The 134398-nt window shown below is 37.5% G+C and overlaps 1 protein-coding gene and 1 long non-coding RNA gene across 6 annotated transcripts; both read right to left on the reverse strand.

Moving 5' to 3' along the window:
• Positions 1 to 244: 244 nt before the first annotated feature.
• APLP2 (amyloid beta precursor like protein 2) lies at positions 245 to 91454 on the reverse strand. 5 transcript variants are annotated; one of them, XM_020963791.2, is made up of 18 exons: positions 91241 to 91453; positions 39013 to 39186; positions 34716 to 34845; positions 22365 to 22477; positions 21292 to 21482; positions 20777 to 20994; positions 19351 to 19518; positions 15390 to 15520; positions 14634 to 14708; positions 13414 to 13572; positions 12563 to 12691; positions 9322 to 9421; positions 8654 to 8806; positions 7689 to 7724; positions 4733 to 4815; positions 3848 to 3922; positions 3273 to 3428; positions 245 to 1748 (listed from the first exon to the last, which is right to left on the reverse strand). In XM_020963791.2, the coding sequence occupies exons 1-18, from the start codon at positions 91340 to 91342 to the stop codon at positions 1647 to 1649; spliced, it is 2295 nt and encodes a 764-aa protein (XP_020819450.1). In that variant the 5' UTR covers positions 91343 to 91453; the 3' UTR covers positions 245 to 1646. The 5 variants fall into 5 exon arrangements, with proteins under 5 accessions (XP_020819450.1, XP_078003226.1, XP_078003227.1 ...); XM_078147100.1 differs by lacking the exon at positions 91241 to 91453 and adding an exon at positions 71035 to 71124; XM_078147101.1 differs by lacking the exon at positions 3848 to 3922 and having other exon boundaries at positions 91241 to 91454.
• Positions 91455 to 113452: 21998 nt separating this feature from the next.
• Positions 113453 to 116136, reverse strand: LOC110192552 (uncharacterized). The gene is made up of 2 exons (XR_002320188.2): positions 116040 to 116136; positions 113453 to 113898 (listed from the first exon to the last, which is right to left on the reverse strand). It is a non-coding gene; the product is annotated as an uncharacterized LOC110192552 (long non-coding RNA).
• Between the last annotated feature and the right edge of the window lie 18262 nt (positions 116137 to 134398).

Here is a 134398-nt window from a genome sequence, read left to right on the forward strand (position 1 = left end):
TTGTGCCTCGGACACTTACCTAATAATAATTCAAAGGCTGGGTGTGAATCTGCATTAGCAAGGAAGTTCCCAATATTATCCAGACCCTGAGTATTCGGCATAAAAAAGTCCCCCACAGTAAGAGTTCTGGGCTCAAAACCTAAGGGGTTCTTTGTATGATTAGCCTAATCTGAAACAAATCATTTTTCAAGTAAAGATACAATTATTGAGAGATAGAAATAAATGCCAGTGAATAACACCAGAATTCTCTGTGGAAGTTAAAGTGTTTATTGATGTGTTTAAATTTTGTACATTCCCCACAGACCACATTAAGGAGTTTGCAGGTCAAGTTTAATCTGTGCATAGTGGGAGAGACACGAATGGGAAAGGGGAAAGGGGGAAGAACCCAAAGTCACAGGAAAATAGAAAAAATACACCACAGGTTACCAGAACCTCCAAATTTAAAAAAAGCTGTGAGCATCAACATCAACTGTACAAGCATTACAGAGACATGGTGGTGAATGCAACAAAAAAACTGTCACTGCTCTCCATGGTGTCTATAGATCCAGTTTTCTATAAAAGTTGCAGTATCCTTTTTCGAAATGAAAGCAAACATTCAAGTTTATTCTCCCCCTCCAATGACAGGGGAGTTCTAGGGAGAGTGTCATAAGCAGCCCCACGCCCGGCCGTGACTATAAATATTCTTCAGGTGGACACCAAAAAACCTGACACGGGTAAGGGAGAGGTAGTGAGATGAAAACATGTTTAAAAGGACAAATGCCAATGAAGGCAAAAATTCAAAGCTTTGTTCAAGGAAGGAGAAAAGTCAAATGAACTTGATTTGTTTGGGGGGAAGGGAAAGAAGGTTACAAATTAGAGCAGGGAGGGATGGCAGAGCACTGAGCACAACTGCACAGACTTAAAGGAAAACAGACTTAGGAAGAAAAGTAGTTACAGTTACCACCCTATCTGTGTACATCATGCTGGCGAAAGAGCTCAAAACAACCCAACCTTAGGTTCTTCAAATGCCTTGGTGCATGCAAACACCCATCAACCCAGCAGTGGAAGCACCAGATCTAAGAAACTAATTCTTTAAAAAGTAATGTTTGAGAGATGCCACACAACGTGCTGCAGTGGTCCAGCACCTCATCTCTACCTTTCATTTGATCAGTTTGCAACTTTCCACAAGTTCATTTAAAGGAATACTGCTTTTAATATATAAAAGCCAGAATGATAAATGAGCTACAAGTTCATTTATACAATGCAGTTGGTACAAACGACCTTCATATACAGTCTATCAGAAATAAAAATCAACATCTTCCATTTATATAGAGAGCTTGTGTGAGACAATACAATAGAACTGAATTTTCAGATTAATTTAAAAAAAGAAAAAACTACAGTCATATATCTGCAATAGATCAATTTTCATTTCATTTAAGATTTATATATCATATAGTTATATTATCATTTTTCACCCATTTAAAAGAATGGAAATTGCAACTCTACAGTAGTACTTATAGTCTTAATGATCCAGGAGTTCTGAATATAAGATGAAATCCTCTTGAAGCAACAGTTGGTCAGCAGTTGATCCAAAACACTGGACCCCTTTTGGCCCACCTCTTGCCACCTCCTTTCCCACCAGGAGTGCTGCTGCATTTTTGAGACATTTAAATCTGCATCTGCTCCAGGTATTTGTAAGTTGGGTTCTCATAGCCGTGGTTCTGCATCTTGTTCAGGTGGCGCTCCTCAGGAGTGAGCATTGGGTCAACCTGGAAAAGTGTTGCACAAAAATATCGGTCAAGGCTATAGAGGGTAAAATAACTGGATCTTCAAGAGCCTACCAGTGACACCCGCCAAACAGGCATGAGTCTGAATTTCCTTTGCTCAAGGAGAAGTGTCTCAAACAATTGATTTCAAGATCCCAATCTGAGTCAATCAATTGTAGAGTTATCTCTTTATAATTCCTCATTGTCCCACTACTCCTCAGTGAAAAATAGTAACTTAGTGTTTTAGTCTACAGTATTACCAATCTTCAAGGCCGATTTTATCAATCTATTCTGCTGAAACTGCTTCCCCACACCTCAAACAAAAAAAAAGTATACTGCCTAACCTTAGAAAACTAATCTCTTAGCCAAATAAATACCTTTTACCCTAATGGAATAATTTCTTGTTCCTATTCCAACAGGCAAAATCAAAGCCCCAACTAATATTAGAAGCCCTGATCCTTGTGAGATAATTCAGCATTTCAAGCAATGCACAGGGAACAGTAGCTCATCTGCAGAGTAGAGGATGTGAATTAGATGCTGAGGGGGAACAAAAACGAGATGGTATGGGTCCCTGTCCTTATGGAACCTAGAGTTTATAAAAAATGCATCAGAGGTGCACAGGAGGGAAAAGACGTCTCAGAAGAGCTAGAATTCCATTTGGGATTTAAAGGATGAGAATAAATTCCTTATAAGAGGAGAATATTCTAAAAGCATAGAGAGCAACATGAGACAGGATCAAGATCTTAGTGTAATGAAGAGGGCTGGATGTGTAGTCTGGAATACCTGGGATCAAATCCTGACTCAGAATTGTTTAAAGGGTCACACTCATTAGCTGTGTAACCCTGGGGGCAACTCACAACCTCTCTGGACTTATTTCCCCATCTATAAAATTAGCGAGTCACCAGTAAGGTGCCTTCTAGCTCCGTATAGGACACATGTGGGTTAATCCTGCTTGGCTACCCATGGACCATAAAGAAGGAACAAGAAAGATAAAGCTGGAGAAGTGAAAATGCACCCTATCACAGGGAACTGAGTTTGAATTTCAACTAGATTTTCAGAATATAAAGGGCATAATTAGATATATTCAAAACAAGGTAATCTGGGTATTAGAATCATACAGGAGGAAGAGTAGGTTTTTGGGGAAAATAAATAACTTTGTTTTGGACATTTAACAACTCATCTGTGGGAGCCTTTTACATGAGAACTAGTAATTCAATGAGTAGTCCAACTGAAAACTAAATGTGTCTAATACCCGAGAGTGTAAGATGATAAACTTACAGGAAATACCTGTTATAAGGGTCTGGAAGCCTAAATTCAAACCTAAGTAATACAAAGTGTGGCTCGGAGCAGCTAAGTGGCACAATGGACAGAGCACTAGCTCTGGAGTCAGGAGGACCTGAATTCAAATCCAGCCTCTGACACTTGATCACTTGATACTTACTAGCTGTGTGACTCCGGGCAAGTCACTTAACCCCAACTGCCTTGCAAAAAAAAATTAAAAAAAAAAAAAGAAGTGTGGCTCCTTACCTCCACAATCCCATGGCTAATGGTGCCATATTGCCTTTTCCTCAGCATCACCAGGCTGATGACGATGACAGTAGCAATAGCTACTGCAATGACCAGCAGGCCAATGAGAGCACTGCTACTTAGGCTGAAGTCATCTCGTAGTGATCCTTCAGAGTCCTGAAATTACAACCCACCAAGTAGGGAAAAAACCAGCAAGAATCTTCAGGTTACCTTCTAAACACAATGAAAACTTCCCTAGGAGCTGCTGCCTCACTGAGGGCACACAAGTAATGTTTGCCCATAACAAACTATTACATCTATCCCTCAAATACAATGCAACACCAACACACACACGTCATGACTCTCAATCAGATAAACATATTTAGACACTCTGGTACAAAACTCCAAATATGTGCCCAAGTACAAAGGTTTTAAACTTGTCTTCCAAAGGTCTGAAAAATCAAGATCTAACAAAGTGCTGAAGGTATGTTAGAAGTAGGTTCAATGTAAGTCTCTTTTTACAGCTCAAATGAAGGAAGGGGGAATAGAGAAGCCTCAGAAAGAAATGGCACTATGCCCTGGGACTACATACATACCGGCTCTTCCACAAGTCCTCCAACTCTCTCAGCATTGAAAATCATTTCTTTAACATCCAGGGTTTCGTCAATGACCTAAAACAGTCATGAAGGGATCAGTGACTGTGCAGAAGGGGAGATTTAGGATGGAACACTTGGGAGATGTTGTATATCCTCTGTGACAACAGGAATGTGGCAGAGGAAGTCAAATACATCCCCCTCTGGACACCAGCCACTTGCATTGCCCGTGTTCCATCCCCCAAATTAAGGGACAAGTATGTAGGCCAGACTATGCTGCAGCTGTCCAAGTGGTTTTGGAGTGCTGGCCCTTCCGTCTGTCATGAATTTTTTCCTTCATCATGACGTTGTATTAAAGTTACTTAAAAAACTAACCACACATTGGTGTAATACAATACTCTGGGGTCCACAATGCCAGGAGATTTGGCTTAAGTATCAAACTTCAACAAACATAGCCCAGAAAGTAAAGCTTTAGGGAATAGGGCCACGAAAACAAGACAAATCTCCGGGCAGTCTAGAGAGCCAAACCTAACTTTTGCCTCTCAGTCAAGTTACCAACCCTCCATCCGCTTGAATGTGGCCTCTGTCTAGCATCTCTTTCAGTTTTCCAGCTATGAAATCATTTCCCTCCCCATAGTTTAACAAGTAATAGGCAATGGCAAGTTCTGCTACTGCCGTAAAAGAGGTTCTCTACTCCCTCTTCAAACCCAGATGTGAATCAGCATAGTAAGTCTGTAAGTAGCTTCAGCCCAGACCTACTAAATCTTTTGGCACCATAAGAATAATGCACACATGATTATTCATCTGTAAAGCAACTAAAACAATGCTACTCACTTTAATTATACTCTCAAAATGAAAATGAGAGGGGAGGAAAGAAAGAAAGCTCACCACATTCTCATCCACTTTATTCTTGCTGTTAATCACTTTCTCTTCAGCACCAATCAGTCCATCTAGCTCTGCCACACCAGACCCTATGCACAAAAAGATTGCTAATGAGGTGCCAAGAATTTGCTGGCCTTATATAAACCTTATAGTGTCAAAAACCACTGAAGGAATAGGTGAGCCTATGACACACAACTGCTAAGACACTGCTTTTTTCCCTAACATTTTAGGAGATGCACTATGAATTACAATGAGGAGTGACACTGGTGCTTTTTGGAAGACTGATATGGTTATGATGGAAGAGAAAACAGCACTGACCTAGAAACATGGAAGCTGAAATCCTGAGAGATTTCCAAGGTATAATGAATAACCTACACAACATAATTTTCCATAATGTAGATCACCTATCGTCCCCTACCTGCTCCTTCAGTGGCATGCTGGTGCCCTTTAGAATGACCAGTAATGCAATTCCATCAGTGATGAATCAAGGCATTTGACCCAGAGATGGGAATATTCCTAACATAAAGGTGATGGGGAGGACAGGATTTCAAGCACAGAATATCACTATCCAACATCACACATTTATGGTGATATGACACACTAAATATTATAGTATGAACAAACACGGCAATAAAACCCAGAAAAAGAGCAAATTCTGTATTATTTTTGGATTTAAAGTACGGAGTCTGAGGGAAGGAAAAGGAGGAGAAAAGAAGGGGAAAGAGAGAAGATGATGGGAGGCAGAATGGAAAGGGAGAAGGGGGAAGAAAAGGAGATGAAGATACAAAGGGAGGAGGGGAAAATAAGAGTTCTAAACCAATGGTCCTGCCAGTATATTGTATATACTAAGTAGTTCAAACCAAAACAGCAGCTTGTGTAAAGGTACTGTCCTTCCTAAAGAAAAAGACAACAATGCCTAAAGTCAGGGAAGCAAAGCTTTTCAACTCACAAACTAAAACAGTACTTAACATTCAGTGATTAATAACAGAGCTAGCAGAGTTGCTGAGTTTGCAGCTTTGCTAATGCATGACACATTAACTCATTACACTGAAGCCAAAAGCAAGCACAATTTTTCTCAAGCCTCCCTTTTATGGAAGAACTGCAGACTTGGCTGTTGGTTAAGTTAAACAAGGACAGGTTTTATTGTTTAAAAAATACCAAGGAGATAGCAATGCTATGCTCCAACTATTTGAGAAAGAAGAACCTGGAAATTTATTGCCTCAATCAGGATGCTCATTCTTAGTGAATTCTAATTTTAAAAGCTCACATTTTATGAAGCTAGAACCTTAGAAAAATAAATGGCATCATTAAATTAAATGAGATAAAAAATTGCAACCAGTAATTTAGACTGGCTTAATTCTTTTTATGCTGCGACTTAAGTGTTTCTTTAAAATGGTAACAATTCATTTTGATTTTATGGTCTCGAGTCAAAACAAGCAATTTCTAGGGAGCAAGAGGTAGATTATACCTTGGAAGAAGGGAAATTTACCTAAAGAGATAATTCAGGAAATGGCAAATTAATTTTTTAGTACTGAGAAAGTACAAAACTATAGGGTCATATCCATTAGAACATCTCAAAAAATTCTGGAGAGACAACTCAACTTCACTAACAAAGTGTCACATAGATGCAGACAAAGTCCCAAGAAAACAGACACTAGAAATCTTAGTGTGCTACTTAGACCACTTAATTAAATTAGGACATTGATCTCTACTAGGAAATTCACATTAAGGTACATGAGGATGCACTCATATGAATGTACTACTCAGACTCACCTAGATGTGTTCTATCATAGATCACTTTAACTGTCCTCTAATCACCACAGAATGCTTATGTGGTGCTCTTGGCCATAATCTGTTTACATAAGGATGTTAATCAAAAAAAAAAATCAGTGAACTCTCCGGAGACAGTCTGATGCCACCAAAGGAGCATCCACAGAAGGAACATGGTGCTACCAACGGCTGTTAATGGTAATACCAACTTTAAAACAAGGTACTGTTCCAAGCACTGACAAGAAGCATAGTACAGCGGGAATAGCCCCTGATATAGGAGTCCAGAGAACTCAAGTTCTGAGTACCAGCTCTGCCACTTAATAGCTGCATGACTAAACAAGTTCTCATTTCTCATTCTTAGTTCCTTCAACAGTAAAATAGGTATCAAATTTGTACTACCTAAAAGTACTCTGTAAACAGAAATGACACATAAATGTGGAATGTTTTCAGAGGAACAATGACACATGACTGCCCTGGTGTGGGCAACTCTTGCAATGCAAACTCTTTCTCACAGTTGCAAATTAGTAACCAATCCATAATTTATAATCTTTGAGTTACCTGGGACAGAGTTTAAGAAATCTGCTCCTATGGTTACATAGATATTTATTTGCTAAAGGCAGGACTTGGACCCAAGTCTTCCTGACTCAAAGGCAAGTCACAAGAAAGCCTCCACCTACCCAGTACACCATGATGGCTCTCAAAGGTGCTAACTCTAGAAGTCATTAAATTTCAGTTTATTTCCCAAATAAGCCATTTCTTCCTCCACAATTTCTAATAATTTAGGGAATACTACAAGTCAAAAAGAAAAGCCTTATGAAGATGAAGGACTTCTTAAAAGGAGAATAAAAGATGAAGAAGAAATGCTGAACAACAGATCAATGGCTAAGACTAATATTGTTTGCTGACAAAAACATCCCTCAGTAATTTAACATTCAAAACACCCCTCAGTAATTTAACATTAAGTCCAAAGACATGTATGTCTAGCTACTGTTATCAAATATGCTCTAAGAAGGCTAGACCAATTCCTGAGCACGATGAGGTGGGCCCCCCTTTGGCTGCCCTCAATTGAAAAATGAGGTGGGGAAGAAAAAAAAAATCAGGTGATGGCATGAAACATAAAATGAAACTACCAACACACTGAGGAAGTGAAAAGTGATGGGAGGCTTATAGGGAGCAGCTTTTACAAACCAACCTTTTTTCATTGGGTGGTACAAATCCGGCTGGGTGTCTAGCAGAAGGGAAAACGACAAACACAAAATAGCAAAAAAGAGGAGATTAAAAAAAAGAAAATGGCTTCTCTTCAAGATTCTTGTTTTCAGTTTTTGCTACTTCTCTTAAGAACAAGGGGCTCTGTCTTAAAAAAAACAAGACAGAAACTCCATTCTTCCCTAAAATAATTCCCAAAACTTCCTAATAGTAAGAACCAAAGATTTATTAGAGAACATTCTAGTGGAAAAGAAGGGAGAGTTTGGTATTTCTCGGGCCCTGGACAGTAACTGCAGGATAACATGCCCCTAAAAGATGAAGCTCAGTCTGGAAGGTAGAGTTCCTTGGGGGAAAAAAAGGAGAAATCTAAATTAGAATTATCTGTGACATACTGACAAAGTAATATTGTCACTTCTAGGTACCCAATTTGATGTATAACCAAAATGATATGCCCTTAGAATATGAAAGAACTGGGGACAACTAGAAGGGCTTACATTTCTGAGTGGTTGTGGGGGTATTTGTAGGGGGAGACAGGCTTTAGGAATGAGACAATGAAACAAAGCACCCTTAAACGCTGCATAGTCAAATCTCAGTACCCCAAGAAAATCAGGACAATGGGAATTCTTATTGCTCTTCTGACCTGGAGGCAAAGCCCAATTCCAGCAGCTCTTCTACATAAATGCCATCATCTCCCTTCTGCTAACAGAACTAAGGCTTTAATACAATAACCATAGCACATGACCACATGCCCATAAGCAGCCTGTCAACAATACTTCTCAGGGGCATTGGGCCCAGGAGCTTGTTTATTTTCAGCGCACAATCAAAGCATCTCAAGTCCTTTGTGAAGACACACAGCTCTCTCTGTTTCCCATCAAACCTATCCCACTGTCCAAATAAGTGAGCTCAGCGTCCTGGCTCCCCAAGACAGGTCACACATTCAGCCACACACACCTTCATTCTCAGGTAAGGATGGGAAAGGATGGAAGGAGTGGAAAGGTGGAACCTCATCACTTTCTTCAGAACTGACTCGGACATCTACTGGAGACTCTGAGATGGATGAGGTGAACTGATCCATATCAGCACGCTGTTCCTGAAGTAGTTCATCTAAAAACAGGCAAAGAGCAAAATAAAATAAAAAATACTTTTCATAAGCATCTAGTTTTCAAAAGTCTTCAAGAAGGCAACTGTTTGCAAGGTACAAATGAAAATGATTTTAGAAGGACAGATGTTGTTGGCTTAGTTGAGTAGAAGGGAATGGGAAAAAAATAGGACTAAGAAACAGCAGTTGTGAAGGAAAAAAAAAACATTAACAGGCTACTTTCCTGCACCCTTGCTATTTCACACCCTAGATTTTCTTCATGTATTCAAATTATTACAAGGTCAGTGAAACAGAAGGCATTACTGGATCAAAGTCATTACAGCAACTCCTATGCCCTTTTCCTAAGCTTGCGAATGTAGATCCTAGAAAGAAAACATTTTCAATCTTCAAACAAAAAAGTGCTGGTATAATAATTCTCAGTCTCGTTGACCTCAGTTGTTCCCATCCTCTCTAGCTTCTTCCCACCACAATTAGTAACAACTAATTCTGGACAGAAAAAAAAACATTAGTTGCTACCTACCAATTTCTTCCTGGATTTCCTGGGCAACATAAGGTACTTTGTATAAGAGGGACAGGCTCTGATTTCTTCTCTCTTCAATCACATGGAGATGTGTCATTACCTAACCGGGCACAAACATAGTTAAGCAAGTAACTTTTATTTTTCAATAACAACCTCAAAAGTTTATCTCCCTGGAAAACCATTTCCAGACCATTCAAAGTCTCAAGCTGAATCTCAGGACTTACTAAATAAGAATTCCCTCAACACTCATGACTAAACTAACACTTTAATAATAAAATATAAAATCCACGCCCAGAAGATATTAGGAACTTAACCAAAATATAACTAGGTATAAACTTCATTCACAATTCTGCTTATTGCTTAATTTTAAACCTAACATATGTACTAATTGGCATGGTTGGGCAAAAGAGGTACTCTTCACCTAAAATACAGCGAACCCTACCTATAATGAATTGGGATTTTAATTATATGGGGCCAAAATATCCAAATCATGGATTATCTCAACTCTTTTATTCCCTTACTTCTCTCCCTACAACTGCATGTTAATTTTTCATTATCTCCAGAGTCTAACGGAAGAAAGGTAAAACTCAAAACAATTTTAATATGATACAAAATACTAGATCTGACAACAAGTCACAAGGGAAAAGGATGAAACTATTGATAAAAGCAGGTTTTCTGATGTCACCCTAAAGCACAACTCTTTCTTTTCTAGATAAAAACACAACAATATTCAAGTATTAAAATCTATAATAATGCCACATATTATAAAAAAACCATTGCCAACTAGTTACTTACACTAATAGGGTAATAATACATCCACCTTGATAGTGTGAGAGAATTGTGGCATTTTAACAGTCAGTAAGGAAAATTATGATCCATATTTCAGAAGCCACAACACCTACCTAGTCTGTGAGATCACTGAACATGTATTAACAAATTTTTCCCTACAGAGGGTGCTCCAAGTCAAGAATTCCAAATGTCTGAACTGGAAAATTAAGTTAAATGGAACTGTTTTTATTATAGGTTAAAGCCTTTCTGACCTTTAAAAGGAAGGATGAAAGCAATTTAATTTTATTTTTGCAAGTCTGTCAATCAAATAAACTGATGGAAAAGCAGAGTGCCTGGGAGAAATAATGCAAACTGAAATGTAACTTAAACACGCCATCTTGCCAGAACTGTGTTCATGCTGTAACTTTTCCAAAGGAATTAAAGGACTACAGAGAACACATCAACAAGAACACAGCAAGAGACAAAAGCTAACAAATGAGTTTCTTTTACATATAAACCTGGGGGTAGGTTACAAGGGTGTGAAACCCAAGTCTATCACTTCCAGAATTCTATGGAGATCAAACTGAATGACCACTGAATGACAAAACAGAGGTTAGAAAGCAGGAATAACAGAATGTTTTATGTACTTAGTGGGGCCAATAAAGAAACTGTGGGGTCATGAGAAATTAAAGGCTAGCTTGAGTACATGACTGCTGCTCTGACAAGGTTTTCACACACTAGGGGAAAGACTCCCTCCTCCCCTACTGTGCTTAGTGATGATTCTATACTGCAGTCTGGTGACTCACATTAGAAAAATTAATTTAAATTTAACACAAAGGGAGGCAGCATAGCATCGCTGATAGAAAGTAGGGCTCAAACTCCAGAAGACCCTGGGTTCCAGTCCTGCTGTGACCTTGGGCAGGACACTACAATTCTCACTAGCCCTAGGCAACTCAGCAGTACCGGTATAGCACAGTCCTCACTGGGAACTTAATCTAGCAATAAAAACTCAGGTCCAGAAAACAAAAAAATATTAATGGGAAACAATAATGCCCAACAACAAACAATCTAGCCTTACCAAAGATGGGCAAGAATCCAGTACAATTCTCCTTGTTTATTTATTTCAGCCTGTAACACCACAATTCTAATTAGCAGCATAGTCAAGGAGTCAGCTTTGAAGGAAAAATGTTGTTCTGTTCATTTAAAATCTTTGTAGTGGCAAAAGATCTACAAAAAAGACGCCTGTCCATTTACTATGCTTGCCATTACCTCCAAAATGCTAAGAGTAAAGAAAGGCAGAGTTCTGCCCATGTTGCACAGACCTACTATGAAAGAAAACTATGAACAAGAAGGGCAGACACAGAATAAGTTGGGGCAATTGTGATCTATGTTAACTAGTGAAAATAGTACCAGGGAGGTCATAGATCATCTAAATATTTAAATAATATTCCCTTCAAACAGTAAATTTAAGAAAATGGACATATAGGTCTGACAAAATTAGAGTTGGCCTATGAAATGTATATGTTTCTTGTATAGTGTACAACATGACCCCTCTTCTCCAGGAACTTGATTATTATTCAGTCACTGACTGAACAGCTTTTAAAATGGTCAATGTCAGCTAAAGAATAATAATTTCAGAGTTTTGTACTCCATAAAATTAATTCCAGCTTGTCCTCAGTTGAGTGTTCAGTCCTGTGGACTGACCACCTGCTCTCCTTTTAAAAGAAGGTATGAGGTTTTTAAAAATGGAAAAGTATTCATTTTCATAAAATTTTATGTATAGAAGCATTGAGTATCCACTATCTCAAAGACAACTGTATTAATAACTACACAAGAAATTAACAAAGGAAAAGTGATTTAGCTGCAAGGCCTGTCCTCCATTTAAAAAACTTCAGTGAACATTGACTAGGATAGATTACTAAACTGTACAGATGTCAATGAACTTCCAAGTTTAGAAGTTTACTGACGATGTAGTTTATATCACAAGATGTAAGTGAACAAACTGTAAGTCAACGCACTAAATTACACTACCATTACAGTATTCCAGGCAATATCAAAAATCAGCAGAAGCTAACCGTGCTGAAAAACTGTTGAGTCCATTTGGAAATTTTTTCTTTCAGATATAATCACACATATCTAAACTTTTGGTCATCATGGATGTTTAGTATGCAAAAACTAAAAACAGTTCTTTCTCAACAATCAACACATATCAAATTTTATTATTCACGGATTAATGTGGCAAACTATTGTGAATATTCAGCCAATTAACCAAAGAAGTACTAAACAAGGATTCTCAAATGACTTTCACCGAGAATCACAATCAGTTCATTAATTTTTCTTAATATTTCTCTTTCATCTTTTATTTTATATTTATGGAATTAGGCATTTCCATAACAGTATAATAAAAATATGATTGCATATGAAACTTCAAGTCAATACATAAAGTTATCATGTAATATTATTTCTATTATACCTGGGATTTCATCTGGGCAGCCTTTTCTGGGTCAACTGCCAATACATGCTGATAATGGCGGATGGTATGTAGGCGATCCTTGTTCTCAGCACGAACATAACGCCTTAAGGCCTGGAGGATTCGGTGAGGCTGGAAGAGGGAAGAATGCAAAAATACAGTCACTAAAGAACTAGAAACAGACAGAAAACAATAACTAATCCAGCTTTTTCCTGGGCCCTTAACTAATTCTTCTCCATTATTAGCCCAATTTTAGTTCTCAATCCATCACTTGTAGTTTATTTTTCCTGCGCTTTCACTATTACCTCTCACTAATAGCAGTCAGTTCTTTAATCAACTCTTGATCCATTAATTCAAAAGAATAAACATTAAGAAATATGGGCACAATTCTCATGCTTTAAGAGCATGGACATATCCAGAATGAGGGTGGAATAATGGAATGGAAGAATCTGAGACCATAGAAACAAATTAAAAATAAAACCAATTAATTAATTAATTGGGAAGAAGAAGAAACAAATCCCTCTACTTTAGGACACTAGCCTTTCACAGTTAACTTGAAGACCAAGTACTTAATATTTTATGTCCTACTTATCTTCTGTGAAATAGCAGAGGAAGATGTTGGGCCATCAAATGTTTGATTAAATTTAGAAGGGCTGTTTTATCATTCTTCTCTTTTCTACCTCAATCTGAGCAAAAGCTTCCACGGGGATACTTTTAATGATACAATGTATCACAACTTAAGTTTGACCCTGCTTCTCCATAATGACCAAAGTCACGGCACAAATTAGTCTCCAAAACAGTTAACTTCCTTAAAAAAATTAGTTCATCAAGAATGAACACTGAACACAGCTCACCCGTGGTGGGTCAGACTGCAAGGCAGCCAGGTAATTCTCTAGAGCCATGCGGCGACGATCATTCAGCATGGCTTCCACTCGAGCCAGGTGAGTCTCCACCAGCTGCTGCTTCTCACTGGCTGCTTCCTTCTCTAGAGATTTAACCATTGCTTGGAAGTGCTGAATCAAAAGAAGTAGGAAAAACTATGTATTTCACCAGAAACCAAAAGGTTGCATTAATGTCAGGGGAAGACATATGCAAGTACACAATATATACTAGAGTTCTCCAACTAAAAGGTATAGGATTCTTCTACTTGAGTGCCTATTTGTGAAGGCTGATGTTAATCCTAGAATGTTTAGAGAAAGGAAAAGTCTTAATTTTTTCATAGTTTGCTCTCTTAAGACAAACACTATGAATCATCTACCAATATGGGTAATATGTTATGTTGAATCATTCCTATTCACTTGTAGGATTGCTGGCAAGAATCTATTATAGCTGGCCAGATTTGGTAGAAGGTGCTGAATAGTATATCTGTGAAAAAACACACTGGTGCACACAGCAATTTCAATTTTTGACCTTGGAATCATGAGTATCATGGACTAAATCACTGACCCAGATACAAACACTAGAGGTAAAGACATAGCTCAACTGCTAAACATCTAAAGAAAAGACCTTAAAGTAATAAAATCATTCTGCTTTTAAGATGATAGTATTCAATCAACCCTTATGAAATCCTAAATAAATGATGTAGAATAATAACCTCTCCTTTAGTCTTCATATTCTTTTGGTCTCAAAGACGGGGCACATTTTGCTACTGGCACTGTAAGGCTACATTTTTAGAAAGCTGGAAATCAAGTTTGTCAGAAATCATTATTTTCTGTCTTCTCAATAGATATGCAAAAGATTTCAGTTCTGTTAGGAAAAGCTATAATCTAAACCTGGAAGGTTCAAAACACATACATCTTCCAGAAAAACAAAACAATGAAGAAAGTCCACAGACACATCTTGTTATCAGATAGTCTGATGGAGAGTTTGGCTTCTTCCTACCAGAGTTGAGCAGGCCACAGTCACCTTAGAGATGAAGACACAAACTATGCAAGCACATGTAATTACTTTGTAATATGAGCTCTCCAACTAAGAGGTATCAGAATTGCTCACTTCCCAAGGTTTTGGCTATGAACATATATTCTCAAGCAGAAGAAAATCAAGGTTTTTTTCAAACACAGATGGTGTCTCCTACCTGAATCAGGGTCTGTCTTTCTGCCTTAGGAAGGTTCTTAGCTTGATGCTCTGCTTCTTCCCATTCCTTCTTTACCTACAAGATACAAAATCAAGGAACATACCTTCTGCCTTCTCTCCTCCTCCTCTGTTGAGTATTTTTTCCCTCAACACATGGAGAACTCCATGAGGGAATGCCTACGGGCAAAGGCTCTCACCATTAATTTGTATTGGTAATTTTCCAACAGTAAAATGAGGCTGTTAGACTAGATTATCTCTGAAGTTCTTTCCAATGTTAACATTATATGGGTATAATTTTGGGAGGAATATTCCAGAAAAGTTTTCATTTTTAGAGTATTTCTGTACATCTACAATCTAAACCCACACTCCTGTTTCCCTCATCCACAAGTGAATCTTAACAGCTTTGTATGCTTAGTTGACCATTTTAGATTGAGCTATTTGCTAAATTCGAAAAATGCTGAAGTAAAATGGCTTTATGCTTAACCAAGGAAACAAAAAGGGGTTAACTATAGAAAAGTGTAATCATAGTTGTCTGATTTTTTTTAATGGTCATAAACCAATATACTTGGAATATGAGAAAGATAATGGAAACAAAAAATTCTGTTTATGATCTGATTCAGTTTCCTCTTTTGAAAAATGCAGGAGGTTGGTTTAAAAGGCTTCTAAGAAGAGGGTACCAGGTTTTGGTTTTTATTATAAAAACTCTATTAGCAGATTATCAAATTGATGCGATGATAATGTCAGGGCCTATACTTACTCTGTCCATGCGATTGCGATGCCGAATTTCGAGCTGCTCCTTAGCCTTCTGGAATCTAGCATGCTCATTGTCATCTGCAGAGGTCTCGAAATACACATCAACATCATTGGTTGGCAGAGGAGTTGGAGGAACTGAAACAAAATTAGAAGGAAGGTTCTGGAATCAAGGCATATTGTTGAAAATGTCTGCTCCTCTGCTACTGGGAGAAATGGAAGCTTAGGACCTGTAAAATTGACTTAGGTTGTCTTAAGTTATGCTAAGGAGTAGAGAGTTTCTGTTGTCTGCCAAGACTTTATTACACTGCAACCAGAAATGTTCTACACAAAAATGTTAGTCAACTACCTTAGATCAAGTTAGTACAGAAATTTAGTGGTGTGTCAACCATCTAGATTATCTTCAGCAACAGCAAGTTGCTCAAGTGAATGAGTGTGGGAGAAAGGATTTACTCTATCTTTTTCCAGAGTTTCTTGTAATCTAAACTATTTAACCACTATTTTAAAATCCTCTCTTCACCACTACTACAATCTGAGCCAAGATGGATGTACAGGGTAAAGTGGTGACTTTGTGAAAACCAACTTTGCCAAATATGAACATACATTTAATTTTAAATTATTCAAGACTGAAGGTTCTGGCTTTATTTTGCTTTCTGTCATCCATCTTCATGTATCATTTTCTCAATTCATTACCTCCTTTATAAGACAGGAAAGGTAAAAAAGAAGAGTTAAATTGTACATACAGAGACCAAATTGCATTTTTGTTTTTCAGGTTCTGTGACGAGAGAAGCCGAAGCAACTAACTGAAAATTAAGTGTTGAGTATTGCTTAGAGGCACCCACCCCATGTTATACCTAGTATTTACCAAGAGCATGAAAAACTAAGTTGCTATATGGTACAATGACAGGAAATACTGACTTTAAATTACATTTGAACTTATAAACTATTAAATCTAATTAGCACTCACTGCCCATTAAGTAGGAAACAAAACATATTTTAAAATGAAAACATTCTTTATTACATAAACTGTTATCAGCCCCAGGAAAGTGGATGTCTTGCACAACTGATTCTGCCAACATTCTAAGAAAAAGATCAATGAAACAAATTCAGTTGTCCAACCTCTCAAGACAATATTTATGGAAGTTCTTGTCAGATCATCTCCTTAGAGATTTCACAGGTTAGGCAGAATAGCTCTTGACTTGCCAGCACAGTTTAAACAACTGTGTAATGCATATAAACCTAAACTGAAGCCAAATGCTAAAAAACCGTATAATGATGTATTCAATAAAATCTCTGTGACTATTTACCTTCCACAGAAGTTATAAGATTAAAGCAACTGGGTGACAAGCACTTATTCCAAACTCACACAAACTTAACTGGCTACTACAAAAGGTTTATGTACCTTGTCAGGCCAAATTGTTTTAAATAATCTTTTTTTTTCCTCTTTCACTATAAATCTGTGTGGAAGATTATCTGATACAAATGCTAAAAACACTCATCATAAACTTTCAAATGAGAGTAAGCAATAATCTGGATCATTATTCTTCTAAAGACAAGTCTTATAAAACAGAATATGGCATCACACAATATATAACAATTTAACTGGAAATATGATGTACATTCTTATGTTTCTATCATTGTTATTCAATTCTAAATCAGGAATCTAAGAATAAAGCTGAAAAGTTTATGTATTGATAGGTAAAAGGACTAAAAGGCATCTCACAGAGGCATTCTAGTCCAAACCTTCATTTTACAGATGAGGAAAGTGAGGCAACTCAGGGCATATAAGTGACTTCCACGAAGTCCCACTTACTTAAGTGACAATAACGAAACATGCAAGCTGCTGCTGCCACCAACCATTCAATAGCTTGGTTCCAACAGCTTGCACAGCTGGTATAAGTGGAGAAATGATTAATAACTCTGTCTTGGATTAGTTATGTGACACTTGCCAAGTAATGTTTCTGACACATATTTTCCTAAGCTGCAAAGTAGAAATAACACTAGCACTAAGATTCGTCTCATAAGGTTGTTGGGGAAATAAAAGGGAGAGGGATGTTTTTAAAAGGGGTGGAGGGGGGGGGCGAGAATAGTGACACGATGCTGTTTACAAAGCATTTTCCTCACAATTGTGGAAAGCAAGTTGCACAATTATAATTGACCGTTTATGGATAAGGAAAGATTCAAAGGTGACTTGACCATGTTTACACTGAGCACTGTTCTCTTGGTCCCAAGTGCACAAAGTATGGATAAGGGAAGATTCAAAGGTGACTTGGCCATGTTTACACCAATGGCTAATACGGTTTAAACCCAGGAGGACTCTTCTCTTGATTCCAAGTACAGTGTTCATCTACTAGAATGCATCTCCTTCTCTCTATAAAAGCACTGCTAGGTTACAGTTAATTCTATCTCTGTCCCATCCAGAGATGATCTGCTAAAAACAGCTCTTTTCCATCTAGAAGTACACACAGACACAGTCACATCCACACAACCACAGATACACACAATAGGCAGAATTCACCACTACCAAGGATAATAATTTTATGAACTGAATAACTGTCACAGTCTTGAATAAATGAACCCAACTTTATCTTATCACCCCACATAAGTGCCCTAGACAGTTATCACTACCTTCATTTTAAGCAAGATATACTTTAGTAGTTGTTACTATTTACTCCCAGATTCTTTAAATTGCCTGGCAGTCTAAACAGAAACTAAAGACAGGTTTTTAAGAATTTGGGTAATCATTTTTTTTACAAAATTACTGATCATTTTTAAAAGAGAAGAAAAAAAGGCATTAGCGATATAAATGGATTGTATTACTTCTCCTAAATCTTACATCTCTATATCTAAGACTGGGCCTACTTCTTGACTGCTTTACATACACTTTACAGTAGTCTCAAATTCAAATCCAAGTTCCAGCTAGAATTAACTTCTCAACATCAAATTCCCCAAAGCTGTCAGGTTTACTCCATACTTGCCAACTATTAGCCCATTAAAAAAAAAATCACATGTATGAAGCTTGAAGAAAGAAAATCAGTTTAAGCACAAGCTGAAATTCTAAGTCTCCCCCAAATACAAAAGGCTTATAAGAGATGCTTAATGACAGTTAAAGTCAAAGTGTTAAATTAAGGAGTTTTTAAAAATTACTAGGGTGAGAGAGAAGGTTCCATTTGATTAAAATCTATCAGAAGCTAGAATTAAACTCTTGAGAGCAAATTCCAACATCAAGTAGTAGCTAGTCATTCTAATGAATTCCAGAGTGTATATCAGAATGCCCTTGAATTTCATGTTCTAAGAGTATTAATTAGAACTGCAAAGATGGGGAAATCTAACAAAAGGACATGTCTTTAGACACTCATGGGAAAGAAAGACAACCTTCATACTCCTATCCAGAAAAGGCCCAGCTAATCATCCTGAAAATCTTGAAGTTGCCATTACATTAATTTCTTAGTTATACAGGTGATTCTTTTTATTGTATATGCCAAGAACCACAGGAGCCTAGTTAAATCACCAGCTAAAATACAAGCACAAGCAGTGATACCTCAAACAATGGCATGTCCTGATTTCATGGTTTTCCAAGCTAGTATCTTAGTTTCCAGGCACATTCCAACTAATGAGGGAACCAATACAACCAAGTCCTGGGTCAGCAAACCAAAATACTAAAAACAAATCTCCAGAAGGCTAGAGCCAAACCAGGGAGTATGCCATATATCATCACCACCACAACCAGCAGACAAAATAAGAATGGGCACATGAATAAACTGGTTCTTGGAACTGTCAAAAAGGAAAGTAAAGCCTAAAATCTAGGAAGCACAGAGATGAAACAAAAACAAAAAACGACTGCAAACATCAGAGTCAGCAGGGCACACTACACAGATGTGGTCACAGGGACTGGCCAGAGAAGAAGAGACAGAACGCTGGACAGGACAGTGGCTTGCTGCACAGAGCCAGCCTGAGGCAGGACTTACTCATCGTTTTACACACAGCCATACAATAGTCCTCAGACTCAAAATTGTTCCTGTTGCCTCCGCAGCCGCCATATATAAAGCGCACGCATTTTCCCTTGGAGAGGTCGAAGTACCAACGGGGCATCACGGCCCGGCAGGGCCCTGTCATCGCTTCCTGGGAGCAGACAGCTGTGTGGAGATGGGTTAGAATGTCAGCAGGGAAGAGGTAGGAGCTTCAAATGCTTTTAACATGCTACAGACCAGCAGCCTTTAGGTAAGGTTAACGTTGTATGATATTCAGCATCCACGAAGTATCAAAATTGGACAACCACCAGCAGATACAATACCAGCTACCTGACTGTTCACAACCTCAAAGGGTTCTTAATTAAATAAGGTAAGCAACTATGAAGGAATTGCAAGTTAAAAGTCATGTGCACAGTATGATGCCTATGACAACATCATGAATAGATGGCAATATTTGCAACATGCAGCTAGAGGCCTAGAGTCTTCCTTATGTCTACTTCCCAAGAACAGACACTTGATCCTATCCTAGTTATTCTCCAAGTGGGCCTGTGTTTATTTTTCAGCTCTACAATGGACCCTAACATGCAACCTTCTCCAGTTTTAGGAAATTACTTTATCTTCAGTATGCTGCTATTAAATCTGTCAGCATTTTTACCTGAGAGATTAAAAATTTTGACCTGATTCAGTGACATGTAGGTCAACTAATTTTGCAATCAATATTCCCAACTATGAAAATGTTGCAATGGACACTGACAGCAATCTATACATTGGAGAAAAGAGAGAGGAAAGAGACTTTACTACATACATACATATAATGTAGAAAGATATAAACATATCTATCTGAATATATGTATTTGTGCTATATAAACAAAATGCAAATTTATTAAATATTATTAATGTGTTTATGTATGTACATACATACACACACACATACACAACGGAGGATGGCTAAAGGGACTTTCCACTTAGGTCAAATGTGGGAGGTGGCATTACCATGTTTAACATATGCTTAACATATTCATTAAAGCAGACTAACTTGCCTCTCATTTTCTAGTAAAAGGGAGCAAGAAGTCTCAAAAAAACTAATTATTTCAACTGCTGGTAAGGTCTTAAACATGCCTATATCCTGTTCTATAAGTATAGCCACAAGTAACAAAATTGCTTGTGATTCAATCTAGCACCTCTCTCACTAGATGTGTCAGCTGCTAAGGGCACCTTGCCAAGAAAACTACCTACCAACTTTCAAAATGGGACTGACCAATGCTCCTGACAGTTCATTTCATTTCCGATGCCTACAAGCACCATTCTTTAATTTCTGATTTACACATAGTGATTAAAGTTGTTGAAGTACTAACAGTAATAGGATCCAATTATATATGAATTTTAAAGCCATGGCCCTGTCCACAGAGAAACTAGAAATTACCTTTAACATCATGAGTTATTTCCTTCTCAGAGAGAGTTCCATCACTGCTAGGTTCAGTTGGAGTCTCTTCAATGTAGCCATCTACTTTGTAGTTGTTATCATAATAATAATCACGATCTTCTACAACTTCTTCTTCTTCTTCTTCATCTCCTTCTTCCTCATCATCTTCCACAGCTGCTTCTGTGAAGTCTTCTATATCTGCTTCAGTAGGAAATTCACTAGAAAGACCAAAATTAGAAATTTCAATGCACCTACCCAATGACTCTTAGCACTCTTAAGCTTTCATATAAAGGTTTCAAACTGTTAAAACATGGTGATGTGGCTTGGAAGAGTATAAATATTAATAGTTACTAAGGTTCTTCATGACTTACTCAGATTATGACAATTAGATGCTTCAAGATGGGACCAAAGCTGCTTCTCCATTCTCCTAGAAATTTCCTCTTCTAAAAGTAACATGGAGCCACTTATGTGTGAACTAAAAAAAAAATTTTTTTCTAAATCCAGAAAGCCATTACCTCTTATAAATGTCATAATCTTCATCTTCTTCTTCATCGTCTTTCTCATCCTCATCTTCCTCTTTTGAGGAAATGGATTCAATTACTTTGGTTTGGGGGCAGCACACATACTCAGTGCCATGAAATTGGTCCAGCCCACAGGGTAGCAGCATACCATAACTGTACAAGGTCATTCCCTGAGACATACATGCCTAGAAGAGACAGAGGGGCCAACATAGTTGAAGGCTTTACAGTGAATCTGTTTCAAACATTTCCCTTTTCCAAGCACATTTCACTACAGAAAAATGCCTTATGAAAAAAATCAAACTATATCAATATCTAAAATTAAAGAGAGCTAGAGGAACCCTGGAGATCGACTATCTAGGTCCAAACTGCTCTTTGATGCTGTTTTTAAAGCAAAAAAGAAAAACTGAAGCCTGGAGAGGCAAAATGGACTTGGCTAAGATCACAAAACAATTTGCAGGCAGAGCCATAATTTCAACTCAAATCCTCTAAGTCCAAGATTCTTTCCACTGTAGCTGCCTCTATGAATTTCCTGAAACACACAATAATTTATGTTATTCTGAACAGGTTAACATTGAAATATGTATGCAACACCCACACTCAAAGCTCTCTTCCTGCCATACAAAGATAAAGCTCTGTGCCTATCATTTAGCGAGATTCTCAAACTCTGCAATAGTTAGTACAGGATAACTGTCTACAATCAGGTTTTTTTTTCCCACGTTAGCAAAACAGGAACATGAAAACAAGATTCCCATTGTTACCTACACAAATACTTTAACATACTTCCTGTTAGTGGCTATCACTTGTCAGTCAGCTAAGGTGCATTTATTAAGGACCTAATATTTGCCAGGCACTGGACAGTCATCACTGAACTTCAACAACCTATCAATCACAGGTCTGGTATATGATCAGCACGCACATGCCCACCAACCAAATGGCTGACAAAGTTTATTAATTTTTCACTCTAGATTTTGTATTAGAATATTCATATCATGACAAAATAATAATAACTCAAGTACAAAATAAGAACTTAAGTACTCATATTTCCCATTTCCATTGTCTTTTTTTACCTCTTTTGTTACAGCATGCCAGTGCTGGTGATACTCGCACACATCTGTTTTTTCTTTATGGAAAAACTGACACCTCTCTGGGACCAGCAGAACATCACTCACAAACTCACCAACTGAAAAAAGAAAAAGGATTATCAGAGGCAAATTTGCTCTTCAAATTTGTTGATGAAAACAATCTATCAAGCAAGCACAAATACTCAAGGCTATTATAGGATTAATGACACTTCTATTACTAATTCACTTAAAAATTACTTTACACTCCACAGCCACTCCAAAATAAACTGATTTCAAGTGACTTTGCTAGTCTAGCAAAATTTAGGTCTTAACGAACCTCTCACACCAAATGCCATGATAAGCTCAAAGTGGATATAGGAACCAAATATAAAAGGCCACATCATAAACTAATTAGAGGAGCAAGAAAGAAGATACTTTTGGTTACTAGGAATAGAGAAATTTCTTGGATGAAGAAGGGAGAAAAAGGATCCAAGTAGACAAAATGGACAATTTTGATTACAGGAAAACTAACAGCCTTTCACAAACAAGATTATTACAGCTAGAATCAAAAAGAAAATGGTGAGATAGAGGGACAAAAACTTTGCAACAATTAACTCTGATAAAAGACTAGCTCAAGATTTATTTAGGGAACTGGCCTATTCCATAATAAATGGTACAAAAGATATAAACAGGTACTTCTCAAAAGGCATCAAAAAACATATGAAAAGTACCCCAAATTATTAAGTAAGAAAAATGCAAATTACAACTACTATGAGGTTCTACCTCACATCCATCGGACTGCCAAAGATGACCAAAAAAAAGAAAATGACAAATGCTGGAGGGGATGTAGGAGGAAAGGCACACATTTGGTACTCCTAGTAGAGTTGTGAACTAATTAGGTCATTCCGAAGTAAAGTCCAGAACTACACTCAAAAAATCCAGTGAATTGTGAATACCCTTTGATCTAGCAATACCACCAACCAGTAGGCGTGTACTGCAGGAAATACCAAGGAAAAAGGAAAAGGACAGACATATACAAAAAATATTCATGATAGTACTTTTTTTCCTAGTTGACAAGTGCCTAAAGCTGTGCCTGTCAACTGGGGAATAACTGAACAAATCTTTTCACATGAATGTATTAGTATTTTGTTGTATCATAAAAATGCCAAGGAATGGATTAGAGAAACCTGGGAAAACCAGGGTAAGTAATACAGGGTAGGACAGATCAGAACAACATACATAATTAGCACCAACACTGTAAATAAAAACAAACTGAAAATAATTAAGAACTTGAGGAAGAGGACAGTAATAGTGACACCAAAAGAAGAAATACTGTATAGTCCATGAAGTATTTCTTTTTAATGCACAGAAGAGAAGTAGGTTCAAAGGGAAACAAACAGCAGGAACTAATATGCCAAATTTAGTATTACTCTAAAAACCCCAAGTTGTAAGTAATGAGATAATGAGACAATTTCATCAACATACTCTTTCTGTTCTTTCTATGTAGAAAAACATTCATGTTTGTCAAGTTCAGAACAAGAAGAAACAAAAACCTTGCAACATTAATGAAGTACTTTTATTATGTGCTAACAAATAGCTCCTGTATAAACAACAAGAAGGGATGGAGGAGTGGAAAAGTGCCTTACAAAAAAAGGACAAAAGTAACTCCAGTCCAACTGGTTGTTAGATCTAAGATCACAGCCCAGTTTGTCAATCATTTTCAAAGTCTGTGCCCACCAACTTTAATTTTATAGTTTTGGTTTTGAACATGGATAGGGATTCAAGATAGGATATGTGAATTTAATGACAGAGAACTACTGGGAGGAGGAAATTCCTTTACTAATGCGTAAGACTATATTCTCTGCAAAACAGAATCTTTTTGAGTATGGCAAAAACTAGGCATAGATCAAATTCTCACACCATATACCAAAAAAAAGTCACAATGGGTTCATGATTTAGATATAAAGGCTGATACCATAAGTAAACTGAGAGAGCAAGGAATAGTTTACCTATCATATTTATGGAGAACAGAAGAATTCATGACCAAACAGGAGATAGAGAACATTACAAAAAAGCAAAATGGATAACTCTGATTACATTAAATTAAAAAGTTTTTGCACAAACAAAACCAATGCAACTAAAACTAGAAGGAAGGTAGAAAACTAGGAAAGAATTTTTACAACCAGTCTCTCTGATAAAGGCCTCATTTCTAAAGTATATAGAGAAATAAGTCAAATTTGTAAGAATACAAGTTATTCCCCAATTGATAAATGGTCAAAGGATATGAACAGACAGTTCTCAGATCAAGAAATTAAAGCCATCTATAGTCATATGAAAAAATGCTCTAAATAGTTATTGATTAGAGAAATGCAAATCAAAACAACTCTGAGGTATCACATCACACCTATCAGATTGGCTAACATGACAAAACAGGAAAATGATAAATGTTGGAGAAGATGTGGGAAAATTGGAACACTAATGCATTGTTGGTGGAGCTGTGAAATGATTCAACCATTTTGGAGAGCAATTTGGAACCATGCCCAAAGGGCTATAAAAATGTGCAGACCCTTTGACCCAACAATACCACTTCTAGGGCTATATTCCAGAGAGATCATACAAATGGGAAAAGGACCCACATGTACAAAAATATTTATAGCAGCTCTTTTTGTGGTGGCAAAGAATTGGAAATTGAGAGGATGCCCATCAATTGGGGAATGGCTGAACAAGTTGCGGTATATGAATGTAATGGAATACTATTGTGCTATAAGAAATGATGAACAGGCTGACTTCAGAAAATCCTGGAAAGACTTGCATGGATTGATGCTGAGTGAAATGAGCAGAACCAGGAGAATGTTGTACGCAATAATAGCCACGTTGCGCGATGACTAATACTGATAGACTTAACCCTTCTCAACAATACAAGGATCTAAGATATCTCCAAAGGACTCATGATGGAAAATGCTATCCGCATCCAAAGAAAGAACTATAGGGTTTGAATGCAGATCAAATCATAGTATTTGCTACTTTTTTTCTTCTGTTGATTTCTGTTTCCTCTTTCTGGTGGTTCCTCCTACTGGTTCTAATTCTTTCTTACAACATCACTAATGTGAAAATATGTTTAATAGGAATGTATATGTATAGCCTATATCAGATTGTGTGCTGTCTCGGGGAGAGTAGTGGAGAGAAAGGGGGAGAAAAATTGTAAACTCAAAAGCACATGGAAGTGATTGTTGATAAATCAAAATAAATTAATTAAAAAAAAAAGAAAGAAAAAACAGAATCTTTTTGTTTTTATTTTTACTGATTACTCCCCACACCTCCATTCAACAAGAATATATTCCCTTAACCTCCCACCTACACCTTGGGGAAAAAAAAACCACCACAACATAGTGCTTGTAACAAATATGCATCTCATGATGAACAGGTCATGTTATCATGCTTCCTCATAAGTCCTCTGGAATTGTGGATCATCACTGCAACAACCAGAGTTCTTATACATTTCAAAATTGTTTATCTATATAATATTGTGGATCAAAGTGGAAAAGTTGGGAAAAAAATGACAAATGCTGGAGGGGCTATGGGAAAACAGGTTTTTTAATGCACTCTTGGATGGAGATGTGAATTGGTCCAGTCATTCTAGAATGCAATTTAGAACTATACCCTTAAAACTATTAAACTGTATATACCCTTTGACTCTGTAATAACTGCTACTAGGTCTATACTGCAAAGAGATCAAAGAGAGAAAGAATTCAAATTTACAAATGTATTTACAGTAGCTCTTTTTAGCAAAAAACAAAAACAAAAAAAGTGTAAAATGAGGGGATGCTCATTAAGTGAGAACAGCTGAACAAGTTATGGTATATGAAAGTGATGTAATACTACTGTACTATAAGAAATGATAAGATATGGGGCAGCTAAGTGACACAGTAGATAGAGCTCTAGCCTTGGAGACAGGAAGACCTGAGTTCAAATCCGGCCTCAGACACTTCAGAAACTTACTAGCTGTGTGACCCTGGGCAAGTCACTTAACTCCTACTGCCTCACCGAAAAAAAAAAGAAAAAGACAAAGAAATAAGGGGGAGGTAGCTTCAGAAGAATCTTTACCACTGCAACTAATGCAAAGTGAACTAAGCAGAAGCAAAACAATTCACACAGCAACAAGAAAATTATAGAGATGGGCAGCTTTGAAAGGCATAGCATCTCTGAGCAACACAATAACCAACCACAATTACAAAGGATTCATATGACAAAACATGTTATCCATCTGCAGATAAAGAGCTCGTGGAGTCAAAGTGCTGACTGAAACAAAATTTGGGAGGGGGCATAGTTAATGTGGTTAATTTTTTTCCCCCCGCACATAGCACATATATACAGGTATATAAATTGTTGTTATGGTTCTGTTCACCTGACTCTAAATTCATACAACCCCTCCAACGTTTCCTCAAAACTATCTATGAAAGTTTCATCATTTCTTTTCTTTTCTTTTTTTTTTAATTTTGTTTTTTTGTTTTTGGGCAATTGGGGTTAAGTGACTTGCCCAGGGTCACACAGCTAGTAAGTGTCAAGTGTTTGGTCTGAGGCTATATTTGAACTCAGGCCCTCCTGACTTCAGAGCCTGTGCTCTATCCACTGCGCCACCTCGCTGCCCCAAGTTTCATCATTTCTTATGGCACAATAATATTCCATTATAAATATATACCAGTTTGTTTAGCCACTCCCCTGTTGATGGGCAGTCCCTTCATTTGTTATTTTTAGCAAACCAAAACACTTCTGAACATATGGATCCTCTTACTTTTTTTGGTCCCTTTGAGTTATATGCCTACCAATGGGAATGCTTCGTCACAGAATATGAACATTTTAACAGCTTCTTCCAAATGGCTTTGCAGAAATGCCTGACCAATTCACAGCTCCAGCACAGCGTTAGTATGCCTAACTTACCATAGCCCTTTTAAACGTTTGTATTATCTGATGGGTGTGGAGCAGAACTTAGAGTTGCTTTAATTTGCATTCCTCTGAGTGATTTGGAACATTTTTTCATATAATCATAGACAGTTTGGATTTCTTCCCTTGAAAACTGCCTGTTCACATACATTGGCCCTTTTTTGATTGGGGACTGGCTCTTATTCTTATACATTTGAATCAGTTCTCATTTATCTCAAGGATACATAATCTTGGATATTAGATTTTTAAGAGGCCAGTGGGTGGTACGGTGGGCTGGATTTGTGTGGATCAAAGGAGATAATTTTTGTAAAATTCTTACCACAAATGGTAACTGGAAAAAGTAGGCATTACATATGTAAATTGCTTATCACTCTCCTCCCTTATCAAGAAAATTTGCTACAATGATTTTTCCCAGATAAATTTTTTCTTTCTAATCTTAAATGTACTGCTTTTGTTCATACAAAAATTTCATGATTTTATGTAATCAAAACTGTCCATTTTATGAACACTTCCCCTATCCACAGATCTGAAAGGTAAATTATTACTCAAATTAAATTTCTTTATGATTTTTCATTTTCACAGAATAGTACAAGATATAGGTCCAGCCAGGATTCCATTCTATTATCTCTCTCCATAAGCTTTTCTATTTCCTTGGAAGGCACTACAATCCTTCCATTCTCCTTTCTTCTTAATTTCCTCCCCTCCTAATCTCGTAACTCCACAGTAAAACTGAAGCTGCCTCCTTCAAAGTTACCAATAATCTTTTTGTTCACCAAATCTGATGGTCTTTTTTTCTCTATTTTTTTTTAAATTTTTATTTTTTGGCTAGGCAATGGGGTTAAGTGACTTGCCCAGGATCACACAACTAGTAAGTGTTATGTGTCTGAGTCCAGATTTGAACTCAGGTCCTCCTGAATCCAGGGCTGGTGCTCTATCCACTGTGCCACCTAGCTGCCCCCCCTTTTTTTTTCTCAATATTAAAAATTCTTTCTGCTACATTTTATGTCATTGATCATGTTTTCCTCCTGGATGCTCTTTTTCTTTTCCTGACTTTCTTCAACCCTGTCTGACAATTTTGTCCCATCTCCCTAGCTGATAATTATCTACACAACATGGCCCCTAAGAAAGAGCCCCAAAGTTCTCTATTCTTTGTCCCCATCTCTCTGTGCACTCTCACTTAGCAACTATATCAGCTCCCATGGATTTAATTTTCTTCTCTATGCAAAGGATTCTCAGATCTATATATCCAGTCTTAATCCCTTTAGTAGCTCGCCTGAAGTCCAGTTCGAGACCCTCAACAGCCTGTTGTACATTTCATTTTATTTTATTTCCTTCATTCATTCAGGTCTAGGCAATGGGGTTAAGTGAGTAGCCCAGGGTCACACAGCTAGTGATTTTTTTGTATGTCTGAGGCCGCATTTGAACTCAGGTCCTCCTGACTGCAGGGCCAGTGCTCTATCCACTGCACCACCTCGCTGCCCTGTACTGTACATTTTAAACTGGATGTTCTCTATACAACCCAACCTTTTTCTCTTTCTGTTAAGGGTGCCACCATCCACTCTATCACCCAAGTTTTCAACATTGGCATTTATCAAACCCTGTAATTCCTACAACTCCACATCTGTCTCTTTCTCCCTCTAATGATACAAAGAAGTTCAGGCTCTCATTCCGAAACTATTGCCCCAAATTGGTCTCCTTGCCACAAGTCACTAGCCTACCCCCAGTGATCCTCCAAAGAGCTACCAATGTGATTTTCCTAAAATGAGGGTCCAAAGATGTCACTTCCTTACTCAAGAAACTCCAGTTAAGATTCCCCTAAGCCCATGTACTCTAGGATCAATTTTTTTTATCCTTACCTAATTTTTAAATTTTTCTGATTTTTGCATGGGTTTTACACCATACACAATTATTAGTATAGCTATACAAGTGTATAATTAATAAATAAATGCATTTGTTTATAAATAGATGCATGGGTGAATATGCAATTTTTTTAAACTGATAGGTGTATGTAATCAAAAAAGACTGGCAACCACTAAAAAACTAAGCAGTCTTCTCGAGGATCTCATGTGACCAGTCTGTGTCAGAGACAGGATTTAAACCTGGGTCTTCCTGACTGTGAGGCCAGCTCTGAAATCATTAAGCTGTGACATTTCTCATGCATAATACTGTAAAAATTAAATATTCACTCTACACCAACTGTAAGCTTAAATACAATCAACTTATAATGACTTACTGGATCAATTACAGCTGATTTGTGCAAGCTAAGAGAAGTTTAGATGACGTATTTAGAAAAACTTTGAAAATTTACTCAAAAAAATCCATTTCCACAATCAATCTTAATTCTGTACAGGACTCAAGTTTTCAAATTTCTGATTATCTTTGTTGAATGCTTACTCAGACCATTCTATGAAAAAAAGGTTAAGATTCATCAGACAGAAGAGTTCTGTTTTAAGGTTTGTGAAAGGTTTTATGTGATGGGATGAATTTAGAACTTAGTAAGCCACAAAGTTTATATAAAAGCTGGCAACATAATCCTGGTTCTACCTGGCAAAAAGACAACAGTTATGATATAAACAGTGAAAAATTACAGGATAAAAGCTGTAAAAGACTCAATAACTCAAAGTACAATATAAAGCTAACACTATTTCTTTGCATTTCATCAGCCTAAAAAAGTGAACCACATGAAAATACGGCATGAATGTCATTAGTATTTTAATTTATACTAGAAACATAATTACAGCTTATATCCAGTTCTCACTTCTCTGTTGTTTGTATTGTCCACCTCTTTGATGCACAGTAGTGGTTAGCAAGAATCTGGAGCTCTTCTCTTTATCCGGGTGCGAAAAGTTTTTTCAATGACAAAAGACTGTCTCCCACTTCCAATACTTCCGACTTCTATTCTGCTACTAAAGCCCAAGAAGGTGAAAATGGAGAAGTCTTGTTCTCGGCTGTCCCATTTTAAAAGTATTCAGTTTCCTAAAGATTAGTCCAACTCCCAAAAGGAATGAAAGAGTTTCTCTTTCCTGGGAATATGCACTGGGGGCAGTTTTGAAACAGCCTGCATTTGAGAACAAATTCTCACCAAAAAATACTTATTTTCTACAAAATCAACTGGGCCTTAAGCTTCCAGTTTTCTATAGTATCACATTTTTAAATGGCTCAATAAAATCCAGTTAAGAATGAAATCTTTAATTTATAGATCAGCTGTCCTAAAGACACGAAATTATACTTGTTAAAAATTGGTATTTCATTGCTTCTAGGATCAGTTTTAATGGGCTTTAAAATTAATCATCCCAAAGAACAGATGCAGCTGGGCTTTTATAAAAAAAACCCTACAAACCAATTCAAAATCATTTATTAGAAAATCACAAAGGTTTACATTACACATACATGCAAGCCTACTTTCCTAGCCAATAAATCAATGCTTTAGAAAGCATTTACCTTTTCAATAAACAAACCTTCACCTTTTCATATTTCTGACCCACTATCACCACTTCTATCACTCTATTATTTTTTACTAATATAATTCAACAGGAGATGACTACTGCAATTTGGGAAATGATAAAGGCTATTATCATGTGCTGAATTAAAACTTCTACCTGAAATATAGGAACTTAAAATGTGATTCCAAACCGTTTTACTGAAGAGTATTTAGCGTTCTTTCAGGTATACTGGAGAAAAAACTTCATGATTAGAGAAGAGAAAAAAAGATCTATCATATAACGCTTAGAGAGTTGAGCCATACCAGTTATCAATGTCCTTAAACAACTTTCAAGCTTGGTGATCAAGGCAATATTTCAAGAAATCTAAACCTAGCAAAATCAATACTTTAAAGCTGATGTAAACAATTTTTGGCACCCAAATTGACTGCTAGAGGCACTCTGCCTATCAAGCATAGCTTTTCTCCATCCTCATCTTCCTCGACCTTTTCCCCTCTATTCTTCTACCTATCTCTTTCCACTATCAATATCTTTAGGTTTTTCAGGAACAATCACAATCACTGCCAGTCCACTGAAAGGCTAGTCCAAAGAGTAGTTTGAACACCAAGGGTAAATTCATTTTGATCCAAAAACACTTTTATTGAAGACCAATTACACATAAAGCATTATACTAGGTACCAAGGAGAGGATATAAAAATGAATAAAGACTTTTTCATTGCCTTCAATGAGCTTATAATTCACAAATGAGATAGACAAGTGCAGAAATAAATAACAGAAGTTCAGAAATAATATAATAGTACAGTGTGAAATACTATTATACAAAGGTTCAAGTGAAAAAAGGATAGCGCAAAGATACAAAGGAATAGGAAAAACTGATCCCAATAGGCTTTGATGGCTCGTAACAGAGATAAACATTATCTCATTAGAAAAAGCAGTAGATCCCCAAAGAGATCAAACAAATGGGAAAAGGACCCATATGTACAAAAATATTTATAGCAGCTTTTTTTGTGGTGGCAAAGAATTGGAAATTGAGAGGATGCCCATCTATTGGGGAATGGCTGAGCAAATTGTGGTATATGAATGTAATGAAATACTATTGAGCTGTAAGAAATGATGAACAGGCTGACTTCAGAAAAACCTGGGAAGACTTATATGGTCTGATGCTGAGTGAAGTGAGCAGAACCAACAGGACTTTGTACACAATAACAGCCACGTTATGCAATGACTAAGACTGTTAAACTGAACCTTTCTCAGCATTATGAGGATCTAAGGCATTACCAGAGGCCTTGGGATGGAAAATGCTGTTCACATTCAAAGAAAGAACTATGGAAGTCAAATCGCTATCACTTTATTTTTACCTTCTGTTGAGTTTTGTTTCATCTTTCTGATGGTTCCTCGTATTGGTTTTAATTTTTACTTACAACTTCACTAATGTGAAAATATATTTAATGGGTATGTAAATGTAAAGTCTACATCAGATTGTGCGCCGTCTTGGGGAGGGTGGGGGGGAGGAAGGGGGAGAAAAATTTTCAACTCAAAAGCATATGGAAAAAATTAAAAAATTTAAATTAAAAAAAATTTTTTTTTAAAAAAAGGAAAAAGCAGTAGATCAATTCTATTAAATAATACTTTCTTATCTTTCTAAGTAATACAAATAAGGCTGGTAGTTAGAAGGCACTAATGTAAAGAACACAAGATTCTGAACTGTCATCAGTGCCTAGGCTGTACTGGTTGCTGTACTGAGCCTAGATGAGGAAACCTTTACCAACCAGTGTCAGCAGCAATCCTCCTTCATTCATGGGAACAAATAAATGATACCTCGTAGCACCCTAGGATTCCATGGAGAAATTTCAAAAACTTCACCAGGAAGATCTACTAAAGAAATCCCTCATAATTATTGGTTATTTGAAATCTCACAGTAATCATTATTCCCCTAGGTAAAATCACTCCACTAACATTTCTAATGCAGGATTCGGGAACAAATGTTGCTCTGAAGAAGAAACTCAAGGAAAGAAACAGTGGATAGATCATAGCATTTAGAGTTAGAAGTGACCCTAGAAATCATTAGTCCTCCTATCCCCCTCGTTTTCAGACGAGCAAAGAGAGGCCCAGAGAGGTAAATGAGAAATCTGAAAGGAATAAGCAGAGTAGACATAATGGGTAGGGGGGAAAATGGTATTCTTGCCATCATATTCTGGTTTGCTGACTCCATCCTCCATGCCTTGGATTAGAAGGGGATGGGCCAGCTAGAAAAGCACTTAGTATTCCCTCTTTTCTTTCTTAGTGTTATTCCTAGAGTTGCTGAAGATTTGTTGATTAGGAGCCTGAAACAACCAACCAGTCAGCAATACCACTCACTCTACCCTTTTCTCCAACCCAAGTTTTGGGGTCTTCAGTGATTGTGCCAATTATCGCATTACCTCTGAGCCAGTTCTAACTACTGACAGTATACAGGCCTAAAGAAATTAACCTGTCTAGTACTTTGTTTAGTGATCATAAAGCAAAATGATTAGAAGCATCTAATTCTAAAACACAAAGATGCCTTTTATACACTTTCTTGGACGTCACTATTTGACTCTATGACTGTTGCTTGAAAAATCTGTCATTTCTGAGACAGACCATAAACTATCTCTGACTTGGTAGGTGGTCTTGAATAAATGTTATTACCCCATATTTCATCAGGCAACCTGGCAATGAGCCCCTCTACCTTAACTAAAGCTGTTCTTTAGTTGATACTGCCTGGGTCCTTACTCCATGCCTTACCATCTTAACACGATCCACCAGAGCTTGCAGTCTGCTGGCATTAAGAACCATTAAGAACTCAGGGTCATCTCCAATGGATAAACTAATCAAACTCATGTTACAGCATTTGGCAAATGGACTGAGAAGGCAAAATGTTTTGCTGTATGCAAGTCTGCATTCAAATCTTTTCTCTTTTTAATTGGTAGTATATAGTTAGCAGTATTTCAAGGTAATCATCATGAACAAAAAATCATCTTGTTATGTTGTTTAAAGTAGGTACAAACGTCAAGACAAATATAATTCGTGGCGGTGTTAAAAATTATCTTTCTGCAGAATCATCAGAGACAACTACTCCTCCCCACCACCCAGCCAAAAAAGGACTTGTTGAAGCAAGATAGAAGTTTGTGCAAAACTGGAAAATGTTACTGGAGTAATAGCTATGGCCCATATATGTTTACACAAGATCGGCTTGTTAGTTGTAGCTCTCCTAAAACTCTGAAGGTGATGCTATTTAAAATGTTTGTAGGCAGAAATATGTGCTACGAACTAATGAAAACTCAGGTCTGTATCTTCTTCAAACTTCCCCTCTCCCTTTGCCATTCAATAAGCATTAAATAAAACAAACTGCTACTTATATTTGTTGAATCTCTCATCCCCTGATTATATAAAAAATAATTTTCAATACTCTAGTTTTCAAGATTAGGTTAATTCTCAAATCAGACTATAAACATGGTAAATGCAATGAAGTTATTTCAGAAGATGAGTGATTAGATGGTATACATCAACTGAACACTTAAAACTACAATCTTTTTTCTCTATAAACAAAATGTTATGGTCTTGTTAAAAAAAAAGTAGCTAATCAGTTTCACAAAGTCACAAATACCTTAACCTACAGCATTTCACATGGGGCAACACCCTCTATGGCAGATATATCTCCCTTTCCATTTAAAGAACATGTTAGGATGCTGACACATTAATCTATGTGTCATCTAAGACATCAGGCTCAAACAAATCTGGGGACATAACCAGACTGATTTAAGGGTAATATGGCTACTTATTCCACGAAAAGGAAGCAATCTGTTTGTTTCAACTGCAAAGAGAGATTCAGAATTAAATACTTTGGAAAGGGAAGCCAGATATAAAGATCTGCCACAAAACCAAGATTGTACTCAGCTTTCCCCTGCAAGAGAAGGGAAGCTTACAGAACAGTACATAAGCAGCAAAAAATGCTCACCAATGCACTTGTAGGGAATAACAATGTGAGAGCGAGGCTTGCACTGCTTCTTGCCTTTCTTGCACCAGTTGTCAATCACCACCCGTTTGTTTGCTTCCATCACATTGGTGATCTCAAGTTCTGGATACATCTATCAAGGGGAAGGAGAAAGAAGATATCAAACAATATCAAACACCTTGGAAAATGGACATTCAAAGCATACAAATCCAGAGCAAGGTGCTACAGAAGCAGAGCCTTTCCACCTCTTTTCAATATGCCCTAAAGTTTCTTATGTCAGGCCCCTACTTTCAGACAACATCCATCTACAAAGGTAATGTAGATACAAAAACTAAGAAGAAATAATCCCTACTCTCAAGCAATTTACAACCTATTGGGGAAAGAATAGTTAGATAAATTAAGCATATGTAGAACAAGTATGAAGATAACAAATACAAGGCAATTGAGGAGATGGTAATCCAATTTTCAGGGATTACTAAGAAAGGATTTGTATAGAAAGTGGTACTTTAGATATGTCTTGAAAAAAAGAACAGGATACAAATTTGGGAGAAGAGTTACATTAGTAACTGATGATTATTTTTTGGCAAAGCAACATTAGACAACATTCACATTAATATGGGGAAGGCACAAAGGCAAATAACCTCCATAAAGATTTGCAAGAAAACTAGCATTAGGCAAAAAACAAAAAGGAAGGAAGGGAGGGAGGGAGGGAAGAAGGAAGGAGTTAGAGGGGTGCAGCCAAGATGGAGGAGTAAAGGCAGGAACATGCCTGAGCTCTCCCCACTGCCAAATCTTTTAAAAATGACTCTACACAAATCCTAGAGCAGCAGAATACACAAAAGAGAGTGAAACAAATTCCCAGCCCAAGACAACCTGGAAGGTCGATAGGAAAGGTCTGTTGCATCAGGCTAAGAGAGGAGTCCAGTACAGCAAGGGCAACACCAGCACATATTGGCAGGAGTCGGGGGAATGAATCCCTGGCAGCAGTGCCAGTTTCCAGAATTCTCAGCCCACAAGGTCTGTCGGACCTGGGTCCGACCTGAGAGAGCAGCACAATCCAGCACAGATCACACTAGCATCAATGGAATTGGAGGCGGCAGCTTCAAGAGCTCTCCAGCCCACAGCAACTGGTCAGAAGGAGATTACAGGGCGTCTGTTTACTAGCACTGAGGGAGGACTCTGTTGCTTTGCCCATACCTGGATCCAGGTCTCAGTCCTGAGAGGAACACTAGCATTGAAGAGCTTTGTGGCAGCAGTGGAGAGGAGACCCTCCTCAGTTCCACTCACAGACCAGAGGCCAGGAGAGAAGTAACCATCTCACCTTGGAAGAAATGAAAACTTATAGGTCCCCTACAAAAACCCCCTGAAGCTTGGGACAGTATACCCCTTCCACATTGGAAACAGACCCTACCTTCACAAAGAGTTTAAAAGTCAAGTAACTGGCTGGGAAAGTGAGGAAACAGCAGGAAAAAAAAAACAACTCAGACTACAGAATCTTTCTTTGGTGACAAAGCTGATCAAAACATACAGTCAGAAGAAGACAACAAAGCCAAAGCTCCTACATCCAAAGCCTCCAAGAAAAATATGAATCAGTCCCAGGCCTTGGAAGAGCTCAAAAGGGATTTTGAGAAGCAGGTAAAAAAAGTAGAAGAAAAATTGGGAAGAGAAATGAGAGTGATGCAAGAAAACCATGAAAAACAAGTCAACAGCTTGCTAAAGGAGACCCAAAAAAATACTGAAGAAAATAACACCTTAAAAAATAGACTAACCCAAACAGTAAAAGAGGTCCAAAAAGCTAATAAGGATTAGAATTCCTTAAAAAGCAGAACTGGCCAAGTAGAAAAGGAAGTACAAAAGCTCACTGAAGAAAATAATTCCTTAAAAATTAGAATGGAGCAAATGGAAGCTACTGATTCTATAAGAAATAAAGAAATTACAAAATAAAACCAAAAGAATGGAAAAATAGAAACAATGTGAACGATCTCATTGGAAAAACAGTAACTGACCTGGAAAACAGATCCAGGAGAGATCATTTAAAAATTATTGGACTACCTGAAAGCAATAATCAAAAAGCCTAGACATCATCTTTCAAGAAATTATAGGGGCAGCTAGGTAGCGCAGTGGATAAAGCACCGGCCCTGAAGTCAGGACAACCTGAGTTCAAATCCGGTCTCAGACCAAACACTTGACACTTAGTAGCTGTGTGACCCTAGGCAAGTCACTTGACCCCAACTGCCTAAAAAAAAAGAAAAGAAAAGAAAAAAAAAAGAAAGAAATTATCAAGGAAAACTGCCCTGATATTCTGGAACCAAAGAGTAAAAGAGCAATGGAATGAATCCACTGATCACATCCTGAAAGAGATCCTCAAAGGAAAACTGCAAGGAATATTATAGCCCAATTCCAGAATTCTCAGGTCAAGGATAAAATATTGCAAGCAGCCAGAAAGAAACAATTCAAGTATTGTGAAAATATAATCAGGATAACACAAGATTTAGCAGCTTCTACGTTAAGGAATCAGAGGGCTTAGAATATGATATTCCAAAAGTCAAAAAACCTAGGATTAAAACCAAGAATAACCTACCAAGCAAAACTGAATGTAATCAGTGAGAGGGGAAAATTGATATTCAATAACATAGAGGAATTTAATGCATTCTTGACAAAAAAATCAGAGCTAAACAGAAAAAGGTGACTTTCAAATACAAGACTCAGGAGAAGCATGAAAAGATAAACAGGAAAGAGAAATCATAAGGGACTTTAAATTAAAGCTAAAGTGTCTACACTCCTACATGGAAAGATGATATTTATAACTCAAAGGCATTTCTCATTATTAAGGTAGCTAGAAGCAGTACACATAGAGGGCACAGGTGTGCATTAAATATGAAGGAATGATACCTAAAAAATAAAATTAAAGGGTGAGAGAGAATGTACTGGGAGAAAGAGAAAGGGAGAAGAATGGAGTAAATTATCTCACATAAAAGAAGGAAGGAAAAGGTTTTACAATGGAGGGAAAGATGGGGGAATGGATAGGGAATGAGTGAACCTTATTCTCATCAGAATCGGCTTAACAAGGGAATAATATACACACTCAATTGGGTATAGAAATCTATCTTACTCTACAGGAAAGTAGGGGGGAAAGCGATAAAAAAAAAGGGGGGGGAAGGGATATAAGGCAGGGCAAATTGGGGGAGGGGGTAATCAGAAGCAAATACTCTTGAGGAACAGGGTAAAAAGAGAGAATAGAATAAACAGGGGGGCAGGACAGGATGAAGGGAAATACAGTTAAGTCATAACATGACTCTTATGGAAGTGTTTTGCATGGCTACACATATATAACTTATATTGAATAGCTTGTCTTCTCAATGGGGGTGAGGAGGGAGGGAGGGAGAGAATTGAGAACTCAAAAGTTTTAAAAATGAATATTAAAAATTGCTTTTTAATCATTCTCTAATGCTCTAACACTGTATACCTAAGGAGATCTTTTAAAATAAACATTTGGGGCACTTAAAAAAAAGTTATTTTTTGCATGAAACTGGGGAAAAAATAGAATACCCAAATTAAAAATTTATTTTAAAAAAACCTTAGATTTTTGTTCCATTGCATTTTTTTTACATGAAGAACTGTAATATTCTAAATTAAAGGGCTTTAACTTAAAGCCATACTAGTATAACTATTTCATGTTTCCTCACGTTAGTCCTATTAAGATATTATATACACAGGCTTGCGCACACACACATACAAAATTGCATCTCAAATTTTTCACATTTACAACAGAATTTAATGACTGTTTCACTAGATAAAATCACTCCACTAACGTTTCTAAGGGAGGATTCAATGAACAAACGAACGAACACACACACACACACACAGAATCACTTAAGGCCAACAAATGAGATTTTCTAGGTTAAATGCTATTTTTTACTTCAACTTAAGGAGTTGCGACAAAGAGTTGGAAGCCTTTAACCAATACTACCTGTTACAATATACAACAATGGGGGCTTTCTGGAAACCAGGCCATCTTTAGACTATAAAACCCTTTTCAATAATCCTGGAGTGAAAATAATGTAGCGAAATGAGCTTCTATCCACCCTCACTCTGGGATACACTGCAAAAGTCCTGCTCCTAAAATAGAATTTTTAAAGTACACAGTTAAAGCTCCTATGAGGGCTCAATAATAGACCCAGTAATAAATGGCTGAAGTCAGATATGAATGACCAATAGTGAGGTACATAAAACCTATGCCTATTTATATACAACCCCAAATTGCAGTAAGGTAAATGAGCAGACAATTCCAACATCTCACCTCCTGACAATACTGAAGAACTTCCTCTCTTGTTCCAAAACAGGTCTTGGTTCCTGTTGGGTCTGGTTCCCATTTCCCAGTCTGAATGTTGACATGCATGTTCAACTTTCCACAAAACATTGCAATTTGAGGCTCAGCTACAGCAAACCCCGTTCCTGCATTTGCTGCAAGTGCCTGCAAAGAAAGAAAAGTTGAATTTATTTTTATTTTTGACTTTTTAAATAAATCTACCACCAAGTCTGACTAATACGTCTTTGTGGCACAGAGGTGACCCTTGATTCTTGAAGACTACCACATCAGAGTATAAGCTCTAGTGGGTTCTACCACATTGGAAAGGCTTCAAATATTGCTCTGGCAAAGACTGAAGCTGCTGCCAGAGAGTCAACTTAGCTAGGAGTTTTTATCACTAGTATGGTTGGCAACAAAGGTGATAAATTATTTGGCCATGGCAACCCATGAAAAGAAAAAAATAGTAATGAATCACTATGTGACCTCCTCAGCTTTCACAATGATGGTGATTTAATGGCAGAAAAGAGAGCAGAGGGTAGTAAGAATTACACCATTTAAAAAACTGTCTACTGGTTCTCTAAATGAGGTCTTTGCCCAGTGATCAATGAATCAAACTATGATTGGAACTGAACAAGCTAAAGAAGGCCTAATTTAGTATCTTGGGTACAACCTACCAGAAAAGAAATGTACATGATTTGTGTTCTGTATCAAAGGAGGGCATATCTAGAAAGGGATTATAAATCTGCTTTATCATCTAAAAATATTAAGAAATTATATCATAAAGCAAATCAACTCTAGTTACATTAATTCAAAGTAGAATCCCACTAAAGCTGTATCTTCATACTGAGCTGGAATTAGACTAGTCTTTGCAGTTCAAAGCTCAAGATGAATTTTACAGGAAAAATTAACCCAAAATCCTTGACTTGGAGGAAAACAAGGGATAACATAGCAAGGAATAATATAACAGCAACTTCTGCAAAAGTAATTCCCTCTGAGGGGACAGAGTCAAGATGTCGGAGTAAGGGCAGTCACTTGCCTGAGCTCTCCTCTAAATCCCTCCAAATACCTGTAAAAAAATTACTCTAAACAAAAAAAGTAATTCTCTCCATAATCTGGAGTCTATAAATGACCTCAGACTACTTAGAACTCTTAAAACCCAAGCTGTTATGGATTCATTTTACCAACTACCAAGAAGTTTCATGTAAAAGTAAACATAATATTCCGAAAAGCCTTTCTTGGATAGCAGTACCTTAACTGGTAGACAGAACAAAAACAACTGTCCTGTCCGTTGCCAGCTAACAAATTTTAGGCTTAGAAAAGAGTGTAGGCATTTAAATGACAGGATTCCTGTAAACTTGTGCAGCTAGCAAACCCTGACTGCTTTAGGTGTCAGTAATAGCAAAATACTGACGGCTACACCTCTACAACAACACTAATCCAAGTCAATTCCAAGTCAATTCCCTTTTTAAAGCAAGAAAAAAATAATCAGGATAATTTGGACAGGATTTTATCTAATTTCTCATTCTGTAACTTCTTAATAAAAACACACATCCAGAATCTTTTCTTGGTTAGGAAAAACAAATGTGGTCTTTGAAATCTGAGAAGCAAAAGAGGCTAGGGTAACTTACCCTGTGCTAAGGAAAGGGACCACTGCATAGATGAAAGGGATCATCTCCATAAGCAGATAAGGCATTTCATATCTAGTTTTTTAAGTTCATGTTAGTTATTTTTCTTTTACCATTGTCATCCATTTACCTTCCTATTTTTGTACAGGATGAAAGTAAAATTAGTTTGTATTCCACCAGTAACAGAACAACTGTCAGGTCATAAGGGGGACATATTAAAAATTTCCCAAGATTCAAACTGGGAAAATTTGTCACAATATCCACAACAGAGAAGAATTAAAAGTTTTATAAAGCAGAGCATTACTCTTGCAGTCTTCATATAAAAAATATCATACCAAACAACTTATGCCTTCACTGTGAAAGTTTATTAAACTACTTATAGGACTGGGCTCCTGCTAGATACAAAGACATGAAAAGTAAAGATACTTCAGAAACATAAACACCTAATTCATCTAAACACTAGACTCTGGTGATTTAGTTCAAATAAGATGAGGATTACCAATGAAATAAACTAGATCCCAATTATTGGAGTGCTAAAAACAATTTTCATAGATAAATCTAAAATATATATAGCTAAATTAAAATTAAGATATATTATTGCCACAAAGTTGGCTGCTAGATGATAGGATATTTTTTGTTTATTTATAATTAGGTCTACAGATTCTTCTTGAAGAAAGAGTTTTACAGATTTCAATAAACCAAAACATTTCACAGGACACTTTATTCACAACTGAGCTTAATTAAAACCATTACACTGAAGACCACCATACAAATCTGTAGCAAAGGAAGAAGAATCAGAAAAATTCTATGAAAGATTTGACAGTATCCTGCAAACTAAGCCAACATATGCCTTAAATTTTTGATGATTTTAATGTGAAGATGGATGTAGAAGAGGAAAATTTAGCTTGGGTACAAGAAATAAAAAAGCCCAAAAGCTTGCCTATTACTAAGAAACCTCAAGTCTTTACAATTTTAGAGTATGTAAGAAAGTACTGGAAATTGCAAGCACCAACAACACAAAATAATTTAACTAACTATATCTTGACAAGAAATAACTAGTTCTCAAAGCAGTAATCACTTCAAAATGAACTGTCTATGTATAGCTAGATGCCACTGTTTAGAGGCAAAAGGTCACACTGAGTACCAAATCAGAAAAAAGGAAAAAGATGAAGACACTATGGCATTAAAGAAATCTCAGCTTGAGTTAAATATACTGCTGAATTTGAAAGCTGATAACAAAGCAACTATTTTAAGCAATGCAGGACCTGCAAGAGACCAAAAGAGATTAAACTAATCAATACTTTATATCCCTGGAAAGTGGAGAAACATGGCAGCCTAAGCTAACTTTTTTTGCAAAGTGTTATCAGAGGTTAACAAAAAACTTTAAATAATATCACCTCGTTAAGCAGTAAAAAGCAGCTGAAGTGAAAATGATCTTGCAAGGAGCTTAGTGTTAGATCCAGCTAAAACCTACTTTTCCCAAGAGTGCTTATATTTCAAATTGGAAGGACAATAAATAAAACATAAATGTCAACTATCGACTTACATTTCAACTTATTCTCGATGAGAGTAAAATTATTACATCTGAATTCTAGCACCTCAGTACGCAATTTAAGAGGTAAAAATGGCACTAAAAATTATGCAATCAAGAGGAAGAACTGTACTTACACTGAAAAATATGAGCAAGAGTTGACAACATGTAAGAAACTCTGAAATTCATTTAACTTATTTAAAAGAGGGGAAGACTGGGGGGACAGAGCCAAGATGGCGGAGTGAAAGCAGTGACTTGCTTGAGCTCTCCCCCAAACTCCTCCAAATACTCATAAAAAATGGCTCTAAACAAATTCTGAAGCAGCAGAACCCACAAAAAGACAGAGTGAAACAAATTTCCAGCCCAAGACAACCTGGATGATTGATCAGAAAGGTGTATCGTGCCGGGCTGGGAGCGCAGCGTGGGCATGCAGGCCGCAGCAAACCTGGAGCAGGCCTCATAGGACTGAATCTCGGGCAGCTGTGGAGGTTTCCAGACTTCTCAATCCACCAAGGCCAAAGACAACTTAGAAGGTCAGTGGGAAAAGTCTTGTTTCTGTCGGTGCTCAGAGAGGAAGGCGGGGTTTCACTTCCATTCCCAAGAGCATGGCGCTGGGGGGGCAGCTGCTTCCCAAGCATCTGGCCCACAGACTGAGGGGGAATCCAGTGGCTGATCAGAGAGGGACTGCAGGGATCTCTTTGCCAGTGCTGAGGCAGGAATCTCTTGCTTTACCCGTGTTTGGATCTGAGTCACAGTTCTGGGCGGCAGTGCTGGGGTGAGAGGAGGACTGGCGTGGAGAGCTTGTAGTGGCTGTGGAGAGGAACCCCTCCTCACAGTTACAGGACAGAAAGGAATACTTGTGGTCACAGGCCAGGAAAGGAGTAAACACCTCGCCCCTTATCATACCACCTTGGAAGAACTGAAAATTTACAGGTCCCTACAAGTATCTCTGAAAACAGCTAAACAAACCCCTGAAGCTTGGGACAGTACACTCTCCACATTGGAAGCAGACTCTTACCTTAACAAAGAGTTTAAAACTCAAGTAATTGGCTGGGATCATGAGCAAGCAGCACAAAAAGAGTCAGACTATATTATCTTACTTTGGTGAAAAAGAAGATCAAAATATACAACCAGAAGAAGAAAACAAAATCAAAGCTCCTACATCCAAAGCCTCCAAGAAAAATATGAATCAGTCCCAGGCCTTGGAAGAGCTCAAAAGGGATTTTGAGAAGCAAGTAAGGAAGTAGAGGAAAAACTGGGAAGAGAAATGAGAGTGATGCAAGAAAATCATGAAAAACAAGTCAACAGCTTGCTAAAGGAGACCCAAAAAATACTGAAGAAAATAACACCTTAAAAAACAGCCTAACCCAAATGGCAAAAGAGGTCCAAAAAGCCAATGAGGAGAAGAATGCCTAAAAAGAAAAATTGGCCAAATGGAAAAGGAAGTCCAAAAGCTTACTGAAGAAAATACTTCCTTAAAAATTAGAAAGAGCAATTGGAAGCTAGTGACTTTATGAGAAATCAAGACACTGTAAAACAAATCCAAAAGAATGAAAAATTAGAAAACAATGTGAAATATCTCATTGGAAAAACAACTGACCTGGAAAATAGATCCAGGAGAGAGAATTTAAAAATTATTGGACTATCTGAAAGCCATGATCAAAAAAAGAGCCTAGACATCATCTTTCAAGAAATTATCAAGGAAAACTGCCCTGATTATTAGAACCAGAGGCAAAATAGAAATTGAAAGAATCCACAGATCTCCTCCTGAAAGAGATCCCCAAAGGAAAACTCCTAGGAATATTGTAGCCAAATTCCAGAGTTCCCAGGTCAAGGAGAAAATATTACAAGCTGCCAGAAGGAAACAATTCAAGTACTGTGGAAACACAATCAGGATAACACAAGATTTAGCAGCTTCTACATTAAAGAACCACAGGGCATGGAATATAATATTCCGGAGGGCAAAAGAGATAGGATTACAACCAAGAATCACCTACCCAGCAAAACTGAGTATAATCCTTCAGGGGAAAAAATGGTCATTCAGTGAAATAGAGGACTTTCAAGCATTCCTGATGAAAAGACCAGAGCTGAATAGAAAATTTGAATTTCAAATACAGGACTCCAGTGGAACATGAAGAGGTAAACAGGAAAGAGAAATCATAAGAGGCTTAGATTGAACTGTTTACATTTCTGCATGGAAAGATGATATTTGTAACTCATGAGAACTTTGTCAGTATTAGGGTAGTTGAAGGAAAAAAATTATATGTATGGATAGATAGGTAGATAGACAGACAGACAGACAGACAGAGGGCACAGGATCAGTTGAAGATTAAGGGGTCATATCTCGAGAATACAATTAAGGGATGAGAGAGGATTATACTCAGAGAAGAAGAAAGGGAGAGATAGAATGGGCTAAATTATCTCACAAAAAAAAAACAGAAAAGAAAAGTCTCTCACAGTGGAGGGGAAACAGGGGAAGGTGAGAGGGAATGAGGGAATCTTATTCTCATAGGATTTGGCTTAAGCAGAGAATAACATGCACATTCAATTGGGTATGGAATTCTGTCTTACCCTACAGGAAAATAGGGGGGGGAAGGGGACAAGAGAGCAGGGGGATCATAGAGAGGAGGGCAGATTGGGAAAGAGGGTAATCAGAAGTAAATACTTCTGAGGAGGGACAGGGTCAAAAGAAAGAACAGAATAAATGGGAGGGCACGATAGGATTAAGGGAAATAGAGTTAGTTTTTCACAACATGTCTACTATGGAAGTGTTTTGCATAACTGCACATGTACAATCTATATTGAGTTGCTTGCCTTTTCAATGAGGGTGGATGGGGAGGGAGGAAGGGAGAAAATCTGGAACTCAAAGTTTTAAAAACACATGTTTTTAAAAAAAAGTTTTAAATATTAAAAAAAAAAAGAGGGGAAGATTTCAAAAGAATGTACAAGATCAAATGGTACTTCTACATTCCTGCCCTTACCAAATAGGTCAACTGAAAATACATCTGTTTTATTTTTTTAAAAAATTCTGAAAATGACCTATTCATCTAGTAACAGTATCCTTAACAATATATGACACAGAGATGATTTTGTGTGAGGTCTCTTCAATAACATGGGCTGGTCATGTAGCAAGAGTTAAATAAAACAGTTGGATAGTGCAAGTATTCCACTGGTCCCCCATGCAGCATTAAGGGAAGCAGGTGGTCTCTAGTTACTTGGATGGATCATCTATAGAGGATTTGAAGAAAAACACAGTGTTAATCACAAAGGATAAAAAGACAAGAAGGCTTGTAGCTTGTACCAGTAGAAAAGCATGCACATCGATAAAAACATGGGTTTATCTAAGTATGGTGAGAAAAACAGATGCAGCAGAAACTAAGACAATGAGAACAGAGATGGAGAGAAGAAAATATTTCTGCATGGCAGTAAAGAGCCTGTACTTTTCCCTATTTTTTAGCTTCTTAACTGCAAAGTGCTTTTCAACTCCTTGTTTCCTATTCCTATAACCTACATAGGAAAGGATGAAAAAAAATCTCAAAAGTTTTAATTAACATGTGATTAAGGAAACAATGATCAGGAAAGAAATAAGAAGGAAAAATAGTTGGGTTTTTTTTAAACCATTCTGAGTATAAGCTACAAGCTAAACCTTAAAAAAAAATCTAAAAGATATCCTTAATTTTCACCTGGGTCCTTCCATATTTTACACAAAAAAAGTATAATAAAGAAAGCTACCATTAATTGCTTTCTTCTAGGATAGTATTAAATCGTTTAAAGATACAAGACAGAAGTGAACATAATGCTTAATTCTGAAAGAGGAATAAAAGATCTCAGGTAACTTTTATACCAGTCATGACCCTTAAAAGTGGCCAAATTTAGTGGAGGCAGCTATAAATCAGACCAAAAGATTATGTTTCACATATTACTTACTCATTATGGTTGTTGACCAAAAGACCACAAGAATTCAATGTATAAATGTTCAGTTTATGGGTCAACCACCAAGGTCAATACACCAGTGGTAAGTGCATTTGATATTTGTGCCGACATGGTCAGTTATTATCTCCTCTAAAGAGATTCTAAAATACCAGAGGTTAGAAGGCAGGAAGAGGAAGGCAAGCAACAACATATCTTCACATCAGTTATTACCAAGGAAAAAAAAAAAAGAACTGTATCTGGAATCATTCCAGACAGCTAATATGCTACAGTGATTCACTTTTGAGTTCAGAGAGATTAATCCTTGCGGTCATGAGAGACTCTCAAGGAGTTATCATTTGAAACATAAAAAGCCTCAGTGGGCCACACACATCTAGGAATCAACTCATCAAACTCCACTACCTTACCCTCTTCTTTACTTTCTCCTCACTAAGGCTACACAGGAAGATAAAGTTAATTTTTCTATTATGTTTCCATTTTCTCCAACTTTTCCCCCTTCTAAATACTAAATCTGTTCTCTCCATTTTCTTAGGCATGGATTGATGTAGTCCATTTTATGCATACACAAATGAATCTGTTCTCTAATCTAAAATATTACAAATGCTAATTCTGTGTTATGTCAGCATTTTTTATGTCCTATGAACCTGGAAACCTCAAGGAAAGAAAATTAATGCTAGCAATTTTGGCACTTGAGCTGGTGTTCTTGTGATCTATGCAGATTGCAGCATTTTTAAGGGTCTCAAAACAAACTGCACTCAATTGCTTTCCTGGTCCAGTACTTCCATTTTAGTTAATAATTTGGCCACAAATTTGAAATCCTGTTTTATTACTAGGCTTGGGAAGCCAAGCTTAGGACCCAAGGACACTAATCCAACCTTACAATATGTATTTTTGAAAACAATTAGCAGAAAAAAATTTCAGGTTTGAATCTCACTCAAACTTTAATCCAATCCAACACAAAAACAAATCCCAGAACTGTGTTAGGCCCTGGGCATACAATGTAACAAACACACACAGATCCAACCCACCCTCAAAAGGAGGTTACATTCTAGGTTCCATTTCAAGATGAACACAAACAGAATACAAAGACATTTCAAACTTAAGAGAACAATTGCTGCAGTAACTGAGAAAGGTTCTCCCTTAGGTAAAAGAGAGCATATGCTTTGAAGGAAGACTTCTTGGAGGAGGTAAGCCACTGAAGTAAACCTTGAAGTAAATGACCAGGGCCTAACACTGTATGGGGGGGGGGGGAGAGAACCACCCCTCTCTTTTCAGTGGGAAGTAGGGATTGAGGAAATAGGGCTAAGGGAATGGAACATTGCATATATTGCCAAGCTCAAGTAAAGCTGGTTTTGCTGAATTTTGTTTTTCATTTTTTTTCCCCCAAAATTTTTGTTACATGGAATAGGACTCCTTATGACGTGGTAGGGAGAGGGAGGGCATCCTGGAAATGATGGTACCCAGCTCCCATATATCACTTCAGTCAAAAAATCTGAAATTAAAGCGAGACCAAATAAATAATGATTCAGAATCCCAGTGACTTCTTCCATCCAAGAACTGTACAGTGTCAGGAACGAGCCTATGGGCAACAAGAAAGAGCGGCACTAGCAAAACCAGCACCAACACTGGCAAACAAGATTGCATTCTCCAGTGAGAGAGATTAGCCAGAGACATTTTTAACCTACAAATCTCTGAGTTTTGAGGTAGCGAGGACAAAGCAACTGTGGTAAATTCCCAGGAAGGTCAGAAGGCATGAAACAGAAAAATTTGGAAGCCACCAAGAGCATGAGCCTAGGCCCAAAATGTCAAAGGTATCAAATTATCATAGAAGACCCTGAAAATCCTGAAGAGTCATTGGAGCCTAGTGAACCCAGGTGATCTACAGAGAAACCAAGCAAATATCCCACCCAAAGTGAAGCACAGGACAATGCCTGGCCTTGGCACAAAACCCTAATTCAGAAACTAAAACTGGAAAGCTGAGTAAATAAAAAAAAAAACACTGGTCTGTATCAAGAATTGTACAAATCTAAATATTTGCCCAAATCAGGAGGAAGTAACTCCACAATGACTAACTACAAGCACAGACTTAAAAGGGGGAAAAATGGATTTTCTACAAGAGGTCTTAAAATGAAAAATAAAGTAAGTCTAAAGAAAAGAACTAGAAGAAATGACTTAAAACAGAAACTGGTAAACCTTATCCAAGAAAACACAATCCCTGAAAACTAAACAGAAATCAATGACTCAATAAGACAGCAAGAAAACATTATAGAACAAAGTGAAATTATTGAATTAGAACATAAGACACCCAATTTAAAAGCAACTAATGGAAAATGGTTAAGGAGACATAATTTAAGAATCATTGGACTCCTTGAAAATCAGGGGAGGGGGGGTAGAGGGAGAGGAGGTAAGAGATGCTTGGACATTGCATTTAAAAAATCCTAAATGAAAAACAGCCCCACTCTCTTAGAACCAGAGTAAAGTAAAAACAGAAAGAATCCATCAATCAACGACCCTCTGAAAGGAATCCCAAAAAGAAGTCTCAGGAATGTCAAAGCCAAATCCAGCGTTCCAATGTCAAAAAATAAAATAAAATAAAAATAATGCAATAATCAGAATCAGTTCAATTACCAACGAACACAGTCAGGACCATACAAAACTTGGCAGTTTTATTAAAACAAGAGACCTTAGAATACAATATTCCACAAGCAAAAGATACAGACTTAGAATCAAGAACAGCTTACCCTGCAAAAATAACCCTAAAAGGGAAAATGAATTTTTAATGGAAAAGAACTTCAAGAATTTCTAAGGAAAAGATTAAAGCAAGCTTTAAAGTTTTTATTGATGTTATTTTTGCATGAGTTTCCCCCTATCCCTCCTCTGACCTTTTCCCAGAGTCATCCCACAAAAAAAAAATTATGATAATAATAATTAAGAGGAGGGGACAGGAGGGAGGGGAAGAGGAAAGGGAGACAGGAAAACGAGCACAACTGATCAATGGATTAAAAAAAATGCCAAAACACGTGTAACGTGAATCATCTCTGGACCTGCCACCTCCATAGAATGAATTAGGGAATTCCTGCCATATTTCCTCATTCTAGACATACTGATTTTTTTTTAAATTTTGCCACGTTCTTCCTGTTTGATTTCTGTGTGTGACTGGTATTTCCAATCATTCTGTGTATTGTTTCCCTGGGTCTGCTTACTTCAATCAAAATCAGTTCGTGTAGATCTTTCTATCTTCTCTGTATTCATCACATTTATCATTTCTAAAGTATAGTGATACTCCATTATTCACATACCACAATTTGTTTAGTCGTTCTCCAATTTATGGGCACCTTTAGTAAGAATTTTGAAATACAAACACAAGACTCCAAAGGGAAGGTAAATTATTTGCGCAAGCTATCATTGGACCCGTATGATACAATGTTAACATCCTATAAAAGGGAGAGAAAATACAAAGGTCTCTTCCAAATCTAATTATTTTCAGAAGTATATAGATGCAGGGTTAGATTGGCTGTTCTGAGAGTTTTAAGAAGGGAAGGAAAGATAAAAAGGGAGAGTGTAAAGGAATACACTTTCATGCATAGAAAACAAGGAAGATGGGGGTGGAACTTGCTCATAATCGGGGTATGTGAGAAGAAGAGAATGAAAACACTGAAGAAGGTATGGAGTGGGAGTGACAAAATTAACATCAAAGTCTTCTCTGAGAAAGACAAAAGAGGGTTGAAAATGTGCTCATGTAACATGATTAAATCTGTTTTGTGGGACGGGTTTCAAAGCTTTATGGGGGACAGATTGAAGAAGGGAGAGACTAGAAGCACGAAAACCAATTGAGACTATTTTAGTAGTCCAGTCAGATACCCAAATCTAGCAATCATGGAATGAAATCTGCACTCGTGTAAAATGCACTAATACCAACTAGTCAGTCAAGTTAGGCTATTCACTTTTTGAGGGTGCTACTTAATTTTGTTAAATATGAAATGAAAATATTACTACTCTCTCTCTTAGAAAATATGAGGAAAGCTACTGGCAGCACTATTAATACACCAAAAGGAGCAGACATACTCACTGCTTCACTCCTGTCAGTCACAATAATCAGCAGAGCCTTGCGGAACATACTATTAAAACAACTACATCTATTACCTGTGACTTTTCTTCACTAGAGAAACAGCCATAAGAGAATTCACAAAGTCCTTCCTATTCAATACCTGTATTTAAGACAGGACTGACTTGCAAAGCATCCATCCAAAGAATTTAGCTCAGTATTTCTCAGTTGTGCTGCACGAACACCCCTGCTGTCTTTATGAAAAGATTCCTATGCTAATGATATTTTGCCCTCTGAAATATTAGATATGAAATGATGTATTAAAATGTTACACACCAACTTTATAACATGAAAATAGGCTTAATTTTCTCTTATGCTCTTCCTTTGCCCTGTGACAAAGAATTCCATATACCAAGATCCCCCAACCCCCCAAATAATCATTTATCACCACCCTCAATATAATCCAAATCTCAAAGTGTTTTCATGGTCAAATCCTAAGAAATGCTATGGCTAAAAAAAAAAAGCAAATGTCTAATTTAGGGGTAGTTAATTTATTAACTAGTATAATCTTAAAGGTAGAGTTAACACCTGAAAAATCACATTTATCTTCTAATATTCATCTAATTAAACTAAAATTCTATATGCAGCCCTATTAAATTGTACTTCCCATTATGCAATACGAAGACTATTACCTCTAACAAAAGATGTAGTAAGACATATCATCCTGCGTAGTTTCAAAATGTTGACTACCCTTAGCAAGGCCTGAAGTTAAATTCAAATGCAGTTAAAACACAGTTAAGCCCCAACAGTGGAAAAGTGAAGATTAAAATTCAGTACCTATATGACAAGCTTGAAACATTCCCATGTAGAAAAATGTCAGGATTCTTAAAAGTTTCCTGCATTAAGAAGCCAGGAGAACCTATTCCTGTGACTGATAGTTTTGCATCACATCAACCTGAAAATACTCAAATCTTTGTTACATTTTAATCTAATTCTAATTACAAATGTCTCCAAATTTGATCTAGAAATAACCTCAAATTGTAAAAGGCTGACTGAATGACTGGCCCACTGAAATTCTAACAGCTGCTACCTACTTTCATGGGCCTAAAATTTACACAATTAACCTCTGCTTTTAATAGTGCATTAAATATTTAAGTATAAATGAAGTATCATTTCCAAGAATGAAAATGGTAAGGGCTGTCGCCAACGCTTTTTATAGCAACATGGTAATTTGTCCATCTGGATCACACTGGGAAGGATCCAAGAACCAAGATTTAAAAAGAGTATTGCCTTTTGGCATCCGGTCTAAAAAGATTCTTTCAAGAGCAAGTTATTAGGAGAAAGTCTAAAAAAATTTCTACCCTCTATGACATTCTATTTCCTAATGCTTTAGATTAGACAAATGTTAGCTCAAGTATAAAAATATTATACAAGCTTAAAAGCCAAATAATTTTCATCCTTTCTCCTAGGATTGCACTTTAATACAGCATTTTTGTAATATGAAAATAGGCTTAATATCTTCAATCATCCTTTTCCTGGGAGTGTTCTATATTGCTGGATCCTCCAACTAGCTTTTGTGAGACCATCAATATAATAATTCAAGCTCCAAAATGCTCCACGGTTGAAGTCCTTTTATACTTTAAGGATATGTAATTTCATCAGTGTGCAGACTTTCACCAAAGACAAAGACATTGTAACTTATCTGAAGGTCTTCAAGAGCTACTACAGCTATGGCCAATCTGGTGATGACCTAAGACAATTTTATTTAAATAGTCACAAATCTTGGGGGGCTCAGCTTCCCTGGAAGACTTTCATGCTGTCTCCTGCCTCAAATTACCTTGCATTTCCTTATTTTTCTATGTAATGCACCTTCCCCTTTCTTATCTTCCCCAACAATATTAATTAATTGCATGAGGACACAAAAACTGTTCTTTCTTGTTTTTTGTATGCCCAGTGCCTTGTACAGTTGCTAGGAGAGAAGATTTTTTTTATTAAATACCTTTTTTTAAATTCTTAAGTTAAACTCACACACAAAAGGACCCTATTTCCATACATGTCGCAGAACAGAAAAAGAAAATTATGAATATCCATTTTGAATAATATGCTTTTTAAGCATACAATAAATTCCATGTGTTATTTTTTAAACTATCTTGTTTGTCTAGACTTCTTTCTCAATTTACTTCTGTTCTGTAATGTGCATTTTAAAAAATGTCTCAAATGGCCCTCTTTTTTACATCATTATTGCTAATCCTCTTTTTTCTACCCTCACCAAATTAACCAAGAAGAAAAAAATACAAATAAGCAAAGTTAAGCGAAACAAATCCATGTAGTGCTGTAAAAATAAAAACTTATTTCTTTGTATCTTATATGACCATCACCTTAATCAGGAGGTGAAGAACATGTTTCATTACAGAGTTTTACATAGTTGGTCACTGACAAGTCTTTGTTCTTTTTCATTAAATTTTATTTTCAGGTCAACATTCTTTCTCCCACCACTTCATACCTCATTGAGAAAGCAAGGAAAAAAAACTCATAACAAACATGTAAAGAAAAACAAATTCCCATATTGGCTATGTCTTTTAAAAAAAACACAACTCAATCTGCAGAAAGTGCTTAAGTCTTTCAAAGTTGTTTTTAAACTGTCCTCTTGGTTCTGATCATTTCACTTTGTTTAAATATATGATTTTCAGGATTATCTGAAATCACATCTTTTGTAATTTCTTTTTTAGCTTTTTTAGCTATCCACATCACAGTGGATAGAGTGCTGGGCCCGGAGTCAAAACGACCTAAATTTAAATCTGGCCTCAGACCTTTAATAGCTGTGAGACCATAGATGACTCTCATTCAATTTCTGTCTCAGTTTCCTCAGATGTAAAATGGGGACAATAATAGTACCTGCTATCTAGGGTTTTTGGAAGGATTAAATGAGAATATTTGTAAACTGCTTAGTGGAATGTCTGGAACATAATAAGTGCTTAATAAATGCTTCTTCCCTCTCTCTCCAACCCCTTTCAAAGCTCCTTCTCAAGTATTTCACTGGAAATCCTTGTAACACAAAAGGTAAAGGAGACATCACCAGAGATTTTGGGCTCCAGCCTCTAACAGGTGTTCTCTCTTGATCTGGGCAGGCAGAAGGACAGGAAGACAGCTTTAGAGGGATTAAATAATTATTTATTCTTATTCTTCTCAAGTGGGTTGCTGATAATGGGAGCACCAAGTCCTACAACTTTCTCTAATTACTCTTCTTACAGGGGCAGGTGAGAATGAGGCAACAACCCCTACTTAGGAGCACAATTCCTATCTCATTCCCCTAAGCACATGCAGTCACATTTCCCCCCCCTAAGCTTCAATGGGAGCCGGTGGAGGAAAGCACCTTCACAAATATCTCCCAAGCCTTGATGGGGACTGATAAAGGCACACAACAGCATTCCAGCTAGTGCATTCCCCCTAAGCCTCAATGGGGGCTGGCTGAGGCAGACACACATGCACTTCCTTATGCATTCCCCTAATGCCCCCTCACTGATCAGCACTCATCTGATTTATAGGGGAGCACAAAAAGAAGGCAATTTGCCAGCAATAGCCTCACAAGTTTATGACTCTAGCAATATTATGCTGACTTAGCACTGCACAAGCCCAGTAGGCTGTTCACAAAACAACTCAAACCTTTACATTACCTCATCCCTATAGCTCATTGCGCAGTCACAGTAGAAACTGTTTATAATGTGAAAACCTGGGAATTAAGAGATTGTTTTGGACATGGATCTTGGGAACTATTATCTAAAAAAGAATAACAAAATCCACTTTACTTAACAGTCCTCTATTCCATTCAACATCTATGTTTCCTGTAGTATATTATACTCAACTTTACAGGGCTAAGTTACCATTGTTTATAAGCCTAGATCTTGGAGTTTCAAGACAATGTTAGGAACCTCAGAGTTTGTATGTCTAGGTTGTTCAGTTCTGAGCACCCTGACGCACACTGGTTGACACCATTCTTATAGCTTTACTGCTGCTCCTCGAGACATCCAAAGTTAACATTCTGGGGTTTCTCAGAGCCCTCTACTCTTGCTTCCCTGAAGATAGTTTCATAGACCACATAAGTGTTGTCTGGCCACAGTGGCACTCACTTTTGCTGGAAGGGTCCGTTTCCTATTGTTCCTAGGCTTCTGGCTGACTGCACTTTGGGGATGTTAGATATCACATATTGTAATTTTTCACTGGATTTCCTGATAATTATTTGTACTGAGAACTTCAGGGTTTGCTAGAGTGTTTGGGAGCTGGACAGCCTGCCTCATGTTTAGGCAACAATCTCGGTAGGAAGTCCACTATGAAGACATGTAAAAAGGTTTAATTAAACTGAGGATACCTTGACTTAGTCTGTCAAGAATTCTAGATTTTGGGAAAACAGTCAGAGTTCAGAGGAAAGAAAGGCTGGAGCAACTGACTAATATGCTTCAGAGAAGGTTAGTCCAGGAGACAAGAAAAATTCACAATAAAAAATTCTTAACACAAAGGAAAAGATCCAATGAGGAGAAAAAAACAGTTGTTTGTCTGAAGAGACTGACAAAGATTCTAAGAGCTCTCATAAACCAACTTAGAAGCTTTTTAAAGGAAATATGCAGAAGACAAAAGCAAGGCCAGGTTAACAAGAGTTAAATTGTAACAGAGAGGCACAGTTCTATTAAGTAGCTAAGGAATGCAAAAGCTCAGAGATGATGCTAGAAAAACATGCAAAGGTAAACCAGATTTTGTTTTTGTTTTAAGTAATACTGGAACTAAAAGATCAAAAAGAGATAATACATAATACCATTGTTTGTAGTGGATGGAATGAAGACAGCTGACAACAAAAAGTAGAGTTTTTCCAATCTTATTTCTGTTTTCTCTACAAAGAAGAATCTCCTTTACTCCAGAAGTGGTGAAACAAAAAGAACTAACAAGGATTTGATGCTCAAAATAAATAGGCTTGTAAAAGAACACCTGGATGGAATTCAAGTCACCTGGCCCAAGTGAACTATGCCCTTAGCTGTCAGTGAAAGAACTGACAAGCCTAATTCCTGAGCCTCTGTTAATGATTTTTTAAGATCATGCAAAAATAAAGGACACACCACAAACTTGGAGAAGAGCATGTCCCAATTTTCCAAAAAAAATAAAAACTCGAAAACTATAAGCTAGTGAATTGGACTTCAATTCCTGGTAAAATTATAGAACAAATTACTAAAGAAATGGCTAGCAAACCTCTAGAAAGTGAAGTGAGGACTGCAAATAGCCAGCATGGGGTTCATTGAGAATGCCAGATTAAGCACATTTCCTTTTTTTTTGGGGGGGGGAATGGCAGGATTACTAAACGAGTAGATATGAGCATGCGGTCGATATAGTTTATACAGTTACTGTGTTTTTTGTCTACTGTATAATTAACTAGATTTTGCTGACCTCTTGATAAAAGTAGTGCTAAGGAAGTAGAGATAAGGATTAGGTGATAATAGAATCAGATGGATTCAGAGAAGACTCAGATAAAATCAACTTCTCAACTACAAAATGAGGAAGGGGCACTGCTAGACAGAAGTTCAAAAAAAGATCTGGATGTTTTAGGAAACAAGCATTCATTAAGTCCTTACTATGTGTGAGGCCCTATTGTTAAGGGCTAAGGATACAAATATGAGAAAAAAGACAGCTCCTGGCCTCAAGGAGACTACATTATAATGAGGGAAAATAAACATACAAAAGGGAGCTGAAGAGAGGGTGAAGGGAGCATGATTTTGAAGCCAGAAAGGCTGGAAGGGGAAATGCTAACTATTACTTTAGCAGACTATAAACTCCGTGAGTCAGGAGTGTCAGATAGAAAGCCAAACAAGCTAAATTAATCTTGAACTTTATTGGGGGGGAGAGGGCGGGTTTACATCACTTTCAGGAGGTAAAAATCACATTACGTACTCTGCCCTCATCAGACACTGAATGGAGTATCCTGAAGTTCAAGAAAGACGTGACAAGCTAGGATTTGTCCAGAGGAATGCAACCAGCATGGAGAAGGCTCCTTGGGTCCAAGTCAAATGAAGATTGGTTGAACACAAGGAACAAGCTTACATTTAGCAGAAAGATACAAGAATGCTATGGGGGGGGGTAATGGACAGATACATGACAGCTAGCTTCCAGTATCTGAAGCAATTTCATGTGAAAGGGGATTAGACTTGTCTGTTTGGCTAGAACCAGGAGCAATGAGTAGAAGTTTCAAAGAAGCAATTTTGTGCTTGCTGTAAGAAAAAACTGCCAAATAATAAGAGCTGTCAAAAAGTGAAATAAGATGCTCTGAAAAGTGATAGATTTCCCCTGCTTGGAGGTCTTCAGGAAGATGCTGGATAACCAAAACTGTGAGGTGTATGTTTTAATTGGGATTTCTTTTACCTCTGGACTGAATTAAATTGGCTTTGAAGTCTCTTCCTAATCTCAAATTCTGTGATTCTGTGAACTTAATTAAGCTGTAGGATGGGTTAATCTCTCCCCATGCATACACCCTAATTCAGAATATAATAGGATAACATTTTGTCAAGTATTATGGCAATATTCTATATATGCTGTTTGTCTGAAGTTGAATTCTCCAAACTTAATTTCACTTAAATCTGGTAATTTAATAGGGATTTTAAAAATATACACAAATTGACTCAACTCTTATTGGTTTGTTTGTTTGTTTTAAAGCCCCGTGAGGTCCCAATAAGGAGGCCAAACGCTAGAGAACTAATGAACCACTAATTCTGATCTCCTCAGTTTTGGCTCAGTTTCTACTTGGCCAGGAAACAAGGTGGAGTCTCCACTGACAAAGATAGGGGCTGGTGCAGTAAAAACCCACTGCTTCCAATTTTCATTTCAGAAGACCATTATTAAGAGCTAGAGACCACCTATCAAGTAGAATCGATAGGGATTTTGAGATGGGAGAGGAAAAGAAAGAAATTGCCGGGGAAATGATAAACCATAGAAATGTTCAGCCCTCTACGGTGATAGTTTGCTCAAATTCTCTTTCTTATACAAATACATTTTCAAATAAAGATTCTCTAGCTGATAGGTATATTATAATGGAAAATAAATACAAATATGTATATACATAATGCATACACTGAAAAACAGAACAATAGAACTGCAAAGAGATTTTATTCAAACCAGATTTGGCTAAGTAGTACCTGACCTTGATATACATGCAACTTCCAGGACAAATTTTTAGAAGAATTCAGCTATCAGAAAATCCCCTTCCTCCCAAAAGAATCCAAAAGTGCCATGGTCAATGTAGGGCATTTCCAGAACACTTTCCCTGACATGACAAAAAGCAAAAATTTGTGGATGTAACTAAGTCATCTGGACTTCCCATTTACCAAGTCAATGAAAATAACATTAGGTTTATACCTACCATTCATTGAGAAACGCAAAATAGTTAAAAGAACCTCCAAAGTATAGCTGAATATAGCTTGAATGGGACTTTCAGGTTTGCCTGTATTTGAACAGTCCCTGAATACAGAACAGTATAATGAACATGGTGGTTACACGATGGTTACCTCATATCATTTTGCTCAATTTATGGAAACAGTCCTGCACTCACACCCAGACTATCTCATTTGCCAGCCGTATGAAAGAGAATAAATGGGTTTCTATTCACAACCTGTGAGGCATGGAGTTAAAATACTACTATCATATTTTGTAGATGGGGAAACTGAGCCTGAGCAGTTAAGTAACTTGCTCATGATAATACAGTAGATAGAATCTGAGGTAGGATCTTAGTGCAAGTCTCTGACTCTGAACCTCAGAGTTTATACTGAATGGATTATAAGATTCTTTTTATCATTCTCTGTGGAATAAATTAAATTTTAAAAACTCAAAATGTCAGAAGACCTTATGTTAATTTTTTTTTTGCTATTAGTTATCATTCGATTACAATTAACTAGGATGCCTTATCCTAATAAGAAAACATTACAGAGGTGAGATAAGAAAGCATCCAAAAATTATTCATTATCTAATCTAGGTTTTTGGTCACTCCACAGAAGCCAACCTATGGATAAAGATCAGAGCCAAACCGGGATGAAAAATGTGATTAGCATAGTGTCAATGGCATTCTTTTCATTCACCTTCTTCCACTCAAGTGGTATGAGTAGCTTTGAGGGCAAGCATAACAGCCATATATGTATTTGGCAGCTGTCTGCAAACTTATTATCAATAAGTTTCTATTTCCTGACTTTGTATTTAGCCTACTTGAAGCATGGTTTGCCTTTGCAGTCCCTGGTCCAAGTACAGCAACTTCTGGTGTCTTGTAGTGAGAGACAAAACTGTTTCCAGAATCACAGAATCATCATCATAAACAACTGACACATAGTGCCCGAAGGATATAAAATACTTCTCTCACTGCTGAGATAGTATTATGGGGGGCGGGGAATGGGGGGGGATTTTTTTTTCCCTTTCTAGTCTCTGCTTGCAGTTGTTACACAGTTACGTTTGGAAAAATCTTTGATACTGGTTGGAATTTTGATTCATTCATCTCTCCATCATCACTTCCTGATTAAGGTTTTTCTATTACAATGTTAACACTTTATCATCATACAGCTGTATATAGATCTGTGCCAAGACCAGGCACTGCCCTTTGCTGTACTCTTGGATAGAGTGGTGAGCCTTGTTTTGCCTTACCTTGGGTCTCCTGGCTTACTGGGCTGACCTCTGTCTCTCTGGAGTAGGTACTGGATCTCTGAGGTTCAGAGTAATGAATATTTAGGGCACTCTCTTAGTCTCAGAACACAGTGTCACTCAGTCAATAAGCATTTGTTAAGCACCATTTAATTTACGTTCCAGGTAATACAAAGAATAGCAAAATACAGAAATCTCAGAATTCTTGGACCTGGGTGTTGTCCAAGTGAGCACTTTGAAACTGTCACAATGTACTGGGCTACCCTGGGGCTGTCTCTAGGAAACCTTTCACTCTGCTTCCAAGTCTTCCTTGATGGAACTGGTGTTTCCTTTACTTGAGGGGTCACTTTTCATATTGCCTGGGGTTTCCTGAAGACTTTTTGTGCCGTTTAGGAGTAGAAAATGTCACTTAATACAGTTTCTCACTGAATTTCTTTACCATTATTCAGACTGGCTAGATCTTCAGGACTTTGCTGGCTTAAGTCCCTCAGAGCTGGGTGGTCAAGCTAAATCGTGGCTAAAGTCCTATTAAGTCTGCTTATTCGTAATATTTTTTAACTTTAAGTAAATAGCATAAATAAAATTTACAAAGAAATGCTTAACAGGAAAAACTGTAAGCATCTTAAATACTTCAGAAGTAACTTTTAGTAACAATTAGCACATTAAATCCATTCAGAATTATTAACAGGGTACATACATAGCAAGGGATGTATCTACTGCCAACACTGTCCAGAAATGACTATTTGGCCAGTATAATCATGTATCACATTCCCACTAGGCAGTAATGTTAAGCCTGTTTCTATTTACCAACTCAGTTATTGTGAAGAATGTGCACAATAAACCTTTAAGCCCTACCTACTCCAACTATTATTGTGCAATGAACTTAAAAGTGACTTAAATTTAAGGATGTTTTAAGGAATACCAAAAAACCTAAAACTATTATTCTAAATGACTAAAAATGAACTTTTCCCAAATATGCTAGTTGATTTTCCCCAGAACACCTAGTCTAGGGCTGTATTATTCAGGCATGCTGAAAAAATCTAAAACTAAAGGTATAACATGTTCAATGGAAAACAAGAATTAACTAAGTTTGTTTTTAAAGTGTACAAAAGTGCATACAGATCAACACCTTACACCGTATACCAAAATAAAGTCAAAATGGATACACGATGTAGATACTAAATAAACTAGAAACTAAAAAGAATGATTTCAAAACTAAAAAAGGCTGATACTGTAAAAGCAAACTGGGAGAGTAAGGAATAGTTTCCACGTCAGATTTATGGAGAATGGAAGAATTTATGACCAAACAAGAGACAAAGAACATTATGAAATGCAAAATGGATGATTTTGATTACATTAAATTGAAAAGTTTTTGCACTAAAATTGCAACTAAGATTAGGAAGGAAGCAGAAAATTGGGAAAGAATTTTTTACAATAAGTATCTCTCATAAAGGCCTTATATCTAAAACATATAGATAACTGAATCAAATTTATAAGAATACAAGTCATTCCTCAATTGATAAATGGTCAAAGGATATGAACAGGCAGTTTTCAGAGAAAGAAATTAAAGCTATCTATAGTCATAAGAAAAAAATGCTCAAAACGCAAATTAAAACAAACACATCACACCTATCAGATTAGCTAACATAACAAAACAGAGAAATTATAAATGCTGGAGATGTAGGAAAATTGGAATACTAATGTATTGCTGGTGGAGCTGTGAACTGATCCAACCATTCTGGAAAGCAATTGGGAATTATGTAAAACTGTGCATCTGTTTTGGGGCAGCCAGGCAGCCCAGTGGATAGAGCTCTAGCCTTGGAGTCAGGAGGACCTGAGTTCAAGTCTGACCTCAGACACTTGACACTTACTAGCTATGTGACCCTGGGCAGGTCATTTATCCCCGATTGCCTCACCAAAAAAAAAAAGTGCATACCTTCTGACCCAGCAATACCACTTCTAGGGCTGTATCCCAAAGAGATCATAAAAATGGGGAAAAGACCCACATGTACAAAAATATCTATAGCACCTCTTTTTGTGGCGGCCAAAAAACTGGAAATCAAGGGCAGCTAGATAGTGCAGTGGATAGAGCACCGGCCCTGACATCAGGAGGACCTGAGTTCAAATCTGGCCTCAAACCAAACACTTGACACTTACTAACTGTAAGACCCCAGGCAAATCCCTTAACTCCAACTGCCTAAAAACTAAAAAAAAACAAAAACAAAAACCCAAAACATGGAAATCGAGAGGATGCCCATCAATTGGGGAATGGCTGAACAACCTGTGCTGTATAAATGTAATGGAATACTACTGTGCCATAAGAATGATGAGCAGGGAGACTTTAGAAAAACCTGGAAGACCTTTTATGAATTGATGCTGAGTGAAGAGAACAGAACCAAAAGAACATTGTACACAGTAACAGCCACATTGTATGATGACTTTGGTAGACTTAGCTCTTTTTAGAAATGCAAGGATCTAAGACAACTCCAAAAGATTGATAATGGAAAATTCTATCCACATTCAGAGAAACAAGTATGGAGTCTGAATGCAGATCAAAGCATACTATTTGCTCTTTGTTTTGTTTCTTCTTTCTCGTGTTCCTCCCATTGGTTCTAATTCTTCTTTACATGACTAATGTCAAAATGTTTAATAAGAATGTACATGTAGAGTCTATATCAGACTGCACACCATCCTGGGGAGGGGAAGGAGTCAGAGAAAATTTAAAGCTCAGAAGCTTATAGAAGTAAATGTTGAAAACTAAAAATAAATTAATTTTAAAAAGTATACAAAAGTAAAATTGATCAAATTGTACATTTTACTTTTACAAAGAATGCAAATCTCAATCAATATGTATTGCGAACTTCTGTATTAAAACCACAAGATTTCCAAATACCCATTTTTACCAGAACTTTAAAAATGTTTTTTAATACAGAGAGAGAGAGAGAGAGAGAGAGAGAGAGAGAGAGAGAGAGAGAGAGAGAGAGAGAGAGAGAAATCTACGCAAATGCCAAGCTCTTGGTTTGTTATTCCATAGTAGCAACAGCTACACCAACTAAGTTCAAAGGATGTAGAAACTCCATCTTTTCTCTGATTTATGTAAGATTAAAATTGAAAAGCAAATACAAGGGAGCATTATCAGCTCACGCCAGATCTACTTGCAGACAATAATTCTTCCTATCTTGGACCCCTGCCCATGTGCATTATTGTAATTATCAGCAATTTAAAAAAATAAAGCAATAAAACTAGGGATGAACAGCTCAACTGTAGATTTACTGCCTGCTGTGTCAGCCTTTAATTAGTCTTTCTGGGTTCAAGCCGCCATGCTACTAAATAAATGCAAAGAGAGTAGGTTAGAAACAGAAAGGGAAAAAGCCAGACTTAGAGATACTAAGCACAAATGAAAAATTATATTCCTTTATAAAATATAATAACTTTGACCATTTACAATTTTAAAATGCAATTCTCCAAGTACAGTGTTAAAACTACTGTGAAACTACAAGCGACCCCCAGGTATTCTTACATACTGATTTCTGGTTATATTCATTTTTTTAAAAAATTATATACTTTGAAATTTAATATAAGAATAATTCTAATGATCATTTATTAGAACCTTGATTGAAATGTTATCAAGGAGAGAAAATACTTTTATTAATTCTGGAGGCATTTGCTTTTATTAGGTCACAAGCAAAAAGGGTTAAACACCAACAGTTGAGAACTATGGTTTTACCAGCCATTCAAAAACATAACCAACACAAGGACTAGGGAACACCTAAACAAATTAGGATACACAAATATATACTATAAATATTGTAACAAATAACACTGTGCTATAAGAAACAATGTAAAAGATAAATATACAGAAAAACGTGAAATGATACAAAAGTAAGTAGTCAACAAAAAACAAACACAATGAATAAAACAATGTAAATATAAATTAAAAGTGACTTGCAAAATGGTAACTTTGGCTTTAAAGAAGTGATAACCCAGCTGCAGCTAGGTGGCACAGTGGATAAAGCACCAGCCCTGAAACCAGGAGGACCTGAGTTCAAATCCAGCCTCAGACACATAACACTTACTAACCACGTGACTCTGGGCAAATCACTTAACCTAAACTGCCTCACTCAAAATAAATACATAAGAATAGCAAATGTTTTTTTTAAAAGTGATAACTGAAAACATATCTATCCCACATTATTTCTTTGCAATGTTTCTGTGTTCTCGGTTGGGGAAATCTGTGAATATGGATTATTATATATAATGCTGCCTTTTTTCCAACCTATTGGTTGGCTTGGGGTTTTTTTGGCCTTCCTATTTTTTAAACAATTCTGTTACTCTCTGGAATTAGAGATCAAAATAATTGGATAAATATTAATTCTTCATGGGTAGATCAAGCTAATATAATAAAAATGACAATACTAACTAATTTGCTTTTCGATGCCATACAAAACTGCCAAAGGATTAGAGCTAGAAAAAAAATGAAAAAAAGTAGGAAAGAAGGACCTACAAGTGTCAAATCTCAAACTATACAACAAAGCAGCAATCATTCAAAATGATTTGGTACTGCTTAACAGATAGGCCAGAGCAGTGGCACAGATTAGCTATACAATATGCAAATCAAAACTAACCTAGCAACCTAGTGTTACAGAAACCCAAAGGGAACCTGAAGGCATTAGGGTAAGGGTAAGAACTCACTATTCAACAAAAACTATTTGGAAAACAGTCTGATAGAAATTAGGTATGAACAAACAACACACACGCAAGCTCCAAATAGATAAATGGCCTAAATACAAAAAGTTACATCATAAGAAAGTTAGAAGAGAAAGGAAGATCTATGGATACTGAAAAAGTTCAAAACCAAAGAACTAGAGAAGATCAGAGGATAAAACTGACAATTTTTATTAAAAAAAAATTTTTTTGCATAAACAAAATGAATGTACCCAAATTTAGAAGGGAAATGGATATGAGAGGGGAAAAAACTGCAGCAAATTTGGCTGATTTATCTATTATTTTCAAGATTTGGGATTACTGTTTCAAATGCATAAGAAGTCACTGCCCAAACGATAAATGGTCAAAGGATATGAACAGGCAGTTTCAAGGAAAGAATAAGTTCTCAAAAACTTGAAAAATGCTCCAAACTAGTATTAAAATACGTATATTAAACTTCAAACTTCAATGGACCAGCAAAACTGACAAAAAGGGAAAATGATAAACACTGGAGGTACTCTGAGAAAATAGGCACACTAGTTTCCTTGGTGCAATTGTAAATTGGTCCAGTCATTCTGGAAAACAACGCAGAACTATGTCCCAAAAGTTACTAAACAATGCTTATCTTTTGACCCAGCATTACCACTACTAGTTCTATACCCCAAAGAGATCAGAAAGATATGTACAAAAATATTTATAGAAGGCCTGCTGTTAGTGGCAAAGAACTAGAAATTAACAGAGTGCCCATTAATTTGAGAACAGCTGAAGACCCATGAATTAAGGAGAAGATGAATAAAAAAGTATAATGAGTGCCAATGGGATACTATTATACCAAGAGAAATGATGAAAGAGACCATTTCAGAAAAAACTAGGAAGACACGTATAAACTGATGCAGAATGAAGAAACTAGAGAACAATTTATACAAACCTCACAACATTACAAAAGCAATTCTAAAAGCAGTTAAGAACTCTAATCAATGCAATGACCAACACAATTGCAGATGACCAATGAAAAAGCATGCCAACATCCTTCTGATGGAGAAGTTATAGACTCAAAAAATAAAATGAGATTTACCTTATTTGGACACTATCAATCTAGGAATTTGTTTTGTTTTACTATGCAAGCTTGTTACAAGAGCTTTGTTTTTTCTCCCCGTGGTAGGGGCAGTTGGTAGAAGTCGATTTTAAGTTACTATAGTAAATAATAATGCTTAAAGCAGGTATGATAAAACCTATTTTTGTCTAATTGAAGGAAAATCATTCTGATTTTAGGAAAGCTACAAACAACATAGAATATGTAACAATAAAATAAACCCAAACTGAATGCTTCATAATTACAACCATTTTTGGTACTCCATTAGAATTGAAAATGTGCATCTCTCTAACATCTTCATACTTCAGAGAGGAGAGACTGGCACTGAACACTGAATATACTGCCAAACAAATCTGATGTGTTGGTTGGTTCTGCTAAATCACCTTTATTTTCCCGTTTTAAATTCCAGTTACAAATGGAAGGCTCACTGAGTGGAGAAGATATTCAGGAATGAACATAATGTAAAAATAAAAGATATCAATAGGATTAAAAAACAAAATGAGTACAAGGTTGCAACAATCAAGTAGCATATGTAAAGTAGGACTAAACTTTTAAGCAAAACAAGCCACAAATACCAGTGAAGATTTTTCTTAACTTAAGAAACAGAATTTAATGGCAGAAGAAAGAACCTTAATTATAATTAATGGTTTGGGCCGTCCCACAAAATGGAAAAGAGTAGCAAAATGGATTGGAAAACAAAACAAGTTTCTACATACAACAAACACATTTTTAAAATTCTTATCATCAAAAATGAAAAGCTCAGAGAAAATTTATTATGCTTCAGATGAATCAAAAGAGGCAGCAATAATTTTAGACAAGGTAAAAACAAAAATTGATACTGTCTAAAGAGAGAAATAAGGAGAAAAGAATGGGGGGAAAAGCACTTATTATTAGGCACTTGTGATGTACTTCACATTGTGATGAATTGGGACACAAGAGGAAAAGACAACATCATATAAGGGAATATGAGGGAAAGAAGAATTCAGTACATGAAAGCTGCATTAACTACCAACTTTTCCCAAAATAAGAAGTATTGAATTTTATTATAATTCTAAAAAACTGGAAGAGAGATTTTGGGGAGTGTGTATGTGCAGGTATAAATGGACTGAAATGTGCGCCACTTATAACCTACAGAGATGAGACTAAGCTCTCTGTCTATCCCAGGCATGACAACTGTCAATATGTTTACAATGTCAAAATAACTCAAAAATTTTATCATTTCCAAATTTTTAGCACACTGACAATGTTCTGAAGTACTTTCCATTTCCCCCTCATTATTTCATTGCACAATTTTTCATAAAATTAAAAATGTACCTTAAAGCCTTGAATTTAACATCACTTCCCTCAAGCCCACATCAAAGCAACGCAATGTTTATTGCTTACTTAAATGAGGAGTGAGGAATGGAAAGAGAGAATTTATATCTCGAATGTCTTCCACAGATAGCCTTATTCTTCCTCTGTGCAGCCAGAGTTCATATAGCTCTGGATTAATTGCAACAAGATTACTTCTGGTAGTATCAATGTGTTTGCTAATTTGTTTTCTATAATTCTACCTGCTGCTTTTAAAAATACCTGTCTGCAAGGTATCATCCAAGATTATCCTTTACACTGAAGAGGTTTAGTCTCCAACATTAACCACAGAAGACACAATTGAATCAACTGCCCCAAAACAATGTTTCAGAACAAGGAAACTAACTCTTAGTTTGTCTAAAGATTATCTTAGGCAGATGGTTTTTTGATTAAAAACATGATAAAATTTCCTGAAGATATAGCTTCAGGTACCTAACTATGCCTGCTCGGAACAATTAAGGTCAAGGTCCTAGAATTTATCCAGTCAACAAATGTAAAGGAAAACTAGTAAAAATGATCTTATTTCCTTCCCTCTTCACTCAGTTAACTGGGTATATAAGGGCCTAGAGTCCAGGTGCTTATGTGAAGCCTTCCTTCATTTTAACAAAGGGTAAAATACAAAAGTGCAAAGTTGCATCTACCATCAGTAGAAGTCTCAGCTTTTATGCTACTTTGCTAAGGAAATATACTATATAGTGAGGAAATTTCTTGTGTGGGCTATGTCAAAGTAAAATTTATCAATTAAAACAACAAAAAGATTAAAGGTGCTTTCTTAGTAAGAATCATTCTCAATATTACCACCTATAAACAAAATACCCTAGAGAATTCTAAAAATTCACTTTAAAAACTGACTGATAAAATACTTCCATCAAGTAGCAGTATTTCAGAATGGGACACTGGAAAGCAGTGTTGGAACCATCAGTTAAACATACACCAAACTGTAAGTAATAGAGATTAAGAGTCAGATTAATATTCTTTTTCTGCTCTTCTTTGAATAAGGAAATATTTATATTAGTTGATGTTTGTCAACTTCATAAAAATTAAAAAGAAATTTTTCTTTTTAAAAACTGGAGATCTAAATGAAGGGTTTTGACTTGAGTTTCTGTGCTTTAGTGGGGGAGAAAAAAAGCTGATTTAGAGACAGAAAACTGGCTCCAAATTCTAGCTGATTCCCTTAATCTGTATAACCATCTATCTGCAGTCACAACTTCTCTTCTCATACAACAAGGCTGAATTATAAAATCTTTCAGGTCCTTTCTAGATTTATCTAACATCACAAACTGACAGGATTAATTTAGGAATAACAACACACAAGTGAGACAACACAATAAAATGAAAAACAAAACCAAAAACCAAAAACCAACTGAACTGGCAATCAACTAACCTAATCACAGCACAAGTGTGTGATTTTGGACACAAAATACCACCCATCTGTGATCCAATTTCCTAATCTATAAAATGACAAAATAGATCCCCTAAAGTCCTTTCAGCTCTAATGAGTACATAACTTTGGGAAGTGATAGCTGTACAGGAGAAGACCATCTAAAAAACTCTTGCAATAATTCAAGTAATGAGGGTTGAGGATACAACGGGAATTGAAAGGGCCAAACCTAAAGCCATTTCAAAGAAAAAATGGAACTTGGTAACTATTAAGATGTAAAGAATGAAAAATAATATGCTAAAAGATAGATGGTTTTAAAAGCTCAGCAGGCAAAAAATATGGCAATTTCAACATGATGAAACTTAATAGGGATAAAATATAGAGTCTTGTACTTAGGTTCAAAACTTCAACAGCAGAAGTACAGAAAGGGGAGATGTGACTAGACAACAATTCACACAAGAAAATAATAGCTGACTGTATATTGACTATAAGTCAACAGTGTGACAGCTGCCAAAAAAAAAACAGCTAATGCGATTTTTTTTTGGGTGAAGCAATTGGGGTTAACTGACTTGTCCAGAGTACACAGCTAGTAAAAGTGTTATGTGTCTTGAGGCCGGATCTGAACTCAGGTCCTCCTGACTCCAGGGCCAGTGCTCTATCCAACTGAGCCACCTAGCCACTCCTAGCTAAAGCAATCTTACACTACATTAATAGAAGCATATTGTCCAGAACAAAGGAGGCAGTATTCCCATCATACTCTGCACTAGTGAGGCCACATCTAGGATATTATATTCAATTTTGGACATGTTTTAGGAAAACACTGGCACACTAGAATATCTCCAGAAGTAGCCTACTGGGGGATCTAAGAGGTTTGAAAACTACATTCACAAGAAACTACTAAAGAAACTGGCTATGTTTAATTTCATAATGAACAGATTGTTGGACATGATTGCAGTCTTCAAGTTATCTGACTTCCATGTAAAATACAAAGATAAGAATTTTGGACTAATAAATAAATATTAGAGTGAGGCAAATTACTGCTGAATCCAATTAGGACTCCGCACTCTACAACACTAAAGCACTCTATAACAATAAAGTCCTACTCTGATGCCTCATTCACAGCTTGAAGATTTGACTCTAGAGTCTAAAAAAATCTATGCAGGATGAGTATAAATTCTAATAGGTCTTAATGGCTGCAAAGGCTTTGCTTATGTGCCCAGTAACTCTATGTCAATAGTTCAAAGACTGGCATAGGTAAGTCCAAAGAGGTTTGATACTTGATTGATCGCAAGACGAATTTTACAGCCACAGTAACTCTCAATGACTTCCTACTAAGTAAAAATATTAATGCAGTCTAACTTTTAGAGGTTTCAAATATTGGAATGGACTACCTTATGAAGTAGAACAGTTCCAGTCAACTGAGATGCTTACATAGAATCTAGGTAATTATTTGTTAGGTTATCATAAAAAGGAATTCATACCTCTCATTCTTGGACAACTTTCAAACAGCCTAAAACTGATCTTCCTGTCTCATCTCCCTGACTTCTGCTCCTTTCTCTACTCTAAGCCATCTTTCAAATCAATACTCAAGTAGAGGCATGCATTGGAGATATCTCCAGTTCTGTTTCAGACCACCACAATAAAGTGAGTCACACACTTTTTTTGGTTTCCCACCCAGTGCACATAAACATTATGTTTACACTATACTGTAGTCTATTAAGTGTGCAATGATAGTATTATATCTAAAAAAAGTACATACCTTAATTAAAAAATACTTTATTGCTAATAAATGCTTTCATCTGAGCCTTCAGCAAGTCTTTTTGCTGGTGGAGGGACTGTAACTCATTAGGGTGGTGGCTACTGAAGTTAAGGATAGCTGTAGCAATTTCTTAAAATAAGACAATGAAGTCTGCCCCCTTCATTGACTCTTCCTTTCACTTGAACACTTAGAAGCCATGGTAGGGTGATTAATCAGCCTAATTTCAACATTGCTGTATCTCAGGGAACTGGTAGGCCAGAAGAGAAGAGAAGAGGAAGAGCGACTGGAAATGGCAAGTTGGTGGAGCCGTCAGAACACACACATTTATCAGTTAAGTTTGCTGTCTTGCATACACCCAGATTGTGACGCCCCAAACAACGTTACAACAGTAACATCAAAGTTCACTGATCACAGATCACCATAACAGAATAAGATGAAAAAGCTTGAAATATTGCAAGAATTAAAGAAATATGACAGAGACAAGATGTAAGCACATGCTATCCAAAAAATAGCGCTAACAATCTTAAATTTTTAAAAGACCAGGATCTGCAAAGCACAAAGTAATCTTACTTTGAAGATTAGTCTAATCTGGGACCCTCCAGAGTTTCCCTATACAAATGTTTTAGCTAATCATTCAAGGCCTTCCATAATCTTGCACCAACATATTTTAGCAACCTTATCTTATCTCCTTCACTTTCTCTGTCCTAGTAAAATTAAAGAATCAACAAATGCTAGAACTAGAAATAACGTTAGAGATCATTTATTACAAACCTTTTTTTTTAAACACAAAAACTGAGATATCAGTTACTTGTCCCCCAATCCCATCACCCCTTCTACGACCCCTATGCACCTGCACAGGTCATTTCCTGTATTTAAAATGGATCCCCTCTACCATCTCTACTTGTTGAAATCCTTTCCTTCTGCCAATACCCAATTCAGTGTCTTCCCTACCATGACCCCTGAAGTGATAGATCTCAATAACTCATGCTTTTCATTTTGAGCTCTCCTCTATACCCATTTGTTGTTCAATCATTTCACTTGCGTCCAACTCTCTGTGACCCCATCTGAGGTTTTCTGGGCAAAGATAGTGGAATAGTTTGCTATTTCCTTCTCTGGCTCATTTTTACAGATGAGGAAACTGAGGCAAACAGGATTAAATGACTTTGATTTGCCCAGGATCACCAAACTACTAAGTGTCTGAGGGCCATCTCCAGTTGTCTTGATTTATATCTTGCCCCTGGACGAGAGAATAAGGCTGGTGACTGCACAACCCTCCCTCCCTTAAATTCAATTCACTAGAAAGTCACAGCATCACCTTCCTGATGTTATAGTTCTCTTGGAGAACGAAGGACAAACAACAAGTGTCTTAGGCCAGATTTGAATTCATGCACAAAACGAATAAAGGTTAAAATTAGAAGGGAAACAGTTAAGTGGGGGAGAAGGGGGAAAACAACTTTGCAGCAAATGTCTCCGATGTTTTATTTCCAAAATAAATAAGGAATTAATTCAAATTTATAAGGACAAGAGCCATTCCCCAATTGATTAATGGTCAAAGGATATGAAAAGACAGTTTTTGAAGGGAAGAATAAAAGGTATCAATAAAAATATTTAAAATACTTCAAATCACTAATTGGAGAAATTCAAATTAAAGCAGCAAGATGTCCTATTACATATTCATATGAGTAAAAATGAGAAATGTTGAAAGGGAAAAAAACACATACACTCATAGTGGAGCTAAAAATTGGTCTAGTCATTCTGGAAAACAAAATTGAACAACCAAAATGTAATAAACTCTGCAGATTGCCTTTGACCCAGCAAAACCACTACTAGGCATATTCCCCAAAGAAATCAAAGAAAGAGAAAAAAGACCTATCTGTGCAAAAATATTTATAGCATAAGAAATGAGCAGGTAAATTTCAGAAAAACCTGGTAAGACTCACATGAACCGATGCTGAGTGAAATGAGCAGAAACAGGAGAACAGCATACACAGTAACAACACCACTGTGCAATGATCCACTATGACAGACTTAGGTCTTCTCAGCGATACAGCAATCTAAGACAATTCCAAAAGACTAATTATGAAATATGCTATCCACAAAAAGAACTATGCTGTCTGCATGTAGATCAAAGCATACTATTTTCACCTTTTTGTTTCTTTCTCAAGGTTTTTCCCTTTTGTTATAATTCTTCTTTCACAAAGTGACTAATATGGAAATATGTTTAATATGATTGTACATGTATAACCTATATCAGATTGCTTGCTATCTTAAGGGAGAGAAGGAAAAAATTTGCAACTCAAATTCTTATAAAAGTGAATGTTTAAAACTTATCTTCACATGAAATCGGAAAAAAAATAAAATACTATTAAATAGAAAAGAAGTTTATAGCAGCCCTTTTTGTGGTGGAAAAGAACTGGAAATTAAGGGCACTTCCCACCTATTGGGTAAAGGCTAAACAAATGACAGAACATAAATGTAATGGAATATTACTGTGCCTTGGATGAAGGGGACTGTTTAAGAAAAACCTGGGAAGACTCATATGACCTAATGTAGAGATAAGTCAGCAGAATCAGGACAATTTATACAAAAACATTGTGAAGACAAACAACTTTAGAAAGATGTAGCTCTGATCAATGCAGTGAACAACCAAAATTCCAAAAGACTGTGTCTGATGAAGCATGTTAACCTTCTACCTCCTGAAAAAAAAAAAAAGATGACGAACTCCTGGTGGGCAATAATTAGACATCTGGGAGACAAGTAATGTAGGAATTTGTTTTGCTTGTCTATGCTTCTTTGTTACATTTGTTTTGCTTTGATTTGTTTTTTTCAACAGGAGAAGGAGAAGAAGGTAGAAAATATACAGATTTTGTTTAGACATTAAAAACAAAATTTAATTTAAAATGAAAAGAAAGCAATTTGGAATTATGCCCCAAAATGAACTGCTGCATGTACACCCTTTGATCAGCAATACCACTATCAGGCATATACTCCAAAGAGGTCAAAGAAAAAAGGAAAGGAATTTTATGTGTAAAAGATTTTTATGGTAACGCTTTTTGTAGTGACAAAGAACTAAAACTAATTGAGGAATGGCTGAATGGTATATGGATGCAATCAGATATTGTTAAAGCATTAAAAATGATTTTTTAAACCATTAAAAATGATTCCAAAGACATCTGGCAAGACTTACATGAACTGATGCAGTAAAGTGAAGAGAACCAGAATAATCTATACAATAACATTACTATAAAGACAAACAACTCTGAAAGACTTAAGAACTTTAATCAATGCATTGATCAGCCACAATGGGCATGCTACCTCTAGACTCAAAGATGAACTCAAGAAACAGACTGAGGCATTTCTGGACATCACCAATAAAGGAATTTGCTTTGCTTGACCACTTTGCTTTGTTTTCCTCACTCCCAAATGAGAACTGAGAAGGCCAGAAACAATCCTAGACAAGCACAGCTGTAAAAGTTAGATGTCGTGACTAATGTGAAAATGTTAAAATAGGAATGTATATGTAGAGCTTACATCAGACTGCATGCTGTCATGGGGGGGGAGGGGTAGAAAATTTAAAACTCAAAAGCTTATTGGGGGAAAAGGACTCACATGTACAAAAATATTTATAGCAGCTCTTTTTGTGGTGGCAAAGAATTGGAAATTGAGGGGATGCCCATCAATTGGGGAATGGCTGAACAAGTTGTGATATATAAATGTAATGGAATACTATTGTGCTATAAGAAATGATGAACAGGCTGACTTCAGAAAAACCTGGAAAGACTCGTATGGACTGATGCTGAGTGAAGTGAGCAGAACCAGGAGAACGTTGTACACTGTAACAGTCACATTATGTGATGACTAATATTGATACACTTAACCCTTCTCAGCAATTCAAGGATCTAAGACATCTCCAAAGGCCTCATGATGGAAAATGCTATCCACAAAGAAGAAAGAAATATGGAATCTGGATGCAGATCGAAGAATACTATTTGCCAATTTTTTTTCTTCTGTTGTGTTTTGTTTTCCTCTTTCTGGTGGTTCTTCCTACTGGTTCTAATTCTTACTTACAATCTCACTAATGTGAAAATATGTTTAATAGGAATATATATGCATAACCTATATCAGATTGTATGCTGTCTTAGGGAGGGAGGTGGGGAAAAATTAAAATTCAAAAGCTTATGGAAGTGACTGTTGATAATTCAAAATAAATTAACTTTTTAAAAAAGTTACACATTGAATTTTGTATCTACTTTAAAGGAATAGCAAGCTCTACATAATAGAGATCTGGAGGCCATCTCTAGTCATCCTAATCTATATCTTGCCACTGGATTCAGATGGCTCTGAAGGAGAAAGTGAGACTTGGTGACCTTGCACAGCCCCCCCTCACTTAACTCTAATTCACTTCGAAATCATGGCATCATCTCCCTGATATTATGGTCCTCTTCGAGAACAAAGTACAAACCACACAACTACAATCTCTATGTGTATGTAGACTCTCATAAAAATTATATATAAAGAATAGACATGTACTAGTTATAATTAATGTTCTTTTAGTCACCTTCATTTGATCATCAGATCTGACTTTCCCATACACACCCTGGATAACATCTTCCTTTCTTTCAGCTACAATAAGACTACATTACTGAAAATCTTAAAATCTGTTTCACCTACAGCATGGATCTCTTCTTGTGTATACTCTGGGTAGTCTTTTCTCCATCTTTGTTTTCTTCTGTTCCATTTCCTCTTTCTTTGCAAGTATATCTGTGACTGTGAAGTCCAAATGTGGTGGCTTCACTGCCCTTGATAGTGAAGTTAGTTATTAAAAAACTTCACTTAAGATGGAAATCAACATTATAGAGGTGATGAAAAGACAGGCACACTAATGTATTTTTGGTGATTTTGGCATTTTGGCAGAACAATTTGGAATGAAGTAAATAATGTAGCTAAAGTGTGCACAGCTTATGAACCAGAGATTCCAAAGTGCTTTACATATGTTATCTCATTTAATGTAGACAGCTGACTACCTAAAATTTGAATGTTTTTGTATAAATAAAATCAATGAATACAAAAGTGAAAAAGAAACAGAATGGGGAAAAAAATACATCAAAGTTACTAATAGAAGTCTAACATCAAAAATATAGAGAATCGACACAAATAATTCCACAAAAGATAAACAGGCAAAGGTTGTTAAGTCTTCAGAAGAATTGGAGATTTTTAATAACCACATGAAAACAAGCTCCAAATACTGAAGAAAATAGTAAGAAATGCATATGTAAAACAACTAATGATACCATGGAAACAGAGTAGCTTGACAAAGGAAATGTCTAGTTTTACTTCAATTGCATTTTAAATGGCATTAAAGATAACTTTTAAAATAGAAAACAACTCAGGTTTTGCTTCAGACCATGTAAACTGGCCAAGAGGACAAAAGATGGAGGCAATCAATGCTGGAAAAACTGTGGGAAGATAGTAACAATAATGCTCTGCTGGTGAAAGTGTTTTTAAGTGTTACAACAATTCTGTAAATGAATTTGAAATTATACTAAAACAGTGATTGAACTGCAGATATACTCTGACCTAGCAATACTTCTATTGAGCACACATCCTACCACACTCCCCTTTCCCCTCCCCCCCAAAAAAAGTTCAAGAGAATAACAAGCTATAGTACCTACCTCTCAGAACAGCATCTCTGGCTAGCTGTTTTTTCCTTACAAATCTAAAGATGCTTCTTGGCAATTTTCACCCACTGTCCCTAGTGTAGATCTCTACAGCCAGGCAGAATAAGCTTAATCGTTCATTTAACAGACTTTCAAGTACATGAAAAAAGCTTTCCTGTGTTCCACGTAACCAGTCTTTTCTTCCCCAGGATAAATATTCCCAGTTCCCTCAACCATTCTTCACATGGTATGAATATGAAACCCTTCAATATCCTCTGGATGAACTTCAGCTTATCAGAAGCCTTTCTAAAACACTGCACCCACACTGAACAATACATTCTAGATGTGGTATGATCATTACAGAATACTGTCTGAGTATCTCTCAGGTTAAATGGACACAAATACAGAGTAAAATCTAAAAGTAGACTAAGATTGCATTAGTTTTGGCTGCTTTATCAGCCTGCTGAGTCACTAAGCTTGCATGCAGTTCACTTAAGCCACCAGAGTCCTTTGCAAGTAAACTGCTTTCTAATCATGATCCTCTCATCCCTCCAATCCTAGGTTTCTGTAGTTTAAAAAAAAATAACTTGACATTTATCCTTATTAAAACTGTTATTTTTTTAAAAAAACTGTTCTTATTAGATTTGGCACTGTTCTAGACTGTAAATCAATGTTTTAGTTCATTTTGGATATCTCCATGTTAGCTATCCTTAAATCTTAAAGCATGTTTTCTTTATGCCTTTATCCTAGCCCAGTCAGTGACAAAATTAATCAACAACACAGGACTATACACAGATAGATCCCTTGGGATATTCCACTTGATCTCCTTCCACTGTGACAACAAAGTATTAATGACAACTCTTGAGGTCTCTACATTCAACCAGTTCTAAACCCACCTGACTGTACTTGATCCACATTTCTCCACCTTGTCCTCAAGAATAGCTACATCATAATTTTTGCTAACAGCTGGACAAATCACAGTTGTAGCATCTTCTAATATACAAGTCTAGCACTTTAATATACTAATAGATCTCTGATTTCCTGTCTGTGTATTATCTCCATCAATGGTAATCCCAACCCGCCTAAAGTTTCTCATCCTCTGGGACTTCTGTTCACCATCCAATTTTTCAAAAAGGACATACAATTTAAAATAAAAACCAGATTAAGGAAGATTTTTCAAATAGTGAAGGAAAGGTACATTTTAAAAGAAACTATATTGCTCTTTTAAAAATCTGAATGAATTTAATCATAAGACTCATTAAATGAAGAGGCCTGAAAAACAGTGATACAAAAAAGTCACTTATAATCTATTATAGCTATTAAAAGTCCAAGAGTCCCTGGATTATCACTTTAGGGGGAAAAAATTCACTTAAGAAGTGTCTATCAGGCTCATTTGCAACCTGCTAATGTGTGCTTATTATGTTTCCAGTAGCTATAGCAACAGCCTATTACTGACATGCTAGTGATGTGAGTGAGCAATCCAAGAAGGAAAGATTCCCCACTAAGTGAGCCTATGGTTTTAAGATAACCTACACGAGATGGCAAAAACAAGCACTTGCTTCTAACATCAGTAATTAAAACAATAAGGTATTCATTCCAAACCTGTATTTACTTCTGAAGCACAGAACTTCCTTCTGAAGCAAGCTTTCATTATTTCATCATTTCTAGTATTCTTAAGGATTCAAAGGAAAGACTCAGAATATCAACACAAGTAAAGAAAGCTATCCAATTTCCCCATAGGTTCCCAAAATAGGTGATAAAAGTTCTCTGGGGAGATGCGCAACAATGGGGGAGGGAAGTCCTTGGGTGCAATTGGGGGAGTGCAGAATAAAAATAAGAGTTAACTTAACCCCAGGGGGGTGCTGAGTAATATTTTTTTCAGGGAATGATAGTCCAAATAAATTTTGGAACCTCTACCTAATCTTGTATTTGCTAAAATATTAATCTGCTATTTAGGAAGAATATAGGAACTCAACGCCAACACATTCCACTGCAAGACATCAATCTCAAGGAGGTAAATTTTTTTAAAAAGTCCCACATTCTCCAAAACACAGCAACACTTTTTGTGTTAGCAAAGAACTGGAAACATAGCAGAAGTCCATCCATCGGCAAACAGCTAAACAAACTGTAGTACATGAATGTAATGTAACAAACATTACTGTGCTCCAGAAATTTTAAGTATGAGAAATACAAAGAAGCATGCAAAGACTTACATGAACTGATACATGTGCAGTGAAATAAGCAGAACAAGGAAAACAACATATACAATTATTACGACAATGTAAATGTAAAAAAAAAATTATAATAAGTAAGCTCAGCCCCAAACTAGAGATAAAAGCTCACGTCCTCATCTTTGTAGAGGTAGGGACCAATACATATATCAAACTTTTCCAATATTAGTTTAGTTCTACAGAACTTTTTCTTTTTTTTTATTATAAAGGATGGCTCCCTGGAAGAGGATGGGTGGAAGGATAAAGTGGGAAATGTAGGTGATATAAAAAAAGTTTTCAATAAAAATTTATTTTTTTTAAATCTACTTATTTTCCTCCAAACACTAATTCCATGAAAAACAAACTGCAAGAAGCAAAATAAATCACAAACTTTATTGGTAGATGCTACTGTGATTTCTTTGATATCACGGTCAATTTCTAAAACTTCACATAGCAATTTCTAGAAAATTTAATGTTCACTTATTTTCCACATAAGTGCAGGAGAAAATGGTATGATAAAAGTGTCCACCCTCTGTAATCTTGCTTTTTCAATGCCTTTGGGGGAGAGGGGGATCACATATTTAGGTAGAGGAAAAAAAACTTAATGATTTCAAATGAAACGTGACACATGAAATGTCTTACCATACTTACCAAATCAACTAAATTTCTTTTAGGTGAAAGAAAACTAATCAATAAACACTTATTAACAGTAACACTGTATGATGATCTATTATGAATATCTTAGCTATTCTCAAGGCACTAGAATTAAGAGGGGTTGGGAAAAGCTTTCTGTAGAAGATGGAATTTTAGTTGGGATTCAAAGAAGCCAGAGAACCCAGGAGCCTGAGATGAGGAAGAAGAGCATTTCAGGCATGAGGAAAAGCCTTAGAAAAAATACTCAGTCAAGAGATGGATTGTCTCATTCTGGAAGTAGCAAGCATAGAAGAACTGGATAGAACCTGCGGAGGGTATAAGGTACAAGAAGACTGGAAAGGCTGTAAAAGGGCTCGGTTATGAAGGGCTTTGAATACCAAACAGATTTTGTATTTGATCTTGGAGATGACAGGGAGACACTGAAGGTTGTAGAGTAAGAGAAACATGACCTAGTCAGATCTTTAGATGTTAGAGGGAGTTCCCTCACCTGGTTGGTGCTTTAGGAAAATCACTTTGATGGCTGATGAAGTGGAGTGGGGAGAAACTGGCCTTGGAATCAAGAAGACCTGAGTTCAAATCCAGCCTCAGATTTGCTGTTTGACCCTGGGCAAGTTACTTAATCTCTCTATGCCTCAGTTTCCTCATCTCTAAACTGAAGGGGTTGGACTCAGTGGCCTATGGTAGACACTATGTAACAGAAGAGCTCAGTTTCACATACAATCCTGTCTTTTGTTTTCCTTTGTAAATTGGAATGTTTGCACTTGCTAATCATTAAATTAATGATAAAAAATAAAAATATGTAAAAAGGAAAAAAATAACTTAGCTATTCTCAGCATACAATGATCCAAAACAATTCTGTAGGACTTATGATGAAAGGTGCTGTCCATCTCCATAGAAAGAACTAGTAGACTCTAAATGCAAATTAAAGATACTTTTTACTTTATTTTTCTTGGGTTTTTGTCTGTGTTTTCTTTCACAGAATGACTTACATGGAAATGTATTTTGCATGACTACACATGTATAACTATGGCAAACTGCTTGCCTTCTCAACAAGGGGGGGCAGGGAGGGAGAGAAAATTTGGAACTCAAAATTTTAAAAAAAGTTAAAAAAAATTTTTTTTACATGTAATCGGGAAAAAATAAATATTAAGTAAGATTTTTAAAAAATACTTGCTAAGCACCTACTAGGTACCAGGCACTAAGGGCTGGGGATGCAAAAAAAAAAAATGAAAAAGACAGTTCCTGCCCTCAGGGCACTTACAGTGGAATGGGTACTAAACAAGGGAACAAATGTAAAAAGCTATATACAGGATAAATAAGAAATGATTAACAGAGGGAAGACACTGGAATTAAGAGGAATTAGGGAAAGATTCCTGTAGAAGTTGGCATTTTAGCTGGGACTATAAGAAAGCCAAGGTCAATAGAAAGAGTGAAGGAAGGAGAGCAGTTCACACATTGGGGACCAGTCAGAAAGCATGCCCAGAGAATAAAGACGAGTGACTTGGGTGGAACAACCAGTAGGTCAATGTCACAGTATGAAAGTATGTGTTGGGGAGCAAAGTGTTAAGAAGACTGAAAAGATAAGGAGTGGGCTAGGTTATGAAGGGCTTTTATGAATGGCAAATCAATCACTGGAGTTTGATTTGGAAGAGAGAGGTATGTGACATGGTCAGACTTACGCTTCAGGAAAATCATTTTACTGGCTGAATGAAGGACAGCCTGGAATAGGGAGAGACTTGAGACAAGCAGACAGACCAGCAGGCTGTTACAGTAATATACAGGTGTGAGGTGATGGGGGCCTTCACTAGAGTGGTGGCAGTGTCAGAGGATAGAAGGAGTGCATTGGGGAGAATGACTTAGTTATTTGATTCCAGAGGACAGAAGGGGGTGTATTGGGGAGAATGACTTAGTTATTTGATTCAACACAATTCCAAAGGATGATGAATAATGCTATTCACCTCCAGGGAGAGAGCTGATGGAATCTGAATGTAGACTGACGCATACTATTTTTCACTTTATTTTTTTACGTCTTTTTTTTTTGGTCTGTTTTCTTTCACAACATGACTAATATAGAAATGTTTTGCATGACTGCACATGTATAACCTAAATCAAATTGCTTACCATTGTGAGGAAGGAGGGAGAAAGAAGAGAACTTGGAACTCAAAATGTTAAAAATTGTTTTACATGCAATTGGGAAAAAAATAAAAGTCATGGTACCTGCTTTAAATTCTATTTAATACTTTGTAATTTTTCAAAGACTGCAAGCCATGAATGCTGCTTATGAAAAAAATTCAGCCTCTTCAGAACTAATAAACACAACAGAAGAATACACAGCTAAAACTACATGGATATGCTTAATGGGAATTAAAGGTGAACTTGCCCTTTCTGAGGAACCCTGAGCAAGAATCACACAGTATGAGAGGATGTAGGTAGGATAGAATCATCATAGATGAAGGTAGTACCCAGACTGAGGTCAAAGATCCACCAACATATTAAAGTATTAGACTAGCATATTAGGGAATGCTATAATTATAATTTGCCCAGGTGTTAGAAAAAAATAAACTGACATGGCTATTCTTGTGGACAAAATGGGAGAACTGAGATGGAGTTAAACCTCAGTTTTTCTGAGTTACCAGAAGTAACAGAAATTATAATTCACAACTTTTATAGCACTTTACAACTCATCCCTACATCACTTAAGTTGGTAATAAAGTATCATTGCTCATAATTTAGATATCACAGAATCTTTAACTTGGAAAGGACCTCATAGGTCATCTAGCCCCACCTGTATCTGATCAAAAATTCCCTATATATTGTCCATAAGCATTATCTTGAGCATCTTTAGAAAAAGGAAACTTAGTATCTTCCCAAGGCAGGCCAAAGGGGCAGCTAGGTGGTGGATAGAGCACTGGCCCTGAAATCAGAAGGACCTGAGTTCAAAATCGACCTCAGACTGAACATTTAACACTTACTAGCTGTGTGACCCTGAACAAGTCACTTAACCCCAATTCCCTAAAAAAACCCAAAAAAACAACGCAGGCCAAGTGGCTTCTAATTTGCTCCTTGTATTTCGCAGGTATATAGTTCTCCAATTTCTTGTATTGCTCCTGGTTCTGTCCTTTAGGGCCAAACAGAAAAATTCCGATTCTTCTACATGACAGCCTTTCACTGATACTTAGGAGGATTATCAAGTTTCTCACTCTACTACCCCTCCAAGTCTTCTCTACTCCAAGAAAATAATCCTACTTTCGTCAACTAATCTTCAAACGGTATGATCATTTAGGCCCTTAGCCATTCATCATCCTCTGTGTTTTCCAGCTTATCAATATGCTTATGAAAATATGGCGCCTAGAACTAAATGCAGTTACTGCAGAGGTGGTCTGAGTCAGCAGGGGAAAGACTATCTCCTTCCTTATTCTAGAGGGTATGACTCTCAATGAAAATAAGGAAACATGCCCTAAGCGATACAGAGCATAACAAAGATAGGACTCTAAACCTAGGTCTTCTCATTCCAATTCTAGTATTCTTCCCTTCCAACTACCTTCAAAATATACAGCCACCAAAGCTTGACATGAACACTATGGACAGAATAGTGATCATGGACAAATCACTTAACTTCTATATGCCTTTGTTTCCTCACTGGTATTAACAGGAATATTAATATCTATTGCTTTGGTGTTCATATGAAATGTGTATTTACAGATCTTATATGTGAACCATTATTATTTTGCCCCTTATGAAGTAGGTATTTAATAAATGCTTCCTGGATTGATAATAATAATAATAAATGCTTCCACGGTTTCCAATCCAAAAGAAATCTTGGATGAAAAATATTTATCATAATAGATATGTAACTTTTAAGTTCTCATCACTATCACTTTAGACTATGCAACATAATAATTAACAGCATTAACCAGATTTAAATTGAAAGGACTGTATAGCCTGGAAGGTTAAAGCATCTAAAAACATACCAAGAACACTGAAGTAGCTTCAATACAATGAAAAACCTTGTTTTCAATTAGACTTTATAAACAAGGCTAAATCTCGTGTTAAATTAACTTTTAAGATCTAAATTATTTGAATTACACTATTTGCCCGTTTACAGTTTGATTTGTATACCACAACTTGAAATTAGCAGAGTTTTTTATAAATTCAATCAAAATCTGTGAAGAAAAGGAAATAAGACTGGTTAGAATGAAATAATCTAAGGGCAAATTATCCTTGTCTACCATGCAAAAAACCTAAACTGTTTTCACCAGTTCAGGTATTTTGTAGTTAGGAGCACCAAAGAGACACAGACAAGCATTCAGTAAATGTTTGATATGATAATCATCAACTGTTTCAGACCTTGGTTCCCAAAAAGTCTGACAAAATGATTACAAGGGTTCTTAGGAGCACTAAAATTCTTCAATTCCATAAATGTAACTATGTTCCAAAAGTTCATTTGAAGCACAAATCTAAATAAGTACAAGTCTAGATTTTGGGTCTTGGAGTACATTTTGGGCCATAAATGCAGGATGAAAGAAAATAAAATGTTCTTTACCTCCTAGCATTGATATTATCACCTCAATTATATGTTAGGTGGAAAAGATGATGACTGAGTTAATCTGCACAGATTGGTGCAGTCCCTTCAGCTTCTAGAGGCAAGTACATTTCTAAAAGATGGTGTCCACCAACCCTAGAGGTGATAAACTAAAAAATCATGTCAGCATGGGCAAAAGCATTTAGGGGCTGAGAGACTATGCTCATAAAGATGCTCTAAAAAGTTGCACTTGCTTTCAACTTAGGCTTTTCTTTTATACTACTAGAACCCACAAGTAGAACTTCTGTACAAAGCTTTTCCACAACTCTTTGAATGGTAGGAAGCAGACATTTATTTAATTGTGCCATTAGTATGTGTATGATTTATAAACCCAGTATAGCTTCCTACCATCAACTCAAAAAACCTAATCATTTCTGAATGGTATTATTAGTTTTAGATTATTCTCATGATCTTAGAATTTTTAGCATAAAAGATTGTTATACTTTGTGAAAGATTTTCTCTTTCTCTTGAGATGACTGCATAATTTGAGATGTTTGGGGTTTAATATGATTAAATTGTGTTGTTTTCCTAGTGTTGAAACATCCTGGCATGCAGAGTATATACCCCAGTTGGTCATAAAGAATGCTTTCTTGTATCAGTTACTGTAATCTCATAAGATTTGGTTTAAAAATTTTGAGTTATCATTCATTGGTAATGTTAGCCTATAGTTTTCTTCCTCAATTTTATCTTTCCATTGTTCACGTAGGAGGACAATATTTATCTCACAGATTAAAAAATATCACAGAAAAAAACCCTAATCATTTCATTTTAATTGGGATCAAGTGTTCAATTCATCTTAATACAAAACACTGTATACAAAAAAGGAAAAAGCTCTTGTCCTCAAAGAGTTTATGTTATATTGGGAGCTATAAGGTACACTTGTAGGGTAACCAAATGTAAATCAGTGTTAAAATAGGGCTCACTGAGATGACTGAAGATATCTTGGTGAATGAATAACTGTGGATTTGAATCACAACCTTTACAATGAGTCTATAAAAGAGGACAAAGTAAAGCTGCCAACTTTCAACTGAGGAAAAAGATGGACAGAAATGTGAATACAGACCTGGATTTTTAGGCAACGCCTAAAACGCCTGTCTTTCTGCTCAACAGAGGACCCCTAGAGAGGCAGGAATAAAACTTCTCAGCCTGAGAAATGGCAGCTGCTGGGGCAGTGGAGGAGTGGCAAGAGTTCAGCTATGCAGAAGCCCAAGAGATGGCAGCCCTGATAAAATTTCTTATACAGAGGATCAAACATCGGCCCCAACACTGGAAAAACAACAAGAGCTACAGAGCCCTGAGCTTACAATCAAAACATGGACTTTGCCTTTCACTCCCAGCTATTGAGCAGATGCAGGTCCAACTGGAAGGGGACTGTCTATCAATCTGAAGTCCATTTCCCTTTTCTGGAGATTCCAATCCTTTAGGGTAGTAAGGGTAGAACTGTAAGGATGAAGGGACGTCTATAGATAAGTGCCTGGGATAAAAAGTGGGGCTCTGAAATGTGAGAGGTTGACTCTACGCCTCTCCTGAGAGGGGAGACCAAACACTTATGGTGGTACAATAATGCTAAAGGCCTTCAAGGTCTTTAGGCTAGCAAGCAAGACACACCAGGAGGGAAGGAGAGTGTTTGGATTGTTACAGGCTCTTGGGAGTCCTTTTGTGTTTTTAGGCATTATTTCTGTGGGGTGAAATAAAGTTGTACAGTACTGACAGGCATTGTTACTGAGTGTACTGAATGCCTTCAGAAGAATTGAGGCCCTTTTACCAGAATTTGTAGAGATCTATACAGAAGCTATGTTCTAAAAATCCCAAAGTAATGGCAAGTAATGAGTCTAACTCTGAAGGTCCCAAAGGAACCCCCCCACAGGGTTGAAAAAGAGTAATTTAACCTGATACTTATATTTATAAGTCAAGAGCTTGAGGTTCTTTCTGGGTGTAATACAAATAACTAAACACTAGGTAATTTGAGGGGAAAGAATGGAGAGAGAGGATTCTAAGAAAGGAGAAAATAATACCTAAGTCTTTGAGTGGAAAAGGGTGGAAGAGTTAAGTAGTATCAAGCTGGAAATATAGGTTGGAGTTACATGATATAACGTATTTAAGGGGGAGACCGAGAGGGTATTTCATCCATTAAACTAATAGAGAAATCACTGAAGGCCAACCATAGTCATATCCCTGCCAATATACAGCCTTCACTTTTTAACTGCTGTTCATTAAATCTTCAAGAGCTAGTCAAAACCTCTGTGTATTTAAATATTTTACTCTACTGAGTTTTTAAAGTCTTTCATAACCTGGCCCCTTTCCTACCTTTCCAGCTTTCTTTTACTCTTTACTCCCCTCAGAATAACTCCACAATTGATTTCATATTTTCATTTGCATGTATTTGTTTGCATGTTGTCTCCCCCACTGGACTGTAAGCTTCTTAAGGGCAGAGGGCAGAGGTGGTTTTGCCTTTCTTTGTATTCCCAATGACTAACCAGCACAATGTCTGGTACACAGTAGGTGCTTAATAAATGTCCACCCACATCATCCACACACAACTACCTCCCAATTAATTACCCAGGCATATAACTTCACTTTCTGAGTACCTCTTCTTATCTTTAGTCCTAATTACCCATTTTTCAGGGACACAGTGAACGTTGCCCAGCCAGGCTAGTTAGTTAATAGTGTGCGTGATCTCAACACACCTTTGAAGTGTTTTAACCACCATTTCAGCTAATGATGGGGGCAGGTTGGTGGGGCAGTGGATGGAGTCCCAGCCTGAAGTCAGGAAGACTGACTAATCTCCCCGGGTTCAAACTTGAATTCAGACACTTCCGTCAAGTCACTTATCCTTGGTTTGCCTCAGATTCCCCATCTGAAAAATGAGCTAGAGATGGAAATGGCAAACCACCCCATTTTCTTCTCCAAGAAAACTACAAATGGGGTGACAGAGAGTCAGGATATGACTGAAACAACCGAACAAACAGCTAATGATTCACCAGTCTCTTAAACCATCCATGTTCCCTGGGGAAGAACCATGTATCTCACCAGTATCTAACAGCTGAAAAGTTACTACCTTCTTTCCACCCCAATGCTAATGTGACCTCTGAATTCAAATTCATATAGGCTGAAGCAATCATATTAAGGTATAAACTTGTTTCTCACCTTAGGAAAACAATGTTCATTGCTAGCATCTCTGTAGAAAAAAAAATTTAAGGCAGAAATATTTATCAACTTTAATCAAATACAAATACAAGGTAAGGTTAGCAGTCTAGGTGATATCAGGGTGCCACCATCCATAAACCTATATATAGTAGTTAAATATCCTGTAATAACACTCAAGAAGCACTGGCTCAATGTCAGAAGATAAAGGCAAACTCATCTTTGTAATGACAAAAAAGAATCTAGGATTTCCGAAAAAAAATTTTTTTAAATAGTTTAAAAGTGTCATACAATTGAGTAAACATAACTGGGGTATAAAGATTTTATTTGAAGTCAGATTTTGATTTTGATCCTGACTGAACCTGGCCAATTCACTTAACCTCTTCTATTCGATTGTTCTAAGTCCTAGGATCCTAAAGTTTAAAAGGTTAATCATTATTAAACTAAAAAAGTGTTCAAATGCTAATGGATGGAAGAAAACAAGCCAGAGGTCATTTAGCGCAGAAATCTCCAAATTGCTGGCTTCTATTTATAGCACTCTATTTACACTAACTACTAGTATCTTTTTCACAAACACTAGTTACTTCTAACATACTTTTTTTTAACTGAAAAAGGAGCAAATAATATACCTAAGAAGGGGCCACAAACTATGGTTTGAGATGACCTGCTTCATTATCTGCCTGCTTTATGCCTTTTTACTTTATTTTTCTTGTTTTGTGTGTTTTCTTTTACAACATGACTAATACGGAAATGTTTTGCATGACTTCACATGTATAATATATACATATATATAATGGATTGCCTTCTCAAGGGATAGGGGAGGGGAGGGGAGAGAATTTGGAACTCAAAATTCTTAAAAATGAATGTTACAAAATTTTTACATGTAATTTGGGAAAAGTTTAATGAAATAAATAAAAAGTATTTTTTAAAAAGATTGCTTGCTTTACTCTCTCTCTTCCTCCAAAAAAGTCTAAATCATCCAAAAATAGGGTTGGAGAAAAACCCATATATTATTTTAAGACAGTGATTTTAATAGCATCACAATATGCATAAAAAGAATTTCAGAACGTGGTATCCTAAAACTTACTCACACCTCTTCATTAAAGAGTTGTTTCCCTCAAAAGCTTTAGAATGAGGTCTGTTACACTTTTTTTTAAAGATGGTAGTTTTTATAGTTGAATACCTTTTACATTGGTTACTGCCCTCATATACATAAAACTATAAAACTGAGCTAGGTGTTTTCTAATTTTTAATTCTATTAATTATTGAGTTTTTGGACTGACAATATTTTGACCTGGTAAATTATAAGTTTTAAAATTCAGAGTTCAATATTACATAGCATAGTAGTAACAGATCACATTTCTAGCATTTGAAGCTTCTATTCATCCTAAATAAAGAACCATCCATATTTTGGAGGACGTAGACTAATGTAAAACTACATAGATAAATGAAGTTCATATTCTGAAAGGTCCTATGATAAACTGAACAACAGTTAAATATGGGCCTACAGTTCAAATAGCATCATCACCTGACTAGTTCATTCCCTACTAGACTGAAAGCCTTTTCAGGGCCAGTATCTCCCAACACAGCATAATAGAAGCAACTTGGTTTAACTGAATCGATGAGATCATCTGGTAAAAAAAAAAAAATCCCCTTAGGAGTAAATGTTTGTAGTACTTGCTACAAATTAGTAGGGTTCAAAAGATGCGTAAAAGTAATTTGTTTGAATATATCTAAATGTACACTTTGAATCTATGCAATATGTCAAGAAATACTGTATTAGACACATTTAAGCCTCAAGGTAATCTATTTCATTTCACTATAAATCTACCTCTACACAAATTGAGTTGCATTCAAAGAAGGTTGTTTCTGTATATATTGCAACTGAGTTGCATTTAGTGATTTATGGTTGCTTTTGTATAGAAGGGTCAGGATACCAAGTTCGTTTTATTTCTAGAGTTCTTACAAACAAAACATAAAGCCAGAAATTTAAGGAGTCAGTATGATATGTAAAGAGCACTGAATGGATCCTGGCCTGGCTTAGTCGCTAAATTCTATAACCTTTTTGAGCTCGAGTTTCTTAATCTATAAAGGATAATGAAGTTAATAAACATATGTCTATCACCTACATCCCTACAATGGCTTGGTGGTACCTAATAAAACAGAGGGGTGTAAGGAGCCATTGTCTTTCATACAATAACCTCTTACCCTATCCCTATCAGAAGAAACTAAGTTTGATCTTTGAAAATATTAGGATTCAGACAAGTTAAAATTCAATGCTCCTTTGCACTTCATTTTAGCAGACAATATATTTTAAGCAAAATGTTAGTCATAAATTTTAAAAGAAATTTAAATCAAATGTGAATGTGTATAAAGTTAATTTCATTATTTCAAAATGCTACAAACATAGCTGAAATATAAATTTAAAAACTCATAATTTACCAAGTCAAAACAGTCCAAAAGTTCATTAGACAATAGTTAAAAATGAGAAAACACCTAGCTCAACTTCATCATTTTAGATATCTATTGGGCATCGGAGGTGGGAGGGGAAGGAGGGGAAGAATGCAAAAGGTATACAACCATGAAAACTAAACAAAAAAAAAGGAAACCTAACATTACTGTAAAGTTTTTGAGGGAAATAACTCTTCAATGAAAAGCATTTGTAAATTTAGGATACCACAGTCTGAAATTCTTTTTATGCAGCACCGTGATGTTATTAGCAACACAACCCCCTAAGTAGCATGTACACCTCTCTTTATAATTAAAAACGACACTCTTATACTGTTCTTTTAGGCATTCCAAAACAAGGCTGACCTCCCCTCTCCACAGGACTGTTTTCATATTTTGACTTTTAACGTCCTAGAACTTATTTATCAAAACTATCCCGCTTTCAAATGTGAGAAAGCAAACCAGCTCTTGCTTTCTTATTCCAGAGCGAGCCCTGTGTGAGGTCAAACAGCTTCAACCTAGTATCCAGACTTGCCAAATGGGAAGATGAAAACTACCTTGTGTCGGATGTAGAAGAGGAAGTGACTTACGGGCAGAAGAAGTTTTTCAACAGGTGTAAGAGATTAATTCAGGCATCACCAAGCAACGCTAAAAGTTTTCCAACCAAAAATTCTGTGCCAAGCAACCTGATCGGGGCTTTGGCCAGAATCCCTTCAGAGAGTCTTAACAAGGACTCTTGCTATGCTCAGAACTTCCAAAGACTTTCTCAATTAAGCTTCCTTTCACCTTAAGTTCCGAGGTACAGAAATTCTCTTATATGCCAGACAGATAGAAAAAAATTTCTTTAAATGAGGATTTAATTAATGCCATTATCCTTACAAGGAAAAATGTAACTTCTTTTAAAACAAAACTTGAAAGACAATTTTCTAAGTAGCATTTAAATGATGGTTTCAAGTATTAATAGTTTTCTCTCTCCATGGAACTGCCAGGGAAAAGGGTTTTGTTTTAATAATTGCTCCTTTCATATCATTAAGCTACTGATGAATTTAATAAGAGGAAAACATTCTCATTACCTGTTCTGTTTACTCTTTAAAGGCACTAAAATTTCTTTTAAAATTCATGGTAGTTCAACATTTTGCTTAAAAATGTTTAATGTCTAAAATTCAGAAAAGAAGCATTGAATTTTAATTCCTTTGAGGTCAATTGTTTTCAAAAATCAAATTGAAAGCTTCCTGGGAGGAGGGGGCAGAGAAAAAGTTAAATTTTTAAAGACAATAGCTATTCACACTCTCTTTACTTAATTTCTTATCTACCAACAAGCCAATTCTTGCTGAAAACCAAATCCCAATTTAGGCAGGATTCCTTTACCCCTTCCTCCCAGTCCCATCCCCCACTCAAGCTATTTCCCTAATCAAATTTCTTTTCCAGCTAAACCATACAGGAAAATCACAAAAGAATTATCTTTTTCTTTCTTGAAAACAGGATGCCCTAAAACGTTTACCAATACAATTATTTCCGAGTATGGATATTTACCGAAGATATAAAAGGTTTTAACATGAAATACAAATGAATTAGTTGTAACTATTTAATAAGTAAATGTTCTCTTTTGGAAAAAGATGTATTTTAATTGAGATTTTTTTCACAGGAAAATGTAAGCTAATGCTAAGCTTATTGAAAATGAGCCTCATATTTACCCAGGAATACAAAGGTCAATTCAAAATTTTTAAAGTAGTGAAAAGAAGTGTGAAGTCAACAACTACAAAAGAAAACACATTCCAGTGTAGCAGTTCAAACACTATTTCAAGAACCCGATTATTTATAAAGTCCCACATCTCACTTGGCAACCTAAGGTTTACATAAACTAGCAAACTCATGACCACATTGCAGATTCTTTAAAGAACCAAAAGCTCTGCATGTTCCAGTGGCTTGAACTGTATCTGAATAAACCATGAAATTAAAAGTTACGGGGCAAAACCTTCAAGCATAGAGATTTTACAGCTCACCTCAGATTCAGGATGACTTTTGGTACATAAATAAGCACTAGAGGAAAATGAACTGAGACTTTAAGACTTACAGTATGGGTCCCTCATTTTTCTAAAGTGGACAAACCTCGGTGGATTGGCAGTCCTCCCCGGCGTAGGTGTTTAAACACCTAACACACCTATGCGAGGGAAGACCACAGACGTTTATTCCGTTTACCTAAAGTGTTTTCTTATCAGATTTAGATAAACAGGTCAATATCAAATTTCTCCGGAAGGTCTGCCACCAGAAACGGTGACTTTTCATTAAAAGAGGAAAAAAAAGGAAGGGAAGACTTCCCTACTTAAGCAGAAATCCACGAGAAGCAGGAAAGCAGAAGGAAATTGACACGCACAACCACAGTGCAGCCCCAGCTTTCCTACAACCCAGTCCAAGCCTCTTTCACGCCCAGGCATCAAGGTTACTTTAAAAAAAAAAAAAGACAATAAACCAGGAAATCCGGATCAGAAACCCACCTAGCCAAGCTGGAAGCTCCATCCACTGCCTCGTTTTCCAGTGGGGAATCCCCTTGCCTCACCCTGGCCATACACAGAAGACTGTAGGAATTTTTAGGAGCCTGGGAAGAAGGCGCTTGCCCTCCCTTCCAGCGTTATTCTTGCCCAAGATTTTATTTGTTACAGGATGGAGGACGAGGGGTCGGAGGAACCAAACCAGCAAGGGCACCTCACTTAGGGTCTCCCACTTTACCTCCCCCACTCCAGGGATGGAACAGTCACACAAAGGTCTGGGAGCTGCAGTCCCAGATGAACAGCAATCGCCTTAGCCAAGACGGCTAAGCCGCAAAAATACTCGCCAGGGAGAGGCACGCATATTCCTGCGGGAGGGAGCGAAGAGAGAGGGAGCGCCACGGGGGATCCCCGGAGGATTGAGCAAAGCGGCTGGGGGACGGAGGGAGGGAGCAAAAAGGGTGGGTGCAGGGGAGGAGGGAGAGAGAGCGTGCGCGCCCTCTCCCCACCCTCTTCACCTGCGACAAGAGGGGGGCCCTTCCCCATGCGCCCGCCCCCTCCCTCGCCTTTCTGCACACCCCCACCGGTGCCTTTCATTTGGCCTCTGCAGCGGAGGGGCCGGCCGACCTCCAGCACCGAGCACTGCGCCAACAAGGAGGAGGAGGAGGGAGGCGGGCGGGGGGAGGACTAGCCCCACTCTGCAGCACCCGACCCTCTCCATCACGGGGACTCCATCCATCACGGGGTGGGGGGAGATCGGCGTGGGCTCGTCCCCGCCCCCATGCACACGCAGGCCTCCCTCAGGAGTGGAAGGGAGGGCAGCCCCCACGGGGGGCAAGCGCATCCCACCCCCCCATCCCCCAGCAAACACACACTCTCCACACCCTCGGACGGAAGAAGGGGGCAGGGGAGAAGGAAAGGAGGGTCGGTGCTCGGGCCCGTGAAGGCAGGGAAAGAGCACCCACCTCGATGTAGCCAGCCAGCGCGGCCGAGGGCGCCATGAGCCCGAGCAGCGCCAAAGCCAGGAGTCTGCCCATAGCGGCGGCCGTCCTCACTGCCGCCGCCATCCCCTCGCCGAGATTCTCTCGCTCCCTGGCTCAACCAACCACAACACAAGGACAACCAGCAAAGGAACTTATACCTCAGCGACTCACAAGCGACTGAAGCCAGTCCGCCGCCGCCCGGGGGTTTTACACCAACCGGAACTGACTTCATAAAACCACGCCCACCCCCTTTCCAGGCGCCCAATGCTTGGGACCGAGAGTTAGCCCAAAGACCGCCCCCCTCCTGCCTTAAAAAGCCAATCAGAGAGCCAGAAGACCAGGAGGCCCGAACCTGCTCCTCCTCAACTACAAGTTGTTCCCGCCCCCTCCCTTTACATAGGGGTGGTCCTGCCAACTTCCCAACCCATGCTATGCAGACGTGGGGCAGGTGCTGGGGGCGGGGGCGTCATTTCCAAGCTGTGGCTTAAGGTATAGACTCGCTAACCGCGTTTAAGCCGCAACAAGCTGTAGGACCGGCGACTCCCTCCCGCTGTAATCAACCCTATCCTCGCACGTATTACCCTCTTGCGCTTTATGTTAACTGCACGCCGAAGGTTCTTGCCCACCCACTGTCACAGCGCTGCAACCGTCACGTTCTTTCTATGACTAGGGTCAATACAATTCTGGAGGAATTTTTCTTGAATGCCTACATCACTTCTAGGACCCCCCCTCCCTAAAAGCACACCCACCTCCCCTATTCTGATCAAAGATCATTGCAGCAGTCCTGGCTTCTCGAAGAACGAATATCCATCTCCCAGTAGGGACTATGCTATGGCATTTTTTCAGGCTGGTGACAGAACTCAGAGACTCCTCAAGCCTCAATCCTACCCTTCCAGCTCTGGACATCACTTGCAATGGCAACAAGCATAATTCTCCCCGTGGCCAGGACAAAACCCATTATGTTTCAAGGGTCGGTCACTTGTCTGATTTACTATAAATTAAGAATAGTATGCAAGACTGTTGTTCAGGTTACCGTCCCCTTACATTTCCATTCCAGTTGTACAAGAAAAGTTTTTTTGCATCATTTTACAATTGGCATGGAATCACAAACGCTATTTTCAAGATGGTTGTTTAGCCAACAATATTGGTTTGGGTACAAGCTGTTTGGGTACAAAACAGTAATATAATAATAGTTCGTTAATTTATTAAGCACCTACTATGTGCCAGGCACTGTGCTAAACCCAGGACCTCACAGAGCTTTCCTAAAGATACAATGAGAAAGCATGTAACTGTATCCCTAGCACCTAGCACAGTACCTGGAAAATAGCACCTGTGTGCTCTACATGTAGAGCTTTGCATGTCTTCAAAACATTATGCATGTTTGAAAGCACTTTGAAAAGCACAGGACAAGCAATAACACTACTAGGTCTATATCCCAAAGAGATCATGAAAAAGGGAAAAGGACCCCCATGTACAAAAATATTTATAGCAGCTCTTCTTGTGGTGGCAAAGAATTGGAAATTGAGAACATGCCCATCAATTGGGGAATGGATGACAAGTTGTGATGTATGAATGTAATGGAATGCTATTGTTCCATGACACATGGTGAGCAGACTTCAGAAAAACCTGGAAAGACTTGCATGAACTGATGCTGAATGAAATGAGCAGAGCTAGGAGAACACTATACACAACAACAGCAACATTATTGGATGACCTACTTTGTTAGATTTAACTCTTCTGAGCAATGCAATGATCTAAGACAATTCAAAAGACTTATAATAGAAAATGCAATCCACATCAGAGAAAGAACTGTGGAGTCTGAATGGAGATCAAAGCATACTATTTTCTCTTTAGCTGTTTTTTGTTTTTTCTTTCTTATGGTTTTTCTCTTTTGTTCTGATTCTTCTTTCACAGCATGACTAATGTGGAAATATGTTTAATATGATCATACATGTATAGCCTATATAAAATTTCATGCTGTCTTGGCAAGGGAAGAGTGGAGAGGGGAGGAATTTAGAACTCAAAATCTTATAAAAGCAAATGTTGACAACTAAAAACAAACAAACAAATAAATAGATAAATTTAAATTTAAAAAAAAGCATAGGACATTCCCTCTCCAAATTACATATCTTTGCATAACAGATGTCCCTGTCTGGAATGTACTTTCTCCTCACTTTTCCCTTTTGAAATCCAAAGTTTCCTTCCACACACAGTTCAAGCAACACCTCCTACATGATATCACCAGCTACTTAATGTTCTCTTCATTTTGAAATTATTTGGTATATATTTGCTGTGTAGATGACACAGTCTTTCATGTAATGTAAGCTCCTGTATAAATGAAAAGATAACTAGAATGAAATCCAACTCTGAGTAACTGAAAAATCAATTCTGGTCCTGAAAAACAAATAAGGAAACATGCTTCCTCCTCTCAACAGACAGAAGACTTCAAGAACAGCATGTTGTGCACATTGACAGAGTGGTCACTGGATCTCGTATTTTTGACTGTTTTCCTTTATTGCAAGGAAGGATTTGATATGGTGGGGTATGTAATAATAATAATAATAATAATAACTAGCACTTACATAGCTCTTGAGGGTTTGCAAAGCACTTTACATAATTGTCACTTGATCCTCACCACAATGGTAAGAGGTAGATGATATTATTATCATATATTATAATAAGGAAACTGAGGCCTATAAAAGTTAAGTAACTTGCCCAGGGTTATACAATACCCAGGGTTATACAACTAGTAAATATCTAAGGTAGGAAAGGGAGAAAGGACAATGTTTATATAACATCTAATATGTGCCAGGCACTGTGCTAAATCACTTTACAAATATTATTTTATTTGATCTTCACAATAACCTTGTGAGGTAGATACTATTATCCCCATTTTACAGTTGGAGAAATTGAGACAGGCTGAGATTAGATGTCTTGCCAGGGTCACATAGCGAGGCAGTGTCTGAGGCCAGATTTGAACTCGGGTCTTCCTGACTCCAGACCAAGCACAAACACTATGCCACTCAGCTGCCTCTAGGACCTGAACTCAGGTCTTCCTGCCTCTAAGTCCAGCACCCTATATCTACTATACCACCTAGCTGCCATCATATCCAGAAATAACTATGATATTAAAATAAAATGTACATCCAGAGCTGTCCTCTGATATTGTAGAAAGCAAGAGAGAAGAATAGAAAAAGGATAAGAAATAGATTTAAAGGTCTTTCATCTAAAAATCTAGGGAGCCATTTAGTTACATTCTGAAAGAGGTACATTCCCTCTTTGAGCCCACTGAGGGACCATTGAGGTAGGTGTTATTACCCTATTCATCAGTGTTCTTGACTTTAAAATGTTACCCTTTTTGTATTTAGTGAAGCTATTAGAACATAGCTCATCTTATGAAACTCAAACATCAATTTCTCATCACCAAATATATTCGTATCAATGACTGATGAATTTAGCATGTTGTGTTTTAGCTTTATAAATGCATTTGTCAAAAGTGAAAGGCCCTAAATGGAATCCGCTATTTTCTTCCCCTTTACAGAAAGAGCTTTCCTTTTACAATTAAGAGTCTCCTGGCATCCTAAGAACCTACTAAAAGAGGTGTATTAAATGATTACCTTCTGTTCTGGAAGATTACTGAGTAAACACATAAATTATCCTCTTGAATAGAGAGGTGGTAGAGCCTGGATTAGAAAATCCCATTAGGACCTAATGGGGGTGGGGCAAAGGCTAGTATATTTGGCCTTGGAATGTTTATGCTAACATTTTAACTGGCTTTGCCTACTGTTCTGAGCAATCACAGAATTTCTATCAGGCTATGGAGCTGACTAAGGGAGAAATGGAAAGTTATATATGTTCTTTACCTGTCTTCCTTGATCAGATTCTTCCTTGTTCTATTCTGTTGCACAGCATCACCTTTCAGACTGAAGCAAACCCTAAAATCATGCAGATTTAACCTTGTGTGGATTATCACTTCCTTGAAATGGGGAAGATAAATAATTTTTTTTAAGTTAAAAGGGCTTTTCTTTCAAAAAAATGAAAGGGCTCTTTCTTTCGGCTCCTGCTGGACTAAAGAACATAAAGCAAAAACCTGGTTTTATGTCAAACAAAGATTGATTAATTCAAGCAGATGACAATATTGATAAGTACTTGAAAGCAAAATTTTTTACAGATGAGTTACCTACTTGAGTTGATTTTTTTCAGGGCTGAATTTAGGCATGAGAGGAAATCTGATATGTAGATATAGATATATCTATCTATATCTATATCTATCTATACACACATGTGTTTGCATCTGTATACATTTTATATATATAATTTTATTTTCAAAGTTTATCTTCTGAGTATACAAGAGTTTCTGAAAAGGTTCATAGCAATAATAAAAATAATAACAACAGCACATATTTCTATAGTACGTGTTTAATGGTTTAGACAGTGCTTCCTCCAGACAACACTGTGAGGTGGTTGCAGTACAATATTATGTGTATACCTTCTTTTTTTTTTTTTTTGGTGAGGCAACTGAGGTCAAGTGACTTGCCCAGAGTCATATATATCTCCTTTTTGAAGGTGAATAAAAAAATTAAAATGTGAAGTGACTTGCTCAAAGTCACATACCTAGTAAGTGATGGAGCCCAGGCCTTGGACGCAAGTCTTTGGACTCCAAGTCCAATGTTTTTTCCATTAGTCATATCTACAAGCATTTATTAAGCTTCCTACTTTATGCCAGGCACTGTGCTAAGCCCTGGTGATACAAAGAAAAAAAAAACAGAGCCTACTTTTAAAGAGGTCGCAGTCTAATCATGGAGCAACTTGTAAACAACTATGTTCAAACAAGTTAAAGAGAAGATAAATTGGAGACAATGATAGAGGGAAGGCACTAGTTTTTAAGGGAATTGGAAAAGGCTTCTCGTAGAATGTTGGATTTTAGCTGGGATTTAAAGCTAGGAGGTGGCCATAAAGAGGGAGAGAATTCCAGAGATGGAGACATCCAGTGAAAAAGATGGAGTATGTTGTTTGAGGAACAGCAAGGAGGAAGGAATAGCACTACATCAAAAGTCTTAACCATACAGTGGATGTGTAAAATATTTTAATTTATGCTTTTTGGATAACCTATCATTGTTTATGATTTTGCCTCTTTGACCCTACACCTAATCCTTGAGCCATTCAGAACAAAGAGCTATTCCTTTCCTTAAAGCCCACTTGATCCTGGAGATCACACAGCATTTCTTCAGTATTTTTATTATTAAGAAAAAGCCTCAACTGGAATCTTAACCATGTCGCCCTTGCCTGTTTGAAAATATCAACAGGCATGACATCATTTCTTTCAAGAAACCACCAGTGTCTAAGCAAATAAATTAAGCACTGTGTTTAGTGAGTAGATTTATAAGAAATAATATTACATACATATGATATATGTACATATATGTACATATATATATATATACATGTCTATGCATATACACATATAACTCAAGCAGCTGCTAATTCTCTTTCTAATCATCCTTCTTGACCCTGATAGAGTGCCAAGGCAAGTCCCAGACTGTTGCACAGAACTGAACTTGGTTGACCACTTGGATAAAGGAAAAAGACATATAGTGAGTCAACACTCTCTTATGTGTAGTAATAGAGGAATATAGATTCTCTCTGCTTTACCTCATGCCTCCCCCTGAAACCAATGGAAATGCCCTTTAAACCAAAATATTTAATTATTTCACATTTTTAATATTTTCTCATTCTATTTTCCTTATTGTTTATTTGTTATCTTTCTAATTGTCATTTAGCTAATATGGTTGTTTGACTTTTCATGTATATAATATGGCTTATCTCTCCCACTAAATTACATGCTCATTGAGGGCAGGGGGTTTACATTAAAATTATTTGTATCCTCAAAATCTAAGTGTTTAATGAATATTTCTTGATTGATTATTTCACTTAGGCTAATAAGCAAAATTAATTTCCCCTCCTTTAGTATGCCAATTGATTAGAAAGCTACTATGTAGGTCAAATATAGAGTCTTGCCAAATTGATGGATTCATTCACATTAGTGTATATAAAGGAGTAACAGTGCTGAAATGTGACGCCATGATTGGACAAACCTCTTGTTCTACCACATCACAGAAAGCAGGATGTTATAATGGAAAAGGTGCTGCATTTAGTGTCCGAAGACTTGGGTTCATACCTTGGCTCTTTCCATAACTAGCTACATGACGTTGGTCAAATTACTTGACTCTTCTTGGGGGCTTCAGTTCCCTAAATTTATAAATTAAACTAATTGTATATGTAGGCATATAAATAAACTAATTTGTGATATATATTATTATATATTACATACACATATTAGATATAACATATATTGCACATACATAAATTAATTACATATAATTAATTATATATTAAACTAGAAGATGATCTCTGAGATAACATAATTTTTTAAAAGATTATTTTAAAAATAAGGAAGCTGAAGACCAAAGATGTTGTAATCCATGATACTAATTTACAGATGAGGAAACTGAAGGCTTTCATGTGGCATGACTTTCCCATTTACTATGTGAGTAAATGCCAGGTTTGAGTTTCCTGAACTAGAATCCAATCAAACAATAAACATTTAGTAAGCATCTATAAGGTTTCAGATGCTCTTCTAAGCATAGAGGTTACAAAAAGAGGCAAAAAACAATCTCTGTCTTCAAGAAGCTTACAATCTAACAGGCAAGACAGCATACAAAGAAATATATAAAAAGCAAACTATATATAAGATAAATAGGAAATAAATAAACAAAGGGAAAGCACTAGAATTAAGAGAGAGCGTTGCATAAGGTGGGATTTTAGTTATGATTTAAAGGAAGCCAGGGAAATGAGTAGCTGGAGTTGAGAAAGGGAGAACATTCCATGGATGGGCACAGTTAGAGAAAATGCCTGCAGACAAGAAATGGAATGTGTGGTTTGTGGAACATTCAGGAGGCCAGTGTTACTAGATTGAATAATACATGTCAGGGAGTAAGGTGTAAGAAGGTAGAAGGGAGTTAGGTTATTGAGGACTCTGAATGTCAAACAATAGCCAAAATCCTGTTGTACTATGATCCATGAATTTGAATTGAGTAAGCAATCTGCAGGTAAGGTAGCATCTGATTTCCTAGCATGAGTGAGAGCCAGGATTTCAACCCAGGCTCTTTTTCTGGAAATGGCTTTCCTTGGACCAGATGGTCAGTTTTGTTGCTCCCTGAAACCATGAGCTGCTCAGCTTTTCTCTGTTCTTAGATACCAATTTGTTACTTTGAAACCAAATATATCTTTCAGTCTAGTAGCTCTGCTATTCTCTGTCACAGCCATTTTATGTCAGATTATAATATGGGTGCAGATAGTTTCTTGTCAAAATAAATATAGAAAACTTTTAGAACATAATATTGTTCCACAAGCACTTCGTAAATCATAAAGCACTGTAGAAAAGTGAGCTATTATGATTATTATTTATCATCAATGTTGTCTGTTATATGATATACAAACCTTTTGGCTTTGACCTGAAAAGAATTGTTATGATCTAATGCTAAGTGAAGTGAGCAAAATGAGGAGAAGAATTTATATAATAACAACAATATTGTAAAGATAAACAACTTTGAAAGATTTAGAAACTCTGATCAACATAATAACCAACCATAAATCTAAAGGACTCATGACGAAACATGCTACCCACCTACAGATAGAAAGCTGGTTAGACTCAGAGTACATATTGAGCATGTTTTCTTCCTTTTTCTTTCTTTCTTTTCCTTTCTCTATCCTTCCCTCCCTCCCTTCTTTTTTTCTTTGTTTCTTTCTTTCCTATTACGTATGATTTTTTTTAAAGCACATTTCATAGTGTATACCACCATTTAGTAGGCTTCAGGGACCCAAACAATCCTCATGCAATCATTACAGCTATAAGCAGTAGCCACTAACCTACCAGCCAAGGAAAATCCCATATGTGATCCTCAAGATTATACCCTGGCTTTCATCCCATAACTATTCTACATCTCATAACTAAAGGAAGTTACTCACCGGCTGACTATATCTAGCATAAATACAGCAGCAAAAGATCTGGAATCACAAGTTGATTGCATTAGCAACATAGTTATTATTATATGTATGTATGCATATATATGTTTGAAGTTCTATTGTGATGCCAATAAAAAATAAGTTCCTTGATAGCAAACTCTGTTTCATTTATACCTTTACAGTATCCCTCATACTCAACATACTGCTTGTTGGATAATATGCTGATTCTTAGTAACAGCTTGTTGAATAAATGATTAAATGAATTCATGGATTGAGAGATCAGTGAATTGATCTTACCTTTCTGGGAAATAATTAGAATTATGCTTCAAAAGTAACTAAAATGTCCATTACCTTTGTCTCAGAGATACCACTACTGGACCTGTACCCCAAGAAGGTCAAAGACAGAAAGAAAGTCCCCATATATCCCCAAATGTTCTAGCAGTACTTTTTGGTAGCAAAAAAATGGAAACAAGGTGGGTACCTGTCAACTGAAGCATGGCTAAACAAGAATATAAGGCATTCCCCAATTGATAAATGACCAAAAGACATGAACAGGCAGTTCTCAGATGAAAAAATTAAAGCTATCTATAGCCATATGAAAAAATGCCCTAAATCACTATTGATTAAAGAAATTCAAATCAAAATGACTCTGAGGTACCACCATCACCTATCAGATTGTCTAACATGACAGAACAGGAAAATGATAAATGTTAGAGAAGATGTGGGAAAATTGGAACACTAATGCATTGTTGGTAGACTTGTGAACTGATCCAACCATTCTGGAAAGCAATTTGGAACTATGCCCAAAAGACTATAAAAATATGCACACTCTTTGAGCCAGCAATACCACTTCTAGGTCTATATCCCAAAGAGATCATTAAAAGGGGGAAAGGACCCACATGTGCAAAAATATTTATAGCAGCTCTTTCTGTGGTGGCAAGGAATTGGAAACTGAGGGGATGCCCTTGAACTGGAGAGTGGCTGAACAAGCTGTGATATATGAATGTAATGGAATACCATTGTGCTATAAGAAGAGATGAGCAGGCAGACTTCAGAAAAACCTGGGAAGACACATATGAACTAATGCTGAGTGAAATAAGCAGAACCAGGAGAGCATTGTACACAGTAATAGCCACGTTATGTGATGACTGACTTTGATAGACTTAGCTCTTCTCAGCAATGCAAGGATCTAAGACAACTACAAAAGACTCACGATGGAAACTGCTGCCCACGTCCAAAGAAAGAACTATGGAGTCTGAATGCAGATGGAAACATACTATTTGCTTTCCTTTTCTTTTAATGTTTTGTTTTGTTTCTTCTTTCTCGTGGTTCCTCTCATTAGTTCTAATTCTTCTTTACATCAGAACTAACGTGAAAATATGCTTAATATGAATGTGTAAGTAGAGCCTATATCAAATTACACACCATCTTGGGGAGGGGTGAAGAGAGGGAGGAGGAGAAATTTGAAACTCAAAATCTTAACGGAAGTGAATGTTGAAAACTAAAAATTAATAAGTTAATAAAAAAAAAAGAATGGCTAAACAAACTGTAATGCATGGAATATTGCTGTGCCAAAAGAAGCAATGACTATGAAGAATTCAGAGAATTATGCATGTGAAAGTTTATATGATCTGGTGCAAAGTGAAGTAAGCAGAGCCAGGAAAAATAACATACACAATGATTACAACAATGCAAATAAAAAGAACAGTAAAACAAAACTGACTCTCACACTCAGTCAGTTAATTGGTTGGTTTAGATAAACTTAAAAAAAAATCTTTGTTACAAGAGATAGTTCACTGTAGAGGGAACTAGGGAGAAATATGTTCAGAAATTAATGTGATAGAAAGCAAGATATACCAATAAAACTAAAAAAAAAAAAAGAAAAAGAAAGAAATAAGTTTGGCATAAAACAAACTAATCCAGATCATTGCAACAGCACTTTTAAATTAAATTGGAAGGAAGACAACAGACAAAAAAAATGGAACATATTTGCTAGCATTTCTATAGCAATCTATTCTTATCATCAATATAGCTGAATCACCATATTTGGACTCTAACACTTCAGTATCCAATGTGTTGTATCAGGAAGCAAAAATGACACCTAAAATGTAGTCTGAACCAGACCAAAGACAAAAATCCATGCTAGGTGGAGGTGATACAACTATGCAATCATTGAGGGCGTGATTTTCAGGCTAGCTGAAAAAAGGGAAGATATCAAATACCTTGGGGAAAAAACCACACAGATGATATTATCACTCCCAAAAGGCAATTAAAGTACATCAGCAACTATGATCTATATGCCTTCTTTCTCCATCTATAAAATCTTTATGACAATGATCAAAACTCATATAAAGGGTAAATCTGAGCAGAAAATAAGGGAAGGGAGCAGGCAAACTTTCATGAATGAATTTCCACAGTAATCCACAACTTCATAGTCATACAACCAACTAAAAAGTGTAGAAAATATTCGTCATTTCTCACTAATTAAAAAGCAATTGGCTTAGTAGAACAGAACAATATTTAAAGGTTAAAATCCTTCAAGGTATCTCCCATGCATGTGTTAAAGTCGTGCAAGAGTAAATAAATACAACCATAGAAGCAACTTTGTTTAATGATCTTTTAATGATCAATAGCCACTGAAGGATAAAACGGGAAAGTATACTCATGAAAGGCATTAAATCTTGTCGTGGAGGATATTCTATGAAGGGTTCAAATGTAAGAAAGGTCCCATATAATGGAGATGGTAAAGTTCTCCAGATGTTTCTGTTTTCCCAATCCCCACTCCACCTCCAGCTGCTAGTGCCATCCCTTCCAACCTACCTTTTATTTAATTACTTTGTCTTTATCTATAGGTATTGACTTAACATTTATTCTTCATATATTAACATATTCATCTTCTCTGTTAAAATATAAGCCTCTTGAAAATAAGAATTATTTTATTCTTCACATTTTTATTCCTAGTATCTAGCACAGTGCCTGGCATATAGTAGATGCTTAATAAGTGCTTGTTGATTGATTAATTCTGCTTGCAGTGATAATGTACTAATTTCATCAAACTCTAAAATATTACAAGTTCTCCTCAGATATAAATGTAACAAATACGTGAAGAATGCCCATTGTTCAGACTAAAACATGCAGTTGGATGGACAGCCCATTGAGTTAGTCTACCAGTACAAATATCTTCTATAGGCACTGAAGATGGACAATGATAGGGGTCCCAAACATTTGGGGCACAATCTCTTCTAAACCACCTTGGTCTCTAGGGAGAGTGAAGCTCAAACTTCACAATTTTTACAAAGCATTTCCTACCCATTGCCCCTCACTTAGATTCACTTCCAAATCCACCATCGCCAGTGAATGAATCACTGTCACTCCTTTAGTCTATGCAGAATTAAACAGAGCAAAAAATAAACAAATAAATAAATAAATAAAAACAGATAGCAAGACTTCACTTCTCACTATCTGGCTTCTAGGAAATCTCAGGTTCACCTATTACAGCTTACCATTCTAACATTTCAGAACTTAAAAAGTTTTGTCCAACAGTGGGGAATCTGCGGCCTTGAGGCCACACATGCCCTTCTAGGTCCTCAAGTGTAGTCTTTTGACTGAATGCAAACTTCACAGAACAAATCCCCTTAAAACCAGGTTCCCCACCCCTGGTTTTTCTCATTTCTAATACTTCTTCCAGTAAAACTAGGAAGAATAGACACAAGAGATAGAAGCAACAGTCTGGCCATGCACTCAGGGATCCAGTGGAAAGATAAAGGCCTGAAACTTTTCTCCCCTCCGAGGAGTTATAGTCCTTGCCTCCTCACTTGACCACAAGAAGACAGAAATGATGATCTTTCTCTAGTATCTTTTGAATGTATCCTAGTTCTGGCTATGTATGCAATCAAAAATCTGTATCTTCATCATACAGCTAACCTACCAGAATCAAGTTACAGAATGTCTGTCTGTCCATTCTTCAAACTGGGAGCAGGGACCTTCCATCATATCTGGAAGCAGGCTTTCTAACCTCTTCCATAGGGGGATTATATTGGCCTAACATAATGCTCATGTTCACCAGGCCCCAGTTACGCTATGAACAAAAGTTAAAGGAATTGGAGCGATTTTAATTTTATCCTTGAATGTAAAAGGAATCAATTCAGTTTAGCTACTCTAGTCATGTGTGCTACCTCCACAATTTATGAGGGGGAAAAAAAAGCACATAATCAATGCTGCTGTGGTCAATAGAATTTATTGCAAAAATGACCAAGGTGAGTGAATTGCTGGGCTTCAGTATAGTTAGCCTGCTATGTACAGACATGGCCTGAACTTGTAGAAAAGACTGAGTTAGAAACCGTTTTTGAAAATTATGAAGAATTTGTTGAAGGAAGATATCAACAATGTTCTCTAACAAGAGAACTTTAAATTAGACATAAAGAAAAACTGTTTGGTCAAAATCATTGTTAAATACTAAAATAACTCAAATTGTGGAGTCGCTTTACTGGGAGATTCAGCTACCAGTTTTGGGTGGCACGGGTATAGTTTGGCCTAGGGATTAGTCTAAATGTGTCCTTAGGAAAGCTTCCAATCTATAGATTCCTTTATCTCTATGACTTCTCTTCAAAGTTGTTTCTCAGATCTCAGGTCTACCTTTACACTGGTTAAAAAAATCTAATAACTTAGTTTCTGCTGCTACCTGCTTCTAAGCACCTATGTTTTTTTTCCATCCCCTAAATAATACCCTCTACAATAGGCACGATTACCATAACCATGACTCTGTGGCTGATTAAAACCAAAGAGGCTTCTCAGAGCTTCCTGAGCTCATTATCTCTATAGCAAAGTGGCAAAGATCAGCAGCAGTAAATGATGATTAGCCTCTAGTGGGTTCAATGAAGTCAGTGGTGGCTGTGCAAAGTGCAAATATTTGCCCAGAACAGAAACAGAATTTAGAAGGTCTGAAAAATCAAGCTAAAACTTAAAACTGTTTTCTCCCTCTCCTCTGAAATACTGAACTTTGAAAGTATGCAACCGAACTGGTTCTTAGAGGGCCTGAACTAACTGGCTATTCGCTTCTGAGAATTCTAAGTGTTGACTAGGAAGACTTAAGTGGTTTGAGTTTTGGTTACCTTGGTGATTACCTTTCTTTTTCCCTGTGCACCACTGCTGCAATTAAGATCAGGCTAGGCACTCCTACTTAAAACTCCCAAATTCCATCTACTAGAAACTGGAGGCTACAGAGGGACCAACCATGGAGGGCTTTTGTTTATGTAACTCCCTGCCTATCCTGGTTCAGATAAAGCATCAGCTTGCTGTCTTTCAGACTTTGGTAAAAGATTTATCTATTTAAACTAGCCTCCCCTTAGGAAAGAATATTTTGTCCAAGCTGCTTTTAAAAATGATTTAAATAATTGTTTAATGTTTAAAGCACACATTTATCTTGGAGCTAAAGGCTTTTATATTTTCATATAACTTACTGAATATTTTTAAACTTTATGCTCATATCCCAAGGCAATTATTGCAAAGTGCATAATTTCATAAATTGAAATAATAAATATTTTATAGGTGTTTTAATGAAATGTGATTTAAGGTTTGAATGATGGACTGAGTCATTTTGTAATAGCCATATATCAGTAAAAAGCCAGACTGAAATATTTAGAGGGAGATTAAAGACAAAGAAAAATGAAAATAAAAGTAAAATAAGTCAGATCGCAGAGACCTTTTAAACCTATGCTACTGCAGCTTCTCACCATTGCCAATTTTATAAAAGCATAGATTCTATCTGAAAATTAATTTTGTTTCCCATTATTCTTATGCAAAAACCTTGAAAAATCTATCATGACTATATGTCTGACCCTCTCCTCAGGGGATGTGTATATATGTAGAGGGATCTGCTTCTCCCTTGCTGTATGCCCAAGTCTTTCAAAAGGCTTGTGCCTTCACCCCACCAAACTGGTTCTGCTCCCCATACCTGCATTAATGAGCATATTATACCCAGGAGGAGACAATGAACCAGGAAAGTATTGACATTCCTAAAGTATATATGGGCCCTTCTAAGAGAAAGCCTCAGACACAAGGATTAGGCATACACAAGTGCAATTAAACTTTGTCCAATCTAATGGAAGAAAAGATTATTGCGAATAACACAAAAATGATTTATTTGAGGCTTTGGGATCATTTTCTTTTCCCCTAGATTTACTTTTCCCTTATGTTTTACATAAGCTAATGTCCATGTAGCTATTTTTTTCATTCTTAAGTTTCATAAATGCCTTTTTATATTTATAAAACCCACTCTCAGTGAGCCTTCTTTTGTAACAGAGAAACAGTTAAGCAACGTGAACGAACACAGCAACATCTGACAATACGTATCACATTCCACATTCATAGTACTGACTTCTTTAGGAAAAGGAGGGAGGTCCAGTTCTTCATCTCTTTACTGGGCCCAAGATTGATTATTACAAATGTATATGCAAGGCTTGTTCAGAAGGAAGTTTACAAAGTGTTTTTATGAAAGGGATTTTTAATAAATGGGCTCTTGCCTGTCTATATATCCATCCATTTCTTTCTCTCTCAATGTTATTCATTAATTCCTAATACTTCCCCCCTACTTAGGTCATTAGTAGATGTCATATTTTTAGCTGACCTAAGCTTTCCCATACACTTGTTGTCCTGTGTATTTCAGAGGAGAATGAATGTTCTATGGATCATGGGAAGAGTTATTCTGAGTTATGAGCCCTCATAGACCTCACCAGCCTCTTAACACTTATTGGCCAATTGCCCACTGCTCTAAATTCTGCATATACCAGCAAGCAATTAATCTGCCTTTCAAGAGGTGATGTAAGGTAGATTATTTGATTAAAAGTTTATTGAAGGATGAAATTGTGGATTATCTATTAATCAGAGGGATTAGGTCTGCTTCAAACCCTAAGCTCTGTCTTCTATAAACCAATATAACGCTGTTTTTCCTTACCCCCATTGTGAGTACTCAGAAATGTGAATTCATTGTTATTGTGTGTGTTTGAGGGAGAAGGGGAGTTGGGAGTATTCTTAGCTGAAGAACTCATAATAAGATCTCAAATTTATAAAAACCTTGTAAGTCCGTTTTTCTCATAATAACCCTGAGAAGCAATTAATGCACAGCTAGGCAGAGCTACTAGACACAATATAAGTTTTGTGGTGTTTTTTTTTAACTTCAAGTTCAATGCTGTTTCTGCTTGTACAACACTGCCACAGTATAAGGTACAAGCATAGTAAAGACAGATCATGTTTGAATGGTTTATCAGAACCATGGGTTTTTAAGAGAGTAGGAATAGTTTGGAAAGAGAATTTTAAGATGAAGACTTCTGAAGTGTCTGTCCTCCAGCATATGCATCTCCTAGATCATTGTTTGTTGTATAGAAAAATGAAGGAGACTCAGCCGAGATGCAAATTTAATAGCTAGACATAAAAACACAGGGAAAGCTAGGTAGTGCAGTGGATGGAGCTCAGGGCCTGGAGTCAGGAAGACCTGAGTTCAAATCCAGCCTCAGATACTTACTACCTGTGTGACCTTGGGCAAGTGATGTAACCCTATTTGCCTCAGTTTTCTCATCTGGAAAATGATCTGGAGAAGGAAATGGCAAATTACTCCAGTGTCTTCTTGAAGAAAACCCCAAATGAGGTTATGAAGAGTTGGACACAACTGAAACTAATGCACAAGGTAACTTGGAAAGTCCAAGAAAATGGTGACGGGGTCTATGACAGCTGCTTTCAGGAGGTTGCTCCATAGAGCAGACATAGAGACAACTGTTTCTTGTCCTGCTGAAATCTAGCATATTGGTTGCTTTAATTATATCCTAAGTCTAGCCAAATGGTGTACAATTTGGAAGGAAAGTAAAAGAAAACTAAAGAGGAAATGTTTCTTGAACAATTGCTCAGAAGCAATGATAAATCATCTTAATCATCATAATGATTAAACCATAAGACATCCCTAGCCTCAGGGAACAAGGTGCAGGAGAGACACTAGGCCAAAGGGAATTCTTATCCTTCACCAAAGCTGAATTTTAAAGTTGGGGCCAAAGGTTCTAGACGGCTTCTACTTTGAAGGGCTCAGGTCTGCAGCCAGATGCTTGTTGTACTTTTAGAGTCTCTCATAAGTATATATTAAAGACATCTTCAGGGAATCATAATATCTGGCAGATTGTGAGTTCAATGTAGCCCAGGGAAATGGTGTTCACAGGTCATCAAGTGTTTACTAACCCAGATAGCTGACTGGAATTACATGTTACTTCTATCCTCCATGCTACCTATCCTCCCCACCCTCCCACCCCTCCTCCACTAGCTACATTCCTCCAACTGCCACCCTCAGATCCTCTGCATCATGCTGTGCTCATCATAACAGAACCCTGGAGGTAGGTTTCTTTCACCATAGTGGCAAACTCTGACTTCCTGATCCCTGATTCCTGTGATTTAGAGTCACCATTTGTTAAGGCAAAAATTCTTTAACCCTGCTACCTCTCCCCAACTTTGGCCCATCATAGTACACATGTTCTTCTGTCTTAATATTCCATTGTTCCCTCTGGAATACTCTATGTTAACTCTATTGTTAACAAACTCCATTGTCAACAAACACCCTTCATCTTAGATCTCTTATCCCATGGAGAATGTGTGGAGCTGAGCTTTTTCAGTGGCTCCCTTTTGCCTTCAAGTATGCTCAATCTGGAGTATTTTATCCCTGCTACATCTTCATCTTGCACTCTTTCATTCTTCTGACATTCATGAAAATTCAGCTTTTCTCCAGAAAATACTGCATCCTGGCCTCCAGTATACTCTCTCCAATATAGACTGCTCAGTTTCTCATTCTCTGTTTGCTAATTAGACTGGGCTGAAAGGCTTTCTCCTTGCTCCCTGCTGACAGTTCCAAACCTTTACCCTATATCCATCATTTCAAAACTCTTCTTTTGAAGTTTACTCCATCTATCTCTACCCACCGATAAAATGGCGGCCTCCAATTCTCCATGCTTTCTCCCTCTCTCTTTTTCTTTTTTGGCTAGGCAATGGGGTTAAGTGACTTACCCAGGGTCATACAGCTAGTAAGTGTTACGTGTCTGAAGCCAGATTTGAACTAAGGTCCTCCCAAATCCAGGGCTGGTGCTCTATCCACTGCACCATCTAGCTGTCCCCTCTCCATGCTTTCTCAAAGAGCTTAGTATCTCTTTTTGTGGTGGCAAAGAATTGGAAATTGAAGGGATGTCCATTAATTGCAGAATGGCCAAACAAGTTGTGGTACATAATTGTAATGGAATACTATTGTGCCATAAGAGATAACAAGCAGGATGATTTCAGAAAAGCCTGAAAAGACTTCCATGAACTGATGCAAAGTGAAGTGAGCAGAACCAGGAGAACTTTGTACACAATAACAGCAACATTGTGCCATGATCAACTCTGATAGATTTAGCTCTTCTCAGCAATACAATGATCTAAGACAATTCCAAAGGACTCATTATGAAAAGTGCTATCCACTTTCAAAGAAAGAATTGATAGAATCTAAATGCAGATCAAAGCATACTATTTTTCACTCTATTTTTTGTGGTAGTTTTTTTTTGTTCTGTGTTTTCTTTCACAACATAACTGATATGGGGAGAAAAAAAACAAAATAAAAACTACTTTTTACCCTACTATCTTATAGAGCTTTGATACTCTCTCACATTCACTGGTAAACTACTAGAAAAAGTTATCTTTTCTAAATGTTTCCCCTTCATCTTCTTTGCAGTCCTTTCCAAGAAGGCTTTCAACCCCATGACTCATGAAAAATTGTTTTCTCCAAGGTCACCAATAATTGCTTTACTGCTAAATCTACTAGTCTTTCTCTGTCCTTACACTCCATTTTTCTGTAGCTTTTACCACTGTTGACCACTGCTTGGATATTTTCTCCTTTGACTCCTGTGATAATAGTTTCTCCTGGATTATTTTCTATCTAATTGATTACACTTTTTCAGTCTCCTGTGCTAGTTCATCATCTATCTCCTGCCTCCTAATCATGAATAATTCTCAAGACTATCCTGGTTCATTGATTAGAGAAATGCATATCAAAACAACTCTGAGGTACCACATGATAAAACAGGAAAATGATAAATGTTGGAGAAGATGTGGGAAAATTGGAACACTAATGCATTGTTGGTGGGCTTGTGAAATAATCCAACTATTTTGGAGAGCAATTTGGAGCTGTACCCAAAGGGCTATAAAAATGTGCATGCCCTTTGACCCAGAAATAGCACTTCTAGGGCTGTATCCCAAAGAGATCATACAAATGGGAAAAGGACCCAAATGTACAAAAATATTTATAGCACCTCTTTTTGTGGTGACAAAGAATTGGAAATTGAGGAGATGCCAATCAGTTGGGGAATGGCTGAACAAGTTATGGTATATGAATGTAATGGAATGCTATTATGCTATAAGAAATGATGAGCAGGCAGACTTCAAAAAAACCTGGAAAGACTTGTATGGACTGATGCTGAGTGAAGTGAGCAGAACCAAGAGAATGTTGTACACAATAACAGCAACATTGTACGATAACCAGCTTTGAAAGACTTAGCTCTTCTCAGCAATGCAAGGACCTAACACATCTCCAAAAGTCTCAGGATGGAAAATGCTATCCACAACCAAAGAAAGAACTAGGGAGTTTGAATGCAGATCGAAGCATACTATCCCTACACAGGCAAGTCCCAAACCTCTCTCTACGTGTGGCCCTAATCTCTCTCCTGAGCTCTGACAAATACTTGCTGAATATCTCCATCTGGGATTCCTATTAACATCTCAAACTCAACATGTCCAGAATGAATCCTATCTTTCACCCACAGATTCCTTCTCTCTTCCATGTCTCTTGTCCAAGTCTTCATCACATTTCACCTAAACTATCAGAATAACTGCCTGATCAATTTCCTGTTTCTAATCTCTCCCTTCTTCAATTAATTTTCCATGTTTGTTTGTTTGTTTGTTGGGCCATGAGGGTTAAGTGACTTGCCCAGGGTTACACAGCTAGTAAGTGTTATGTGTCTGAGGTCAGATTTGAACTCAGGTCCTCCTGAATTCAGGGCCAGTGCTCTATCTACTGCACCACCTAGCTGCCCCAATTTTCCATGTTTGTTGTTGTCATTTTTCAGTCTTGTCTGACTCTCTGTGACCCCATTTGGGGTTTTCTTGGCAGAGATATTGTAGTGTTTGCTATTTCATTCTCCAGCTCATTTTTACAGAGGAGGAATTGAGGCAAATAGGGTTAAGTGACTTACCCAGAGTCACATAGCTAGTAAGTGTTTGAAGCCAAATTTAAACTCAGAGAGATGAGTCTTCCTAACTATAGGCCCAGCACTATATCCACTGTGCCACCCAGCAGGCCTAGTTCTCCATACAGCAGCCAAAAGAGTCTTTTTAGGCATAGATCAGACCAAATAACTCTTTTGCTTCAGAATCCTTCCGTGGCTCACCATTTTCTATAGGACAAAATACAAACTTGTCAGCCTGGAATTCAAGGGCCTTTACAGTGTCCCTTTAACCTATTTTACTAGTCTTATTTCATATTATTCTCCTTCATCTATTCTATTATGGACAAATTAGACTATTTACCATTCCCCCAACTCAGCATTCCATCTTCTCTCTCCATTCTCTTACCCAAGTGGTCCCCTATCTCCTCCGGGACAGGGTGGTACAAGGGCTAGAGCGTTGGTCATAGAGTCAAGAGAAATGGATTCATGATACTGTTTCTGATACTTTGTAGTTATGTGACCCTGGACAAGTTATTTAACCTTTGTAAGACTCAATTCTCTCATATAGAAAATAGGCGTATCAACACCTCACTGGGTTATTGTGAGGCTGAAATGACATAATATATATAAAGCTCTTTGTATGTGTCAACTATCATAATTATTAGTATCTCAGCCTCTCAGAATCCTTATCTTTCTCCAGGCTCTGCTCAGCTGGTTACCTCCCAGTAAAGCCTTCCTGGTCCATCCTTCTCTTCTACCCCTCCCTCCATTTTAACCCATTTCCTTTTTCATTGTGGACTTAAACTTGTGGTTTTTATCTTTGTATTCTTACACTTGCCCATAGTAGGCTCTTCATAAACATCAGTTGAATTTTAACAAAATCATCATAACAAGACACTTATCTTGTATATGAGAAAGACCATTAGACTGGGGAATAGGGAGATCTGGGTTCTAGTCCTGACTATGCCATTATTTGGCTACATCAGTCTGGGCCAGACATTTTACCTGTGCGCATCTCTATATTCTAGCTTTAAATCAGGAGTGACCTAGATAATGAGGAAGGTCCCTTTTGGTTCTGTTGTTTTATGATTCTAATTAAGAAGCTGTAACAATACAAATAACCTCCACTGTTGGACCCTAGAGAGCTGGAGAACTTGCCCTCTCCTTGTCCTACGGATCCATAAACTCCAGCTTGTTCCATTTCTACCCTCACCTCAGGAAGAGGGTACATGTCTGGATCAATCATCTCATCAGCCTTCTCCAGGCTCACCTTCCAATCTGCCCGACCTCTGCAGGCTTCCTGGCCCTCTGAGGATGATGACCTACTTGAATTCATTCCTTAGTGATTAGCAAGCTCTATTCATCTCAATGATTCTGAACCCCTAGCTGTCATTGTACAAACCTTCCTCCCCAATCCCTACTGCCAGTTCTCTGGATTCCATCCCCCTCAATCTGACCTCCTCCCTGCAGTATCTCACTTAATATCTACCCATCCTTTCCACCATGCTGCCTTGAATGCTTTCCTCACAGGAAACAAATTTGCTTTCATCTTAAACTTTTTCCTTTCTCATTCCTTCCATCTTCTGGAACTCATTGAGACCTGGTTCCCTCCTAATAACATGCGAACCTTGGCCACCCCTTCCAGGACTGGTTACACTTTCACTAATACCCCCTTTCCAGTGAATACTAGTTGTGATGGGAGAATCAGAATCCTTCTTATTCACCATTGCCAGACTCTCACCCTACCACCATCACTCAGTAATCTCTCCTCCTTTGAGGATCATTCAATCCTTATATTTATCCAATATTTACCCAATTCTTTCAGTATTCTACTAACTATTATTGACCAAACTCCAGGACTCTCTCTTTCCTTCTTCAATGTGTTCAGAGCCTAGTATATGGTCTGGTCTTTCTCTCCTTCCCAATTCCTACCCTTGAACAAGGGGATACTCCCCTAACCTCCCAGTTCCTCAATTTACTCATTTCTCATGACCTCTTCCTCTATCCTACCTTGCCACACAGGCATGGTCAAACCCTTGATTTTGCCATCACCTACAAATATTCCACCTCTGTTTTCATTAACTCTGAAATTCTTGTATCTGATTACAATTTTTTGTCATTCCACCTTTCCTTGTTATTCATCCTCACTGTGACCTGCAATCCCTCTACCCCTCAGTTTTTTCCCAGGTTATCTACTGTCTATATACTCCTTTCTTCCCCATCTTGACCCATGGTGAACCAGTTTACCTCCATGCTCTTCTCTTTAATCAGGTTCCTTTTCCCCTCTTCCTCTAGCCAATCCTGCCCTGAAAAGTCCCGGTCTGATTATTCTTTCTTAGTCCCCTTTGCTGGATCTTCATCTAGGTCATACTTGCTAACCACAGGTGTCCCCAAGCTAGGCCTCTTTCCTGGACCCTCTAGTCTTTTCCCTCTTTGCTGTTATGCTTAGTAATCTCAACCGTTCCCATGGATTCAATGATTATCTGAATTCAGATGATTCCCAGATCTACTTATCTAGCTCTAACCTTTCTCTAGACCTCCAAGCTCATATCTCTAAGCTGCCTTCTCACACTGAGATTTTCCTCATCTAGGACCTTCTTACTGTGAAACATTCCTCTACCATGTTGGCCCTCTTCTCTCAATTAAAATTCCAGCTTCTGCAAGAAGCCTTTCCTTGATAATGCCTTCCCTCTGAGATCACCGCCAATTTATCTTGTACATAGTTATTTGCATGTTGTCTCCCTGTTTTTCATCTTTCTTTGTGATCCCAGCATTTAGCTCAATGCCTAGCACTTAATAAATGTGTGTTGACTTGACCCACACAAATTCTTTCACTGCTTATAGCCCAACCCCAGAACCCTGGGATCAATCACTTAAAGCTTAGATTTACTTGTGTCTAGTGTCTCCCTAAAGGGTGGGATTAGAAAGGTACTCAATGTGCAATGGGTTATAGGACACTTATTTATTTCTTCCACATAAAAGAAATGCTTAACACACAAGAGACTTAGAAGCATGCATTAGCAAAGACTTTTAAAAGTAGCAATAATTACCTACAACTACTGTCATAGTCTCCCAGGAGTTGATGCTTAAATAGCAAAACAAAGTACTCTGTTGGACTGCTGAATTGGCATTTAACCCTCATCTTTGCTCTGTATTTTCTAAATCACTCTTTCAAGGTGCATCCACATTTTCTGGCAAGCCAAACCAAGAAATAAGTCCATCCTTCTCCCAGTAGTCATCTTCTCCAAGGAACATTGGAAGAGCTGTTAGGGATTCCTTCCATAGCATAGCCAGCAATAACTGAGGTCCCAAGAGCTTCCAACCTGCCCAATTCACAAGAGTGTTTCCAAGTCTGGACACATCCATCTCAGGATCTTTGTTCAGATACGTAAGCTCAGGAAAGAAATAGAAAGCAGAAGAACCAGTTAGAACTTTTGAGATATAGTCACAAATTCATCTAGACCAGGCTTTAGTTGCTCTGTATTTACAGTAGTATCCTCTTGATGCAACGACCCTTTGCTGCCCTCATGGAACCAAGGGACTAATAAGGATATTCGTCATCTCAAAGCACTTGGTTCAGCATATACTTTATGGCCTCTTTGCTTTTTCTCTCACAAAACACCCCATCTTCTGACTCTGAGCCTTTTCACTGGTAGTCCCTCATGTCTGTAACTCTCTCCCATGTCACTTCTGCCTCTGAGCTTTCCTAACTTCCTCTAAATCTCAGCTAAAATCTCACCATTTCCAGTCCTCCTTAATCTTAGTGCCTTCCCTCTGAGACTATCTGCAATTTATCCTACACGTATCTTGTTTATACTTCATTGTTTGCATGTTGTGTCTCCTATTCCACTAAGCTCCTTGAAAGCAGGGACTGTTTTGGGGGTTTTTGCCTTCTTTTTTTAATCCCCAGTGCTTAGCACTGTACCTGGCACATAGTAGGTGCCTAATAAATGCTACTTAACTAATTGATGTGCTCCATAAGATACATTCCAGTAAGGGTAATTTTGGTGTACATGTGGCTCTGTAGATAGCAATTTAAAAAGTAACTGTGCATGCTAAAGACCTTAACTGAAAAACGGACAGTGATGTAAAGAATAGTATAACCTAGTTAGAAAGAACACTCTACCCAGTATCAAATTTAGACTTAAAATCTGTGTTCTAAGATTTACTAGTTGTGTCACTTCTCTTAAATTCAGTTTCTTCATTTGTCATATGGGGATAATAATACTTTTATTACTTACTTCACAGGGTTGTTGGGACGAAAGCATTTTCTAAATATTAAAGGGCTATGTAAGCATGCAGAGTTCTTACAAAGAAATGTGATAATTAAAACTATAGAAAATCAAATAAATATTTGGTGTCCACAAAACACTAAAAACTAGTTTAACTTTTTTTTTAAACTAAATTGACTGAATCGACAGACAGATGGTTTTGGCATCCAGTAGACACAGCCACACAGTTGAAAAATAAACACTGAACAGACACATAAGTGGATTAAATTAAATATTTTATACTTCCCTACAACAGATCTTTTGTGCAGGGCAGGCCAGTAAGCCAGAAGCTTTAACAATGAAAGGGAGTGGGGGCTGGTTCTTGTTGACAATGCTTCCTGCAGTTCAGCACCCATTCTGGTGAAGTGGAAAGCCTCAAAGCCAGGGAGCATACCAGAGCCCATCCCAGCCCAGCCTAGCAGCTATTTCCTGTGGTAGGCATGGAAGTTCTAGCTCAGCTTTCAGAAATTCGCCACATTTCATACTAGGTCCTCCTGGCTATGCTTCTGACAGACTGGTATTAGTCCAGCTTGAGGCCTGCAATCAAACAATGGGTTAAGTAATTCCTTGGAGGAGAGAAGACTGAATAAAAGAAGAGAGATGTTGAAAATAGGAGAAAAGAAAAAGAAAACAAGCCCATCTTGAGGTGAATGTCATTAAGTATCGTCTTAGATGCCTGGTTCATACCTTTCGAATCCAGTTATAGAAGAGGGAATGAAGTCCCAGAAGAGAAATTAAGGGAGGAAACAATGAAAAACAGGAAATCATCTATTCTAACCACCTCATTTTGCAGCTAAGGACATTGAGGCAACAGGGAACTGAAATGACTTACTTGAAGTCACAGAGGTAGTAAGTGGCAGAGCCAGCAATTGTCCCTGGGCCTTACCGCAGGTGTCCAAAATCTAGTGATCTTTCCATTACACTATCCTGAACTTTCCCTAAATTACAGCTTCCTTTTCTTGCTCCAACAGGAAAAGGACTTTTAACCAGACACACAGCCCTGAGGCAGTTTCCACGGCTTTTCTCTTATCTAAGGTTGGGGAACAGATATTTGTCATGTTCACTTAGGGATAGCATTTGCAATTACCCTGGGATTCCAAGTGATGCATAAATATAACCAACTGAGGATATCAGACTGGTTGGAGCCAAATTTCAGTGCAGGGTGGTTATCTGTTTGCCCCCTGGTCCTAGACACCCAGCCCTGGAAACGTTGTGCATGACTGCATTGTTCATTCTCCCTTCAAGGCTTGAATTTAATCTCACCTCTTGCCGAAGGAATGACACAGCAAAGGAGCACACTGGGCAAAACAGAGAAGGGTCCATTACCATTACCATCTATGATCCTGCCGTGTACTTTGGATAGTAGTAGCTAGGTTGGCAAATGCTACAGAACAGGGAGTGGAATTTTATTCTGTCCCTCCCTTCCATTCTGAGTCAGCAAGTAGTCATTCACTGAAAGCACATCAGTTAGCAAGTCCTGGCAACTGCCCCTTGCATTGTTCTCATTGGTTTATTTTGAATGTTTGCTCAATATGCAAGCAGTAGGGTGTGCAAACCATTTGTATGGGACTTAGGGCAACAACACAGTCCAGCTGAAAAGGCTAGGCTAGGAATATTGCTTCGTAGAAACCAAAGCTCTGTTAAGACGTGCAAATGTCAATCAAACATTTATCAAGCTTCTACTTAACTGGGCTAGGTGTTACCAAGAATGAAAAAATCCCTACCCACAAGGAGTTCACATTCTAAAGGGAGAGACAATGAGGACGTAATAAATGCAACACAATATAATTACAGAATAAATATAAAGAGAAAAGCACAGTGTTGATTCAGTCAGCGCTCTTGAGAGCTCTTGAGCTGTTCTTTGGCCACTACACCCAGGGCATAATGGTGAGAGTTCAGCATTTACAAACACACTCTCACACACACACACAAATACAAACACTTGGCCTCACCCGTAATTTATCACTTTAGAAAGTTCCCCGGGGCAACTAAGGGGTTAAAGCTCGCGCCTATGGTCATATAACCAATATTGGGGATGGGGGGGGGGGAAGGGGATGGGAATAGGACTTGAAGTCAGATCTTTCTGGCTACAAAGTCTATCTGCTAGTCATGTTGTCTCATATAAATATTTGCTCTTATAAGCGAGACAATGCTAGGAACTGGGAAGGATTTGAAGAAGTATCCTGCTCTCCAGCAGCTTACAATATCACTCAGGAGCCAGTAAGAAACATAATATCTCTATTGCTTGATACCTATGGTGACCTTGGACACTTGATCTGTCTAGGTCTTGGTCTCCTTGCCAGTAAAATGAAAAGGTTAGACTGACTGACCGCAAGGGTTCCTTCTGGCTCTAAATATATATTATTCTAAGATATGTTATTAAAATATATTATTCTTTTTCTGCCTTCTTAAAAAATCAGAGAAAGAAAGGAAGGAATGAAGAAAGAAAGAGGAAAGGAGGGAAGAAGAGAGAAGAGAAAGAAGAAGAGAGAAACAAAAGGAAAGTAAGAAATAAAGGGAATGAAAGAAAAAACAAAGCATCAACCTGGATTAACAAGAAGGCAGCCAATACCACAAAAATTAAGATCTTTAGTTGGGGCAAGGAGGTGCACCTGGGGTTCCACACAGCAGCAAGTGCTGGGGAGCCTAAAGAGAGGCCTGGATGGGGTTATGATTAAGTATTTGGGCAGAGGGGTTGGGATAGTCTACAGTTTCACAAGGTAAGTTGTTTTGCATAATTATTGCCAGTCCATTGAGAAAACTTGGGGATAGAGGGGGAAGGAGTGGGGAGTTTAGGACATTTACAAAATAGTTAGAGGCTAGGAGTGATCTGGTCTGGTCAGCCTCAAGCAATTCATGGGTCTGGGAATGGGGACAAGGTCAGCTTCAGTCAGTGAATTTGGCAAAAGAAAGAAAAAAAGAAATATTTCCAAATGACATAAAAAGTTATCTCCACTTCACAAATAGCTCTGAAGGTCAACATTTAACAGTCTAATCAATGACATTCTGGGAAATGTGGTTGAGTTAAATCTACCAAGAGAAACTTAAATTTGGCATTTTCAGGATCGACACATAAATTTGTTGCTTTAATGGCATACTAAGAAGTTTTAGAATCATATTGTACGTCATGTTCGTGGCACTTCAAACACACAAGCCAACATTATAATGGAACTATTTATCAAAGCCATCACTTACAACATACCTGCAATGCTGAGTCTGAGAAGCCTACATTGGATAGGGTACCTAAGGTTAGGAAGATTTGACTTCAAGTCTATGCTATGTGGCTATGAGCAAGTCGCTTAACCTCTCAATGCCCCTAGACAAGTCTCTGTTTAAGTTACAAGGGAACTGCTAACCTGCATCAGTGGTGGGAGTTCATATACCAGTGAAATCATAGGTCTGCACCAGAAACACACACACATACACACACACACACACACACACACACACACACACACACAATGCCGTACTTATGCACACAAAGCTGCTGAAAAACTGGGCCGTCATGTATTCATTACTTTAAAAAACATTTCTCCTATGGTGATTTATGAAATAGCTGCTTTTCCACTAAAGCTAGGGATTAAAGAATCATGTGCAAGTGTCAGGGAGAGAAGCAAGGATATTGGCTTGGCTAAAGCATAGCCAGGGAAAAATGAGGTTCCAAAGGTGGCAGTGGATGGCTGCAGGTCTATGAATGCCAAGCTGAGGAATTGTTTGCTTTGCTAACTAACAGAGCCACTGTATTAATGATTTAATCCATGTGGGGAACCCTTGGTGTGGAAACTCTCGCAGATCTTCAATTCTGTTACTCTTAACTAGGTAGCCTTGTGGATACAGCCTTGGGCCTGGAGTAAGGAGGACCTTCGTATCTGACCTAAGATACTTACTAGCTGTATGATCCTGGGCAAGTCACTTAACCTCTTTGTCACAGTCTCCTCATTGGTAAAATGGGGGTAATAATAGCACCTACCTCCCAGGATTGTTGTGAAGATCAAATTCAATCATAATTATAAAGTGCCCAGCATAGTGCCTCGCAAGTAGTATAAACATTAGCTATTGTTATGTTAGCTATTATTATTAGCTTAGAGTAATTGCTTATGCCTTGCAGTACTTTATAAACTAGCATTTATGTAGCACTTCTAAATTTTGCAAAGCATTTTATGTGTGTGGAAATTTGCTCTTGTTTAACTCTCCCAGAGCTACAACTCCACCCACATCTGGGCTGGGGATATCTTTTTCTACTCACATTGGTTGGAGCTTCCATTCTGGTGTGTTCTCTTCACTGTGAGGCACCATTGACTGGTGCCTCAGTTCCATTTAACCAATTAACATTGACTAACTTTTACAAATGGATATTTATTATGAAGATTGTACAGAAGTATAAACATCCTACCCTATATCTCAGGGGCACACCCCTTCATATCACCTTGGTCTCTGAGGAGAGTGAGTTAACCAGTTTCTACATAACATTGGTCCCACCAAGTTCATGTTCAAATGCAGCAATGTTGCTGGATAAAATTCTGTTTAAACTACAGATGGGCTTAATCCAAATAGTCCAAAAAGCTATTCCTCACTGCTAGCCACATTTCTGTACTGTATCTAAAATCTAGCATGGAATCTGCTCCTATACCTTAGTCTCTTGACCTCTTGAAGCTCCAGTTTCCATCAGATTGAAAGAACAAATAGCAAGGCAAAGAACCACTAAAGCATATATTCACAGACCACACATTGGCTTTGGATAGGGAGGGCTCAAGGCTCCTTCCCTAAATGCACAATATCTCAGCTCTCTCCACAATGCCTCTAGGCAGATAGAAGTCTAACAAAGAGAAGAATGAGGTCTGGTCTAGCAGTGTCCTTTGTAATCCAATTCCAGTCCCTTTCCTCCCTTTCCCTCTCCCCCTCCCCCCACTCACTTCCTCCTTAGTATTGGCTACACAGCCAATCTTGAAGACTCCTTTGCACCTTGGGATTAACTGGTAGAACTAGTTACAGAATATCTACGAATGCTCCAAAATTCAGTTGGGGATTACATCAGCAAAGCATTGTGCAGCTTTATAAAGACCAGGCTATTGTCTAGTCTTCGATTATATATGCATTATCTCACTTAAGCCTTGTAAAAATCCTGAGAGGTCTATATTGTCAAAATCATTATCCTCATGTTATAGTCCTGTTGACATCAGTTCTTTATCACTTCAGTCCTTGACTCTTTGTCTCCTAATTAGTTTCTCTGTTTTCATTTTCTCTAAATTCCATACCATTCGGCCCTGCCAGATTTGTCTTAGAACTATATTTTTCTATTTTGATGCAACTGTGTTGATTTTTAATGTATGGGTTACCTTATTACATGACCAGCCTGCTTCTTTTTCTCTTCTCACATCTCTTTGTATCTGTTAGTTGGTCTTTCACAACTCTAATCATAGAAAAGGGATGAGGTAACAAAGCATTAAATTAACTGTAAAAATATGGTCAGATGATTTCTTTATAAGGTGTGAATGTTGAGTAAATCAGAAATGAAGCAAAGTACTAGGATGAGTAGTGGTAGACCATATCTCTAGATCTCCTTAAAAGTGAGATCACTGAGTATAAGGTAGAGATGGGATGAAATTAGAGAAAGGGAAGCTATAAGCAGACATGTGGAGCTTGGAGTGTAAGCATAGGCAGGGGCAAACACCGTAAAGAAAAGGGTCAGGACTCTGGGAGCAAGACTGTTTGAGCACAAGTCGTGCCAGAATGGGATGTGTGTTGCTGAAGCCTCTAGACTACAGACCCCAAGATGATAATCCTGTATCTGCTTTCTTAGCTAGGTGTAACAGTAGATAGAGTACTGGGCCTGGAGTCAGGAAGATCTGAATTAAAATCTAGTCTCTGACATTTCCTGGTTGTATAACCTTGGGCAAGTCATTCAATCTCTATCTGCCTCAATTTCCTCAGCTAAAATGGAGATCATAATAGCATCTACCTCACAGGGTTGTTGTGAGGGTCAAGTGAGATGATATTGGTAAAGCATTTAGCACAGTATCTGACACATAGTAGGTTCTTAGCAAATGCTTGTTCTCTTCCTCTTCCCCTTTCCCCTTGAATTCCATCATGGTAGACTAAAGCCTTTAACTCTGAACACAGGGAAAATCTGTTTTTCTTTCTTTGTTTTAAATGTTTACTTTGTCTTTATAAATAGTGTTTATCATTGGCATTTTCTAATCTAGGTGTACTTTTTGGGAATACAGTTGGAAAGAAGCAACTAAAGAGGAAACATTCCAAGAGAAGAGATAATGATAGAACTAACACTGAAATGTTTTGCAAGAACAAACAATATCTCTGACTGCGGGCTCAGAGCTAAAAACAACAACAACAAAAGATAATCATAATTATGAATCCTACTTTCCAGAGTGGAGAAAGAACACTTAAGAGAACTAAGAAACCCATTTGGACAATGAGTCAGTAGCAGGATATAGGGAAAATAGGAGTGGCTGAACAATCTTGATCATTATGCCATCATCTTAACATTGCTACATGCCACTTAACGTGTGCAATTCTTTGTTGATAATACATAAAAACTGCCCACACTCACTGAATGCCTATCTATTGCTCTTTGATTGACCCACAATTTTAATTCTTTGAAAACTAATATTCCATGATTTGCAGTCATATGGCATTACCAAAAAAAAAATTGCTATTAGAAAGGTAGCCTTTTGGTTAAGGGAAGAACTTGAGATTATTAAGAGCATTTCATAATTTCTCAAATGCAATCCACTGAGCCCAGTTCATCATGCATCTGCCATATCTGTCCTATATATGTATTGATGAATCAGTTCTGTGGGTTCTATCCAACTGTATGTCATAGTCTAGACAAAAGGCAGTCTTTATCTTCTTGATTTTTCTTGTGTAGAGAGGTCTTACTCTTTTGAGAGATAATAGATCTTACTTAGAAAGCTCTGTTATGTTCCAGAGAAGGATCCAATTAGCACATCATTCACAAACAGGAACATAATCTATAGGGAATCTCTCAGGCTCTTTTTTGACCAAGATACTAAACTGATAAATCAAAGAAATTATGTAGAGAGTGTTTACCTCCATTTTAGCTAAGCACTTGACAAAATGTCTCATCCTGTAATTGTGGAAAAGATGAAGAGGAATGGGATATGGGATAATACATTGGATGGATTTGGAACTGTTTGAATGACTGAACTTAAATGGCTGCCACTAAGGACTTGGTGTCAACTTAGTAGGAGGTCTCCAAGGGAGTACCCCAGGAATCTGGAGTCCTTTCTAACATTTCTGTCAATAACTTGGATAAAGGTATTGATTATATGCTCATAAAATTTGCAGACACCACCAAATAGGAAGAGATAGCTAACATATTAGGTGATAGAATCTAAAAGATTTTGACAGGCTAAATCACTGCACTGAATCTAAGATGAAATTCCATAATAAAAAATGGAAATTAGTATATTTGGATACAAAAAAAAATCAAATTTCACAATTACAGGATAAGAAGAATATACTTAGAAAGCAGGCTGTCTGAAAAAGATTTGGGGATCTTAGTAAACTGTAAGCTATAATGCAAACTTGACTACATTAAGAGAGGTATAGATTCCAGGAATAAGGAGGTGATATCCCTTTGTACTCTGCCATGGTCAGACCACATTTGGAATACTGTGTTAATTTTTGGGTACCTTAGTTTAAGAAGGACATTGATAAGGTGTTGAGTTGAAAAAAAAAAGCATCCTCTTTCATGAAGCCTCCTCTTATCCTTCCTACATCTTTGTTTGGTAAGATAATTCCCCTCAGATCTCACTTAGCACTTTGATTTTCATTTCTCAATGTTGTATATTGTTGTAATTTATGTCATTTCCCCTCGCTAGATTATAAGATCTTTGTGGTGAGGGACTTTGTTTTACATACAATTTAATAATAATAACAGCTCATTTATATAGCATATTAAGGTTTGCAAAGCACTTTATAAATGTATCTCATTGGATCCTCACAAGAACACTAGGAGATAGGTGCTATTATTATCATCCCCGTTTTACAAATGAGGAAACTGTGGTAGACAAATGTTAAGTGACTTGCTCCAGGTCACAGAGTTACTAAGGGCAGAATTTGAACTCAGATCTTTCTGATTCTAAGTCTGTCCCTCTATCCACTTTACCAACATTGCTCTTCACACAGTAGGTGCTAAGCAAATGTTGGTTGCATAAACACAAGGCTGTAAAGCTAACTGAAACCAGGTTTTCCCCCTGAAGATGCCATGTTCCCTTTTGCCCTTTGATATGCTGCCCACTGCTCTTATGTTCACACTCACTGTACCCAGAGGAATAACCAGCATTCATTTGGCTTTCAGCTGCCACTTTCAGATGCTTTGAGAGGTGAGGGAGAGGGAAGAGTCATGAGGTCAGAAATCCTGTCTTACCTAGTCTTTGAAAACCCTTCGTCCTTCCCATGCCTAGCACTGGGCTCTGCCCATGGAAAGGGCTTAATAAATTCAAGTTGGATGAATGACATCAGTGTCTCAAACACAAGTGACTATAGAAATAGGGAAGTAAATAAAAAGAACCAAGCTTTGGAGGATTGATAATACATTCAGTCTGGGACCTGAAGAATTTGAGGCACTAGGGGACATCCAAGTAGAGATAGCCTTTCAGCAGTTAGAGTCTGCAGTCAGCAGTTGGGTCTGGAGTTTGGAAGAGCAGGCATAATTGTAGATCTAGATTCCAGAGTTAGATTAGTGAGGAGGTAAGTGCAGAAAGGGAATGGAAAAGAGCCAAAGACAAAGCCTTGGGGAATGTAGGGCTTAAGGGGTAAGGAACAGGAAGGGCAAGGAGACAGAGAAGGAGGGTTAGAAAGATAAGAGGAAAATCAAAAGAGTGTTAGCCAGAGAAGGAAAGAATATAAAAAAGGAGGGAGATATCAGTCATGTCAAATGCTACAGAGAGGTTAAGGAAGATGAGGACTGTGAAAGTTTATTGGATTTGGCAATTAGAAGGTTATTGGTGATTTTTGAGAGAATTTTTTGGGATTAGGCTGCTTAAGAAAATTTGTTGATTGATTACTAGCTTGAGGGTGTGTCTGTGTGTGGGAGGAGGTGGATAGAGTGAACGGTGAATACTGTTCCCAAAGAGCCACACAGGCTAGTATGACATCACTTGGCCTCTGGGGGGAAAAAAAACAACCAAAACACTTCCTGGATAAAGAAGGTGGGGTCCGAATGGTGACCCTAAACCAGAGGCTCACCTGGTCAGCAGCCAGTTTCCATGAAATATCCTATCCAAGAGTCTGATAAGAGAGTGGGAGGTCAGGAGCTAGAGTAGGGGTTTTGAACTAGGGACTTTGTATTAAAATCAGAGAGTGTTTGGTAAAATGGTTTGTCTGATGTAATCCTCCTCCTTGAAACTTTGCCCTAATAAAAACAACAATAAGAGTAACTAGCACTTATACAGCAATTTAAGGTTCATAAAATTCTTTGTAAATATTATCTCATTTTAACTTCATACCAACCCTGGGAGGTATGTGCTATTATTATTCTCATTTTACAGATGAGGACCCTAAGGCTGAGAGGTGAAGTGATTCACTTGTTATCAAGAACACCTCCCCCTCGATAATCAAAAGCACACACTTCTGAGGAGGGACAGGGTCAAAAGAGAAAATAGAATAAATGGGGGGTAGGATAGGATGAGGGGAAATATACTTAGTTTTTCACAACAGGACTGCTATGGAAGTGTTTTGCAAGACTACACATCTATAACCTGTATCGAGATGCTTGCCTTTTCAATGAGGGTGGATGGGGAGGGAGGAAGGGAGAAAATTTGTAACCCTAAGTCTGAAAAACATATGTTAAAAAGGGGCAGCTAGATGGCTCAGTGGGTAGAGCACTGGCCCTAAAGTCAGGAGGACCGAGCTCAAATCTGACCTCGGACCAAACACTTGACACTTACTAGCTGTGTGACCCTGGGCAAGTCACTTAACCCCAACTGCCTAAAAAAAAAAAGAAAGGAAAAAATGTTAAAAATTTAAAAATTAAAAAAAAAGAACACCTCCACCTTCACAAACTCTGACTTGGGAGGTTTTCTGGGACCTCACTTTCGTCAAGTGCTTTGGTGAAATCATGGGAAACAAATGTGTGTAGGTGCTCCATGTTTTTTGGTGATTATAAATGATGAATTCTGCTCTTTTATAAAAGGATGACCCAGATCATACCTCATAATCCTTCTGCAGACATTCACCTATTGACTTTCCTTCTTTCCCTTTCTTATTCCTCCCCCAAGTCTGAATCATACGAAGAGCAGGTATAGGAGCCACAGAGCTGGACCTGGAATCAGGAACATCTGAGTTCATGTCCAGCCTCAGATACTTCTTAGCCATATGGTAAACCTGAGCAAATCACTTAACAAGCTCTGTCTACCTCAGTTTCTGCTTGTATAAAATGAGGATAATATTAGTGCCAATCTCTCAGAATTGTTAGGATAAAATGAGATAATGTTTGTGAAGCTTATCATTGTCACTTTCCTGTTCTCTTCCCCCTTCTCAATCCTGGGTAAATTTTAGAGACAATGTAAGAGGAAGTCTAGTGGGATTTGGTAAATAATTGGCTATGGGATTTGAAAGAGAAAAAAAGGTAAAAAATAACTTGGAGGGTTTGAACTTAAAGAAACAGGACAATGACAGCTTCACTGAGAGCAGGGTCAATTCCATAAAGGGGTTCTAATTTGGTGTGGAAATTTTCATTCATTCATTCATTCAACAATTGCTTATTTTGAATTTTTACCATGAGTGAACTCCTGAGGATGCAAAGGCAAAGGTGAAACATTTCTTTTTCTCAAGGAGTTTATATTCTTTTACTGGGAGGAATGTTGAATTTCATTTTTTACATGTTAAGTTTCAGGACATTCCCGTAAAAATAACTCTGTATGAGTCGATCATAACGGGTGGATAAGGAGATGAACAGGAGGAGACAGTGAGAGGAAGACTTTCCTGTCTTTGTTGGACAAACTCTATTTATTATACTTATTTTAAACATTTGGGAACAAGTCCTGTTTATGCCTGAGGCTGAAAAGGAGGAGACTGTATTTCACTGTCTTGGAGATAATGAAACAGTGACAAGTACTTCCTTGTTGTGTATCCAGGAGTACTGTCAATTTATACCTGAATCAATGCAGTTTAGGGGACGGCATCTGTTATTCAACCTCTTCTACCGACCCAGTTTTGTGGAATTAGTGGGGATAAAGGAAAACACTAAAGGAGCGAATTTAATCATAGTGTCAGGAGTACAGCACATTTGCTTATGTATATATAGCACACTTTGCTCAGATCTACAAATAATGATTAAACAGTAAAATGTTTCATTCTAAGTGTATATTGTATATTCCAAGTGTGGCAGCAACAAACAATAGGTGGGTGTTTACCACATGATGCCCGATATCATATTCAAAAAAGATACTAGAATTCTCACAATTGGGAGAACTTGCTGAGCTCTACAGTGGTAAGTCTGTAAAACAGAAATGTGTGTCAGCCTGGCCCAGTTGCCTGGTCATTCAGTCATGCCTGCAAGGGAGTCTGGTCTTTGGAGTCAAAGAAGTAGCATGTAAATGGCCATTAATGTAAATGGCAGATAGGACACATTTATAACAAGTGGGTTTCTCATAGGTAAAAACTCTGGGTTTATGTGTGACTGGAAAAATTACTTGGGAACTTAGTCACTAACAATAATATCCTCCAGCCATTAGGGACTAAATTAAAACATCTCCAGGACCTCTTCTTAGCTATCATTACTGGCCCTTAAGATAGAGATGATTATCTCTTTCCAATATTACTGGCTTTTGGTTGTGATTTGTATGTGCATGTGGGGTGCAATCTAAGTAAAGGAGACATTGGCCCTGTAAACACTGGTACTTGCTGAAACCTGCAGAATTCTACAGATAGATGATTTAAAAATCTTCTCTACTTCCTGGTCAATTTTATAATGACCTCATAGTCTTCTCTACAGGCATTCTACATTTATATGTAGAATTTGGCCAAAAAGATTTTTAGAAAATCTACATCTGCAAAATTTGTATGTTTCTCTAAGGATTATTTTTCAACCCACTAAATTGGTCAATGGTCAATGATAAGGTGGTATAACAATTTTGAACAGTGTTATGAAGATGACCCCAGACTCAGTTCTGAAGACTGGTGCCTCAAAGACTTTTTATTAAAGAGGTTGAAGTGCGTCATGCGGGTGCACCAGCTTGGAAGGAGAGAAAACGCATGCCGTAAAAGAAGCCAGGGCAAGCTTTATAGTTAGTAATTGCCTACCTTCTCCCTTTTGGATTAGGATTGGTCCTAATCCTTCTGGGTTACAATCTTCCTCATAGGCCCCACCCCTAACATACATTATGTGCCTAGAATTGTGTTATCACTCTTCCTCTGCACCCAGAAGTTAGCCTGTCTGTGCTGATTTCTTATCTACTTATGTGGAAACTTACCTCTTTCATTTCTCACAACAGGTGCTATATAAGGACAATACATTTTAATAGGAAGGGAAACAAATATACTGGATCAGAGTTCAGAAACTGTATCATTTTCAATAATTCCATGATTGTTCTCACAGCAAAAATCTCTGTAACACCAGTCTTCTTCTGTTAATGGCATGTGGCTGCAAATCATTGAACCAAAAGAATAAAAATTGTAGGTATCTCAAAAGGGGACAAAAATGTGTGATGACAAAATGGTGTAATAACTGGTTAGAAAACTTAAGTTCAAATTCTGGCTTCTTTGCTTACTAGCTTTGTGAACTTGAGAAAGACAGTTTAGCCTCCTGAGCCTCAGATTCCCAACTGAAGAAATTATATTTATACTATCTATCTTAAAGGAATATTGTAAAGCCTTATACACACATATGTAAATATATATACACATACATATATATGAATTTTTATTATTATGATGGTTATAAGTAAATTAGAACATAGTTCCAAATAGAACTTGAAAGACAAAGGATTTTGAACTGGAAGGGACTGTAGATTATAGATAGATATCTATAATAAGCTTAAACTTTTCACTCTATACATGAGGAAATTGAGATCTCAAAAGTCTAAGTGACTTTCCCAAGGTCAAATAGGATACAAGTGGAAAGGCTAGAATTTGAACTTAGCTCTCTGAACCCAAATCTAGGACACTTTTCAGTAAACAATATCAGTGATATGTAAGAATGGAAAAAGGAAATAGGCCAGCCATATGGGAAGTACAAGGGATAAGACAGGGAGTCCCGATGTGGCATGGCTACTCATAAAATATTAAAAGAACCATCAGAAGGCCACCAAGCATGTTAAGTACATCCTCTATGGAAAATTTTCAGAAAATTACATACAAGAGTTTCAGGATAAGAAGTGCGAGTGAGATGAGTTGAGATCTACATTAGTGAAGATACTTCACTGATGAGATTAGGGATTCATGGAAATATTAAAATTAATATATTTTGTTGGTTTTTTTGTTTTAGGTTTTTTTTTTTGGTTAGGCAACGGGGTTAAGTGACTTGCCCAGGGTCGCACAGCTAGTAAGTATTATGTGTCTGAGGCCACATTTGAACTCAGGTCCTCCTGACTCCAAGTCCAGCCCTCTATCCACTGTGCCACCTAGTTGCCCCAAAATTAATATATTTTAAAATATATTTATATTTAATATCTATATTTAAAATATAGATAGAATTAGAGACATAATGTGACAGGTAGGTGGCACAGTGGATAAAGTGCCAGGCCTTGCAGTTAGTGACTTATCTTCCTGAGTTCAGATCTGGTCTCAGACACTTACTAGATATGTGACCCTGGGCAAGTCACTTAACCCTGTTTGCCTCAGTTTCCTCAACTATAAAATGATCTGGGGAAGGAAATGGCAAACCACTCCAGTATCTTTGCCAAGAAAATCCCAAATGGGGTTATGGAGAGTCAGACACAACTGAAATGACTGAACAACAAAAAGAGAGGTAATATTGTGTAGTGGATGTAGCTGGCATCATAGAAGTGCCTGGATTAAAGTCCTGCCTTTGAAATATACTCTGTGATCCTGGGCAAGTCACTTAACCTCTTGGTGCTCTAGACAGCTCCCTAAGACTGTTTAATTGCAAAGAAGTTACTGGCTGACCTGCTTTGGTAGAGGGCGTTCCCTAGAAGGATGAAATCATAGGGTCAGTGCTTATTCCTATATTAGAAAATATGCTACATTCCTGTGAGAACCTTTGCCACAATAGAGCTTTAGAGGAGTGGTGGGCAGAGGAGGAAGGTTGTTATTTTTAAGTTTCCCCCTTCCTTCTGCTCTTCGAAACAGTTTTCTAAAGGCCAACACATTTGTTTAGATTTAGTTTCAGGTTTGCAATCCCCCTTTCTGTTACTTTTCCTGAATATTTTTGAGCCTTTATTTTTTTGCTCAAAATACAAGTCCTGTGAGCTTTTAGAGTTTAAAAAAAATGTTTAGGAAAAATAACCACTGCAAAAAAAAAAGTTTCCTGAATTTCTTCACTACTAAAAATACTTAGGAAGTGTGCTGTCTAAAAGGTTCTTTGTAAGCCAAGCAACTTTTTGGAAACCGATTCTTCACATCTCCCCAGCTTTCTTGGACGGTGTTTCCTACTTTGTGGGCTAGGCCCCCGGTGATCTTGCTGTTTCTCCAGAAAGTAGCATCACTAGAGGCCTGGAATCTACTCGGGGAGCCTCCTCTACTCTACTTTCTGTTCCTATTGTCAATATTTTCCTTAAATTGCTGGGTTGGAAGCCAAGCTCAAAAGCAAACAGGAAAAGATTAAGGTATTCTAAGTGTACCTTTTGCCAACAAGTCTTTTTCTATTTAGTCAGCTTTGTGCCTGGAGCTAGAACATTATTTTCCCATTATCACCTTGTTATCAGGTGGTTTAACTGCCGGTGAAAGGGGAAGAAATTGTTCCAACTTTAGAGTAAGTAGAAAGGCCAGCATGGCTGGGTTTAGGCAATTTTGGTACTTGCTGGAGGTTATGAGGATTGTAGCAGCCAAAACTTCAGACTTTGTTCAGTCATTTCAGTCTTGTCAGATTCTTTGTGACCCATTTGGGGTTTTCTTGGCACAGATACTGGAGTGGTTTGCCATTTTTTTCTCCAGCTCATTTTACAGATGAGGAAACTGAGGTAAACAGGGTTAAGTGACTTGCCCAGAGACACACAGTTAGCTAGTAAGTCTCTGAGCTGGATTTGAACTCGGGTCTTCCTGACTCCAGGCCCAGTGCTCCATTCACTGTGCCACCTAGCTGCCCCCAAACTTTAGACTAAGGGTCATTTTTATTTTTGTTTTTAATGTTTTCTAAAAGGGAGTTGTGTTTTTTTTCCAGTGAGAGGGCTTAGTTTTCCTCTTGGAAGGGGGTTCACTTCTGGGCAAAACTATGTCCTGCAATCTTTTAGGCCAGGGGTGGGGAACCTGTGGCATCCAGGCCACATGTGACCCTCTGGGTCCTCAAGTGCAGTCCTTTGACTGAATCCAGACTTCACAGAACATTTGAGGACCTAGAGGGCCACATGTGTCCTGGAGGCCACAGGTTCCCCATCTCAGTCACCATCCTCCACCCCTGGTGCCCTACCCCACCTCTTAATCTTTCCTCTGACAACTGAATTGCCTCACCACCCGCTCACTCCACAACCCATTGCAACCTGATTTCCATCCTCACCACTTTCAGAAACTGTTATCTCTAAGGTAGGAATTCTTAACCTGGCCAAGAACTTAGATAAATGTAAATACATATGTTTATTGTGTACATGTAATACTGATGGTTGTATTTCCATATAATTAGTTTCCTTTGTAATGTGTATTTTATGTGTAATCCCTGTCCCAAAGCCTATTGCTATGGGACTCTCTCCTTATTGGCAAGAGGAGAGAGCTCCAACCTTCCCTAGTCCTCTTTCAGAACTCCAGGGGACCAAAGGAGAGTTGGCTTACAGTTTCAAAGGAGAAGGTGGAAGAAGCCAACCTCATTTTAAGTTACTGAAGGAAAAGACTCTGGAAAGTTATGAAAGGAGCAGATAGTCTTCATCATGTCCTTATTCCCAGTTTGCTACTCTAGATTGTGAGATTGTGGATCCACTGCCTAAGGTTTCTTGACCTTTGAATTTTGGAATCCAATGGTCTTTGCTCAGTTCTCATATTCTCTTGACATTTCTGCAGTATTAAAATGTGAGTTACATGAGGGCAGACTTTCATTGCTGCCTGGCTTAAATAGGCTATTGTTGTTCGGTTGTTTCAGTCATGTCCAACTCTTCATGACTCTATTTTGGAGTTTTCTTGGCAAAGATACTGGAGTAGTTTGCCATTTCCTTCTCCAGCTCATTTTGCAAATGAGGAAACCCAGGCAAAGAGGGTTAAGTGACTTGTCTACAGTCACACAGCTGGTAAGTATCTGAGATCAGATTTGAGCTCAGGATGATGAGTCATCTTGACTCCAGACTTGGCACTCTATCCACTGTACCAACAAGCTGCCCTATTAAATAAATACTTGCCAAATTAAATTTACTATCTACTCTTGAAATCCCAAGTTTCCTCCCCTGATGATTTTCTCTCTAGATTTTCTTACCTGTCAGACTGCTCCTTTGCCATCTCTTGCTGCTTCTCTTTCCTCATCTTGCTCCATAAGTCTATTTCCCAAGGCTCTGTCCTGGACTCTCTCTGTACTCTTTCATGACCAATCTCATCCCACTCCCACAGTTCAATGATAACTGAGTTTTAGTGATTACAGCTCAGTATCTGTCCTTAGCCTTAGTGCTGCATTTTCAACTGCCTGCTAGACATCTCTGCCTTGATGACCCACTGGCACCACAAAATCAACATATTCAAAACTGAATTTATAGTTGTCCCTGCTAACCTAGCCTCTACTCTGAAGTACCCTAGTTCTTTTGGTGATCCCACTCCTACAGGGTGGAAACCTAAGCTTCTTGAGAGCAGGGAGGGTCATTTTTGTCTTTGTGTTCCTGGTGCAGTATCTGGCACACAAAGAAGTGCTTATTAAAATGCCCAGTGACAGCTCTTTGATTCTAATCTCTCCCTCACTCCCCTCTTCCATCCTATAAGTTGCTAAATTTTGCTGAGGACAATGAACACTATTTCTCATCCCTTCCTATTCACTCATACTGCTACCATACCCTCTCAAGCCCTCATCAGCTCTCTCCTAGACTTTTAACTTTGTAATTGGTCCCCTTGTCTCTGCTCTGTCACCTTTTCATCCATGCTTTTATGTAGCTGTTAAAAGAATCTCCTTGGGGGCAGCTAGGTGGTGCAATGGATAGAACACCGGCCCTGAAGTCAGGAGGACCTGAGTTCAAACCTTACCTCAGACCAAACACTTGACACTTACTAACTGTAAGACCCTGGGCAAGTCACTTAATCCAATTGCCTAAAAAAATTTTTTAAAAAATGAAATAAAAGAGTCTCCCTAATGTAAAACTCTGGCCATAATACTCCCATGTTCAAAAACCTGCCATGGCTATCCATTGCTGATAGTATAAAATGGCATTAGTAGGTGGATACAGCATTGGGCTTGGGATCAGGAAGACTCGTGTTCAAATCCTGTCTCAGACACTTATTAGCTCTGGGTTGGACCTCAGTTTCTTTACCTGTAAAATGGAGAAGCAAAGTGAGTTGATGGCATCTAAGGTCCCTCCTAGCTCTCAGCCTATGATCCTATAAAAGGCTTCCAAGTTTGGCAACTTCTAAACTTCATACCATTGCTCTTTTTTACTTTTGGGAGCAATTGGGGTTAAGTGACTTGCCCAGGGTCACATAACTAGTAAGTATCTGAGGCTAGATTTGAACTCAGATCCTACTGGCTCCAGGGCCCATGCTTGATTCACCATGCCATCTAGCTCCCCCATCATCACTCTTTCTATGCTGTATTTTTCAGTTCAAACAGGATTTGTTCCCTGCTCTTTCCTGCTTCTTTGCAGGCTTGTTTTGCATGTCGCTGCATCTATGCTTGTGAATAATGTTCTCTTCAGAATCTAGCTAAGGTGCTGCTTTCTACAAGAAGCCAACCCTGACCTCCTAGCTAAAAATTACCTCCTCTTCCTATTCAAATTCCTTATTAACATTTTATTTGCACCTCTGTTGTATACTTATAACATCCTACCTTGCATTATTCTAGTTATATACATGTCTTACCTCTTACCCTTTTCAATTGAACTTGTAAGCACTGTGCTAGATGTACCAGGAATACAAACAAATTTTTTTAAAGTTTTCCTGCCCTCAAGGAGATTACATTCTACTTCAAGGTTGTAGAGATGGCATTCTACATAAACACAGATAAATATAATACAAGATGTTGAATGATAAGGGCAAAGGAGAGATCTAAAAAAATGTTCTAGAAAAAAATTTGAGGGCAGGAAGAACACTTTCAGATGTGGAATATGGACAATTTCACAAGAAAGTGACATGAGCTGAATCTCCTAGGAAGATAAGAGAAATGCAAATTAAAAGAATTCACACCCAGCAAACTGTCAAAGATGATTTAAAAAATCGTGTTGAAGGGGTAGAAGAAAACAGGAATACTAATGCACTGTTGGTGGAATCTTGAATTGGCCCAGCCATTCTGAAATCAATTTGGAACTGTGCCAAAAAAGTGGTTACACTATCTATAATTTTTGAACTGGAGGTCCCACCACTAATCAGGTCCCCAAGGAAGTCAGAGACAGAAACAAAGGTACTATATATGCCAAAATATTCATAGCTGCACTCTTTGTCATAGCGAAGAATGAGAAACAAAAAGAGTTCTTATCAATTAAGAGCTGAAAAAACAATGGCATATGAATATATGATATTGAATATTATTATTCTTTAAGAAATAGTGAATAAATATGAAAAATTAAAAGAGTACTGGCTCTAAAATCAGAAGTTGTTATTGTTCAATCATGTCCAATGCCTCATGACCCCTTCTGGGGTTTTCTTGGCAGAGATACTGGAGTGGTTTGCCATTTCTTTCTCTAGCTCATTTTACAGATGAGGAAACTGAAGCAAATAGAGTAAGCTAGGATCACATAAGCTAATAAGTGTCTGAGGCCAGTTTTGAACTCAGGAAGATGAATCTTCCTGATTCCAGGTCTGGCACTCTATTCACTATGCCTCCTAGCTGCCCCAGAAGACCTGGGTTTAAATCCTACCTCTGGCAATTACTGCTAGTGTGACTTTGAGCAGGTCATTTAACCTAGCTGGCCTCAGTTTCCACATCTGCAAAATCAGAGAGTTGGACTAAATGACTTCTAAATTCCTTTCCAGCTCTAGATCCATGATCCTAACTTGTAATCCACAGAGAAGAAAGGAAGCAGAAAGAGGAGAACAGAATAAGCAGAGACTACAGAGCTGTAAAGAACACGAGTTCGTTGTCGTCCTTTGTTCTCAAGGAGGCCCAAAATGATATCCCTATTTCGAAGTCAGGGTACAGCGTGACTGACTGCGGCTGATCAGACCAATATGAGTTTGGAGTGCTCTACCACAGGGCGAACACAAAAAGTCCCCATGAACAAATAACACTATTAAAACCCCCCCACTGAAAACAAGTCAAAATAAATGATAACGAACATTTTAGTCCCCGAGAACGGATAAAGAAACACAACTTCCTCTCAGTGGAGAGATGGGAATTGAATGCAGGA

Source organism: Phascolarctos cinereus, unplaced genomic scaffold, assembly GCF_003287225.1.
Source record: "Phascolarctos cinereus isolate Bilbo 61053 unplaced genomic scaffold, phaCin_HiC Scaffold_726;HRSCAF=1367, whole genome shotgun sequence".
NCBI lineage: Eukaryota > Metazoa > Chordata > Mammalia > Diprotodontia > Phascolarctidae > Phascolarctos > Phascolarctos cinereus.

What these genes read in the sequence shown, in the direction of transcription:
- APLP2 (XM_020963791.2), bottom strand. Translation starts at nt 91,342, where the DNA reads ATGGCGGCGGCAGTGAGGACGGCCGCCGCTATGGGCAGACTCCTGGCT. An exon ending in CGCTGGCTGGCTACATCGAG is followed by an intron (nt 39,187 to 91,240) that starts GTGGGTGCTCTT and finishes CTTTCTTTGCAG; the next exon opens with GCACTTGCAGCAAATGCAGG. An exon ending in CTGCCCAGATGAAATCCCAG is followed by an intron (nt 9,422 to 12,562) that starts GTATAATAGAAA and finishes GTGCCCGGTTAG; the next exon opens with GTAATGACACATCTCCATGT.